Source organism: Marmota marmota, unplaced genomic scaffold, assembly GCF_001458135.2.
Source record: "Marmota marmota marmota unplaced genomic scaffold, marMar, whole genome shotgun sequence".
Lineage (NCBI taxonomy): Eukaryota > Metazoa > Chordata > Mammalia > Rodentia > Sciuridae > Marmota > Marmota marmota.
Genome location: NW_026000108.1, coordinates 3173354 through 3312177, shown reverse-complemented (window position 1 = coordinate 3312177; position 138824 = coordinate 3173354). Strand labels below are relative to the sequence as shown.

At 56.5% G+C, this 138824-nt stretch overlaps 3 protein-coding genes and 1 long non-coding RNA gene across 13 annotated transcripts in view; 2 read left to right on the top strand and 2 right to left on the bottom strand.

Annotated features, from left to right (window-relative positions):
- The window catches only part of Htra3 (HtrA serine peptidase 3), a 15654-nt gene extending 7157 nt beyond the window's left edge, over positions 1-8497 (top strand). Inside the window, exons 6-8 of the mRNA XM_015481718.2 lie at positions 5733-5781; positions 7052-7147; positions 7475-8497. Of these exons, the coding sequence (XP_015337204.2) occupies positions 5733-5781; positions 7052-7147; positions 7475-7640 (311 nt within the window). The 3' untranslated portion in view covers positions 7641-8497. The remainder of the gene's footprint in view (positions 1-5732; positions 5782-7051; positions 7148-7474) is intronic.
- Positions 8498-16320: 7823 nt separating this feature from the next.
- On the bottom strand, positions 16321-19287 carry LOC125610913. The gene is made up of 4 exons (XR_007340968.1): positions 19179-19287; positions 18998-19085; positions 18528-18629; positions 16321-17935 (listed from the first exon to the last, which is right to left on the bottom strand). It is a non-coding gene; the product is annotated as an uncharacterized LOC125610913 (long non-coding RNA).
- Positions 19288-47034: 27747 nt separating this feature from the next.
- Acox3 (acyl-CoA oxidase 3, pristanoyl) lies at positions 47035-85474 on the bottom strand. 3 transcript variants are annotated; one of them, XM_048784094.1, is made up of 19 exons: positions 85073-85474; positions 78605-78762; positions 77995-78228; positions 77367-77441; positions 76871-76960; positions 75353-75496; positions 71104-71192; positions 70196-70300; positions 67922-68018; positions 66161-66343; positions 64793-64915; positions 63101-63221; positions 60690-60812; positions 60454-60567; positions 58826-58941; positions 53649-53823; positions 52098-52165; positions 51377-51463; positions 47035-48724 (listed from the first exon to the last, which is right to left on the bottom strand). In XM_048784094.1, exons 2-19 carry the CDS (start codon positions 78746-78748, stop codon positions 48605-48607), a joined length of 2208 nt encoding a protein of 735 aa, XP_048640051.1. In that variant the 5' UTR covers positions 78749-78762; positions 85073-85474; the 3' UTR covers positions 47035-48604. The 3 variants fall into 3 exon arrangements, with proteins under 3 accessions (XP_048640051.1, XP_048640052.1, XP_015337403.1); XM_048784095.1 differs by having other exon boundaries at positions 78605-78778; positions 85073-85467; XM_015481917.2 differs by lacking the exon at positions 70196-70300.
- Positions 85475-94086: 8612 nt separating this feature from the next.
- Trmt44 (tRNA methyltransferase 44 homolog) lies at positions 94087-116529 on the top strand. Of its 8 annotated transcripts, none has more exons than XR_007340967.1 (12): positions 94087-94666; positions 96965-97079; positions 99385-99604; positions 100986-101054; positions 102260-102367; positions 102840-102911; positions 106333-106439; positions 108189-108372; positions 109400-109820; positions 111617-111733; positions 113971-114073; positions 115713-115847. XR_007340967.1 is itself a non-coding variant. In XM_048784089.1 (12 exons), exons 1-12 carry the CDS (start codon positions 94114-94116, stop codon positions 115716-115718), a joined length of 2091 nt encoding a protein of 696 aa, XP_048640046.1. In that variant the 5' UTR covers positions 94087-94113; the 3' UTR covers positions 115719-115847. The 8 variants fall into 8 exon arrangements, 7 of the variants coding, with proteins under 7 accessions (XP_048640046.1, XP_015337401.1, XP_048640045.1 ...); XM_048784089.1 differs by having other exon boundaries at positions 113955-114073; XM_015481915.2 differs by lacking the exon at positions 113971-114073 and having other exon boundaries at positions 115713-116529.
- The last annotated feature ends 22295 nt before the right edge of the window (positions 116530-138824 follow it).

The following is a 138824-nucleotide window of genomic DNA, read 5'->3' as shown; positions in this document are numbered from 1 at the left end:
GGACCTGTCCATCCATCTGTCCATTTATCCTCCCACCTTTCCACCCACCTACTTGTCATCAGCCCACCCACCCATCCATCCACCCGTCCACCCACCTGCCCCCACCCATCCCTCCTTCTCTCCCTTCCTTCGACCCTTCCATCCAACCATTCATCCACCCACCCCACTCACTCACCATCCACCCACTACCTAGTCTATCCATCCATCCATCTATCCATCCTCACGTCCGCGTGCCCATCCATTTTCCCATTCACCTGTTCCGCCTCCCCTCCCTTCCTCCCACCCATCCCTCCATCCGTGGCCAACTCCTTCTTCCACCTCCAGCCAACTTCCCTCTCCTCATCCCCGTCCCAACAGGGCTGCCCACTCCACCCTGTCCACTCCTACGTGGCCATGAGCACCCCTCTGGGAGAGGTCTTGCCACGGCACAAGGTGACTGTCCGAGTGAGATCACCCCAGTCACCTTTGGTTGGTGGTGGCGCCACCTTCCAGGGGAGGGCACACTCCTGACCTGGGCCCTTTCCTGGTGGCCCAGTTGAACTTCTCCATCTTGTGCTCACCTCCTGGCCGACACCCAGCCTGGCACCCGGCACCCTCGCCCTGACCTTGCTCCCTGTCTCCCCCGCCCCTCACCAGCACTCCACTGAGCAGGGCCCTCTCTGCTCGCCCCTCCTCCACCATCCTGCCCGCCAAGCACAAGGACCCCAGCGCAGCCTGAGGACTGGTCAAAGAAGAATGGCCACCGGACCCTGCATTCGTTCCTAAGTGTCCTTAGGTGAAGACAGTCTGGGGCTGGGCAGAGGCTCTTTCCCACGAAGCCCAGCCTCCTCTTCTTGGGCAGTGGGCACCATCTGAGCCCCAGGCCTCTTCTTCTTGGCTGCCAGGAGCCTCAGAGCTAGACTAGGGCTGCACCTTGGTTCCTTGGTAGCTGGGTCCTTCCTTCTCCGAGCCTTTCCAGTTTAGCTGTCCTAGGTCTCTGGGTCCCCTGGACTGGGCCACCCCGGGAGTCAGTGGCTGTGCCTGTGGGTGAGGTGTGAGCTGCCTGTCTTGCTGGAGTGGGGTGGTGGCCTCTCCCTTCTCGCCTCTTCCTCTCCTTTCTTGGAAAAGGACCCGCCAGCACCTGGCTTTGCTTCTCTGTGTCACGGGGACTGTCCTGGTCAGCACTGACCTCACCTGGCCCCTGAGAAACCTTCATCCCTCACCCAAGGACAGTGCAGACCACCCCCTCCCACAAAGACCCCTCAGATATCTTAGCTGAGAAGCGAATCTGTTGTTTTAAAATTCTTCCAAAGTTAGAGTTTGTTTTTTCTTTTTCTAAATAAAAATATGAAATGATCCAAACCCAGTTAAAGTTCTTTAAAATGATCAATCTTTTTATTAAATCAGGATGCTAAGTGCACTCTTGTTCTCGTCCAGGGCTGCAGATGCCCCGGGGGCTTTCAGGTCACGTGACCACTGCACTGTGGGGGGCAGGGCTCCTTGGCTGTGAGAGCTCAGGAAAGCTGCAGGGTAGGAGTGGGCAGGGGGGGACAGGCAGAACTTGGGGAGGTCCTTCCCAAGCAGACTGGGGAGTGGGAGAGGCAGCCCCCCACCCACAGAGGCAAGGCTGGAGCAGGAGGGCAGGGCAGGGCAGAGCCGAGGCCCAGGCTGGGCAGGGGGTCTTGTGCCTCTCATTCCTTCTTCAGGGAGAGGGGGCAGCTGAGCCCAGGCCAGCCTCTCCTCCTGAGCTCTGGACAAGGTCCAGCTGAACTTTGGCTTTGTCACACACAAGGCCGGGGCAGCCAGGGCAAGTGTCCAGCTGCCTCTCCCTGCCTGGCCCTCCTGCAGGCTGGACCAAGCCCTCAAAGAGCATGCCCCAAGGGCCAACAGGTGACATGGTGTCTCAGAGATCAGGAGGAAGGCAGGTGGGAGGCTACAGAGGACAGGGAGCAGGAGACCCCTGGGAGGTGGCATCTGGCAGAGGGGCGCCTGCTCAGGAGATGGGGGAGGCCCTGTCTGACCATGAGCAGGACGTGTGACATCCCAGGGGTGGGCCAGCGCATTCTGGGCAGGACCCCGGGCCAGCGTGGGGGCTGGAGAGGCTTAGAGAGTGGGGGTAACGACAGGGGCTCCTCTGGCTGGGGGGGGGCAAGGTGAGCCACGGAACAGCAGGTGCTCTCAGTACCCTGCCCGGTGGCAGCAGTCAGGGAGACCTGGTGGGTGGGGGTCTGCTTGAAGGTGGAGCCAGCAGGGTTTCTAGAAAGGTGGAATGTGGGTGGGAGCGGGAGGGACTGGGCAGAGCCCTGGGAGCCGCGGGCAGGAGGGAGCCAGGCAGGAGGGAGCCAAGGGCAGGAGGGAGCTGGGGAGCAGCCCCTGTGCACGGAGGTTTTGGGTTGTGGAGGTGACATTCCCACTCAGGGGCTTTACCGCATTCTGCTTCTAAAGCTCATGTGCCCAGGTCACGGGCCCTTTCAGGCTCCATCTCCTCGCCATTCGGCGGCCTCTGGGCTCCCTCTGAAGGGCACCCTGGGGCGGCGGAGCCATGGGCTGAGGAAGGAGCGCAGCCAGGTGCCCAGCTCCTCCGGCCAGTGGCGGACGCCCTTGTTCACAAGACTCCAGCAAAGGCTGCGGGAAAACCTGGGGTCACGACCACACCCCTGCCCCTGCCCCCGTGTCCCTAGAGAGCTGCCTCCATGGCTGGGCTGCTGGCCCTGCTGGAGGGGCAGCAAGGGGTCCTCCTACCCAGTGACTGTCCCTGGCCTCCCAGGTGACCCCAAACTGGGCTTCTGCTGGGAAAGCACCCTTCACCTGCAAGGGACCAGGCCCTGCCCCCACGTGTGTGCGGGAGGCCGCACCTTACCTCTTTCAGCGTGGCCTCGCGCTGTGAACCACGCTGACCTGCAGCCAGTGGCCAGGAGGGAGCCGCTAGGGTGGCCCAGGTGTTCAGACTCGGGCTTGGCCTGTCCCCGTCCAGCCTCCTGGGCTTAGACTTGAGTCCACAGACTCACCTCCCCACGGACCTCTCCCCAGCTGTAGGAGGAGACTCCTGCCCACCAGCCCCCAGCGGCCCCTCAGTGAAGGGCAGCCCCGTCCTTTCACGCCTCCAGCCCTCGTCCCTCCCACCAGCAAGCCCTCGGGGCCTACCTGCAGGACTACGCACACCTGGCCTCTGGCCACCAGAGCCCTTACTGGCCTGTCTCCCTGCTGACCCCAGACCCTTCCGCAGCCGGGAGGCTTCAGAACCCCAGGCAGCCTGTGCCGTGAGCCAGTTGAAAACCAGAGCCTGCAGACACCACCCACCATGTGGCCGGTAAAGTCGTCCATCTTTGGTGAAGTGTCTGTTTAAATATTTTGCCCTAAAAAAAAAAAAAAAAGCTTCAGGTTGCTTGTGCTCCTGGAGGGGCTGCAGTTTCCCTCTGGTTGGCACAGGAGCCTGATCCGTGAGCTGCAGGGGTTCTCTGCTGCCCTGACTGGCCTTTTTCTTCTCTTAACAGTTGTGTCTTTAAAGAGCAGAAATTTGGTACAATTGGATGAATCCAGCTTCTTTGGGACTAGGTCACGCATCTAGTGTCGTAGCTAAGGGATCTCCGCAGCCCAAGACCAGGATTCTCCCCCAAAAGTCCTACTTTTTGAGGTTTCAGACTTGGGGCTAAAACACATTTCAAAATAGATTTTTATATGGTGCAAAGTAGAGAGAGGGGCTTCAGGCCGGGTGTGGAGCCCCCTGCCCGCCCTTGCTCTTCCTCCAGCTGTTTTGGCTCTTCCAGTCCTTTGACTCCCAAACCTTCAGGGTTAGCTTTTCACTCTGGTGACCTGCCGGGGTCTGGGTCGGGCTTGCATTGGACCCAGAGATGAGCCTGGGGAGAACTGGCTTGCTGTCCACACTGTTGGGCCTTTGGACCTGAGATCACAGTCTCTCCCCGTCGATTGGGTCCTCTTTGGCCCTTCTCAGCAGTGGCCAGAGTTTGCAGTGTCCAGGTCAGTCGCTGATGGTCTGTAACAAGAATATACAAATAAGATGCTGTTGGCGTGTTGGTCCTGAGACAGCTGCCTCCCCAGATTGGTAGCTCCCTGATGGCCAGTCACCTCCCCGCCACGGAGACGAGGACCTGAGAAAATCAGCCAGAGGAGGAGAGGCTTACTGTGAGTCGGTTCCAGAGGAGTCAGTCCGTGGGCAGTTGGCGCCATCATTTCAGGGCCTGAGGTGAGGCAGAGCATGGTCAGGAGGCTCACGGGGAAGCAGAGCTGCCCGCCTCATGGAGCAGAGCGAGAGGAGGGCACAGGGACAGACACACCTCCTGCCGTTCCCACCACCTCCGAGAGTCCATTCAGATGACTCCACCCGTGGGTTAGTCCACTGAGGTAGAGCCCTGAGTCCAGTGCCTTCCCAGGAGCCCTACCCCTGGACACTGCTGCCCGGGAACCACGCCTTCAACCCGGGAGCCGCTGGGAGCGTTAGGTCCAACCGTGACACTGGTGCTCACTGTCACTTTTCTGTAGAGTCTACTAGATTGTTTACATAGATGGCCTTACAGCCCGAATGTCACAGTCGGACCTCTTCGTGTCCAGTCTGAATGTCCTTTCTCTCTTTTTCTTACCCGGGAAGAATTTCTGGTAAAACATTCAAGGGAAGTGGTGAGAGTGGACATCCTTGTCCAGTCCCCTGTCGTCCAGTTCCCATCTTAGGGAAGGACAGAGCGTTTCCAGGCGTGTTGGCCTCGGGTGGTTGGTGACACCCTTGTGCTGTCTCTGGGTCCGTGCCATGCGGCCTCTCCAGCTCTCCCCGGTGACAACGGTGTCTCTTCTCTTCCCCAGTCATGCTGCTAAAGGTCTATCAGGTTTTTTGGTGGCAAAGAATGAGATTTGGGTTTGCCTTTATCTTCTCCATTGTTTCTATTTCATTGATTCAGACTGTTTCTTTCCATGTGCTCTCTTGACGTCTCATTGGCCTCCTTTCTGTGTTTTTTGGGTGGAATCTGGGCCCTGACTTGAGGCCACCCTTTTGTGACACACACACTTAAGTAAGCTGGTTCCCCTGTAAGAGCTGCCTTATTCCCACAAAGCTTGATGTGTTAGATTTTCACTTTTATGCAATTTTGAAAATACTTTCTCATTTCCCTTTTGATTTCTCCTTTGAAACTGGCTGAGAACTTTCTGGGTTTATTTCTATTATTGATTTCTAGTTTAGTCCATTGTGGTCAGAAAGCTTTTATGAATTGAAAATGTGAAACGAATTGCGTCTTGTTTGATGGTCCACAACATGTCGCTGTAGTCTCTGGGTCTGTGACACCTGCTAAATCGCTGGCTGGAGCAGCGGGGTGGCGGGGCCACCTCAGTGGGCCTGGCACGTGGCTAGTGCTCACCGGGCATTTCAGGTGTCACTGTGTACGGGCAGGTAGTTCAGTTCCAAGTAAGGACACTGGGGACTGGCAATGTAGGGCTGGGGGAGGGCCCTTGGGGTTGGGTGTGGAGCTCAGCAAGGGGAGCGGGTGTTGGAGCTGATGGGTGGAACAGAGATGGAGTGGACGTGAAGGCAGTGGTATGGGGGACTGCAGCTGGGGCATCTCCTAGCTCTGGGGAGTATTTGAGAGGACAGATGCAGGAGCCTGGCCACGTGGGGCCGGCTGCCTCAGGCAGGGTGGCTCCTGCTGCTTCCTGGTCCCAAGGGGCACCTCCTGTCCCCTGCTGGTCCTCTTGGGGAGGGCGGTGGCTTTTCAGCAGCTGTAACCTAGTCCTGCTCTACTCATTTCCAGACTGGAAGAAGCGGTTCATCGGCATTCGGATGCGGACCATCACTCCCAGGTGAGGGGTGCCCCCTCCGTGCCCCTGCTCAGGCTGCCCCGGTCCTGCCTGGCCAATGCTCGGACTCCTCCTGTGCTGCTCTGGATCCCTCCTGGGGCTGCCACACAAGTCACCACAAAGTGGGTGGCTAAGCACAGCCGAATGTGTTAGCTCACGGTTCTGGGGACCCAAAGTCTGCTATCAGGGTGTCAGTGGGGCCCCTCTGAGGGGCTCAGGGAGTAACTTTCCTGCTTCTTCCACTCCTGGTGGCTCCGGGTGTCCTTGGCTTGTGGCCACATCATGTCAATCCCTCCTCTGTGTCCATGTGGCCTCCTCTGTGTGTCTGTGTCCAAATCTCCCTCCTGTTTCTCTTACAAAATCCCCAGTCCCTGGACTTAGGACTCACCCTACATCAGGATGACATCATCTCAGGATCCTTAACTGATCCCATCTTCAAAGACCCTGTTTCCAACAAGGTCGCACCCTGAGGTCCTGGGAGTGCATGGATCTGGGGGATGCGCTTCTGCCTCACAGGCCACCCCTCTTTGCAGAGCCCCAGCTTTGCCTTCCCCACTGTTCGTGGGACCCCTCCCCACCTCCTTGGCCATGAGCCCCACCCACTCTACTCTGCCCCCAATGGCAGGCCTACCGTGATCAGTGCCCAGAAATACCCAGGCGGGACGGAGAAGTGGGCAGAGGAGGGAGACGGGGTCCACCAATCAGGTCCGAGGGTTTGAAGCCGGAGGACGTGCAGGCATCGAGGGGCTCTGGGAAGAACTGGGATACCCACCCCACCACACGGTCCCCAAATGACACTCTCCCTGTTTCAGGGGGTTACTCCAGGGGTGCAATTTGGAGGCCCTCTGTAATGGAGACCACCACACTGGTGGGCCTGCTCATGTGTCCTTCCTGTTCCTCTGTCCCCTGCCTGTCCTGCCATCTGTCCAGTCTCCTCTGAGCATTCCGTGACGGATGTGCCAAGTGTCTGTCCATCTCTCCTTTCTGCTCCCCACTTGTCCTTCCTCCTTCCATCACCCATCACCTCCCTCCCTCCGCCTCCTTCCTCCCGTGCACCCTCCCTTCTCCCCTCCAGCTCTGCCCTCTACATTTCTAATGGGGCCTCGCATTGAGATTTTCGTGGGGGACACGGAGTGCCCAGGTGGCAGGACAGGGCAGTGTGGCAGCCCCCGGGAGGCTCCTTGTCTGGCCTGGGCAGAGGGCGGGGCAGCTGCATGCCGAGGAGCTGGTGCCAGGGCTCGGAAGAGGCTTCACAGCTGAGCTGTCCTTTCAGTTTGGTGGAGGAACTCCAGGCTGGCGACCCCGACTTCCCGTCGGTCAGCAGTGGGATTTATGTGCAGGAGGTTGTTCCAAATTCACCTTCTCAGAGGTAGGCTCTGCCAAGAGGCGGGGAGCTGCCTGGGAGGCGGGCGGCAGACCCTGGTGGCGGGGTGGAGCCTGGGCCAGGTCTCCTGCACTGACTTCAGGTGGCTGTGAGCTTCCTGGCAAAGATGGCCCAGCATGTCCTGGGGTAGGGCACATGGAGAATGCTATTCCGCACCCACTGGTTCCCTTCTGGGGAAGGGACTTCGTGGTCTGCTGGCTGCTCTTTCTCACTGACATGGTTTTTGTTCAACTGCTGCTGTTGAACCCCACCATGTCCTGGCCTCAGCCCAGGCCCGTGAGAAGAGTGCCCCTGTGTCTCTCCCTTTGGCAGAGGGGGAATCCAAGATGGCGACATCATCGTCAAGGTCAACGGGCGCCCCCTGGTGGACTCAAGTGAGCTGCAGGAGGCCATCATGAAAGAGTCTCCACTCCTGCTGGAGGTGCAGCGGGGCAACGATGACCTCCTGTTCAGCATTGTGCCCGAGGTGGTCGTGTGAGGCGGGCCACCTCTCCAGCATCAAGCGCCAGGGTCAGGCCCTGCAGATGGCAGGGACAGAGCCTCTCCAGGACCAGGACGGAGGACCTGTGGTCCTCAGCAGGGAGGACGCCACAGCCTCCCAGCGTCCAGAGGCAGAGTCCCAGGCTGGGCCTGGCTGGAGGACCAGATCTCCGCCTTGATCCCAAATCCCAGCACCACAAGGGAAGTCCCATGCTCCCCTGGTGCACCTGCTCTTGAAGGTCACCTTCGAAGTTCTCTGGAACCTATAAAACTCCTGCAGTTCCTGAAGTCTACCCTCTTCCTCGGCTTCCTGCCTCTGCACCTGTCCATCCCTCTGTCTGAAATGTCCCCCTGGTCCCACTCACCACCCACGTCGGGTCCCAGCTCCCACGTCTGCTCCTCCTTCATGAGCACCTCCCTCACCCTGTTGTCCAGTTCCCTTCTGCTGCAGTGCCCCCCCCCCATGGTATGACAGGGGCTGCCCGCCCTGCCACCTAGACTCCCCAAAGGGCAGGCTGTGCCCATGACCCCTGGCAGGGTCAGGGTCCAACAGGGACTGGCCTGGAGCAGGTGCCAGTGAACAACCCTCTGCTGAGCCGAGCCCTGCACTGGCCACGAGGTGCACCCTCCCAGGAGCACAGGGAGCAGAGCGTGACACACGCACTCAGCTGCGGCCTGGAGAAGTTCAGCCCCAGGTGGCGGAGGGGAGAGCCGCCCGAGTGCAGGACTGAGCCGGCCCCGCCGTGCCCACAGACTCCCGTGTGTGCCTCCGGGTGTGTCTCGAGCTTCGCTGCACAGCTGCCCGCCCCCTGTGTGTTTCTCTACTGTACGGACATTAAAGTTTACAAGCACAGAGTTGTCCGTCTGAGGGGTGTTGGGGCAGCCCACGCCGAGCAGTCGGCGCTTTCCTGGGGGCCCCGTGTCGCACACCTTGCTAGGTGTAGGAGCCTAGACCGAGGCGGTGGCCTCTGTGATAAGGACAGGTTTCTACAACAGCTAAGGATCGGGACATACCTGTCCCCAAGACCTCTGGTTTTGCAAAGGGTCTCAAGTCAGGCCACGGGGTACAAAGCCCAGCTCCTCCGCTGACTTCCAGCCCCAGGTCTTGGGCAAGAAAAGCCCTCACCCAGCCTTGGCCTCTAGCGGTTTCCAGAACCAGGGCTGGGGGTCCTGCCGGTGCCCTGCATTGGCACCTTCCGTGTGGTGGGTAGAAGACCCCTCCCCTCCTCAGACTGTCCCCCCAGGGGGCAGACACTGACACCCGGCCCTGTGGGTGAGGGCAGTGAGCTGGCGGAGGGCGGTATCTCCTCCCACGCCCACCACGCCCACGGCTGGGGGCCACCAAGCCTCCGGGCCTCCCTCCTGAGACCAAGCAGGGCTGTGGGGTGGGAGGCAGAGCTCAAGTGGCCCTGGTGGCTCTGCCCTCTGAGCCGCAGCCTCCTCGGCTGTGGAGTTGATGCTGCGTCCTTGACGGTTTGGGGTCACCTGAGGATGAGCTGGATGTGGTGGGGACAATGACAGTGCCTGGAGGCTCTTGAGCAGGGTCTGCCCGGTGCCACCTCTCGTCCCGCGCCCGCCCCCCCACGCCCCAGCTGCTCTTGAGTGCAGGGGAGGCCGAGGTGGGGTCTGAGCCCGGCAGGCCAGGCTCGGCTCGGCTCCGACTCCGGCTGACCCTCAGGGCCTTCAGCTCTGAGTCTCTACACCAGGTGGCTGTGGTTACCATCCCCAGGAGGGAGGCCAGCTCTCAGACAGCTCACAGTGCCAGGGCTATGTGTCCACTTGTCCAGGGCAGCCCTGTTGTTGGAGGTGGGACTGTGGCCCCAGGCCCCCTCCTGGCCCCAGGCCTGGCAGCTCCCTCGGGGAGTGCTGACCTCCCAGCTGCCCCTCCAGCTGCTGTTGGTGAAAAACAACTTTTTCGGGGCTGCCTGCTGCAGCCAGAATGTTGTATAACTCAGGCCCACGCCCCACAGGGCTCCGCTGTCCCCTGGGTGTACCCTGGGGCTGTAAACAGGGCACTCAGCAGCCACGCTGCCCCCACTCCTGGCCTCCGCTAACACCTGGAGTCCTGGGAGGCTGTTCCATTGTCTGCCTGACAAGGGGCACTGAGGCCCTGAGAGGGAAGGGCTCGCTCCAGGTCTCGCATGGGCTGTGGCTGACCTCCAGGCAACTGCCTGCCCCTCAGGCAGCTGTGGCCACAGCTGCTGCAGGACAAACGTCCGCTCTGCAACACGGAGACCTTCAAGAGGTCAGGACCTCCGGGAGGGTGGACAGCTTCTGCCCCAGCAGTCACCCTGCCAGTGGACACCCTCCCCTCACCCCCCAGTTCCTTCCAGCACATGTTGACCATAGAGGAACATTCTGGAATGGTTCCCAGCTGAGGGGAGAGGGGCACCTGGGGCTGTGCCCAGGCTTGAGGCCAGCCTGGGGAGGGGCCGGCCGCTTTCTGCCAGAGAGGGCGCCGGACCCTCCCTCCCAGGCCCTGGTCCACAGTCATCAGGCCCTTCTGGCCCGGCCTGGCCCTTGTTCTCATGGGCAGCCTTGGGTTTGTACAGTGGCTCCCCTGCCTGGACCATTCTCCCAGGGCCCTGCTTCCTCCCCACTGACCTTCCCCTCCAAGACCAACTGAGAAGTGGCCCCCTTAGTGTCCGCTTCAACCCCTGGAGCCCCAGGATGTCACCGTATGTGGCAAAAGGGACTTTGCAGATGGGATCAAGTTAAGGAGGCTAAATGAGGAGGTGATCCTGGGTCACACAGGGGCCTGGTGCAATCCCAGGGTCCTGAGGGGGCTGAGGGGTCACACAGAGAGGAGAGCACAAGGGCTGGAGACCACGGGGAGGGCCGATGGCAGATGGCCTCTACAGCTGACAGGCAGGGCAGGGTCGCACTGCAGCCACCAAGACCTCAGCCCAGGCGGACACTGCCCAAGTCCAGCCTCCACGACTGCAAAGAATAGAGCCTGCGGCTGGAACCCACAAAGTCGGTGATGGTCTGTCACAACGGCCCCGGGAAACTCCTGTGCTCTCTAAAACTTGTCTCAAACTTGAGTCCCTCCCGGAAGCCCGAGCCCTGCCTGCGTCACGGAGCTGAGGGACCCGGCCAGCCGCGGCTCCAGGCATCAGCTGATCTTGGTGTTCATTCAGATCTTGAGTTCTCTCCCCTGGAGCGCCAGCTCCGTGTGCTCATGGACTTTGCTTATCACAGCTGTGTCCCCAGAGCCCACCAGTGCCCGGAAAATGGCAGGTGTCCGGGGAATACATTCTTCTTGGGACCTAGAAGTCCAGCTTGGTTCTGGGACTCTGGGCTCAGGCTGGCCACGTCACTCCAAACCAGACCCCAGGATGCCCGGGGATGTGGGGAATGCCAGGGAATGCCGGGGAATGCCAGGGAATGCCGGGAAGCCTGGGGTGTGAGACCCAGAAAGGAGAGGGGGTGGCAGGGGCTGCACTTCACCACTGGGCTCCCTGAGGCTAGGGTCCTCTCTGGTTTGGAGGAGCAGCGTCCACATCAGCAACGCTCCTCCACTAGGGTAGGCTCATGCTGTCCATGATACCCCAGCCATCTTCAGCCCCTCTCTGGGACCATGAGGCTCTGGGGACACCCAGACCAGGAGAGCCCCCAGGAAGTAGAGGCCCTGTCCTCTCCACCTCAGTCTCCACCTCTGATCTGCTCCTTCTTCAGGAGAAGAGACTTCTACTCCTGGACTCCGGGGCCACCCTCCCTCCCTCTAGAGCCCCTAACTGGGAGGCCCCCTCTTCCTGGGCTGCCCACACGCTCTCCGCTGACCGCCTGTCTTCACCCACACACTGGTCCCAAGCCACACTTACCTCCCTGTCCCCAAAGAGCTGAGTTCTACGTGCTCAGGTCCAGAGCTGGTGGCCACTCCAAACCCAGGTGAGCAGAGGTAAGAGGGAAGTGCCCAGCCCACTGGCGTGCACACGCCCACGGCTCCCCAGGACGGCTTGCTCCGACCCGAGAGCATGCGGGGTGCTGGGCCTGCTGAGGACTGGCAAGCTTGGGTGCTTTTATGTTTTCAAGGTCTTTTTTTTTTTTTTAAATATTTATTTATTTATTTTTCGGTGGACACAACATCTTTGTTTGTATGTGGTGCTGAGGATCGAACCCGGGCCGCACGCATGCCAGGCGAGCGCGCTACCATTTGAGCCACATCCCCAGCCCCCTCAAGGTCATTTTTATTATGAAGGGCGACACATGCAGAAAAGTACCCCAAGTCTGCTAGCTCGTTGCATGACCTCAAAGCCACTGCACACCCATCACCTGGGGCCGGAGACAGCGGGGGGCCCCCTCCAGCCTCATGGAGGACCTAGCTTCCTTCCTCTGGGGGCTCCCACGGTGGGCAGCAGGACGTCCCCTGCACCCTCAGCCCTCACCAACACAGCCGCTCTGTCCGTGCTCCCCCCGTGGCATGGCTGCAGCCAGGGCGACTCACAACACCATGGTGCAGAGCCTGCCCCAGGAGCCTCCCGCTGATGGTCACAGGGCTGGTTCTGAAGGGCTGCTGACCGTCATGGCTGGTGCCCTCGCAGGTGCGTCTGGTCCCTTGGGCAAGGTTTCTGCTGAGTGGGCGTGGGGCCTGCGTTCAGTCAGGGTAGGACTGTGCACTTTCGGAGGGGGTCCTGGTCTGCACCCCGCCAGCTCTGGGATCCTACTGCTGCACCCACCAGCGGTTCCGAGGCCAGTCTTGGATTCATGGTGTTCCCAGGCAGGTGGTGGTGACTCGCGGGTTTCAACTGCAACTCGTGACTGGGAATGAGGTTGGGCGGCTTTTCAAGCATTTGCTGGTCATCGAGGCATCCAGGGGCGGAGCCTGTCCAAGCCGGGCTCAGGTCCCCTGCTGCCTTCTCTCCTTGCTTCTGAGCTCTTGGTTTACACAGAAAATGCCCTCCCCCACAGATGGACCTGGAGGACATGTACTGGTGAAATAAGTCAGGCCCAGGGCAGACTCTGCATGGTCCACTCCCACCGAGCCCTAAACTGGGCAAAGGTGCAGAAGTAGACCATGGGTGGAGGTTACCATGAGGCGGGTCGTACGAGACGCGTTCCAATGGCTGCCCGGCCCAGGGCCCCGTCAGCACTGTGTACTGTGGGCTGCAGAACCTGTTCTGCTCTCTGGGACACATGGTGCAAGGTTGGCATCACTCATTTCTTAACCAGTGACAGAACTTTCTGGTAGAGACATCGGTTTCAGAGTTTTCTTTGTGGGAAGGTCTAAACTGAGGCTTTGGTTGCTTTAACAGATTGTCAGATTTCCTGTCTCCTCTGGGACAGCTCAGGTGAGCTGCGTTCTCTGGGCGTGTTCATTTCTAGAACGCAGGTGTGCAAACACGGGGCTGCACAGAATCCCCTTTTATTTCTTCACTGTCCTCAGTTTCTCTTGACATGGCTGCTTGCTCTTCTCTCTCTTTATCTGTCTTGTCAGGGAATCTGAATTTTTTTTTCTTTTTTATTGGAGGGACAAGTTCTGTTTTGTTGATCCTCCCCTATTGTTTATTTGATTTCTAGTTCACTAATTTCTGCTGTTACCTTTTTTTTTTTAATTCCCTCTCTCTTACTTTCTTCTTTAGGATTAATTTGCCTCTTTAAAAAATCATGCTTAAAGGAATAAATTTGCCTCTGGCACAGCTTTGGCTGCATCACCCAAGTTCTGTTCTATTTTTTGTTTTAACCTGGAAACCCTCTAGACAGATGCTGCCCTCCTGGTCATTCCAGAAGTACTAGAGTCTGTATGAGAACACAGAATCTGTAACCAGGTAACCTGCGTTTGAATTTCAGCTCTGCAACTTTCTAGCCATGCCTGGGGGACTTAACTTCTCTTTCCTCAGTTTTCTCATCTGTCAGATGGAGTTAATCTTAATTCCCTCCTGGTGACAAAGTCACTAAAACACTTAAAGTAGTTCCTGTCACAAGGAAAATGTGTGTCACTGTGCCTGGCAATTTTTTTTTTTTTTTTGGTACTGGGAATTGAACCCAGGGGCACTTGACCACTGAGCCACATCCTCAGCCCTATTTTGTATTTTATTTAGAGACAGAGTCTCACTGAGTTGCTTAGTGCCTCGCTTTTACTGAGGCTGGCTTTGAACTCATGATCCTCCAGCCTCAGCCTCCTGAGCTGCTGGGATTATAGGCATGCACCCCGGTACCTGGCAATTTTTTTTTAAACATATATATAACAACCTATATATAGTGTGCTAAATCTCAACTCCTCTGGAACATTAATGATTTTTAAGTCACCTGCCAGCAGCCAGAGTGAGCCTCTTCTCTCCGGAGTCCACTCTGCCATCCTCTGGGGATCTGCCCCCACCTCATGTGCTGGTCCTGGCTTTGCTCAAGCACAGCACTGAGGGACTCTGCCGAGGAACATGGGACCCACGTGGTGTCCCCTGACAGCTTCAGCCTGCCCTGGAAAAAGCTGGCCTTGCCCTGTGGTGCCCGCAGAGAGTCTCCTCCCCCTCAGTGACGACACGAGGGGCCTTCTTTTGCGGAGCTGAGTTTCCCTTGGAAACTGGCGTCTGCAGTCCAGGAGCTGGGGCTTATCTCTGCCCAGCAGTTCAGCTCATCTTCACACCGCTGCCAAATCCACCCCTCTCCTCCTCCAAGCTCCATGCCACACCCCAGGTGGCCCAGCCTGGAGCTGGCTGTCCAGATTGCCCCAAGCCCCCGAGCCCCCCAATCCGCTCCCTCAGCAGCCCCCCCACTGCCAGCTGAGATTCGTCTCCCAGAAACCCTGAGCCTTGCCTGGTGAAGCCTCCCATTCCGGCCTGGACACCTGTCCACATCCTTTCCTTTGTTCCTCTTACTGCCCTGTCAATGGGTCGAGGAGAGAGGGAGGGAAATGCACGGTCCTGGACTGGCCACTGAAATCAGGTGCCTTTACATTTATTTCTAGATTTTTCTCTGTGGCCCATCTACACAGGACCTGACTTGAGACTGGAGGGAGAGGCACTTTGCAGGAGGGACCACAGGCTTAGAAGCAGTCCTAGGGCTGCTCTGCCATGCTTCTCATCTCTCTGAGCCTCAGTTTCCCCTTCTGTAAAGTGGTACATTCAAAATGCATGGTAGTCTCTTTTCCTTTGCCATAACGAAATACCTGAATCTGAGAATATGTAAAGACAAGAGGTTTATTTAGCTCATACTTTTGGAGTCTGGAAGTCCATGATCAGATAGCCCCCTGACTTGGGCTCTGGTGAAGTCCTCGTGGTCCATGACATCATGGTGGCAGCATGCCAGAGGGGAGCGCATGGCGAGGCAGGAAGCCAGAGAGCCGGGAGGGCCAGCCTTGCTCTTCCATAACAACCCCCCCATGAGAACGTACCAGGGTCCCCCAGTAGTACGTGAAGCCTTCCAAGGGCAGCCCCCCACAATCTGACAACCTCCCACGAGGCCCCGCCTCCCACTGCCACCCTGGGGACCAAGTCTCTAGCACAGGAACCCCGGGGGAATGCACTTCACAGAGCTGTGGCTGGGGGTGACCTCCTGCCTGCAGTGTCCTGGGACAGTGGACAAGCTCCCACCTCCCACTCCCAGGGTGGCTCCTGCCACTGCCCAGATGTCCAGGCCCACTCCAGCCTTGGGTCTGGGTGGCACTTTCTAGGAGTGGCCCCTGTGACATGGCGGATGGTGTGCCCAGGGGGCTCTGACCGTCACTACATTTCGAGGTGACTTGGGCACTGTCCCAGCTTGGACAGCTAGGCGTGGCTCCAGGAGCAGGCGTCACCGCAGGGTCGAGTTCCACTCACCTGTCCCTGTGGAATCCCACCTTTGCCTGCCTCATTTGAATGGCTTCTTCCCAGTAAAAGGTCCAGCACGCGCTCCTCTCTCTTTCCAGGACCCCTAGGGTCAGAGGAGCCGCCACAGGACCCAAGGAGAAAGGTCTCTCTCTCTCTCTCTCTGCGGTTAAATCGTGCAGCCCAGTTCACCTGGAGTGACCCTGAGGGTTCAAGTCGCGGGACGGCAGGCTCCACAGCGCAGTGAGAGGGGCGCCTCCCCCGTGAGCCCAGACCAGCTCCCCAGGGCTCCTGGCCCTCGAGCAAGGCCACAGGACTCTGTCCTTTGGGTTGGTTGCACGCACCTGGGACTCTGGGGGCCAGCGCCTGGGCAGGGCAGACTCCTGCTGCTCACAATGAGAATGTGCTGCTGAGGGCTGCGTCCCCGCATGGGGGTGGCCTCTGAGCGAACCCTGACCGGCCAGCATTGAGGGCCTCGACCCCGTCAAGGGCGGGACGGGGCCCTCGGTGAGCTTCACAGACACTGAAGCTGGGGCCACCTTCAGACAGATAGGATGTCCTGACCCAAACCGTCCCCCGGGCCACTGAGGGAGAAGAAGTCACCAGCCCTGTCCCCGTGTGTCTGCTGACGCTGGGGCGGCCTTCCTCCAGGTTGGACCTGCCCTGCTGCCAACAGTGGAGACCAGGGGACACTCCTTTCTGGGCTCACTGCTCCCTGACCCTCAGACACAGCCTCCTCCCCCTCCTCAGCCCTTGGGGCCCTTGAGACGGGTGATCAGATGCTAGGACGCTCTGGTCAGTTCACCTGTGCTGGACTCTCGGGCTATCATCTAATGTTTCCGTCCCCTCCACAGTTGGTGCTCCCCCAGCGCGGCTGGCCCTCGTTCCTCCTCCATGCGCCTGGGCTTCCAAGACCAGCCTCACCGCCACCCCCTTCCCTAATGGCCACCCCTCCCCCCTCCTCGGCTTTCCCTGTGCCGTGTCCCTACCTGGGACCCTCTTCCTCTACTTCCTCTCCACTGTTGCATGGACTGGTCAGATGCCAGGACTGGAGTGGCCGTGGGGGACAGGTGTGTGGAGAGAGCAGATCAGCTCTTCTGGCTGCAAAGAACCGGCCAGAGGTGAGGCCTGGGCGTGCCCAGGGGTCAGCCTTTGTGCACACACCGAGGCTGGGCGCAGGAGGAAGAACAGGAAGTCTGGGTGGGAAGAGCTGGCTGCTGCCCTGGGCACCTGGCACAGTCCTTGTGGGAGCTAGGGACACGGGGTGGGCTGACCGGCAGTGTCACCCACATAAAGGATGAGGGAGCCAGGGCATCGATCCTCCAACTCCTGTTGCTACTGGACCTGTGCGTCCCCGGGTGGGCAGGGAACCACCTGGGCCCACCACAGGCCAGCGCAGCAGCACGTGGTCAGGCCTCGCGGGCGGCGTGAGGAAGGCAGTGGGCCAGCACCCCTGGGTCTTTCACTGAGTTGAAGGACGCTCAGCCACTTCCCTTGGCCTGTGTCCTGCCATCAGAAGCCTCACCTGTGACGACCCCACACTCCTTAGCGGGGACCCTGGCCAGGCCTTCCCCCGCGGGGTCCGCCCACCCCAGTGGGCAGGTCCAGGGCTTCCCTGTGGCTTGGGGGCTGGTGGCAATGTTTATATGTTTAAAGGGTTTTAAGAAAGAGAAGGAGAAGGGAGGATGGGAAGAAGGAAGGGGCAGGAGGAGAAGAAGAGTAGGGGCAGAGTCTCAGGTGCCCAGCCTGGCCCTCGGCAGGGCCCCTGCTCTCCCCACAGCTCGGCCACGCCACCGGCACAGCTGTCCCCTGGGTCTGGCGTGCACTAGTGATCCAGAGCATCCCAGGTGGGGCCCAGCAGCCACCCAGCCCACCCCTCTGTCCAGCCTGGTATGTCCACCGGTGTGGGCACCTGCGCCCGTCACACACAGGTGCGTCCTGCAGTCCGGGTGTGAGGTGTCCCCCACAAGCTCACGTGTGAGATGGTGCCGGAAGGTTCCAGGGTGAAGTGCCCAGGCTGTGAGAGGCGCACCTTGGCACGCAGCGGAGTCCTGGTTAGCTCCCCGTAGGGACTCACTGGGTGGACTGCCGGCAGCCAGCCTGTGGCTGGAGGAGGTGGGTCACCAGGGGCGTGTCTTTGGGGCTTCTATTTTGTCCCTGGGGAGTAAAACTGTCTCTCTCTGCTTCTTGGTGGCCATGTCCTCAGGACATGTCCTCCTCAGCTCCTTCTGCCGTGACGCTCCCTCACCTGGGCCCAGAGCCAGCGGTCTAGGGACTGACCCTCTGAAACCCTGAGCCCAAAGAAAACTCCTCCTCTGATGGTTCCCGTCTGGTCTTTTGGTCACACCAGCAAAAAGAGGTGACTACAACAAGGCTGTGTGTGAGTTCGCGATCGCCCCCAGGACACGCGGGGACACAAGGCGCGGGCCTCCTCTGCGGGTCTCCAGACCCAGCGTGGCTGGCCGTGGGCTCCTCACGATTGTCTCTAGGTCAGCCGCTCAACGCCCTGACGGGGTCCAGAATCACCTCCTGGGAACACCGCAGGTGTCCACTGGAGATGAGGGGAGAAGCCAGACACTGTGGGGCTCGGCCACAGAAAGCCTGCACCTGGGCGCCCCTGGGAGCAGTGCACCAAGGGACAAGCCGGGGACAGAGGACACAACCCGGGGTCCACTCACAGGGGGTCCTGGAGCGGTCGGGTCCTCAGAGACAGCAGACGTGGCCGCCTGGGCCAGGGGAAGGGGCGGGAGTATCTCGTGGGACACAGCCTCAGTTTAGGAAGATGAGAAAGTTCTGAACACCAAGTGGGGACAGTTTTATAACAAGGCAAATGTCCCTAAATGCCACTGAATTGCATATTTAAAATGGTAAAGTTTGTTATATGCATTTGACGACAATTTTTTAAAGTAGAAGAAAATAGCATCCCCGGGGCCAGTGGTCAAACAGGGAGGAGGAGCTTGAGGTCGAGGTGTGGCTGTGTCACATGTCGACATAAGCAATCCTCATGGGCCTGCGTACGCCGGGCTCCAGGGGCCTGATCTTTGGTCTGATGCCCACCGCCGCCCACGTGGAGCCCAGCCTGTGTCCTCAGGGTGTGCGTGAAGGTGGGGCGGGGCCAACGGAGCTTGTCCCCATCAGCTCACCTGAAACCCGGCAGTGCGTGGCTCGCTCTCCAGACCACCTGGGCTTGGGTCTACGTCCACAGCCACACTGAGGCTTCCGCCTCCCCGTGGGTCTCAGTTCCCCTGTAGAGCGAAAGCCTCACTCCCTGGTGGTTCTTGTGAGCCTCTGTCCTATCCCTTTCCTGAGTGCGCGGTCTGGGCTGGGCTCCCTGGCCCCAGGGCTTGGCCTGGCTACCATCTCTGCTCTGGCAGAGGAGCCATGTCCCAGGACCCCCCTCAGCTGGGACCTAGACTTCAGCGCATGGGACCTGGGGGACATTCAATAGCCGAACCGACTTGAATTCAAGTCCAAACCCAACTCACTAACTGGTCGGGCAAATTTCTTGCCTTCTCTGGGCCTCACTTGTCTCGCCCTGAAGTGGGCTAGTGGTCATCACCGCGGGGTGACCATGGGGAGGGAGGCGGGAAGCAGGTGGCGTGTTGCCAGATACCTGTGGGGGGAGCTCGCGGGGCCCAGCTGGGGGCGCGGGTTTTCATTGACGTGGTCAGGGCCTCCGTCCTTCAGCGTGGCTTCCTCACCTAGGGACAGGCGGCAGTGCCTCAGGCTGCTGGCTCTGGTGGGCGGATCCTCTGCTCTCTCCCACTCTCTCAAGTGCGACCTGTCCCGCTCACCTGGGAGTGGCCAGCGGTGTGCTGCGGGACCAGGGCGAGCTGCTGGGCATGCATTTCTACACTGTATTGGGCAGGAGGTATTCAGGACATCCAAGGGCTGGGCGCTGACCTGGCCTCTGCCAGAAGCCTGTCATCCACACAGAGCCCTTTTCTATTTTGGTGTCATAGAGAGGGCCTGTTCAGGGCTGGGATCCAAGCTGTCCGTTATCTTGACAATGTATTTGCTTTTAATGCCAAATTGAGCCTAAAAATAGGCCTTGGAGGTGGTGCCAGCTGGGTTCTGCTTGGCCAGTGGAAGCCCTGGCAGCTCAGGAGGGGTCTGCTGAGCATCCCTGGCAGAGCCGGCTGGCCTCCACAGACCACCATCTGCCCCAGGACCAGATCCTACCTCCCCTGGAAAGCCATCCTTGACCCTTCGTCTGGGGTTCTCTGCCTGTCCCCCCCTGCCATCAGTTGATGTGCCTGTCCCCACCAACAGACTGTGCACTCCATGTGCTGGGGCTGCATCTGTCAGAGTCACCCTCATATTCCTAGCACATGACCAAGGAATGCGCTTGGCTCAGGGGAGCTTGGATTTGAACAATAATGGGGCAACCTTGGGGTTCCATAAGGACTGAATGGGAATACTTGGGTAAAGTAAAACTAAAACTCTGCTTGACCTTGGTAAGTCCCAAAATATGACAGGCCATCACCACCACCACCACCATCCCCATCATCATCACCATCACCAACACCACCACCACCATCACCAACACCATCACCAACACCATCATCACCATCACCACCACCATCACCATCATCATCACCATCACCATCACCATCACCATCACCATCACCATCATCATCACCACCATCACCACCATCACCATCACCATCATCATCACCATCATCACCACCATCACCATCACCATCATCACCATCACCATCATCATCACCATTACCATCATCACCACCATCACCATCACCATCACCATCATCACCACCATCACCATCACCATCACCATCACCACCATCACCATCACCATCACCATCACCATCATCATCACCATCATCATCACCATCACCATCACCATCACCATCACCATCATCATCACCACCATCACCACCATCACCATCACCATCATCACCATCACCATCACCATCACCANNNCACCACCATCACCACCATCAACAACACCATCACCATCACCATCACTAACATCACCATCACCACCATCATCATCACCATCACTACCACCATCATCACCAACACCACCACCACCACCATCACCACCACCAACAACAACAGTAACACCATCATCACCATCACCATCACCACCATCACCACCAACAACAACACCATCACCATCACCATCGCCAACACCATCACCATCACCATCGCCACCGCCATCACCATCACCATCACCATCACTACCACCGTCATCACCATTACCAACACCATCACCACCACCACCAACAACAACAACAACAACAACACCATCACCATCACTATCACTAACATCACCATCACCACCATCATCATCACCATCATCATCACCAACACCACCAACAACAACAACAACACCATCACCATCACTAACATCACCATCACCACCATGACCAACATTATCATCACCATCACCACCGCCATCACCACCGCCATCACATCAGAGTTTCTCAAGAAGAGCCCATTTCATAGCTACATCAGGGGTGAAGAATGACTCAATATTTCTTGGGGCACAAAGGAGAGAAGGCACATCCCAGTCTTTCAGCAAATGACTGAAGGATCCCCAGTCCCCTCTGCAGGGCCCACTCGCCTACCCCAGCCTTCTCTGGAGAGCTGTCGTCTCCTCGGCCTCCGCAGTCCTCAGCCCCACCTGCAGCCCAAGATTCCCAGGTAGAAGCTCCCTTGTCCTGTCTTGCAGAGGCGTTTTTCCTTCCCCATGGCCATGAAGACCTTTCCTGACTCCAGCAGGTCACGGTGTCTCCCAGAGAGTCCCAGAGCAGCTGTGGCTTCCATGACACATGGTCATGCACGGCCATGCTGGGCCCTCGGCTGAAGGGCCCTCATGCAGCGTCTCCAGAAGAACATGGAGCTCTGGGCCCCACCAGCCTGTCCTTGTCACTTGGTGCATAAGTGGAGGTTCCAGGAAAGATGGACGGTGCCGGGCACAGTGCCCACTGTGGCAGTGCCCAAGTGCCAGTTATCATGCCATCTGGGAGAACTAGCCTGGCACGTGGAGCAGGCCCTTGGCTCCCTTCCCTGTGGAGCGGGCGTGGTAACAGCGGCTCTGAGGTTTGCAGGAGGTGACAGGCAGGCAGAAGAAGGTGACAGGAAGACTCTAGAAAGGCAGTCTAGCTGGGCTTTTGTGAGGGTCCCCGGATGGTCACAGTGCCCAGGGTGGTGGGGCAAGCCCGGAAGTGTCCTGAGACAACCCTGCCAGACAGGGAGACCCACGTGCAGCCGCCGCCCCTTCTGGGTGGACAGTTGCTGTGTCCACCCGGCTGTGCTCTGCTTCTCAGAATCTCCTGGAAGCAGGAAGAGCTGAGCCCAGGTGGCTGCTGCCCAGGAGAGCCGAGGAGTGGCAGCACTGCCCGGCTGCGCCTCTCTGCCGATGCCACACTCCTGGCCCCGCGGCAGCAGCTTGCTGGTGATCGAGTGGGAGGTCCCGCCTGGACATGGGCAGATGCCATACTGCAGCGTTTTGTCACCTCCACAGAGGCAGAGGCTGGACACCACCCACCCGGCTGCCACTCCCATTCTGCCTGCTGTGTCCACACAGGGAGGAAGACGCCTCTTCCTGACACCTTGGGGCCAGAGCCACACCCCAGTCTCCAGGGACAGGAGAACCACCAGGTTCTGTTGTGAGCCTCTTCCCACCAGCAGGATGAAGGTGTGGGCTCCGACTCTGAGCCTGGGAAATCAAGTGCTCCTAACCCGGAGTCAGGGCCCTGAGGACTTTCTGTAGGGTGCGCTGCAGGTAAGGGCCTCTGCGCCCCTGGAGGGGGCACCTGCAGGGTGGCAGCTGGGCTCGTCCATCTCCCAGAGGTCAAGGTGTCCAGCCCCTCCCGCCAGCTACCCTCTTCGAGAACCCCATCCCCGAGGAATGAGCGTGGAGGCCATGCTCCCAGGAGCGCCCACCAGTGAGGCCCTGTGTGGTGAGTCTGGCTCTGTGGCAAGAGAGCGACTTCAGGGCCCGCAGTAGCCTCTGGCTCTGCCACGTGAGGCCCCTGTGGGGGCGGGCACTGGCATAGCCTGCTGTACAAGTGCCCAGGTGAGCAGGCGGTTCTGGCCAAGCCCCGCCCGGGCTCCCCGGGGAAGGGCAGGCCGGCTCTGAGCGCGTCCCTCAGGAACACCCTCACCCGGCCTGTGGAGGCCGTGTTGACCACCGTGGTGTGGCCAAGGCTGGCAGGTGTGGGCCCGTCACCTGATCCGTCCTTCAGACAGAGCCTGGCTGCTGCTGTAGGCAGGGTCCAGGTCCCTGCTCTGGGATGCGCGTTCTGGGCGGCAGAGTCTGTCTGACCACTGTTACCGTGGTGACCCCGTGTTGACCACTCACCATGTGGAAGGCATTGTGCTGAGCGCGGCTGTCCGTGATGTCATTGAATCCTCAAGTGACCTGGAGCCATGTTTGTGTTCCACTCCTGTGGATGCTCAGGGGCGAGGGACCTGCCTGGGACACAGCGGGAAGATGGGGAGCCCAGGCTGTGGCACCAGGCACGGCTGCAGGTCCCTCTCTACTCAGGGTCTCTGAGCCACTGCGGGCTCAGGCAGGCTCAGCCTTGGGCTTGGCACATGCGGGCGGCCGGTAAATATCTGCTGAGTGAGCCAACCCCGTGTCCTCTCGGCCTGGCAAGGTCTGGCCCGGAGCCTCGCCGCTGTTTCCTTCATCAATCCTCCCAGCCCTGCTCTGGCCCGAGGAGAAGAGAAGGCTGAGCTCACCTGTCCACCACGCCCCAGGGCCTCAGCAGGTGTGGCTCATCAGGTGACACTTCTGTGCACAACATGGGCAGAAACAACCGCTCGGTCCCGAGGCGGCCACAGGAGGCAGGAGCCGGGCCTTGTGGTGGCCCGTCCTTCAACAAGCTCGCCTGCTGACGGCCCCCATCATCCACCCAAGGGCCACCTCTCTGCCGGGCAGTGACCCCGACCTCAGATCAGACTGAGCTTGTGCTGGCAGGCAGTGCCTGGGGGGTCCTCTGCTGGGAGGTGTGGGTGACTCTGGTTTCCTCAGGCTCCCTGGGGCCACCGGAGGTGTGCGCCTCAGCCTCCCAGGGCCCCACTGCCCTGCGCCCTGAGTGTCCGAAGCCCTGAGCTGCCCACCGACACAGCCCCTTCCCTGACGCCCCCCACCCCCCACCAGGGCTTTCTGGGATCACTTGGCCCCGATCGGCTTATGGGAGCCAAACTGAGCCCTCTGCACAGGCGGGAAGTGGTAGAGAAGGAGCGTCCCCTCTTCTCCAGCCCCCTGCCAGGCAGAGGGAGCCCAGAGGCCCAGGGTGGTGCCAGGCCAGGCCTCGAAGTCCCAGCAGAGTGTGAGGCAGGCCCCTATCGCCCCGGACCTCCCCGGGCCTCTCCACCGTGGGCTCTGCAGACGGGGTCCCGACTGAGAAGCTCGGCTGAACTCGTGCACTTTTACAGCGTTTAAACATAAAGGACCCAGCTGGAGACACGGTCCCCTCAGCCCATCTCGGCCGTGGAAAATGGGAAGCTGCCCAGGCCCCAGACAGCCCCCCGTCGGAGCCCTGGGACACAGGGGGCTGCCAGATTCCAGGAAGGAGCCGTGTGACCGCCGTCCCGGTGACACTCCTGGCCCCGTCCAGGCCGCTCTGGAGGCGCAGTGGCTGGACACGGCCCGGCCCTCAGGCCCGCACGCCTTTCTCTCTGCATTTTTTCCTTTAGAAAAAATTTCACTGTTTTTTTTCTAATGTTGAAGTAGCACATGTTCATTGCAGAAAAATCAGATCAGCACAAAGAAAGACGTCACCGCTGCTCGTGACCCAGCACACGGTGGCAACGGGGCACTGAGGTGTGGGCCCACATCCTATCTGTCTCCTGAGAGCAGCAAAGTAACTTCCCGGGTTGGACTGGGCTGTTGAGCCTAGGGGTGGGGGGGGGGCACTGATGTTCCCAGGGCACGCAGTCTCCCTGCCCAGCTGCCGGGCTGCCTCCCAGGCCTTCAGCTCCTCATCTGCCCCCTGCTGCACCCACAGCGTTCTGAGGGTGGGTCGCCACGTGGTGGTCACATCACACCACGGAGCATTCCGTCTGTACGCACAGACGTCACTGTGGCCCAGCTTCCCAGTGGGTGGACACAGCGCTGCCCCGACCCTGCCATTGCCGTGCCTCCAGGCTGTCAACCCAGCAGCAGAAGCACAGCTCCCTGTCCTTCACTGGGACTTTGAAGAGTTCAGCAAAAGCTCGGAAAACTGCTCTCGTGCGGTCATGATGGTCATGTGCCATCTGTGTCCACCAGCATCATAACTGCCCTGCGCCAGGCACCAAAGACGTGGATCCCAGGAATCTCTTGAAACATGGGGTTGGAACCACATCCCTGTCTGCTGGCCTCAGGGGTGCGGGCCCCCTCTTTGAGGCAGGTCTGTGGCTTTTCGACGCAGCCTCTGGGTGGTGTCTGGGGGACTCTTGAGACCCCGTCCCAGGTCGACACCCTGGGAGCACTCTGTTGGGAAGACCCTGACCCTGCTCGTCCCGTCTCCCTGGGATGCTCTTCCTAACTCTGCTGGAGGTCACACACCACAGGAAAGAGCCCCTTATTAAGTGTCCCTCCTGGTGGACTGTCACAGCGCAAGCACCGAAAGTCCAGCACCAGGTAGGTAGGAGGACAGTCCAGCCCCAGGAGCCCAGGGGACTCCAGCCCTGGTCTTCATCAGTGGCAATGCTGACCTAGCAAATATTTAGCAATGGCTGGAGGTATTTTGGGTTGTGACAATTCTGAGTGATGCTGCTGTCCCCAGTGGGGCGAGGCAGGGACGTTGCTCTACACCCTGCAGGGCCCAGGGAAGCCACTGCTCAGGCCAGATGGCTGGGCCTCCTTTGGGCCCACCCCAGGGGCATGTGGCCGCTGGTCCAAGGTCAGGCTGCATCTGTGATGCCCAAAGATGCCCCCCTGCCTATGAGGCCCCTCATGGGGCCACCTTCCTAGACTGGGGCTCTGCACACCCCCCTCTTCCTGCCTGCCTGACCGCCTGATTCTTCACTGTGGCCTGGTGAGACCGGGAGGGTCTTGGCAGGCGTGATTTAGGAAGCCAGGATCTGCTTACCTGGTGAGACCTCCCCAGGAGGACCCAGGACTCCCTCCTCACGAGCTCCAGCCCATCAGACACCGCCCTGCGCAGAGCTGGCCCTTGGTGAGGGAGCCTCGAACTGGGACACCTGCAACCACTCAGGGCCTTAGCGTCCCTTGAGAGTGGCCCTGCTGCCATGGCTCCCCCTGGCTCAGGCCTCCACCTGGACCCCTGACCTCAGGAGACAGGCAGCCCGAGGTCACCTCTCGACTTCTCTCCATGAGAAGTTCCTGGGGACTCTGGCTTGGCCTGAGGCTCAAGGGTGAGACCTCAGGAGGGGCTGGCCCTGCAGAGTCAGGAAGGCAGTGTGGCCGGTCGGATGTGTTTTGGGGACAGAGGGCATTTCCTGGCATCTTGCGCCCCCCCCCCCCCACCTGTAGCTGTGTGAGCCAGGATTAGTCAGCTCACCCCTGGGCCTCAGATTTCTCACTGGTCGAGTGGGTATGGGAGCCCCCCCACAGGGTCCTACTCGAGTCTCCGAGGCCACCCAGGGCAAAGGTACACACAGGTCTGCGCTCCCCAGGGCTGGGTGGCCTCCCCCTCCCCTCTCCCCTCCCTGTGCCTGGTGGGACCCCAGAAGTGCTATTCTAGAAGGAGTCTGAGACACGGTGACCAAGTCGGCCCCTGCTGCCCCACACCCTCGGCTGGTGTTTACCGCCTGATGGAGCCGACTCAGGAACTTCTGTGCCCTGCCCAGACTGGCCTGCTGGCCATGGCTGAGGTCCTGCAGGCTGGCAGCCCCGGTGAGTGAGGTAGCGTCTGTGCCGGGCCCTGGGGTTGGTGTCCGTGTGTCAAGGGTGCAGACGGAGCCAAGCGGTGCTGGGCAGCAGGAGCTGGGGTGGGAGGCCCTAGGTGACCTGTCCAGCCCCTTCCCCCAGGACGGCAGCCCTGGCCTGTGTGGCAAGACAGGACGCCTGAGCTGGCTCCTGCCCAGTGGGTGGGAGTCCCCAAGGGTGTCGGGATCCTGTCAGCTCCACCGTCCTGTGGAGCAACAAGAGGTGTGCGCCCTGGGACTCAGGGTGGCTCCCACAGCCAGAGACACCAGGGAATCGTGGGCAGTTCCAGGGACAAACAGACACAAACAGGCTGCAGCACCGAGACACGGGGCCTGGGGGGAGGGCGGAGGCCTCAGGTCATCCAGCACTCCTGCAGGAGGCACAAACAGCAGTGACAGTGACGGTGACACAGTCTCTTGCTAGGAGCCATGCAGGCTCAGAACTTGAGCCACAGGGTCTCACTCAGGCCCGGGGTGGACAGGAGGAGGCCCAGGCAGGGGTGGGAGTGAGGCTGGGAGGAGAGCAGGCAGGGCAATCCTGCAGCTGAGCCCTGGGCCTCTGCAGATCCACAGATGGGGACCCCACGCCCTGCAGAGGGCGGGGCTGACAGGGGCAGGGCCAGCCTGCAGGCCTGCCCCTCTCCACAGGTGTGAAGGTGCAGGGGACACTGACACATGGGAGGCAGGCCTGAGCACCAGAGGCCTGGCCCCACCTGCAGCCCTGGCAGAGTCATGACAGGCTGGGGGCCACTGGCCAGCATCTGCGACCTACACACGCAGTGCACACACGGGAGGCCCACACTCCCGGGCCCCCCCATCACGCTCTCTCCCCTCTGTCAATTGCAGCCCCGGGGAGACGCCAGCAGCCGCTCAGACAGCTCCCTCTCAGCTCGCCCTGCTGCCAGCTGGCGCCACACCAGTTCCGACTGAGGCCAGAGGGAGGGACAGAACGCCATGTCCACCCCAGCAGGATGGCCCATCTGTCCCGATGGCTCGGCACCTGCCAAGACACCTTCCCCCACTGCTCTGAGAGCAGGGAGGCTGCTGGGGACATCCCTGGCCACCTGGGGGTGGCAGCTCATGACACCAAGGGGGTGGGCAGTTCTAAGTACATGTCCCCAAAGCATTGTCCAGGCATTGTCTTACACAAGGCCCAGTGCTGGTCACTGGGGGCATTGGGGACCCTCCTACCAGGGCCAACCAAGAGCTATGGAGGGGTAACCTCCCTGCCCCCTCGAAGTGCTGCTGTGAACGGTTCCCTCGAGAATTCGCTGGCTGGCTGGACACTGTTAGGAGGCGGACCTTGGGCGTGAGGAGGTCCTGAAGGAGGGGCCTGGTGGGCGTTCAGTCCGGCCTGTTCTTCAGGTGAGGAAATGCCCAAGGCTGATGCTTTTTTTTTTTTTTTTTGGCTGATGCTTTTTAGAAGGAGGTTTCTTCCACTTGCAGCTACAGCGCAGGCCAAGTGCCCACATCAGGTGGTGGCTTCTTGCTGGCGGAGTCGGTGGTGGCTCAGGGTGCTACACAGAGTCAGAGAGCGGGTGTGTGTCTCCTCGGCCCTCTCTCTGCTCATAGTTGCCAGGGTTCGGCCTTGGGGGCTCCACCCAGTGGCTTCGTGTGATCCTAACCCCTCCCAGGGGCCCCCAGCACCACGGTCAGGTTGAGTTTCCACCCTGTCCACACCTCACAAAGGGGATTAAATTCAACACTCAAACCCTTGGGGACATGCTCAAACCATGTCCAAGCCATGGCAGTGCCCTTTCCCGAGGACCCCGGAGAGCACCCTTTCTCCCCACCGGCCGCTTGAGGACCCAGGGACGATTCTCCAGCCAGGGGAGCCTCACCACCCCGTCCTGCGGAACCTTGGGCTCGGACCTCCCGCTTCCAGACCATGAGAGGCAGGTGCCTGTTGTGCGTGAGAGCAGTCTATGGGGCTTCGTCACACAGCCATATGGACCAGGCACATGTGCCCAACAGTCACCCCAACAGGGCAGAAGGGTTTCGGAGCACCCAGCAAGGGAGGCCCACACAGGTGGGCCCTGAGAGGAACCTGAATGTCACCTGCCATCTCCTCCGGGGCATCCCCACTAAGGCCTGGCTGGTGTCCAGCGTCCTGCTGACCGTCTTCCCACTCAGAAATCATCTGGACACCACTCACTCTGTCTACCCCACCCCCAATAAATCCACACCCTCCAGGCCCCAAGGGAAGGGCTGGGTCCGCGCCCTGGAGCCCCAGGTCTCGGTTCGCCCCCTGACCCTGGCCAGGCTCCAGAGCCTCAGCAGAGACTTCAGAACTGCCCTCACCTACGGCTCGAGGCCCAGGCTGCCCAGTTCACTCGCTGGCCAGCACCCACGTCCCCTCACCCCAGGCCTGGCTCTCGGGCCAGACTTCACGGGCCGGGCTTCCTGCCTCTTCCTTTCTGGAAGGCGTGGGCCCCTTGGCTTGCGGCTGGCCGGCAGACCAGACTTGGCTGGGAGTCCCCAGGCAGCCCCGATGTGGACTGAGACACTGCGGGCAGGAGGGGCTGCAGCGGGGGTGGGGACGGTCCTAACGAGTAGCAGAGGAGCTGGCCGGCTCCCGCATCCTGGAACGCGGCGGTCCCAGGGCTGGGCCACGGGGGCGGCGGTCTGCACAGGGCCCCTGCTTCTGGGGTGTCTGTGTGTCATGAGTGTCTGTCACCATGGTCCCTGGCTCTTTTGCAGACAGCCAGGCTGCTGGCAATAATACGAGGACCATCCTGGGGGGCTAACGCCCCCCAAGCCACGCTCATTATCATGGGGTTTTACAGGGAGTTTCACCCCCACGCTCTGCAGAGAGGAAGCCCAGGCCCCAGTGACCACACCCCAGCCTTAGTCGCCATAGCCGCAGAGGCAACACCGAGATTCCAACTTAGAACCCGCTCAGAGCTGGTTGGTCCCACTCAAACCCCAGCCGACAGGGGGGGCAGGAGCCCACTCCTCTGCCTAGCAAGCTGCAGGTCAGCCTCTGAGGCCTCCGGGCCCCACCACGCCGCCCTCCTTCCTTCAGAGCTGCCTTCGCAGAGCATTTGGCCCATGCAGCCTGGAGATTGGTCTGGGCCGTCATGGCCTCTGCTGCCCTGGATGTCCCTCCTCCTCCCTCCACATCACGGAAGGGCACTGTGCCAGGGCAGCGCTCTCCAGAGCCTGCGAGGACAGATGCCAGCTGGGGCGGGAGGCCCCACACTCTCACTGCAGGGACAGGAGCTATCGGTCATCCTCATGACCTGGCCGGGGAAGTCAGGGTTTAACCCCATTTTAGAGAGACCGAGGCCCAGGGTCACGTAGTGGGCTCCCAGGAGACATGCGCTCATCCACTGAGTTCTTACCGTCCAGGACACTGAGCTGTGGGCCAGGTGGGCTGGCCCTGGCCTTCCCGCCCCTCAGTAAGGCAGGAAGAGCTGCTGCTCACAGACCCCCGCCCGTCCCCAGGGACTCGCCTCTCTGAAGCCTCAGGGAGGGTCAGTGGGGTGGGGGGCTTCATGTCCCCTGAGGCTGTAGCCCTGCAGGATCAGGACCCAGCATTCCAGCCAGGGTGGCCTCAGGAGCCCGCCATCCGCCATCCTCCTGTGGGCTCTGGCTCCGTCCTCCTGGCTGCGGAGCCCACTGTCCCTGAACACAGTGTGCTTGTGCCCAACCCTCCCTCAGGGCTCTCCCCTGAGCTGCCTTCCTTCAACAGTGGCTCTTGGGAGCCCGGGCAGCAGCTGCAGGAGGGCCAGGGCAGGCGCTCCAGGTGGGGTTGGAGAGAGCAGGTGCTGTGCCGAGGATGAGGACGGCCTGCTGCCTGCTGCTCCTGGGCGCCGCCTGCTGCCCACGACGGCAGGCCAGGCCCTCTGCTCAGTCTGCAGCCACCGCCTCAGCAAACACCTGTGACGTCGGAGATGACAACAAATGCAGGGTTCCTCCTCCCCACTGGCCCGGGGCCGCACTAGGGGAGCCTGGGGAAAACGAGGTCACTTGTTAGTCCTTGGGTGCTCCAGGGCTCTGCAGTCGGGCTCCACCACCGTGAGAAGGAGCAAGACTCACTTCCTCCTCCTGAGGGACACAGGCGTGAGGGACAAACAAGACCCCGCAGGGCACCACTGACTTTTTAATTTAACTTTTGAGTAGGTAATAGAAGAGGGGAGGGTCACTCTGAAGAACTAGGAATCAGAGTGGCTTTGAACTTGGGATAGCGATGCTGGCAACTAGATAGGATGGCACCGTTCCTGCAGAACTGGCCTCTGCAGGAAAACCATCTCCAAACTAGAATTTGGAACCCGTCAAACTGCCCATCAAGTGGATTCAGACCTTGTCAGGTCCTTGAGATCATGGCGACTAGTCCCCAGGGACCCTCGGTAGAAAGCAGGTACATCAACAGGAAGTGGATCCAGGTGGAGGACGATGGGTCACCACGCGACACGGGCTGGAGATGGGGGTCAGGAGAGAGTCGCGGCTTGAATCAGCATCCAGCCGGACATGATGCAGTCGCCTTGCTACCGACATCTTTAGAGGGGAGCTAAGACAGGAAGGGCCACGGCTGGGAGATGCCGCGCTGTGGTACCAGGCTGTAGGGTTCAGGCATAAGCCCCAGGAGATTTCTTGGGTTTTGAAGGGCGTGGCTGCCTGGAGGGAAGGGGTTGGGGGTGGGCAGCGGGGCAGGGAGTGGGTTCAGCTCCTTAGAACCCCACGCACAGAAGGCTGTGGTTAAGAATAAGTCCCCGAGCGTCTGCGGCGAGCGAGGACCGAGACCTTCCCTGGGTGGGTGTAAGGGCTGGGGCAGGGCCAGGCTGGGCCTCGTGGCCTGTCCCCCAGCCAGTCCTGAAGATGCCCTGAGGGCAGGACCAGGTTCCCTCAGCTTGGACAAGGGTCTGAGTGGCCTTGGCAGGGACTTGGCCCTGCTCCCACAGATGTGGGGCCTGCATCCGAAGGCCGTGGACAGGAGTGAGGCCGAGACTTGTTGGTGTTCGGAGAAAGGGACGACTTTCCGGTCCCTCTGGCCCCAGTATGGGGACCCATGGCCCTGGGTGTGGGGGAGAGGTGGCCTGGTCACGCCCCATCTGTGCTGCGGGCCTCAGACTCAGTTCCCGGGTCTCGGACCTCAGTTCCCCGGCCCGTGGGCTCTCCTTCAGTTCCCCAGGCCCTGAACCTGCCCTGACCCGCACACCATGTGCCTCGGGCAGCAGCCCTGTTCCCCTGGTGGTGAGGGGCACGAGAGACCCTCACCTGTCCCCTTGGCCCAGGCTGGGCATTCTAAGGTCCAACGGCCTTGCTCCTCAGAGTGGGATCCAGGGGCTGGCAGCTTCGTGCTGGAATCAAGACCCCCGGGGCTGCTCCCCAGGCCCCCCCCGCTGCTGTGGGAGGGGCGGGGGTCTGCTCACGGCCATAGGGGGTTGGATCCCACTCCAGTCTCACAAGAGTGAGAACCGTGAGGCTGGTGACACCAGGGCCAGCCGGCATCCAGCAGCATTGTGAGTGCCCCTGTTTCCTCACCTCTGAGTGCGGCAGGAGGGGGCTCCTGCCTTCACACAGCACCGTGACCCTACCCTGCTTTAGGCCAGGAGAGGCCAGGAGGGGCGCGGAGGACTCTGCTGGGGCTGCAACCCCGGGGGCTCTGGCAGCCAGGACAGGCAAGGACAGCGGAGTGTGTGTTACGAGGCAGCCCGGACGCAGGGTCCAGGCGTCTGTCTTGCCCTTGCTCTAGCGCCCGCTGGCGGTGTGTCATGGGCAGGCTGCCCAGCCTCTCTTGCTGCTGGTGTCAGTGAGAACCTCAGCGGGTGTACGGAGGAGAAGGTCAGGCCCGGTGAAGCACTTACAGTGGACCTGGCCCAGGTCTCCCACTGAGGGTGCTGGTTAAACGGATATTAGAGAACAGGACGCGCAGGCCAAGTTCAGCTCAAGGGAAGAAGGCCAAGGGGTGGTGGCCAGCAAGGAGGGTGCTCAAGGAGGAGGGGGCCCCCCTGGGCTGAGGCCATCTGGGAAAGGGGAGGGGGTGAGAGGCCCGGGCAGGGAGAGAGGAGGCCAGAAGTCCAGCCGCTGATGAGGAGCTGGTGGTGACTAGGTCCCTGGGGGGACCAGGCTCCCGGGCAGTGGGGAGGAGGGAGAAGGCAGGCCCTGTGGCACTCAGAGCCGCCCCTGGGCCACACCTTGGAGAGCCACCTCTCCTGTGCCACTCACAGAGGGTCTTTCATCTCTGGAAAGGACCCCGGCAAGAAGTGCTCATGAGATGTGGGGTTCGGCCCCTAAGGGGTGCACCCTGAGACCTGCCTGCAGATGCCCACGGGGCAGTGTCCCCAGGGCCAAGGATGCTGACTGAGGAGGCCAGAAGACAGTGACCTGGGCCCTAGCACAAGAAGCCTCAGGCAAGAGCCAAAGTGGCCAGGGCGTCCAGCAGGGACCTGGGGAGCACGGCGCCAGCAGGTCCCAGGCAGGGCCAGCCGAGCTGTCAGGAGGTGGGCAGCAAGGGCCGGATGTGGAGGGCAGGCTTCCTGTGCGTCCGGCCTGGCTTTCCAGACACACTGGAGACGCTTCCCCCGCGGGAGGGGCAGCGGCTCTGCGTGGCCGGCTCCTGGGGACTGTGGCCCGTCCTCCCGATTGCGCAGGCTGAGCAGTCTGGGCCACTCGTCACTCCTGCCCCCTCTCCTTTGGCAAGTCCTGAGGGTCCCACCTCCAGAAGACCTAGGGCTTCTCACCACACCTGCTGCCCTGGGCAGGCTGCTCTCTGGCTCCCGCTGCCCTGGGCCCAGCCGCCCACCTGTTCTCTGGCTCCGCCCTGTTCTGCTTTTATTGTTTTATTTTTTGGCCCTGGAAGGTGACCTCCGTGGCCTCAGGGCTTTGCCTCCCTCCTGCTGTGTCCTGTCCTGGAGCAGCTCCCACAGTGGGGCAGGGGCCTGGGAGACATGTGGCAACCACCCCTGTGTCCTCAGCAGCCCAGGGGATTCTGGGAGCACACTGCTGACCCTTCCCAGGGAGGTCACCCAGAGTGACTGTGGGTGGGTCCTGTACTGGACAGTGGCCGGGCAGCCTGCAGGTGGCCGGGTGAGCTCCACGTCCTGCTCTGTTCTCTGTTTGGTTTGGGTTCCTGTGTGTGTGTGTGTGTCTGTGTGTGTCCCTGTGTGTCTGTGTCCCTGTGTGTCTGCATGTGTGTCTGTCTGTGTGTGTGTCTGTGTGTGCGTGTCTGTTTGTGTGTCTGTGTATATCTGTATGTGCCTGTGTGTGTCTGACTGTGTGTCTGTGTGTGCATGTGTCTGTGTGTGCATGTGTGCCTCTGTGTGTGCGTGTGTGTCTGCGTGTGTCTGTGTGTGTGTGTCAGTGTCTGTGTGTTTCTGTGTGTGTGTCTCTATGTGCGTGTCTGTCTGTGTCTGTGTGTCTGTGTTCTGTGTGTGCATGTCTGTGTGTCTGTGTGTGCATGTCTGTGTGTCTGTCTCTGTGTGTCTGTGTGGGTGTGTCGGTGTGTGTCTCTCTGTGTGTGTCTGTGTCTGTCTGTGTGTCTGTGTGTCTGTGTGTGTGTGTGCACGTACGTGTGTGTGTGTGTGCACAGCTGTGAGGAGTAGAGATGGTGTCTGGAGAGACTCTGACATCAAGGTCCAGCTCAGGCACTCAGGGCTGGGCCCCAAAGCACCCCGGCTGGAGGGCTGGCCACGGGATCCCACTCACAGCTGTTGTGCCGCCTCATCCAGGGGGCACAGCACAGCCCTGCCTCCGAGGCGCAGACAGGCCCTCACAAGGCCAGCACCAACCCAGCCTCCCTCCAGGCAGGGGCCCTCAGACCCACGGACCCGCCTGAGCTTCTGCCAGGCGTGGGCCGTCGCAGGCACCCCTGCACCCCTCTGCCTCGCTCTGCTCCTCACCCAGAGGTGGTGACGGGAGCCACTGCCCCTGAGCCTCTAAGGAAAGCGTGGCCTTGTGTCCTCCAGTCCCCAGGGGGACACCCCTTTCACAGAAGAGGCTCCGCTGCTTGCCCACTGCCTGGGTCCTGGCTCTTTGCCAACGTGAAGGGCTGCTCTCCTCCAGGCTGGGTGGACACAGGGGACAAGAGGCAGTGGGAGAGGGCAGGTTCGATGGCAGGACAGGCTTCCAGGTGGGCACCAAGCACAGGATGCTGAGCGCCTCTGGTGCTCAGGGCCAGGGCAGGGCCAGGGCAGGGCCAGGGCAGGCCAGGTGGGAAGAAGGACGCTCCAGCCCTGGGGCAGGATGCCAGGCCCTACATGGCCCCTGTTAGGGTCTGTAAACAAGTCAGGATGGCGCCTGGCATTTTGCAGAGGGAGTGGTTTGTGAAGTAACGCCAGCGAGCCGTTAAGTGTGGAGATTCCTGATTGGCTGACTGCTGTGTCTAGTTTATGTTAATTAGATAAGCTGTGTGGAATGTATAAATACTGCTCCTGTCCTACAATAAACGGCCCCACTCCTGCTGTATCGATCTGCACAAGTTGCTCGTCACACCCCCCCCCCCCCGGTTATTTTGCTGCAGCCGGACTGTGGCAGGCCCCGGCTGAGGTGAGTCCTGCAAGAGGTCTGCACTACGGCTCAGGGCAGAAGACGAGGCCAGTCGACAGGAGTGGGGGGCCCAGAGTGGCCGGACTGTGGGTGGCCTGCAGTGTCTAGTGCCGGACAGGGAGGAGAGGGGACCAGAGAGGAAGGGCCCAAAAGTTGGTCTGCAGAGCCCCTTCCTGCCCCTGAGCACATGGGCACACAGCGCGCTGGGCACTGCCGGCCACAGGCTGTGGGCCACTGGCTCAGTGGGCCTGTGGAGCAGCCTCGTGGGGACCAGGTCCAGGGCCAAGGATGGCCCTGGTGTCAGACTGGGATCCTAAGGATGTGCCCCGGCCACACGGGGAAGGGAAGGGACAGGCCAGGGTCCTTTGGCCTGACTGATCTCATCTGCTCTGGGGAAAACCTGAACCCAAGTCTCCTGGAGCCTGCCCCGCCCTCTCCACGTCACCTTGCCTCCTGATGGCCGGCAGGCAGCCCGTCCCTGTGGCCCTGGTCAGGAGACGGCGGGGAGAAGGGAGGACAGAGGCTCCTTCAGCCCAGCTTCTGGGGGAGCGTCCGGCCAGGAAGCACCAAACTGCCACCTCCTGGTGGCTCCTCCCCGGGCTGGTGGTGGGACCTGGCGCCGGTCCCGGAGAGGCTTCCTGAAGTACCAGCCGCGGCTCGCGCAGTGTCCTGGTCCAGCAGCGTGGGTAGGACTTGGTCCCAGTGCGTAGGAAAGTCACGCCACAGGGGCTTGTCCTCCCTTGCTGGCAGCTTGTCCTGCTGAGGGCTGGAGAGTGAGGGTGTCGGCCGCGGAGCTCCCCTCACGGGACATGGAGCATTCCTTTAAGAAGCTGGGATGAGCCTGCGAGCGTGGTGCCCAGAAAAGACTCCAAATTGGGTATTAGTGGAAGCAATGAGGGGGAGTCTGTAGGAGTGGGAGTAGAACTATGCTCAGAAAAGCCCCCCAGAGAACGTTCTGGAATGGAGCACCCACAGGGAGCCCTTGGTCAGGGTGAGCCGCAGGGCTATGGTGCTTCCCTTCCTGAGTTCAGCCTTTTATATGATGCATTGTTTGTTTTATGACTTTAAAGGAGACCCTTACTGAGGGAGACCCTCTGAGCTGGAAGGTCGTCAAACTCCCCCTGAAGTGCTAGGGGCACTGTCATCCCAGCGGCTCTGGAGGCTGAGGCAGGAGGATGGCGAGCTCAAAGCCAGTCTCAGCAACTTATCAAGGCACTAGCCAGTGCCAGCACAGCGCGGGGGTTCCCATACGCCACCCCGCCACGCTGTTGCACACCCCTGTCTACAATGTGGGGCTCCCCCATCGCCTCCATCTTGGGGCTCGGCAGCTCTGCCAGAGGCCCCTATGCATGGTAGCCTGCCTGCACCTGGGGACAGCGCAGGCTCTGAAGACAGCCACAGCCGAGCTCCTCTCTGCCCCCACCACCCGGCTCCCCAGGGCTGAAGGCAGTGGCCTCCATCAGGGTCACCTCCATCACCATCTTCGGTCAGGGAGCCACCAGTTTGGACACCGGACAGCCAGGTACCCAGAGTTTCCAAATTCCCCCCCAGTCCCCAGCAGCAGAGGGACTGCCCAATTCAGAACAGCCTCCTGACAGGTGCGCAGCCTCCAGAGGGCCACTCACAGGACCCCCGAGAGAAAGGCTCCTGATCAGGAAGTAGGAAGGAGCAGGTGAGGGGGCTCACGCAGAGGCAGGGACTGGGAGGTCCCCAGGCCAGAGCAGAGATAAGCCAGTGCCCACGTCACAGGAGCAGACCCCAAAGGAGATCCTTGGGGTGCAGTCTCCCAACAGGACCCCACTTCCAGGTGCCCTGCACCCAAGGCCAGCCCTCACACCTGGTGACCCTACCATCCTGAGGGCAGAGACACCAGCTACCCACAGACGACCGGCCTGCAGCAGGAGAAGGGAGGACACAGAGCGCCAGGAAAACACTCCCCTTCTTCCTTCAAGATCTTCCCTTTCTCCCCTCCTTACTCTCCACCATCACATCCAGGTGAAACTAGGGCTCGGCATGAAGGAGGGAACAAGGACCCTACGACGGGATCGCGCATCACAGATGCGTGGGTATTATTATGTCTTTCTTTTTCCTCTCCAATTTTTCCTATTCTAACATTTTTTTTTTATTTTTCTTGATATATATGTGTTTGTCTTATGTCCTCCACGGTCTTCCCTCCACCTTTCTTCCCAAAGTATCCCTCTCTCTTCTTCTGCTACTAACCCTCTTCCTTAGACTCCTCCTTCTCACTTCCTAAGATATGATGACTCTCTGTCCTCACCTCCACCTCCCCACATATCATCCTACACCCCCTTTACAAACCCACTGAGTATATTGTAGATGATAATTGAATTCCCCATTTCTGTACATTGTGACCAAATTGTAAACGTCCTGATAGCAACTATTAGTTTTTGGGTGGTATCTTTTTTATATTGGGATCTGTTAACATTGTCCTTCCCCCTCAAAGGAGAGGTATTGGAACCCTGCAGGGGCCCTATAAGTCTCAGGGTAAAACAGTAACACTTCAGACCCCAGGGTTAGAAGGGAAGTCACACAAGCAACCTGAAAAGAGAAGGGACGAAAGTGCCCCAAACAAATCAAGACACCACATGGTTAGAGCCCATGGCCAACACAGCAGAAGAAATGGCAGAGAAGGAGCTCAGGACGTATGTGACTAAAGGTTCTGTGAATTGAGGGTGATGTAAGGCAGCAAATACAGGCAGCAGAAGATCACTTTGACAAAGAGCTACAGAAACAAACACAGGAGCAAAAGATACTTCAACAGGGAGATAGAGGTTCTAAAAAAAAAACAGAAATCCTTGAAATGAAAGAAACAATAAACCAATTAAAAGCTCAATCGAAAGCATCACCAACAGATTAGACCACTTGGAAGTCAGGACCTCAGACAATGAAGACAAAACATATAATCTTGAAAAGAATGTAGACCACACATTGAAAATGGTAAGAAACCGAGAGCAGAACATTCAAGAAATGTGGGACAGCCTAAAAAGACCAAATTTAAGAGTTATTGGGAGAGAGGAAGGATTAGAGTCCAAACCAAAGGAATGAGCAATCTATGCAATGAAATCATATCAGAAAATTCCCCAAACATGAAGAACGAATTGGAAAACCAAATTCAAGAGGCTTACAGGACCCCAAATGTACAAAATCACAACAGACCCCCACCAAGAAACATTATCATGAAGATGCCCGACCTACAAAATACGGAGAGAATATTAAAAGCCTCAAGAGAAAGGCATCAGATCACACATGGGGGAAACCAATTAGGTCATGTGCAGATTTTTCAACCCAGACCCCGAAGGCTACAAGATCCTGGAACAACATACACCAAGCTTTGAAAGAAGGAGAGAGAACCAAGAATCTTCTGTCCAGCAAAATCAAGCTTTAGATTTGATGATGAAACAAAAACCTTCCATGATAATAGTTAAAAGGATTTACAGCTAGAAAACCTGCACGTCAGAACATCCTTGGCAAAATATTCTGTGAACAGGAAATTAAAAACAATAATGAAAATCGGCAGAGGGAGGATTGACACTGAAGGAAGAGCTAATCCAAGGAGAAACCAAGGCAAGTTAAATATCAAAAATGGCTGGGACTACAAATCATGCATCAATACTAAGCCTGAATGTTAATGGTCTAAAATCACCAATCAAAAGACATAGGCTAGCTGATTGGATAAAAAAAGACCCAAGAATATGCTGCCTCCAAGAGACGCATCTCATAGGAAAAGACACCCCACAGACTGAAGTGAAGGGTTGGGAAAAATCATAACACTCACATGGACTGCGGAAGCCAGCAGGGGCTTCCATCCTCATATCAAGAGTAGACTTTAAGCTAAAGTTAATCAAAAGGGATGAAGAAGGACATTTCATTCTGCTCATAAAAATTATGAATACATATGCCCCAAACAACGGAGCAGCTATGTTCATCAAATAAACTCATCTCAAGGTCGAGAGTCAAATTGACCACAGCACAATAATCTTGGGTGACTTTAACACACCTCTTTCACCACTGGATAGATCTTCCAAACAAAAGCTGGACAAAGAAACTATAAAACTCAACAATACAATCAATAACCTAGATTTAACTGACATATATAGAATATTTCATCCTTCAACAAGCAAATAACACTTTCTTCTCAGCCGCACAGGGATTCTTCTCTAAAAAGGCCACAAAGCAACTCTTAGCAAATACAAAAACGTAGAGCTACTACCCTGCATTCTACCAGATCACAATGGAATGGAATTAGAAATCAAGGATAAAATAAAAAGTAAAAACTACTCCAACACCTGGAGACTAAATAATATGCTACTGAATGAACAATGGGTTTCAAAAGATACCAAGGAGGAGATTAAAAAATTCCTAGAGGTCAATGAGGACACTGATACAACCTACTGAAATCTCTGGGACACTATGAGGCAGTTCTAAGAGGAAAGTTCATAGCATGGAGTTCATGTCTTAAAAGAAGAAAACGTCAACAAATAAATGACCTAACATTACATCTCAAAGCCCTAGAAAAAGAAGAACAGATCAACAACAAAAGCAGTAGAAGACAGGAAATGATTAAAATCAGAGCTGAAATCTATGAAATTGAAACCAAAGAAACAATTGAAAAAAATGACAAAACAAAAAGTTGGTTCCCTGAAAAAATAAGTAAAATTGACAGACCCTTAGCCATACTGACGAAGAGGAGGAGAGAGAACTCAAATCACTAACATACATGACAAAAAAGGAAATGTCACAACACACACCTCAGAAATACAGGGGATAATTAGAAATTATTTTGAAAACTTGTTCTTTGATAAAATAGAGAATATTGAAGGCATCGACAAATTTCCAGAGGCATATGAGTTGCCCAAATTGAATCAGGAGGATACACAGAATTTAAACAGATCACTTTCAAGCAAGGAAATAGAAGACACCATCAGAAGCCTACCAACCAAGAAAATCCCAGAACCCGATGGGTACACAGCTGAGTTCTACAAGACCTTTAAAGAAGAACCAATACCAGTACTCTATGAATTATTTCATAAACTAGAAAAAGAGGGAGCACTTCCAAACTCATTCTATGAGGCCAATATCACCCTGATTCCAAAACCAGGCAAAGACACATCAAAGAAAGAAAACTTCAGATCAACATCTCTAATGAACATAGATGCAAAAATTCTCAATAAAATTCTGGCAAATAAAATACAAAAACATGTCAAAAAGATAATGCACCATGATCAAGTGGGGTTCATCCCAGGGATGCGAGGTTGGTTCAACATATGGAAATCAATAAACATAATTCGTCACATCAATAGATGCCAAAAAAGCGTTCAAGAAATACAGCACCCATACATGTTCAAAACGCTAGAAAAACTAGGGATAACAGGAACATACCTCAACATTACAAAAGCTATCTACACTAAGCCTCAGACCAACATCATTCTAAATGGAGAAAAGTTGAAAGCATTCCCCCTAAAAACTGGAACAAGACAGGGAAACCCTCTGTCCCCACTTCTATCTAACACAGTTCTTGAAACACTGGCCAGAGCAATTAGACAGACAAAAGAAATTAAAGGGATACGGATAGGAAAAGAAGAACTCAAATTAGCACTCTTTGCCAATGATATGATTCCATACCTAGAAGACCCCAAAAATTCCACCAGAAAACTTCTAGAACTAGTAAATGAATTCAGCAAAGTAGCATCATACAAAATCAACACCCATAAATGAAAGGCATTTCTGTATATCAGTGACAAATCCTCAGAAAGGGAAACGAGGAAAACTACCCCATTTACAATAGCCTCAAAAAAAAAAAAAAAACACTTGGGAATCAACAAAAGAGGTGAAAGACCTCTACAATGAAAACTAAAAAACACTAAAGAAAGAAATTAAAGAAGACCTTAGAAGATGGAAAGACCTCCCTTGTTCTTGGATAGGCAGAATTAATATCATCAAAATGACCATACTACCAAAAAGCACTATACAGATTTAATGCAATTCCAATCAAAATCCCAATAACATCCCTCATAGAAATAGAAAAAGCAGTCATGAAATTCACCTGGAAAACTTAGAGACTCAGAATAGCTAAAGTAATCCTTAGCAGGAAGAGTGAAGCAGGTGGCATCACAATACCAGACCTTGAACTATACTACAGAACAATAGTAACGAAAACAGCATGGTATTGGCACCAAAACAGACGGGTAGACCAATGGTACAGAATAGAGGACACAGAGGCTAACCCACATAGTTACAGTTATCTTATATTAGACAAAGGTGCCAAAAACATACACTGGAGAAAAGATAGCCTCTTCAATGAATGGTGCTGGGAGAACTGGAAATCCATATGCAACAAAATGAAATTAAACCCCTATCTCTCACCATGCACAAAGCTCAACTCAAAGTGGATCAAGGAACTAGGAATTAAACACTGCGCCTATTAGAAGAAAAAGTAGGTCTAAATCTCCATCATGTCGGATCAGGCCCTAACTTTCTTAACAAGACTCCTACAGCATAAGAATTGAAATCAAGAATCAATAAATGGGATGAAACTAAAAAGCTTCTTCTCAGCAAAAGAAACAATCTGTGAGGTGAACAGAGAGCCTACATCTTGGGAGAAAATGTTCACCATTCACACATCAGATGGAGCACTAATCTCTAGGGTATATAAAGAACTCAAAAAGCTAAACACCAAAAACAACAACAACAACAACAACAAATAACCCACCAATAAATGGGCCAAGGACGTGAACAGACACTTCTCAGAAGGTGATATACAATCAATCAACAAATATATAAAAAATGTTCAACATCTCTAGCAATTAGAGAAATGCAAATCAAAACTAAGATTTCATCTCGCTCCAGGCAGAATGGCAGCTATTAAGAATACAAACATCAGTAAGTGTTGGCGAGGATGTGGGGAAAAGGGTACACTCATACACTGCTGGTGGGACTGCAAAATGATGCAGCCAATATGGAAAGCAGTGTGGAGATTCCCTGGAAAGCTCAGAATGGAACCATCATTTGACCCAGCTATCCAATCCTCGGTCTATACCCAAAGGACTTACAAACAGCATACTACAAGGACACAGCCACATCGATGTTTATAGCAGCACAAGTCACAATAGCTAAATTATGGAACCAACCTAGATGCCCTTCACTATATGAACGGATAAAGAAAGTGTGGCATATATACACAATGGAATATTAATCAGCAATAAAAGAGAATAAAATCATGGCATTTGCAGGTAAATGGATGGAGTTAGAGAAGATAATGCTAAGTGAAGTTAGCCAATCCCAAAAAAACAAATGCTGAATGTTTTCTCTAATATAAGGAGGCTGATTCATAGTGGGGTTGGGATGGGGAGCATGGGAGGAATAGATGAACTCTAGATAAGGCAGAGGGGGGGGAGGGGAAGGGAGGGGGCAGGGGGGTAAAAAAGATGGTGGAATGAGATGGACATCACTACCCTAAGTACATGTATGAAGACAGAAATGGTGTGGATATACTCTGTGTACAACCAAGATATGAAAAATTGAGCTCTATACATGCAATATGAATCGTAATGCATTCTGCTGTCATGGATAACAAATTAGAATAAAAAATAAGTAAATTAATTATTTTTTTTAAAAAAAGAGAGATGTCAAGAATTTCTGCAAACTGGATAGAACAGCCTCCCAGGGCGGAAGCGTGAACAGCCAGCCTTGGGATTCGTTTTCCCACCCAAGAGCCCTGCCCGTGTAAGACTATCAGTGCAAACATCAGACACGGCGGGTCCTTGGGAGCATCCGAATGGGCCTCCAGCACCAACCACGAGGCCCAGCAAACTTCACTGAGGACAGTGCCAAAGGCGGAAGACGGAGCCTGGGAATGAGCAAAGCTCTCAGTCTCACAACCAAGTGTGTGAATTGAACACCCTCAGGCACGAGGCCTCACTTCAAAGTGCTCCCCTGACCTCCTGCTGGCCACCGCACAGCTGGGAACAGCCTTCTCTGACCACCGCATGCTGAGTCACTTTCCCAGCACCGCAGGGTAGACTGTGGGATGGAACCCGCTGAGGTCAGTCCTTCCACTGGCTGGGGAATAGGGCGGTGGAGCATTCCTGGAAGCCTTGGAACAGAATGGAACGCTGGGTTCTCACAGGGAGCCACATCAAACTCCTGGACTTAAGACCCAAGCCCAGAGCCCACGGATAATGCCCTGGATGTTTCCAGCAAGAGGCCACAGAGCAGAATCAGGAGCAAACCAGAGCCTGCCCTGGGGTCACTGGGCAGCACTGAGTGACTCAGGTGCCCCTAGAGGCTGTGACGTCCTGCCATCCCCATGGACAGTGGAGTCTCCATGTGATGACACAGGAGCTGCCCAGCCAGTGTTGCTGGGGGTGCCCATGGGGCTGAGCAGTCCCCCATGGTGGCCACCTCTGACCTTGGGGCTCTATGTGTGGAGTCAGCCAGGCTCAGCTCGTCCACCCGAGCAGCTGGGGCGCAGGTGGGGCTCACCTGCCTGGAAGGTGGCTTGCTGCAAAGCACCTGGTTCTCCTGCAGGAGACACGTGTCACACAACCTCCCCGGAACTTCCCCCCTCACAGAGGCAGCAAGGGCCTGCAGAAGCACAGGTCCCTGGGGCAGCCCCAGGCCGGAGAAGCACCACAGTGGATGAGTCTCACTGCATGGCCCATGTGGACCAGAGGGACCCAGAGACTCCTGCTTTGACCTCGTCCCCTGGTGGCTGGCTTGCTGCGCTCAAGCATTGCAAAATATCCTGCTTGGGGGGGGTGGGGGGGAGGATGGCGCCACCCGGTTCTTCTGGACAGCACAGCCGGGTTCTGGACAGCACAGCCGGGTTCTGGACAGCACAGCCGGGTTCTGGACAGCAGAGCAGGGTCCTGTGGCACACCTCCTCCTCGGCGCAGGATGCAGAGAACTCCTCACCACGCCTCTGCTCATTCCTCCTGGGAACTGCAGGCAGCCGGAGGAACAGCTGGTCAGCTGAGGCTGTCTGGGCACCTGTCCTCCTTCACCTACTGCCTGCAGCTGTGCTGTGCCCCCTGCTCTGTGCCACCCAGGGCATCTCTGCCACCCCACAGGCTGCTCCGTCTCAGCAGCAGCAAGGAGCTCCTCAGCAGCCACCACACAGAGCAGCAAAAGCAAGAGGCACTTGTGACCCAGCATCCCAAGTCAGTCCCTAGGACCCCAGCAGCGTCCTTGGGGTTGGCCTGTCACTGAGCTCAGGGACTGGGCCAGGGGACTGGGCCAGGGGAATGAAATGAGCCGAGAAGCCCAAGCCAAGACAGGCCCACTCTGGAGCTGCCCAGGGCAGCTTCCTAGGCTCGTGGGCTGCGTCTGTCAGGAAGAACCTGGGACAGAACTGGGATCTGTTAGGACGAAGCAGGGGATGGGGGTGGACATGAGACTCACGAGTCCACAGCTGGACAGGAGGAACGAGGACCAACTGACCCACAGTGGCCTGGGCTGCGATGTTTTTCTGGGGGGCCACCGCCTGGTGAGACACATCACACATGAAGTCTGGGCACTAGCCAAATGCCCCCAAGAGGCAGGTCCAAGAGAAGGAAGCCCTCTAGTGACCAGGACAGAGCCACGGTTAGGTGCTCAGTAAATACTGATCAACGCTCACTCACTGCCGGGGGGGCAGCCTGAGAGCCAGAGCCACCTTGATTGTTGCAGAGATAAAAAACGAAAGTGGGGCTGGGTGCGGTGGCCACGCCTGTCATCCCAGGGGCTCGGGAGGCTGAGGCAGGAGGATTGTGAGTTCAAAGCCAGCCTCAGCCACAGTGAGGCCCTCAGCGTCTCAGTGAGACCCTGTCTCTAAATAAAACACATAATAGGGCTGGGGACAGGGTTCGGTGGCCGAGTGCCCTGAGTTCAATCCCCAGAACACCCCCCACCAAAATGGGAAGAAATGATCAGAGCTTGTGATGACCCCAACAGCTGCTCACTCAGACAACCCATGATGGAAAACAGGACCCCCAGCTCACTGCCACTAAGAACCACGGTGACAACGGCCGTGCAGACCTCAACCCAAGGTGCCCAGGGCTCTCGTACGGGTCTCCCCCTCTTCCCTGGTTTCCAGGTGTTTCCCACTGTGCTTCCCAGACGCCCACGCTCCGCAGGATCTTGCCCCCTTACACCCAGTGGGAGCTCTCATCCTGAGGCATCCCCTCAGCCGTCCCCACAGGCCTGTGCCCACCACAGGTGAGAGGGCACCTTGCCAGGTCCTCTGCCCTGGTCCACTTTCCATGTGGATAACACTAACGTGACCCACTGACTGACTAACACAACCCTCCTCCACTCTGGGAGCCAGGCAGTGGCTCCACGTGGCCAGGTGGGTATGGTCCCTGCAGGGCTGGGAGACACCATTTGGCAGGAAATCTCAGTGGTGAGAGTTTTGGAAAGGTAAGGGCAACCCCGTCATTATTTGCCAACGAGGTCAAAGAAAAGCCAAAGTGAATCAATGAAAGACTATAATAATTAAATAAGGTTTTAATAAGGTAACCAAAATGTACAAAAGCCAGATAGCTTTTTATTTAAACAACAAGAAGAAAGAATCTTAGATGGAAAGACTACTTCTTATAGATTCTCCTGGTGTCATCTACAGGTTAACAAAAGCTTCAAATTCCAAATAACTGGGTCTTTTTTTTTTTTTTTTTTTTAAATTTTGGGGCTGGGAGGAGGCCCAGGCTTGAAATAATACCAAAGCTTATATACCTAGAACATTTTTGACAAAAAAATTCTTTATTCATTTCCACAGGTATTAGAAGGATGAAAACTACAGAAGCTGACATGGGAAACGATAGCCCAAAACTACAGAAATAGAAACAGGAACATATGTGACTCTGCATTCAAACAGGTAGCATCAGGCCAGTATATGTTCAATGGGCTAACCACAACAGATCCCTACCTCACACCAACGGGCCGACCGTGTTGCATCCCTACCTCACACCAACGGGCTGACCATGTTGGATCCCTACCTCACACCAACGGGCCAACCATGTTGGATCCATGCCTTGCACCATTGGGCTAATCATGTTGGACCCTTACCTCACAACACAACTGAAAATAAACTCCCAGTCAATGAATACTGAAATGTACTCAAAGGAAAACAGATAAAAATGGAAATACTCTTGGTGTGAGAGAATTTCCAAGGATGACCTCAATGGCACAAATGATTCTTGGCTTTTAAATTTGGATGTCTGTTTCTGATTTAAAATTTTAAGTTTTACAATGTTACATCAAAAGGGGAAAATGAATGCAATTAGAAGGCAAGTGATTGGGGCTGGGGATGTGGCTCAAGCGGTAGCACGCTCGCCTGGCATGCGTGCGGCCCGGGTTCGATCCTCAGCACCACATACAAACAAAGATGTTGTGTCTGCCGAGAATTAAAAAATAGATATTAAAAAATTCTCTCTCTCTCTCTCTCCCACTCTTTCTTTAAAAAAAAAAAAAAAGGCAAGTGACAAGTCAGGAAAAATCCTTGGTAATGGATACGTGAACGCTTTAGTCACTTATTATGTAAAACTCTTTACAAGTAAAAATACTGAAAACTAAGTGCTCCATCGGGCAAAGAATGAGAGCAGACATCATCCCAGCAGCACAGGCTGCCGCCTCAGCAGGTGCAAAGGGAAGCAGAGCGGCATGGGAGCACCACACGGGAGCACGGTACTGGACACAGGAACGGCAAGGCCACTGCTGGGACAACTCACCAAGTCCTACAGGACACGGGCTCCTGGCTCCTGGCCCCCAGGACACCTGTGCCAGGCTCCAGGCTGTGCCCCTGTGATGGCAAAATGACACCATGGGCATCCAGCAGCTGTGCAGTGGGCCCTGACTCTCACTGCCCGGCCTCCCCCGTGGGAGTGGGGAGCTGCCCACGTGCCGATGCAGGTGCACCCGTGGCCACTACAGCCTGCAGAGGGGAGGCGTCTAACCCGTGTCTCCGTCTCCTGGAGGTTTGCTGATCTCGCACATCGTCACTGATGGGGAAACGGCCCAGCCGCCCACCAAGGGTGTGCCCCTGTTCCCATGGAAAAGCCGCCTTCGTGTAGGGACGAAGGCGCTGGGGACAGGACCACTAACACTTCACCTGCCAGGGAGGCCCTCGGGCGGGGACGGCAACCCGGGCAGTCCAGGCCACTGTCAGCACTAAACACCTGAGACACCAGGAGCTGCTTCTGAGTGTGGGGCTGATATTCATTTTCTTTTTGGAAGGAGTCTACATTTTCAAAATAGTACCTGATGACCACATGACCAGTTCATCAGCAGAAAAAGAGTGTGAGAAGGCAGAGATTAAGATTAAACGTTTTATTCCAATTATTCAAATTTTTACTGTTGCTTTCAAAATGTTTTATCTTCTAAATGATCTCTACTTACAAGCTGACTCCATAACACCACCTCTGCCCTTAACCCTGCCCCCTTGCCCTCAGGTCCAGTGTGCCCACAGGACTGGGGTGGAGCCGGCAGGTGGCCCGAGCAGGCCTGTGGGTGGGTGTCATGTCCGTGGAAGGGCAGATGACACCTACGTACTGATGGTCAGTCAAACCCCCTGGACAGTGAGCCACCCCTGCCCTGGGAGCTTCTCACAGCCGCACATGAGAACAGGGACACGCAGGGACCTGGCGGCACACGCAGAGAGCCTCCCTGAGTCAATGCCAGATACAGCATTCTCCTGATCTTGGACAACTTCCATGTCCTGTTGATGAAAGGACAGCGGCTTCCAACCCAAGGACAGGCGGTAAACCAAGGTCCCGCCTGATTGAAGGTAAAAAAGAAAAGGCAAAGCACAAGGATCCCCCCAGGTGCCCAGGTAAGGCGGGCTCTCTTGCTGGACAGGGAGGGCTGGGCCTGGGTGTGCTAAGGCGGGAGGGCACCGGGACTCCCACTCAGGCAGGGGGACAGGAGGACTCAGGGCCTGCTCCTCACGGTGGGGAAAGGCCATGGATCTGGGCAGAGAAGCCCCATCAGTGAATGCACAGCTACGGTGTCCGACGAGGGGCACCAGGTAGAGATGCAGTGGCCTTGGCTGGGAGCCCAGGCAGGATGGCTGAGCGGGGGACCCGGCCTCTGAGCCTGGGCAGGCCACGTGAGGTGTGATTGGCGGGGCACCGGCAGCACCGTGGTTACCATGCAGGTCTGCGCTCAGAGCAGACCCTCCAGGCTGCTGAGGGTCTGGGATCTTCCCTCCCATTTTCTCTGAGAGGAGGAGGAGATGGACACAGTAGACCACACCCTGAGAAAGCATGAAGCGCTCATTTAACTGTGGCCAGGTGGGGACGCCTCTCTATGGAAAGGTCCATGAGGAACGCTCAGCAGGAAGCCCTGGGCACTGCCCGTCCACAGTGGGCCACGATGCCGCCCGCGCTCACACCCCTGTGCTCTGCAGCTTTGGGAAATGTCCTCAATGGAAATTTCCAGATGCACCAAGAGCAGTGACCCACGGTTCTCCCCTGGGGCCTCACGCCGAGTCGTGCAGAGGGCCTATGGTATGAGCTAAGGAGGTCAGGGCACAGTCACGTGGCCGCCCAGCTGGCGCCGAAGAGCCAGGGAGTCCCGGGAGAAGCTGAGGCTTGTGATGCCCATGGGGGTCAGAAGGCCTGGACAGTGAGTGGCCACTGAGTCGGGGACCTGAGCCCAGGAAGGAGGTGTGGACTCCAGTGACCACGCGAGGTCCCTTTCCACACAGCAGCTGGGGACCCAGACACCCCCCCCCCCAGGGCAATGCTGCTCAACCTGGGTGCAGAGCCATCAGCGCTGGGCATGGTGTGGCACTGGAGCTTGGAGAAGGGACCATCTGGGCGTCTACGGAGCCAGCTTGGTGGCCATGTCCGCTGGGCTACATGGGGCACTGCGGCCAGCGCGGCTACAGCTTGGCCCGGAGGCTGCCCACCACGGGCTTGTTCCCAGAGAACTCTGGCCACCACGACGGGCGCTCCAGCACCCCGCGCTCCTGCAGGATGGCGTTCCAGAGGTTTTTATAGAGCTGCAGGAAACACAAGGTACGGGGGAAGAAAGGGCTCAGCGGGTCCCGGGAAGGCCATGTCGAGGACAGGGATCCTCTGCAGTCACTTCTCAGAAAGTGTCGGATGTTTTAAGCTTAATTTATAAAAACCCTTTTTTCAAAAGTGGAAAACAATTGGGACAATTCAGTTGTGAACTACGACGGCAGGCCCCGAGCTGCCCCCGGGCTCGCTGCAGAGGTGGGCACTACCTGTGCAGCCCACACCTTCAGTCCGCCCTGAGAATGTCCTCTGGCGCCCTCGCACCACCAGCCGAGCTGGCCAGAAGTGCTGGAGAGCAGGCCCGGCCGGGGGGGGGGGGGCGTGCCCGGGCCCATGTGGCCCACCGGCCCTGTGCAGCCAGAGCCCCCTCGGGATCCTGTGCTGGACTGCCTGCTGCTCGCATCGCCTTGTGGGAAACCCGGGCGGGCAGCGGTTGTCTGGGAGGACGGTCCTGGATCAGCCTGGCTGGGGCCTGGTCGTCCACCCGCTGGAGACAGAGGATCAGCCACCAAGGGCAGAGGGGCCTGTGACTCCAAAGGACCTGGCCTAAGGAAAGGGGCCCTTCTGCCCTGACTGAGGGCGGCCACCCTCACCTGAGGATGGCCCCTTGCCTGTGCCTGCGGCACACCTGTCAGCTCCAGCACTGCGGGTGGCCACCCAGACAGGCCGCGGCTTCTCCCGGGCACACACCCCAGCAGCTCTCACGTGGGAAGCATGCGCTCTTTTGGGCCTTCAGACCCTCTCTCGGGGGTTTGCTCACTGAACTCCTACCTGGTCGCACCTGCTAAAACTTGGCTCCTAGTAGCTGGAAGAAAGGTGCAGTCCAGGCCACCCCACCAGGTGACACCTCTGGCAGGCTCTGGCTTGACTGTGGCACCCAGAGCCAGAGGGCCCTCTCCACCCTGGGGACACGAGACTCCTTTCTCTCGCACCTCCCGCCCACAAGCAAGGCAACTGCTCAGATGCAGGAGCCGGGGCGACCCTCCCTGCCGCGCAGGCTGCGGGCTGGGGTTCTCCGCCAGCCACAGGGCCTTCCACGGCAGGCCCCGCTGCCTGTCTGCCTGGTCAGCCCCCCGGGGAGGGAAAGCCCCTCTCCTCAGGCTCCCACTGGGACCCAAGGTCCCCTCCCCTCTTCCTCATAAGCACCAGGACCCACCTCTCCACCTGGACCCTGGCTGGGCCATGCTGACTGGGCAACCTTGGGCAACCCACAGGGCTTCTCTGGACTTGTGTCCCATCAGCAAAGTGGACAGGGGGACACAGTGTGGGCCAGGGAGGGTGAGAGGCAGAGCCTTGCTGGAGGACTGTGGGCCTGTGGATGACTGCCCTGTCCCTCCTGGTCTGAGGCACTCGGGTCTTCCATGCTGCCCACCCGGGCCAGGTCTGCCTTGTGGTGTGCCCACCCCAACCCAGGAGTGGCCTGGACTGTGAGGCCGGCACCTGCCCTTCCCTGGACAAGTCCGTCACAGGCTAAGAAGTGTTGATTCCGGTGTTCCCTGCCCAGTCTCCATTTAGGCAGAGGCCAGGTTGGCAGGTCCCTCTGGGGGACCCCGGGGGCCTGGGCTGGGTGACACATGCCCCCACAGCCGCAGCAGCAGACCTCAGACACGAGAGGAAACACTGCAATGCCAGGTCCTCATGGTTCAAGGGGCCGAGAGGCCCTGGGTATCGAGTTCTGGGTGAGGACAGGTGGACCTGTGAGTGTCACCCTGTGTGACACTGCCACTCACTGGGCAAGAGTCACACAGGGAGATGCCTTAGGCTCAGTGATGAGCCCTGCGAGGGTCACAGGGCAGTGGAGTGGGTGGGGGACGCTCCTGGGGGAGCCAGAGAAGGCTTCTGCCAGCAGGCAGTGCCCAGCTCAGGCGAGTGAACAGGGCGCTCCAGGCAGCGGGAGCAGGTGCCCAGCCCTGGGCCGGGAGGAGGAGCACATTAGGAGAGTGTGGGAGGACGGTGGGCTGGGTCCGAGGGCAGGAGCAGCACCTGGGAGCAGTGCTGGAGGGCAGGCTCACAGCGCTGGGCGGTGGCGGAGGGATCTGGGGGTGCGGGTGCTGGGAGGCTCCATCGCCGGCAGGCTGACCCATCTGCTTCTAAAGAAACCTCTGTGGAGCTCAGAGGCAGGAATGATGGGGCCTTGCAGAGGCCACGGGAGCCCAGGTGGGCAGGGAGGGGAGAGCAGCCCCAGGGCTGTGGACAGTCACCGAGAGCTGGGGGCCTGAGCTGGGGTGGAGACCTTAACGCAGCAAGTCAAGCAGTGACATGCTGACCAGGAAGGGACCGGGGCAGTGGCCAGGGATGGTCCTTCATGATGTCTGTAGTGCCACCCCTGCGACTGGAACTCAGAGGCGGCGGGAGCCAGCCCTGAGCAGGGCCGAGGTCTGGGGTAGGCAGCGGGGAGAGCAGGGAGGCCGGGCTGACTGCCACTCCTGGGCCTGGGTGACGGGGCAGCCACTCTGTCCCTCGGAGGAAGAGCAGGCCAGGGACGGCATGGCCAGCAGCCAGTGAGAGCACCCGACACCCACCCCGGAGGCTCCCTGAAGTGTGACGAGGTCCCAAGAGGCTCCGCAGTGCCACAGAGACTCCTGCCAGCCCCTGGGACAGCCCACGTCCCACCCAGATGAGGGGGTCCTTACCTCGCCGTCAGCCCTGGCGATCGGAGAGTCCAGAACAAAGTCAGGAGGAGCGATCACGTCCACCAGGGCAACCGCGTCGTCTTTCAGCTGTTGGAAAACACGGTCCCCACACTGACAACCACCCGCACACTCAGGGCCACGCCGAGTCAGCTGCCAGGCCCTGGGACCCAGGCAGGCACAGGCCACTCTGACTCAGGGCCCGGTCACCACCGTGTCTGGACACCCCACCGCGCTGCTGTTCACTCAGGACTCAGGGCTTGTCTTTCCCCACAAGGTGGGGATGTGGGCAGAGACCCCAGTGCAGCCTGCTAACCAGAGCTGTCCCCAGAGGCTCGTCTTGGTCTCAGAGGACCTGGTGACTGCTGCCTGCCTGACCCAGAGCAATGGGGCAGGAGTCACAAGACTGCAGAGGCCATGGGCTCCGGTAAGGCCAGCAGGGCGCAGGGCCCCTGTCCTGTGTCAGATTGCTCTTCAAGGCCACAAAAGAATTCTATCTGCGGAGACCCCCAGAGTTTTCTTGGAAGCATGACATTTTTCCTTTGAGTAACTGGGATCAACTGTCCTAGCCTCCCTGCCAGGTGGGAAGCGACTTCAGGGTCCTGACCACGTAGCACAGTGCGTGACATGGGTGTGTGTTGATATGCAGGCCACCCCGCAGCATGCAGACGGAGACGTCACGCATCCTGGCGACTACACACAGGGGTCACAGATGGCCACTCACCTGTGTGCACAGGTCCAGGATGGCGCTCTCCATCTGTGTCCCTGTGTGCTCATCAGAGAAGTATCCACCTGCAAGCACAGCCTTCGTCACAGCAGGGCTGGGCCGTGGCCCCCCGCCCACGCAGCAGTGCGCCCAGGAGGCCCTGGACAGGCCCTCGGGGAACCTGTTTGGGTGGAGCTGCCCAGCAGCCGTGAGCCACTCAGACCTTGTCCCTGCCTGGATCCACTCCTCTGAGCATGTGATAGGCAAGTCAAGGGCCAGGCACTGGGGACAAGGAAACTGGCCTGGCCGGAGGAGAGGCAGTGAGACACGCAGCCCTGAGGGCCTGGGCTCCATCAGCCAGGGCAGGAGGCTGGGCTGGTGCTTCTGAAGAAGGAACCCAGGTGGGGGCTTCGAGGCCGAAGGAGGCCTGGGAAGAGGCTTGTAGCAGCCGGGTACCCAGGACCACAGAGGGACCAGGAGGGCCACGGAGCCGTGGCATGCAGGGTCCATGGGCCTCTGGAGCCACTGGGGTAGGAGAATCAACCCGAGGGAGGGTCACCTCCAGCCCCTTGGCTCCTCTGGAGTCCTAACAGGTCCAGGCAGGGCCTGTGCGTTTGAGAAGGTGTTTGCTCAAGGATTTGCTTCCTGGAGGGTCTCCTCTAGAGAATGGAGTCCGGCCACGCAGCCTCCTCAGACAGCACTGGGCGCTGTCCTGCCCAGCTCCTCCTCTGCCGGCCACTCTGCTGACCTGGGCCTCCATGGGGCAACGCCACCACCCCAGGGGCCAAAAGCTGGTCTTGGTGGGGGGGGGGGGACCTCACTGCCCACAAGCCCAGACACAGCCCCAGCACAGGGAGGGCTCATGGGGTGACTAGGAGAGAGCATCCGAAAAGGCTCCCCGGGGAGAACCCTGGCTCCCCGGCCCTGCCAGGCTTCCAGATCAGCTTGGGCACCGCCTCCTCCAAGAAGCCACCCAAGATCTCTAGACTGGAAACTCCTGGCGGTGTTGTCCCAGCAGCCCAGTCCTGTCTCTGCCTGTGGCCCACAGGGCTGGCTCTGCTCTCTGGAACCCAGCCCACTTCCCGGTGACAGTGGCCTCCTGAGCCAGGCACGGTGGTGCACCTGCTACCCCAGGGACTCCAGAGGCCGAGCACTGCACATCTGAGGCCAGCCTGGGCCACCAGCAAGACTCTGCTCAGAGTAACAGGTAAGAGGGGTGGGCGCAGCTCAGCAGTGGACAGCTTGCCCAGCACACAGGGGGCCCTGGCTTCAGTACCAGACTGCAACACACACATGCACACACACAAGCACACTTCTGGAAGCATCAATGAAGCACACAGGAGGCTGACTCTGCAGGGACTGTGGACAGGGGCAGCTGCGTCTGGCCAGCGGGTGCTGACATTTCTCTGCCCTTTCTGCTGGCCTCATGTTGCACTGGGGCACCTGGGCCCCTCCACTGAGCCCGCCTGGAGGTGCCGCCACACGGGCAGGGCACAGCTGCCTGCGTTCACAGGGCATAGGTCCCGGGGGGCTCCTGTGCCGGGAGGCCGGCCAGGACAGCGGTCTCACCTCGATAGAGCAGAGCCGTGTGCCGGCTCAGCGACCACAGGGCGTAGAGAGCGCTGAGCCGCCCCAGCACAGCCCGCAGTGAGGACGGCACGCCGGGGCCGTGCGTGTAGGCGTGGAACCGCTGCACCACGGTGAGCTCCAGGAAGACCAGGGCCAGCGAGCGGCAGTGGTACACCTTGGAGACAGAACAGGGCCGCGTCCACCAGGCTGCGCCCCACGGGGCTGCCAGGAAACGCAGGCCAAGGCCTTGGTGAGGCCAGTCCCACAGGCCCCCTGGGTGGGGGACGGGGACACAGCACACCTCAAGAGCTGGTCCACACACCCAACAGAAGCGCCGTGCGGACACAGCCCAGCGCAGCCTGGCACTCGGGCCCCGGGACCCCTGTGCCCAGCTCGGGCCATCTGGAACTTGGCTCGGCAGTGACAGCACAGGGGCGGGGCAGGCTCGGGAGGCTGCTGCTGCCTAGGGGAGGTGACACCAGCATATGGCCCCAGGGTGCAGGGCCTGCAGTCTTCTGCAGCTGGGACACTCGAGGGACCCAGAGGGGCTCCATGGCCTGCCCCAGTGACACTGCTGGCAGCGTGTCACTCCTCCAAGGGTCACCTAAGTTCCTAAGGAGGCCATTCTGCCCTCTGCTCAGGCATTCGCCCCGAGACAGGAGGCCAGACGCAACGCAGCCCAGCCAAGCCTGCCTGAGCCTCTGGGTGGAGGCTGGCAGCAGGGGGTCACGGTCGGGTCCCGCTTTCTCTTCTAACCTGTACCCCAAATATCTGCAGACAACCCTTAGTGTTCCTTCCCTCATCTCCAATTTACAGTCTCACCAGGTCCTTTTAAGTCCCGGGAACGACTGTGCGCTGCTTGGTTTGTGAGTGAGCGTGAGCTGCTTCTGAGGTTGAAGATAACACATCAAGAGACGGATGGGGACCGCGGCGCCCCTGCGTGTGACACTGCCACCACCTCAGCCGGAACACACAGGGCTCACCTCACCTGACTGCAGGGGCACGGAGCCTCCCCTCAGGCCTGCTCACCCTCGGGGCAGCACAGGGTCTCCAGTCCCAGACTGGCCTTCCCCAGGGCCCCGGGCACAGTCGCAGCCTCCGGAGAGCAGACATTCCTCCCTCTGCCTCCTGCCACCAGACTGTCCTGTCCCAAGAGCCCATAGGGTCAGGCACACTGTAAGGCAGGCCCGCTGGGGGCCCACAGGGCCTCCGCCACAGCCTGGCCTGACCCACCCTCACATGCTAAGGTGCGCGTGTCCCTGCCTTGGCCAATAGAGGCTGGAGGCAGGGCAGGGAGGTGAGGACTGCTATGGACCCCAGCTGGACCTGCGCCCAGATTTCCCAGGGCTCTCCTGAGTTCAGGGTGGGTGGGCCCTCGGGCTGCTCATGTCCTCTGGCTGGTCATGTGGCCGGGCCAGGTGCTCTGGCTTCCTGGGCTCCCCCGTCCTCCCTGGTCTTCCCTCCACCCGCTGACAAAATGGGCAGGCTGAGCCTGGCAGGTCCAGAAAGTCCCACCCACACCCCAGCACACACCACGAGCCCCCCTCTACCAGGTGTCCTCTCTGGGGTCAGAGGTGAGGTCAATTCCACAGGCCTGGATGTCGGCTGGGGCCTGAGCCAGGCTTGCTCTTCTGTCCATGCCCTCCCTTCCGCCACACGGACTGTCTAGTGTTCAGGTGACACTCTTTTATCGTCTTCCTGTGACAGCAGCACATCTCCATTTCTGCTGTGCCGCAGGCTGGACGGGTGGCTGGTGAGCGTGGAAAGACAGCTGCCCCTGTAGCTCGCCACCACGCAGCAGGGACACCTGGTTCCAGGAGGTGGCAGCTGTTTCTGTGAGCAGTGCGTGCGGCCAAGAGCTGATCATCTCTGCACAGGAGCATCCACAGCTGTGGTCGGGAGCCCTGGGTGTTGTTCAGGGTCAGCTTGGAGCTCGCAGGTGACGCTCCTCACACCTTGGGAAGCACCTGTATTGTGGCTCTTGGTGGCCTGTGGGCTTCAGCATGAGGACACGCCCTTGCATTCTGGGAAACGTCCACATAAGACCACTGGTCACAGGCTCCAGGGACAGACTCCTCACCAGTGTCTGTTGCTGCAGTCAGTAGATCTGACTGTAATAGTGACCAAGGTGGGCTGGGGCACGGGACAAGGGCGTCCCCATCGTCACTGTTACAGCTGGTGCCTTTAGGCCAAGGTGTTCCTGGAACCCAAGGGCCAGTGTGGGCAACTCACTGTCCCCAAAGCTATACCAGTCGTGGACAGGACAGTGGGTGTGGGGCCTGTTCCAGAGCAAACTTCTGACCAGTCTCAGTGCCCCCAGAGCTGTTCCACTGTCCCTAGTTCAGGACACAACAGGCACACAGGAGTTGCAGCTATGGACCAGGTGCCACCCTGCAGCAGTGACCCCTGAGGCTCATGGACAGAGGGCACACAGAGGGGCCTGGCTGTGCCTAAATCCCAGCCATCCTGTCTGCACATCGGTCCCCAAGGCCAGCCTTCCCTCTCACAAACCCCAGACACCTCCAGCCAGGAAAGAAAGGGAGAATCGAGTACTCGTTGTGCCTGAGTCTCCGAGGCCTTGCACCTTAACAGGCAATGAACACTTTGGGCAAAACCCAACTGCAAGCTGCCCAGGCCCAGACCCAGCGGTGCGGAACGGGGGACAGCTGGGCTCTAGGTCGGCAGGTCCAGGTCCATCTCCCAGTGTTAGGGTCTGTAAACAAGTCAGGATGGCGCCTGGCATTTTGCCAGAGGGAGTGGTTTGTGAAGTAACGCCAGCGAGCCATGAAGTGTGGAGATTCCTGATTGGTTGACTGCTGTATCTAGTTTATGTTAATTAAGATAAGCTGTGTGGAATGTATATCTACCCCTCCTGTCCTACAATAAACGGCCCCACTCCTGCTGTATCAACATACACAAGTTGTTCGTCACCCCCCGGTTATTTTGCTGCAGCCGGACTGCAGCATCCCAGCACAGCTGAGCCAGGAGGCCTGGGCGTTGCTCTCCCCCTCAGGTTCCTTAATTCCCCAAAGGACATAATGTGACGCACAGAGCCCAGGGTGGCTAGAGGGAGAGAAAAAGTCCTTCTCTGCAGGTCTCTGCAGGGGCTCTGGGTTCCGTGCAGGGCTGGTCCCAGGGCTGGGGTCAGTGAGGCAGGGATGAAGACACCGCCACCTTTCTACAGCGCTGGCCAGCACAGGAGGGGGCCTCCCGGCCGAGGCACCAAAAAGTGCTTTTGGTTTTAAATAACCTGCTGTGCACATGGGGCCGCAGTAGGAAAGTAGTAAAGGGCACTCACTTCTGCAAAGGGCCATAGGTGAAGAAAGTCAGTAAAGCCTGCTGGGGGAGGGGGAGGCACACTGTCCCCTCAACAAGAGCGGCCGGTGACTGCCCCAAAGGGCAGCACGCGGAGTAGCTGCTGCCCAACACCAGCCAATGCCTGGGGCGTGTGACCTCCACCCGGAGGTCCCCGTTGGTCGTGCCCCCACGCTCCCAGCCCAGGGCCCGGCTGGCTGTGCTGCAGGTGACTGCTGCTCCTCAGGGAAGCCCAGCTTTCCTCTTCCTTCAGTGCTGCTGCAGCCCAGGGCCTCACACACTCAGCAAGCCTCTGCCTCGAGCCACACCCAGCCCAGAAGGCTGAACTTTTCAACTGTTAAGTCAATTTTCTTTTGTAGCCTCGGAGGACCCCGCCTTCAGGAGGCTGGTCCAGGACTGAGGTTAGGTAAACAATCTGCCTTTCTTCCCGAGCTACATGGCTGCTGACCTCACCGGTAGGGCAGGGACTGTGCTCCCGCAGCCTGCGTCCAGCCAGGGCCCTGCGAGCTCTCAGCTGTCTGCAGTCTGGCTCCTAAACTCCCTGTGATCCTGAGCAGGGAGCCAGCCTGTCCTGGTGCTCCCTCCCCAAGGCCTCGGGGCCACCTCCATCCTGGCTCCTGCCCCTCTGTGCGGCCACACAGCAGCATGGTCAGCTCCGGCTCTCCCAGGAAGCCCATCCCAGCTGGACCCAGACCCTGGGGCCTGTCTTGTTTACAGCTGGATTCACTGAAAGGCAGCTGAGAAGCCCATTAGTGAAGCACCCAACGAAGTGCTCCCCAAGCACCACGCCACACGTGGTGCTGAGGACGCATGGCCAGAGGCCAGCACTGGCCAAGGGCAGCACGGAGGCCAATCGGGCCTCCTGCAGTGCTGGGGGTGGGTGCTGTTGGCAGGTGCTATTGGCAGGGGTGATTTGTACCACCATCTCTTCAGGGGTCTCAGTTGGTAATGAGTGCAGGTTGCTACTCATTTTAGAATGACCACTGGACCAGCAGGCAAGAGTGGCCAGAGCCAGTGGCCAATCATCCTACCCAGATGGCCAAATTGCTGTGACCCAGCCCTAGGGTACAGAAAGTGGCCTGTTCCAGAAGGTCTTTCTAAGCCTCCTAGTTGGGCCACTGTGGACCTGAACTAGAAGCTGAACTGACCTTGGCCATCTGCTGAATTCATTAAGTCCTAGGCTCCATCTAGTTCATTCCTGCTCAGCAGAAACCCGGCACCCTGGGCAGGTGAGCCACCTGGGTTCCCGAGCAGCTGCTTGGCCTCGTTACCTGACACCGAGAGGAGGGTGCAGCAGCAGCCCTGTGAGGCCCGGGTGTGCTCACCAGGGCCTCCCAGAGGACCCTGTCCCCGTGGATCCTCCGCACAGGGCTGGCCCACCACGGCCCGGCACAGAGCAGTGCTGCACACCAAGTGCTCCCACAGGCACCCAGCTGCAGAACCACAAGCTGCCCAAGCCACTCACGAGCTGCTTGGCCCACTCCCACCAAGGCCCAGGGAGGGGGGCGGGCCCTTGAGAAGAGCTGGGCGCAGGGCAGTGGGGCAGGCTCGGGAGCCATCCCATCAGGAGGAGCCTGAGGCCTGCACTGGCACTTCACAGAAGACCAAGGCTGTCACGGCTCCCTTTCCACTCCCCAGGACAGCTCTGGCCCCAGCAGAGACCACGAGGCTTGGTAACAATGCGCCTCGACCCCTCCCCCACACCATAAAGCAGGTGCCACAGCCATCCTACAGAGGAGCAAAGTGCCCAAGGCCAGCGATCATCCCAGGCTCTGGGAATTCCGGGGGAGGGCGGCAGCCACAGGGACATAACAGCAAGGGAATTAGGGGCAAAAAAAGCAAATTTCAAAACAAGCAAGTACCTGGCTGTTGTTTCTTGCTTCGAAGTCACTGCTCTGGGACCTCCTCTCTCGAATTAACTTCTGATGACTCTCTTGGAGCAAGTAGCACACCAGCCACTTGTACGCAGCCAGGGGGGCTTTACAACAGGAAAGAGAGGAGATCAGCAACAGAGCCCTCAGCAGCTGCCCTATGCCCACCCCGGGACAGATGGACTGGGCCGGCTGCAGGACACGATCCAGCACATGTCTCGCACTGAGTAGGGACTGGCAGCAGGCAGCTCCTGCCACCCGTCAGCAACAGCTCGGTGTCCTGAAGGTGAGGGTTTTGGATCCCGTGCACCTCTAAACTCACTGGCAGATCCCGGAAAGCCATGCTCCCGCCAGTCCAGGAGAGCCGGAGGGCCAAAGGTCACTATATAAGGCTTCCCCGGACCCACATGAGGCCAGGGCCGGACTTGGGGTTTGTGACCATGTGTACGCGGGACACAGGCTTGCAGCCAGTGGTTTTATTGCAGTTTCTCCTCCAGAAAACACTTCCACTTTGCTGGGTCTTGCACGGTTAAGCAGGAAAGCACAGGACGCAGCTTGGCAGGCTTGCTGGGGCGGGTGTGCCGGGAGGGCCCAGCGCTCCTGCTCTCCATGCCAGGGAACGGGGAGAGGCAGGCAGAGCCGGCAGGTAGGGGAAGCTGAGCCCTGCATTCCGGTTTCACAAGGCCTGACGACTGGGGAAAGAGCTCTGGTGGCTGAAGGAACTACCATGGTGAGGTCATTTTCTAGCGCTTTCTGTGGCAACACTTGGGAAGCTCAGACATAGATCTTCACGTGACCCCATTTACTATTAGCACATTAAAAAGGCAGATTGGTAACAGAAAGATCTGTTGCTGTCAGAACAGCTGTATCAGCAGGTGATGGCGGGGAATATGGCAGCTACTCTGGGCTGCGTTTCCTGGATCACAATGACGACGATGACAATGGGTCACTCTGCAGCGCGGCCTCCTGCAGGTGCTGCCACGGCGCTGGTTCTCTGCTGCAGGCCCTCTCGGGAGCCCCGCAGGCTGGGGGCTGAGGAGGGCGTGCTGGACGCCGGCAGTTGCCTTGCTCTGGCTGACAAGGGGCCTGGTGGCTGGGATGCCCTGCTCCTATCCTCCTGGGGAGGAGGCTGGTGGCTCTTTATCCTGGGGATCCAGGGCCCTCGAGGATGCTCATCCTCTGGCCTCCTGTGTACAAAGCCCGGTGCCACCCCACAGTCCTCCAGATAGCCTCAGCGGACGGGAACCATTAAGTCTGCAGCAGTGCAGTGTGTGCCTGAGCACCGGGGACACGAGGGGCTCAGGACACACAGCAGGCAGAGGCCAGAGCACAGAGGCCTCTCCCATGGCCTGTCCCGGGGAGGAAGAGGTCTGGTGGCGGGAAGGGCACTTTCCTTTTACCCTGGAGCCAGCACCTCCGAGCCACAGGCACAGAAAGATGGCCCAAGAACAAGTCATTAAAGATAAAAGAAAATGCCCATGCCACACCCAGGACCTCCCACTGCCCGGCACCCTAGCTAGCCACCAGAGACCCCCGTGGCCCAGCATTTTCTGGGGTAATGACAGAAAACAAGAGAGCCAGGGAAACCTCCTGCCCATGACCAAGGGGAAGGGACACACCTGCAGAGTCCAGCCAGTCCGCTTGGTGGGTGCCTGTGAGCCTCTGGCTGAGGATGCTGGGGTGGGCCTCCAGAAAGTCCACGGTCCGCAGCGGGCTTCTGAAGCGAGCTCCGTCTAGGACACACACTCCATGACTTTGGTGAAAGGGGCCCCCCAAGCCCGCCCTGAAGACACAGCAACCCCTGCCCAGCTCAGCGGTCACGCAGCGTGGCCCCTGCAAAGTGAGGCACCCCTACCTGGCCCGCAGTGCTCCAGGATGCCCAGCAGGTAGCTGCTCGTCTGCTGCAGCAGGACGTTGTTGTCACCTTCGTACGTGCAGTTCGGGTCATTGTCATTCCTGAGGTCACCCAGGCGGTTCACTGTGACAGAGCCACAGGATCTGCATCATTCACCACGCTCACCTGAGAGATGCCACCGCCACCCACAGGGCTGAGGAGCCCCATGTCCCCTGAACTGCCCCTGCGTCTCCGGCACTGACTCGAGACCCAGCGGTGCCCTGGGAGGGCATGGGAGGGGTGCAGGGCTACTGGCTGCTGGACCAGGGCTGTGGAGGGGGTGCAGTACCACTGGCCACTGGACCAGGGCTGTGGGGGGGCTTCAGACGGCAGCTGGGGCCTCCCTGCGGCCCAGGCCTCTGCACCTGGTAGCGCCTCCCAGCAGCATGGGGACCGGCCTGCCCACGGTCTCCACAGCGGGTCTCCAGGGAGCTGATTCCAGGGCTGCCCTTCCTCCTACGGCTGGACGGACCTTTCTTTTCAGTGAGAAACCTCAGCTGTCAGAAACGGTCAGTCTCACGGCTCCGTATAAGGCACTCTCCAGGCCCTCACCCACCTGGTCTCCCTCCTGAGATGGGGACTTTACAAGCACGAGGCTGCCCCCGAGGAGCCCAGCCTGCAAGCAGGGCGCCCGTGGCCACACCCGCATGCTATACGAACGGAGGCAGCCACAGGCTGAAAGGTGCCCTGCTGTAGGAGGCTTGTGGTCACCTCTGGTCATTTTTCAAAACACTAATTAATACCTTAAACCTAGATATGGGCGTTTACATTTGTCTCTGTTGACTTCGGTCTTACTGGTCTGGCCCAGTGTTTAAATAAGTTAAAAACCTTGATTCAGTCACTTTTGTTGTCTCCGGTATTACATGATTCAATTTCCTTATTCTACTTAAAACGGGAACAGGTGGGGCCGGGGATGGGGTGCAGTGGTGGAGCGCTTGCCTAGCAGGTGTGAGGCACTGGGTTTGATTGTTAGCACCACATACAAATAAATAAAATAAAGGTCCACTGTCAACTAAAAAAATTTTTTTTTAAATGGGACAAAGCTAAACTATTTGTAGTGTTTCTATGGGTTTTAACAACAAAAAAACACCAGGAACTTCACCCAGAGGACGAAAACACACCTATGTGTAAATTCTGTACATCCATGGTCCCCGCACTCCAGTGCATATCAGGGACAGCGTGCAGGCACCGAGGGCCATGCTGATGTCCAGCGGTGCTGGAGAGGCTCGGCTGGAGCAGCAGGGACAGCCAGCCACTCAGGGGCACAGCCATTCTGGGTCCTTGCTGCACCCTTCACCAGCTGGCAAGAGCCTGCAGAACCTCCCCAGGCCGGGAAACAGCTTTACAGCTGAGCTGTGGGGCGAGTCTGCGGCCTTCTGGGAGAGCTGGTTGTGAAGATCTTCCCACAGGAAGCTGTGCAGATAAGCTGCAAATAATGACACTAACAACTGCCGGGGACGATGGCGCTCGCCTGTGATCCCAGCAGTGAGGGAGGCTGAGGGAGGCTGAGGCAGGACGAGCCCAAGTTCAAGGTCAGCCTCAGCAACTTAGCGAGGCCTGGTCTCAAAAGATGAAAAGGGCTGGGGTGTAGCTTGATGTAGAGCACCCGGCTCTGATCCTCAGTACAAAAATAAGAAGATAAAATGGAAGTAACCGTGATTCCAACGCGGACAGCCACGGGAGCAGGGAGCAGCGCCGGGCCAGAGCCCAGTCAGACTCCCACTGACTCGCCACGTGACTCACCTCACTCAATCCCGGCAGGAGCCCACACCACAGGCAGACCTGAGAGCCCGAGCACCACGGGCTAAACTGCCTTCAGTGGACACCAGCGAGGGCTGGCCTGGCCTCGGGGGAGCTGGCTGACCCTCTCAGCCTCGTGTCAGCTGCCTGAGGACCCACCGACACCAATGGAGCACTTTCCTTTCTAGGCATGAGCACTCGTACCAGTTTCCTGCCGAGTCATTGACCAAAAGCTTGCCTCTCCCTGCCTGGCCTGCTCCCTGCCTGGCCCCTGGGGCCCCTCACATATCCCACATGCTGCCTCATTGTCCAGGACATGGGTCAAGAAAGCAGAGGGCACTGTCTGGGGCAGAGGTCAGCAAACCACAATGGGCATGGTTCATGGCCAGCCTGTGAATGCGTGGTTTCTGTAGGGGCTGCTCGGGCCACTCAACATTGGCAGGGCGGTGTGGAGATGGCCACAGGAAGTCTGGGAGGACTGGGTGCCTGGGTGCCTAGATGCCAGGTAATTCCATTCACAAGCACAGGCAGCGGCTGGGCTTAGCCCATGGGCTGCAGCGTGCTGACCCCTGGCCTAGCATCAAACAGCAGGGATAAGGGCAGAGACCACCGCGCGCTTCTCCAGAACCTACTGGCCAGATAGCCGTGTCCACCGCAGGCCTCCCGGCACTCCTGGATTCCTTGCTGGGCAGTCCATGAGGCCAGAGGCTTGCCGGCCGATGCCAGAGCGTGGATCTCGCGCCCGAGCTCTGCCTTTGGGTGGGGAATCCAATGAGAATGGGTGAAAAGACCCTGAGATGGCAGGTCAGGCCCCAGCATCAGCAACGGCATCAAGGACAAAGGACCGCATCCCCCGCTCTAGTCCAAGACCCCTGCGATTCAGAGGAGACCCAAGCTTAATTAAGGACAGGGAGGGACGCACCCAGGAGTTGACATGGCATTGATAAATGGACCACGCTCTGGGCAGCAGACAGGCCTCAGGGCCACGGGGTGGGCAGCGGGAGCCCAGCAGAGGAGTGACGGCTGCCTCCGCTCTCGGAAAGCCCACGGAGCCCAGGCGAGTGGGGAGCCAAGAAGGTGCTCTCGCAGAAAGGCCACAGAGCAAGGGAGGGAACCCTCACAACACCAGAGACACGCCTCCCTCCAAGGGGACAAGGGCCGGGATGGGAGCTCATGGCTGGGGCTGGCGGAAAAGCCCTGACCACAGACAGCGCCCAGCAGGGCTCTCCCCCGCAGGACACTCGCTGCCTCTCACCCAACCCCGCACACATCCCCTGAGTCCCGCTGCTCTACTTGACATTCAGGAAACAACTTAGAGAGAGAGAGAGGGAGGGAGGGAGGGAGGGAGAGAGAGGGAGGGAGAGAGGGAGAGCTGCTAAAGAAAATGACCCACTTTACAAGGGTTTTCAAGTTCAAATGAGGGCAACTTCGAGCTTGTATGGTGTCTGTCTGGGCCAAGGAAGAATAAGCCCGGTTGTGCCCCGCGCCACTGACACCGCAGAGCCAGGACTCGTGCCAGGGAGAAGCCTGCCAGGCCCTCCACCTGTCCCAGTGCCCAGGGACTCTAGCTGCTCACTCCGCGTTTACACCCCACACTCCACGGCATGCAATGCGGAGGGGCTTTCAGAACCCGGAGCCCGACCCCGGCTGCAGCGGTCCTCGTCTGTTTCCAGGGGCACTCATCTGGACTCAGTCTCACTCCGCGCAGGCAGCGGCCCACGGGGGCGCGGAAGCCAGTCTGTGCAGTGGAACTGGGACGGGCCGCCTGAGGTCGTGCTGATCTCAGTGGACCTGCACGCCACTCCTGCACAGATCCTCAACTGTCAACTCGACTCCCGTCAGCAGGACTCAGCCTTTGTACGTTGTTTATGAAAGGATCAGAACCATGAAATCCGCTGAGGGGCTGGTAACGGGGATTTTGCAAAACCATCACATTCTCAAAAGGAGAACAAGAGCTGAACTCAGACAGGAATTAGGAGTCGTGTCAGCACATGCTTGAGAAGCCAGGGCGTGCACGCAGCCCAGACCGCTGCAGTCGAAGCACGAGCCAGGTCCCGAGCAGCTGGCACGGCCGAGGGACCTGTGCTCACAAATCAACACATGACTTTGTTTAGGAATCATGGCTGGGATGCGGCTCAGTGGTGGAAGCCTTTCTCACTGACGGCCCTGGGCTCCACCCTCAGACAAGACAGGAACGGAGAGTGAGACAGGAGGAAGGGGTCACGGAGGGAGGGGCGGGAGAAGACTTTCAAATCAGCAGGATCTGGGCTGCTGGACCTCAGCAACCCGAACCCTGTGCGCTAAGCAGAGCATGGACGCCTCACCTGCCTGGGCCCGTGGTCCCCCCGCATCAGGCCTCGCTGCAGCTGCATCAGGTCCAGGAAGAGCGATCTGGAGAAGTGGTCCAAAGCATAGGCAGCCGCCAGGTAGGGGAGCAAGCGCCATTGCTACAAGAAACCAGACATGGCCCGCGTCCTCCTGAGGGGCCAGCCACTGCCCATCCAGTGACCTCAGGCCCCTGGGAAGTCCACTTGTGAACTGAGAGGACACTGCCTGGTGCACAGGCTGGCTGGGCCCCAGCCTGGGCTTCCTAGGCCTGGGGCAGGTAACACAGTCACGTGGTCAGGAAACTAGGCTCAAGGGCAGAGAGCGTGGGCTTTTCACCTGTGCACATCAGCACAGGACAGGGACAGGTGAAGGGAACCCAGCCAACTGCCACCACCAGGGTCCCACATTTGCCAGGCACCAAAGGCTGTGCCGGCTGCCTCCGCATACAAACTTATCCAACCCCTGAGACCCGGGAAGAGTGTCACCAGCAGCACCACACAGACCCAATACTGGGTATGGGGCCAGGGCACTGGCCCAGGCCCTGCCTCCCATCAGGATGGGGCTGGGTTTGTGGCTGAGCTGCCCTGGCTCCTGACCTGTAGCTGGAGGAGGGGGCCGGGGTGGGCAGGCCGTGGGCTGCCCAGGTACGGACAGCACCCTACTCCCCTCGGCATGGAGGCACCTGAGCCTCAGTGCACAGAAAGGTGTGCAGTAGTCATACCCCGCAGACTCACTGGACACACCTGCTCACACACAGCTCGGCCCCCAGCCTGAGCAGAGCTACCCACTGAGCTCTGAGCCTCACCATCTAATCCTCGGTCCCCACCTGTGTGGTGGGGATCACAAGGCGATTGCCTGGCTGCGAAGGCCCGCCGCACAGCCCCAGGTCCAGCAAGGCAGGGGCCTGCGCCTCAGGAGCCGGCATATGGGAGAGGTCAGCTCCCCGGCTGTGCCTGCCTGGACTGCTGCCTGGGTGTCTGTCCTGAGCCCTAAAAGCCACCACAGGGGACAGGGCTCCACACTCACCTATTGCTTCTGACAATCATTTCCTGGGAATCATGTCTCAGGGAAGGAATGGATGACAGGTGGACAGGCGGCCCACCACCTGCCACAGCTGTGGGACCTCACGGCCACATCAGGTGAGCATGCCTGCTGCCCAGACCTCGCCCGGCTGGCCTGCCCCGGCCCCTGCTGAGGCCATTCTACACACAGTTCTTTGAACTACAAGCCACCCGGGGGCACACCGGGGCCTCGCTGCCTGCGGCCACACCCCTTGCCTGTCCCCTTACTGCCGATGGCTTAGACCAGCTCCCAGGAGCCCAGAAAAGAGGCGCCTGGGGCAGCAGGGAGCAGGAAGCCCACACCTGCAGCTGGTACTCGAGCACGGGGACCTCTTCCTCCTCCGTTGGTCCAAACTGACACCGAGTGGCTGAGAAGCGGAGCGCGATGGACACGGCCAGCTTCAGGTTCACCACCGACATGCCGATGATGGACACCCGGCCCGAGGACAGGCTGCCCAGCGACGCTCCGAAGCGCTGCCTGGTGTCCTGAGGAAGAGAAGCAGGCACTGCGCGTGGGCCAAAGACGAAGGTGACCTTTCCTTCCCATGAGCCCTGGGGCACCCAGAGCCAGCCTCCCGGCACAGACGGCGGCTGGGCCTGCAGATGGCAGCTGCCACCAGTGAACCATGGGCGGAGGAGGGGACCCCAGCTGCGGGAGGAAGGGGCGCTCCAGGAGGAGGGAATGGCAGGCCACAGCTCTGCAGGAGCCCTCCTTAGGGACCAGGCCCTGTGTGCACCAGGCGGTAGGCAGCAATGGCCTGGGCGGCTGGAGGGCAGCAGGGTGCCCACAGTCTGGGAGTGCATCTCTGGCCTGACATTCTGCTGAAAAACTAGGTTCCTTTTATCCCCAACCCTGTGGATTCCCCTGTCCCTGTCAGATGACCTGATCTAAGGGCTAACAGATGCCCGTGTTCTGTGTCCCTGTGGAGTGGGAGGGTCTCAGAGCACCTCCAGTTTTCACCTCTGGTCTCGTCTCCTCCTGCCATAAGCAGTCAGGGTCCCTGGTGGGGCTGTGGCACGTCCAGTACACAGCCTCCCAAGGCCCCGTCCCCTCCCGCCTGGCTGCTGTTACCCCAGGCGTTGCGTCATCTTCCAAAACACTGTGGGTTGGGGAGATGCACCCCAGCGCCAGTTCTGCTGGCGTGGGAACACGTGCTCACCGTCACTCCGCCCCCCCCCGGCCCCCCGCCGTGCTGCCTTGAGAATCCCAAGTTCAGGTGACTTCTGCTCACTGCCATGGGACCTGAGGGCTCCAGGACTTTCCTCTGAAGTCCCCCAGCTCCTCTCTTGCTCCTGCCCGGCCGGCGTCTGCTCCCCTGGGAGCATGAGATCCTCCACCCGAGGACCCCGTCCTGTCCGTCTGCAGACTGCTCGTCCACACTCAGCCTCCCCAGGGCCTCCGCGGCCGGTGGGCATCAGGTGTCACCTGGCCCTCGGGCTGTCCTGTGGCCTCCAGAGCTCCTTCTCCAGGCCCCCGGCTTCATGTCAGGGTGATGTTTTCACAGCTCAAGGTCACATGCTCCGTGGCTTCCAGCCTCAGGGTGCTCCGTCTTTCCTTGTGTGTCCCTTACCTCTTCTCACTGCCAGGTGATGCGGGTGTCCCCAGAGTGCCTTTCTGATGCCCATCCTTGGGCTCAGTGCTCTTGGCCGTGATTCACAGCCCTGAGGCTTCAGCTCAGCCCAGGGCCACCTCCCCTCAGGCCACAGGTCTCTGGGGAGGGGTGGCGAGTCCTGGACGCAGAGAACCCTGCTGGTCGCCAAGTGTGGAGCTCTCCAGCGGCCTCTCCCTGTGGACCCTCAGGTGACAGCACTGGGGAGAATCCCCCAACTGGAACCCCATGGGCGTGGACGCCCCAAATCAGCCTGAGCCTGCTGCCAGGCCAGGCTCACCCTGCAGCTGGCACCCTGTGACCAAGTCCCTGCCCTGGCTGGGGACACAGAACCCAAGATAAGGAGGAGTGCCCAGGGCCTCCAGTGGCAGGGCCTTGCTCAGGGCTTTGGCAGGCCCTGCAGGGGAGGCACCCGGGGAGCACTGGCCACAAATGCCCTGCAGAATCCTCCTACCTTGAAGGGGGTGACATAGGTGCCCTCAGGGGTGACATCCCCCGTCCTGTTCAGGAGGTCTTCACGAGGAATCCTGACCTTGTGGAACATGGCGAATCTGTGGGGAAGAAAGGGCGGCTTCTGTTAGGGGGTGGCCCTGGGCTCCCTCCTATCCCCAGAGGGCAGCACAAAGGTGCCACAACCCCAAGGACAGGGCGTGTGCTGGCCTGCACACGGGGGAACACACAGCCAGGACCCCGCCCCATGGGACAAAGGTGTTCCTGGAGAACGCACAGGGCATGGGGCAGTGCAGCACCTGGGCAGCTGGCAGGACGGCAGCTGGCCCTGAGGGCGGCCGCTCTGACTCTCCTCATGTGTCACCTGCAAGCCTGAGCCCCGGGTGCAACGAGTGCAATGGAGGTTTCAAAACCCGCAAGACAAAGCAAAGAGCTGTGTGGCCACCTCGTCCACACTCGGCCTCCTCTGGCCTCTGCAGCCCCTCCCGCTCCCCAAGGGCGGCTGGGGGTTCCTGGTGCGGCCGGGGAACCCAAAGGAGGTGACCTGTCCCTTCTGAATGCTGAGAGATGATCACATGGTCACCTTTATGGTTGAGCATGAGTTAAACACTGAAGATATTGTGATGGTCGTCAGGTCAGGGAAACCCCTTTGGCAACAGCCTAGGCGACACATTACGTCAAGGGATGTGCGTTATTTAACTGTCCCCAACTCAAAACCCCAAACATAAGCCAGACACGTCGGTGGTTCCTCAAGCCACCCAGCCAGTGACTAAGATCACTCACAACGTCAGAGAGGACGGCTCTTGTGAAACCAAAGAAGACCTCATTGGTGGTGAACAGCTGTCCCGGCTGGGGACAGGAGATGGGGGATGGCCTGCTGGACAAGAAGGTGTTCCTTTCCCAGCACCTGTCCTCCTTGAAACCTGGCTTGTGGACGTCCCCTCTCAGTCCACCCTAGCCGTTTCCATCAAACACCAGCAGGAACAGAGACGCTCTGACACTGCCACAGCCCGGTGAGCCCAGCCCACACCCACTCCCCAGTTGCCTGCACCCCGTATGCAGGGTGACCCTCACCTGACCTAGCCTCTCCAGCAGCCGGGTCCACCAACTCAAGACACCTGGACCCCCCAGGCTCTCTCCTGGCCTGGGCCCTCCCTGCCTTTCCTGGGCAGCCTCTGGTGCTCCTCAGAGGGCAGCTGGGCTGCGGCCCCCTCCAGGAAGCCCGTCACGGCTCCCCACCCCACAGAAGTGGGTAAGGTGTCCTCTGCCCAGGACCCCACAGGTGACCCTGTTCTGTGCAGGTCCTGCTCTCTTCACCCCTTTCAAGATCATTTATTGTGGAAAAAGTGGTAGCAGTGAGCAGGTGAGCCTTAGCCACTCACGGGAGTCCCCAAGGTGTGTGGCTGCTAGAAATCCAGGCGACCCTCAGCCGTGTGGCTCAGTGCCAGGAACAGCCCTAAAGCAAAAAAAAGCAGGACCACAGAGGCAGGGCTGCATCTGGGCCGCGGGCGCCCTCTGCTGGGCAAGCCCGCCGCTGGCGGAGGGAACGAGCCAGGCTGGTGTGGGAAGCTGGGCGCTCCCCAGCTCCACGGCCTCCTGCGGCCAGCGTGTGGGCAGACACCACGGGCCCCACAGCCGGGACTCTGCTTCAGAGGAGCTCTTGGCTTCTCGGGCCGACCCCACTGCCCACAGGGACTCGGGAGAGGGGCGTTCCTGGCCATCAGAAGAGCCTGGCCACGTCCACGTGTCTACTGAAGCGGTCTCACCGGTGCTGCCGGGGCACCGTCCACCTAGAGATCACTCTTTCTCCAGAAGCAGGAGTTGATTCAGGGGAGCCAAGGGCAGGTCGTTCTGTGTGCTCCCAAATGATGCTGGTTTGTAAGGTTAGTGGATGGTCAGCAGAGGCCCTGCGGTGGCCGAGCTGCTGGCCACGCACACCTGCACTCTCAACAGAGGAGTGACGAGACCCGCTTTTCTCCAGCTGTGACAAAACCTGCTGTGACCAAGCAGAGATGGGAGACCCTCCCAGCCCAGCCCCCAACTACTGGGGAGGGAAAGATGAAAGGGGGTTTCTCCAGGCGGGTATCTGGCGACCACCTGGCTCACCTCCTCCTGGAGGCCAGGTCACCCACTGTGGCAGCTGCTGGGAGTGGCCAGCCGAGCCACACGGCAGGGCAGGACTGCTCCACTGCACCCAGGACCCAGGCTCCCACAGGAGCCTCCAGGACTCAGGGACCCCCTCTCCCTGTGCCCAGGATCTCTCTCGGGCCGGGCTCACCTGGAGCCAGTTCTGGGTCCTGTGTGCAGGGGGAGGGAGGCACCGACACAGTTAGGGCCAAGAGCCCTCTCCTGGCTCCTCCTTGGGACCACACAAGGGACTGACCTGGGGACACACCATTGCACGGATGAGGACCCTGGCCAAGAAAGTCAGCTGAGGTGGCACAGAGCTCATGCTCTCGATGTCCCTCAGTGACAAGACTCCCGGGGCCACCGCAAGCAGGCTGCGCACCCTGGCGCCTCACACTGTGCTGTCCCGTCACCTGGCCACCTCCTGCTAAGCGCAGGCCTCCACCTGGACACCAACCTTTCACTGAAGACTTCTCGGGCTGCTCCCAGCCAACGTCTGCACATCCACCTGGGCGCTCGGAACCCCCCACACCCGCACCAACCCTGCTTCACACCTGTGCTGGGAGCGGGCAGAGACCCCCATGTGCTCACCATCTTCCACCCAGCACTAAGCCAGTTCCTGCCCCAGCAAGAGCCACTGAGTAGGTTTCTGTGAGTGTATCAAACACATCAACCAGCAAACCTCCTCCGAGTTGCACAGGAGCACCAGGAACAAGCCCAGGGCAAAGCACAATTGTGGACAAGGTCCTAGGGTTCCGAGCAGGGTGCTGAGGCTGAGCCCCGAGGACCTGGCAGCAAGGAGGTGGCCTGGCACCCAGCTTAGCCCAGGCTGGGGCCCCCAGGTGGAGGGAAGGGGCTGGGCCTGGCCTGAGGCCTGGGAGCGCCACCTGCTGGAGGGGACAGCTGTTCGCAGGCAGGCAGGCAAGGGTCCCCACCGCCTAGAGCGGCCCACGGGAGCCTCCAGGCAAGGGCAGCTCTGAGGCTCCTGCAAAAGCCCACCTCAAGTGAGGGTTCCTGGAGGGGCAGCTCTGTGACCGCCAAGCCCAGCCCGACACTCACCCATTGTCCAGCCCGTTCTGCCCAAGCTTCTTCCCTATGTCGCCAACCATCACCCCTGGCATGGGAAGCAGGGTCTTCGGGTCCCGAATCTGTGAAGTCGTGGGGAGCAACAAATGGTGCTTGTTAGGATCACAGGAAAAGCAAAACGAGTGTGGCCAGACCCGTGGCTGAGCTAGGGGCCACTCTGCGCAGCTGTGGGTCGCGCCATCTCCTCTGGGAGCGTCAGGCCCAGGGGCTGCCCTGGACCTGGGAACCGGCGTCATGTGGAAACAGGCTCTGTGCAGATGCCTTGAAGGCTGGTCTCGAGACAAGGTCACCCCAAACACCTGGTGGCTCTAAATTCAAGGACAAGGATCCTTACAAGGGACCAGGGAGACATATACTCAGGAAGCCACATGACTGGGGTGAAGGCAGAGACAGGAGAGAGGTGGCCATGGGCCAAGGATGCCCAGAGCTGCCAGGAGCTGGGAGAGGCAGGGAGGGGCCACCCCACAGCCTCAGAGGGAATCCCTGCTGCATCTGGACTTCAGACATTGAGCTCCCGAAATGCAACCAGAGTGCCCAGCCCCCAGCTTGCAGCCTGTGGATCTGAGAAGGCGGCTGTCCGCTGTGGTGAGGCCGGTGGCCACAGGGCTCTGTGGGGGCAGCTGCAGGGCCGGAGTCAGGGCTGACGGTGCGTGCTACCTGAATGCCACCTGGAGGTCCTGCCACAGCAGGGTTCCAAAAGAATAACAACATGGCGGCACGTATGTGCGGTGGGAGGGACGGTCGAGATTTGTGGCAACTCTCCACTCACCAAGACGGGTTTCCAAAGGCCTACTTATCCAAAAACATGCAGAGCCAGCGGGCTGACCAGCCCTCACCTCTGCTCCGTGAACGGGACACGGCTTCATTCCATGAGAATGTTAGCACAGGGACTTCTGGTCGCAAAGGAGCGGCCACCACCTGCCCCTCCAGAGCTCAGAGGCCGTGTCTGGAGATATGTGGTTGTCCCAGCTAAGGGGCAGCACTGGCGTCCTGTGGTGGAGACCAAGGCTGCTAAACACCCTAGAGGGCACGGATGGTCACAGGACCGCTGTCCACTGAGGTGTGGAGGAACCCCGATGGCAGGGAGAAGAGCAAGAGAGAGGAAGGAGAGGAAGCTGAGGTCAGATCACTTACAATTCACGGGTCTGCGTGTACGTCAGCTTTTATCTGGTAAAGCAATGGTCTAACTTAATTGAAATTTAAAATAAAGATATTTAAAATATTTAAAGGGCCAAAATCCAAACACAAGACATATTCTCCCTTTTCCAGTCTTTCAATAAGGCTCAGTGAAGAGTCAGAAGCAAATTTTAAAAAATCTTTTGAAATAAATGCCATTTAAAAAGCAGCTCAAAAAAACAGAAATGAAGAGTGGCCGGCTTGGCCCTTGACTGCCCCGAAGGCCAGGAGAGAGAACCTGGAAGGGGAGGGGGCTGCGGGGGGCTGGAGGGGCTGCAGGAGCAGGCGCCCACAGGGTGGAAGCCGGCGCTCCCTTTTCCTTTTGCCCCTGGTGCTGGGAAGTGAAGGCTGTGCTCTGCTCCCCCCGGGTGTGCAGCCTCTCCACAGGCCCAAACGCCACAGGGCCAGGTGACCATAGACCGAAGTCCCTGAAACCATGAGTCAAAATAAACCTTTCCTCCTTTTAAGTACATTATCTCAGCGATTTCGTCACAGCAACAGAGAGCTAATACAGAAAACTAGCACCTAGAATCGGAGTCATTGCTGCGACTATATCTGACCACGTACAGCTTCAGAAGCCTTTGGAATTGGTTTGCAGGAGAATTCAGACAAGTTTGGTGGAGCAGGTTAGAGAAAGCCTCGGTGGTATAAACAGCTTCATGGAAAAATCTGGTCCAGCTCAGAAGAGCAGAAGGTGATAGTAATTCAGACAGTAAAGGCCAGGCTCGTGACGTTTCAGATGGGAACAGGCCTCTGTGGGGAACTGGATTGGCACTGTTCATGTTCCTGTGTAGACAAAGAACTTGTCTATATTTTCTCTGTGTTCTGACATTTTGTGGGCCTCCAGTGGACGGCAGGCCTTGGCATTGTCCACGTGGTGCTGGTGTTGGTTTTTAGTTTTTTTTGTTTCTTTTGGTACTGAGGATTGCACTTGGGGGCTCTCGACCACTGAGCCACACCCCAGCCCTGTTTTGCGTGTTCTTTAGAGACAGGGTCTCACTGGGATACTGAGCACCTCACTTTTGCTGAGGCTGGCTTTGAACTTGCGATCCTCCTGTCTCAGCCTCCTGAGCCACTGGAATGACAGGCGTGGGCCCCTGTGCAGGGCTGGTGCTGGTGCTGCAGGCATACAGGGGCCATGGAGGCTTCCGCCAAGATCCCTTAGGAATCCCGAGAGGCCAGGGGTGTGGGGCAGGGTCAGAATCCCTAGACACCCCCCACAGAGGGCCACATGTGACGCTGGGAAAGCAAAGCCCAGGCCACAATGAGATGCCGCAAGCTGGAGATATGAGGAAGGGCCTGCCTGCCGCGCGGAATGCAGGCAGCGAGCAGAGCCAGGCCCGGGGAGAGGCCAAGTGTTCTCGGCCAGCAGGGCCGCAGCAGTGGGGCTGCCTGGGTTTTTTATTTTATTTTTTTAGTACCAGGGGTTGAACCCAGGGGTGCTTTGACTTTTCTTATTTTGCATTTTGAAATACGGTCTCACTAAGTTGCTGAGGCCCCCCTACACTGCTAAGGCTGGCCTTGAACTTTCTATCCTCCTGCCTCGGCCTCCTGAATCGCTGGGATTACAGGTGTGTGCCACGCGCCTGGCTGCCCAAGCACTTTCGAGTTCACATCACGCCACTATGTGCCCAAGGTGCCAGAACTACAGGGTTAAATGTTTGCCCTTCTGGGTTTTGGTCTTGCTTTGGTCTAATTCCTTCGTTCTATAGTCTATTCTTCCTTTGGGATTGGGAATGTCTATCCTGTCCCACCACTGTATCTTGGAGGTACGTAACTTGTATTTTAATCTTTACAGGAGCTCACAGCTAAAAGTTTGCCTTTGAGACTCAGAGACTTTGTATTTGCACTTTTGAACAATGATGGGACAGTTAAAACTTTGGTCTTTCTTGGAAATTAACTGAATGCATTTCACATTATGAGGTGGACGTGAGATAGGCCCGGTGGCACATACCTATCATCCCAGCAACTTGGGAGGCTGAGGCAAGAGGATTGCAAGTTTGAGGCCAGCCTCAGCAGCTTAGCAAGGCCTGAAGAAACTTAGCAAGACCATGTCTCAAATGACAAGACTTTTACAAGCTGGGTGTGTAGCTCAGTGGTTAAGCAGAGCTGGGTTACCCCAGTACCAACAGAGGGGGAGAGAGAGAGGCCTCTGGGGGCCAGGGACGATAGGACATTATGGTCTGAATCTGAAATGTCTCCCAGAGGCCACGTGCTGAAGGCTTAGCACTTGGGAGAGGATGAAAACTTTAGGGATGGGAACTAAAGGAGGAAATCACATCCGTGGGGCATGCCCTTGAAGGAACCCTTGGGACCTCAGCCCCTTCCTCTCTCCCTGCTTCCTGACCAGCTAGAGGCCTGCGGGTTCACACACACTTCCACCAAAGGCCTCCCGTGATGGGCCAAGCAACCATGGACACAGCCTCTGAAGCCACAAATCAAAGTAAACCTTTCCTCCTTAAAAGTAAATTATCTCAGACGTTTTGTCACAGCAGCAGACAGCTAACACAGAGGACGGAAATTATAAAAACAATTGGTATTTTTCAAGTAATGGAACAATAACACTATGAATGCAAGTTTTCAGTTCATCGAGAAGTAAAATGATAATGTAGTGATTATAAATATCCTTAAAACTCTTGAATCAAGGAAAGACTTCTAAAGACGAAAGTAGAAAGAGTCAATGTCAACTTATCTCAGGAATATTTAATTGTGCAGTTCACATCTCACACTTCCACACTTAAGGGACTGCCAACCCGAGGGCCCCTCAAGCCTGCGAGCACCTCCACCAGCCAAGGCTCGGGACTCCACTCGCCTCCTCCTGTCTCTCCCCTGGACTGGCAGCTCCACTGGGCAGGACCCACAGCGCCCTGCACACCGGGGGCTTCCCTGGATGCCTTGGAGAACGCACAATCCTCTGAGCACCTTTGGCATCAGGCTAACCACAGCCGGACAGCCCAGCGGCTTCCCCGGTTCCCCAGGCCCAACCTGCACTCGCAGAAGCCACAGGGGCCTCAGGCACCCCCCGCTGGTCCCCCTGGCACCCTACCTGGACCACAAAGGAGTGCAGCCCGTGGCACTGGCCCCCTGGCGTGTACAGCTGGGCAAACACCACCGCGTGAGTCGCCGTCTTGCCCATGTTGCCAACCCAGAATTTGGCAGCTTCAAAATCGGGCGAATGTATGACGAATTCCTGCGAGAGGAAGAGTGACACCGTGGTCAGCACCGAGGCGCACGCCTCCCCCAGGTCGTCTTCTGTGGTCAGCATCTTTGGCAACAGTCAAAAGGAGGCACTTTGACTTCCTTTACTGCAAAGTGGGCCTTATTTTTAAAGGAAGCATATCCCACGCCTGTGATTTACAGACTTGAGAAATGACAAGCAACATTGCAAACAATAAAATGTACGCAAAATACTCTGTCTGCTAAGACCGCGCTCCTCGCCAGGCTGAGTGGGAGGGCCGAGCACCCGCGCTTCCTCCACGTGCCCTGGACTTCTCCGGGGTGGCAGCCTGTTTCACCTGCGGTCTCTCTGGTCTACAAGCTCCACGAATGAGGCTATCCCCGAACGCCCAGGAGCCCTGTGGACACACGGTGGAGAACAAGCTGCCGCCTCTGCATGCTTGGTGTGGCCGTGAGACCACGGCAGGTGCGAGGCCAGGGCAGGTGCGCGAGGCCAGGGCAGGTATGCAGTGAGAGATGGCAGGTGTGTGAGACCAGGGCAGGTGTGCGAGACCAGGGCAGGTGTGCAGTGAGAGATGGCAGGTGTGTGAGACCAGGGCAGGTGTGCGAGCCCAGGGCAGGTGTGCAGTGAGAGATGGCAGGTGTGTAAGACCAGGGCAGGTATGTGAGACCAGGACAGGTGTGCAGTGAGAGATGGCAGATGTGCGAGACCAGGGCAGGTGTGCGAGACCAGGGCAGGTGTGCAGTGAGAGATGGCAGGTGTGCGAGGCCAGGGCAGGTGTGCGAGACCAGGGCAGGTGAGTGAGACCAGGGCAGGTGTGCAGTGAGAGATGGCAGGTGTGCGAGACCAGGGCAGGTGTGCGAGACCAGGGCAGGTGAGTGAGACCAGGGCACGTGTGCAGTGAGAGATGGCAGGTGTGCGAGACCAGGGCAGGTGTGTGAGCCCAGGGCAGGTGTGCAGTGAGAGATGGCAGGTGTGCGAGACCAGGGCAGGTGAGCGAGACCAGGACAGGTGAGCGAGACCAGGACAGGTGTGCAGTGAGAGATGGCAGGTGTGCGAGACCAGGGCAGGTGTGCGAGACCAGGGCAGGTGTGCAGTGAGAGACGCAGAACTCAACGTGCAGGTGACTGGACCACGCGCACGCAGCACCAGCCCTGCTGGCGAGCAGAGCAGTGAACCCCACAACAGTGGTGTCCTCTCTGGCTTTCAGGGTGCACAAACCAGAGCACCTGGACTCTACCCTGGGTCGTGGGGCACGGGCACCGGCTCTCCAGCACCCGGGAGGCTCTGTGTGCATCTTGGAGCACCGGCCGGGATGGGTCTCCTTGTTAGTGACCACCCCACTCCCGACAGTGCCACGGGGAAGGGGCAGGAAGGGGCGCCCACCTGCGTGGCGGGATCATAGTGGGCGGTGGTGCGGATGGCCTTGGTGTTGCTCCCGTGACTCAGCTCAGTCAGAGCGAAACAGCCAAAAATCTAGGAGTCCAAGTGCAAAGCACGTAAGGCGAGCTGTTCCTGAGGGCCTGCCCCACCTGTCCTGGCAGAACTGACTGGGCCCGCCCATCGCCGTTCACCTGCCTCCCCAGCTCTGACCTGGCTGCGTCCCATGGGACCGGGTGCCACCTCGTGAGATGACAGGCAGACCAGCCACAGCCCTCTCTGGGTCACAGGGTGGTGGGGACTGCTCCGGACCCCGGAAGCAACGCCAGGCCCCGGCTTGGGCGGGCAGCAGAGCCCACTGTGTGTGGGCTGGGGAGTGGACGTGGCCCGAGACTCCCCTTAGATAAGATGGCCACAACCTCCAGGGGCCTCTCCTGCACTGCCCTTCCCCAAATCCCAAGAACAGGGAGGAAGGCCGGGCCATTCTTGGCGCTGACCTTACCTCTGTGTTGAAGATCTTTTCAATGTATTTGAAGTGTCTTTCAGAACCGGAGTTGTAGACTGCCGACCCGAAAACCTGCAGGAACACCATTGTGTAAACAGACGGGGCTAAGAAGCTCTGGAGGCCGACGTGACATCGACACGGCCCCCGGCTCCGCGCCACCATGCTGGCTCAGCGAGGCCCCGTGGGACAGGGGCAGCTCCTCCCGAGGTTCGTCTGCCCAGGGGCCTTGGATTCCACTGGCAGCAAGGCCCGGTCCCTGGCCAGGCAGCCTGCAGGCACCTACGACAAGTCCTGAGCCGCTGAGAGGGGCCAGGAGGACGGTGAACAGCAGGGAGAGCCCCACCGCCATCGACAGCACACCCAGGACGAGGGCCACACCCTGCCCAGTCCCCTACCAGTGTGTGGGAAGGAGGCAGTGGCCACCTCCCTTCGGCCCGCCTTCCTATTCCCACTGGTCACACACACAGCAAAAAGGAACACAAGGCCCCAGGATCTGGCATGGGCCTTTGAGTTTCATCCAAGTGTGCAGCTTTGCCTGGGGTTTGCTGGCTACCTGGGGAAGCATGGCGGTGGCCCCCGTCCAGCTGCGTGTGGCCATGTGCAGTGGCCTGCGCTGTGCACTCACCAGTAGGTGCAGGAAGCACTTGGTTGCCAGGGACCAGTCGTACATGCCCAGGCAGTGGATCAGGGCCCAGACCCTCAGCGGGCTTGCTGCCAGGTCCTCCACACTGAAGAAGCCATACTCCAGCACCCGCTTGCACTGAAGGAAGCTGAGCTCCCGGTACTTCTCCAGCGGCAGGTCGGCCCCACGAGAACGGGAGAAGAGAGGGTCCTTCTCCAGAGCCGAGAAGATGGTTTTCTGGAAACACAGGAGGCCGTGCGGCCGACTTGGAGGAAGGACGGGACTTCATTCACCCCCACCCACACAGTTCTCAAGGCTGGAGCTGCCAGGGACACAGTCTAACCCAGGACCAGCGAGGAGACGGCTGCCACTCCCAACTGAGGGACAAGGGGCTTGAGGGTAGGAGCTTGGACTGGGGGTCTGTTCCTGTCTCTCAGGTCGGTTCCCTGAGGCCCGTCCAGGGTTACAAAGACGAGAACGGCCCACGGTGGCCCAGGATCAGCTTCTCACAGAGGAGGCAGCCCCAGGACACCACACAGCTCAGAGCTGCAGACCCACTTCCACCAGGGGACGAGGACGCCGGCAGCACACGCCGCAGCGCCACGCACCTCACCTTAAAGCAGACCACGTCCTCGCCTTCCAAGAACAGCAGCAGCTCCGCACCACTGAAGGATGCGCGGGCCCGGTACCTGCTCAGGGGTCCCCTGGGGAAGTCTGGCCACAGGGCACGGGCGCTTCCTTCCAAGGTGGGCGCCATCCTCTGCCATCAACCTGCGGAGGACACTGCCTGAAGCCGGGTGGCAGGTCACCTTCAGATGGCCACATGCCTGGCCAGGTGCCACCACCCAAGCAAAGCCAGCCCTGACCTGAGGGGACGGCAGGCAGGGCCCGCACAGAGAAGGGGTGCCATATTCCAAAAGAGAAGGCGAGGTGACATTTCTCACCTCCACTCCTGGACAAAGGGTGACGAGGACACAAAAGAGAGCTAAGAGAGGTCCCAGGGCTGGCGCTGGAAGGACACGGGAAGTGGGTGTAGCAAACAGATGGTAGGCGAGGGGTCCAGAGGGTACTGGGGACTTGGGCTCAAGCAGCCTCGGCTCAGCCTGAGGACACCACGCAGGGCTTCCCTGGGAGTCCAGCAAAGCAGCCTGGCCACACACCATGGTACATTATGTTCCTGGACGCGGGCCATCTGTCCCAGGCTTTGGTCCTGTTCTGTCCCCAACATGCAGACACCTGCCTCTCCACTAAGAGAAAACGGCGCTCAAACAAGGAATTCAGGGACTTCTGAGTCGGCTGGCCCTTTCCCAAGACCTCAGCTGGTGGAGGTGCTGGAGGAGATGGCTGTGGACCCGGCTCTCCACAACCATGGAGCCTGGGGAACTGTGAAACGCTTCTAGGTGACTGCTGAAGTACTCCAGAGCTGGACTCTGCCCTGGACAGTCCACAGTTCCAGTAAGAGGGAAAGGAGGGACGTGGCCACCAAGCCCTGCTTGGGGGCCAGGGAGTGCGCTCTGCAGACAGTCTCCGGGTAACCCTCCCATCTCTGTCCCTGTGGAAACAGGTAAGAGCTGAGGAGCACAGGGCTACTTTGCAGCAGGGAAGAGGCAGCAGAGCTCTGCGGCACTCCCCAAGGTCAGCTTGGGGAGACCCCAGGTCACGGGAGGAGAAGCACACGAGGAGCAAGCGACAGGGGATACTACGAAGAGCAAGGCAGGAGCAACGGGCAGGAGGGAGAGGCCACGTGGAGACAACTGCCTTGCAGACAGACTGAGGAGTCTGTAGACTTTCAGCTGGACTGACTGTGGCCAGCGGGATGTATCCTACAAGTGACGGTGACATAAGAACAGCAGGTCAGGCTGTGCCTGCCCTGGGTGACCCCATGATGTGTAGAACAGCAGTCCTCAGGCTGTGCCTGCCCTGGTGACCCCATGATGTGTAGGACAGCAGTCCTCAGGCTGCGCCTGCCCTGGTGACTCCATGGTGTGTAGGACAGCAGTCCTCAGGCTGCGCCTGCCCTGGTGACTCCATGGTGTGTGAAACAGGAGTCCTCAGGCTGTGCCTGCCCTGGTGACTCCATGGTGTGCAGGACAGCATTCCTCAGGCTGCACCTGCCCTGGTGACTCCTTGGTCTGTAGGACAGCAGTCCTCAGGCTGTGCCTGCCCTGGTGACTCCTTGGTCTGTAGGACAGCAGTCCTCAGGGTGTGCCTGCCTTGAGTAACCCCGGAACAATCTCTCCTGCCAGGCACCACCATAAAGAACACACCTATTTTTTATAAAAACGTATACATGCCAGCCAGGCACAGCGGCACATGCCTCTTGAGGCAGAGGCAGCAGTATCTCAAGCTCAAGAACTGCCTGGGCAAGTTAGTGAGATACTGTCTCAAATTAAAATGCAAAGTCTGGAGGTGTGGCTCAGTGGTAGCAAACCCCTGGGTTCAATCCCAAGGACAAATAGTAAACAAGAACTCAAACATGCCAACTATCAAACATAATCAGAAGCACCTGGACTCACAGACTGCCCAGATCATACCAAGATGGGAGCGAACAACCTAATCAGACAACACCCATCACTCAAGACCCCGAGGCTGGACACAGCAGCACCTGGACTCCATCACCTGGTCACTCCTCACATGCCTTTTCCAGGAAAGTTGCCACAGCAGCAAACCTCTGCTTCTGTCCGCTGGGCTTCAGCACGGCATAGCTTCTCCCGTGTGATGACCACACACAGCCCTCTGCACGCTGACACGTCCAGTCTGCACCTGCAACTCTGCAGAACTGGTTTGTCCTAACCCCTCTCTGACCACCCCCAGTGGACAGTGTGTTCGTCTCTCTGCCCCAGCTCTAGGCCCAGCAGCCTGTCCTCTGTGGCGCCTTTACCTATCTTATTCTTTCTGCGACCTCTCTACATATGACGTGTGCTTTGAGGGTGACAGGTACTATTATCAACAGAGACTGGAATAAAAGACCCTGTGCTTGCCAAGCCTGTGGCTATAGGGGGACCTGCCAGTATTCAGGGAATCCCCACCACAGGGCGTGGCACAGCCCGTGACTTCATTGTTACTCAGGGAATTCTGTCACTGGGGAAAGAAACAAGTATGTTTGCCCATGTTAATGACACAGGTTAATCATGGCACTGGGCCCATTAAAAAGAGAAAACTCAAACTCCTAACTGGGAATTGAGGCGGGGAAGTTGGGCTGACTGTAAAGAAATAAGCATGCGGGAGAACTCCACAAACCACCAGGTGCCAACCGAGGAGGTCACTCAAGGAAATGGTCCACTCCCAGGGAGGCACAACCCACCAAGGTTGATTTATGGGAAGCAGAAAATCCGCGTAGACTACAATGACTGAGAAGCTGAGTTAGCAACCGAGAAACTGGGGTTCAGTTATGAGATCTGCCAAACATTCAAAGAAAAATACCAATCTCCACAAACATGTCCCCGAAGCCGAGGAGGTGCCCACGCTTCCCAAGTCATCCCCAGGCCAGCATGACCCGGACACCAACAGCAGACCAGGACACAGGAGAAAACCCAGGCAAGCGTCCCTCACACACAGATGCAAAGACCCTCGGCTGAACTCCGCAAACTGAACCCAGCGACATCTGACCAGAGATCATGTGGCAGGAGCGCCTGGGCCCACCTGGGAGGGCAAGGCGGCTCCGCACCTGAAAGTAGCTCTGTGAAGTCAGGCCAGCAGGAGCAAGGCACTGAAGCTTGCACAGCGGGCGACAGGTGCAGAAAGAGCACCCAAGGAAGGGAACACTGCTGACAGACGCCGCCAAGCCAGGGACAGGGAGCTGCACGTCACGGGACCCAGGAGCAGGCAAGCTGACCCGGTGCCAGCATCACCGCATGCACACCTGTGGAGATGCTGCAAGGTGCCGTCAGTGTGTAGTCTTTGTGTGTCAATCAAAAACATTCTTAAATGCTGGGAGCCTTGGCACACGCCTGTGATCCCCAAGTACTTGGGAGACTGAGGTGTGAGGACAAGTTCAAGGCCAGCCGGGCAACTCTGTGAGAGACCCTGTCTCAAATTTATTTTAAAAAAGGAGGTGTGGACTGGAGTGTAGCTCAGTGATCAAGTGCTTGCCTAGTGTGTGCCAAGTCCTGGTACAACACCAGACCACAAAATATAAATAAATAAAATTAAAAGAAGGAAATGTCATCACCCAGATAAAAGCCATCTACAAACAGCCCCAGGGGACCACCAGTTTCCAAGACAAACACTGATTTGAGCCTTTTGGAGCTGATAAATCAGCTGAGCCAGGCTGCAGGCCCTACACCAAGATGGCAGAGGCCTTCGCTTTGCCCTGGGCTCCTGCACCAGCCCCCAGACAGGCCAAACCAGACGGACTCACTCATGCTCGATGCCACAGGACCAAGCTGAGTCTCGAAGGCAGCGGCCTGCTGGGCTTTGGATCTGGGATGTCCCCCAAAAGCCCACGTGTTACGGCTTGGCACCCAGTGAGGAGGCACTATTGGAAGATGCTGGGACTTTAAAAGGTGGAGTCTAGTGAGGGTCCTTGGGTGATTGAGGGAAATTGTGGGACCCCAGTCTCTTCTTCCTTTCACCTCCTGTCCACGAGGTGAGCTGCTTTGCTCCACTACACGCTTCTGCCACAACGTGCTGCCTTGCCACAGGGCCACAGCAATGGGAACAACCAAACTGGCCGCACTGGAACCTCCAACACTACAAGCCACGGTTTTTATAATCGGACTGTCTCAGGTGTTGTGGTGATGGAAACCGAGCAATGCCGTTCCCATACACAGCAGTTTTCCTAGAAACCGGCAATTCCCATCAATGTAGTAACACGTCCCAGACCTCTGCTTCAACCCTTCCACAGCGCTCGGCTGCTTTTCACAGGGTGCCATGATAACTCAATAAGACAGTCCTTTCCAACAACCAGAGCTGGGGCAACTGGACACACACACACACAAGATTAACTCCGTGACCCACAGATCCAATGAGCCCAAATCATAAAACTCAGAAGAAAACATAGGCGTGAATCTTTGTGATGGTAGGTTAAGCAAGGCCTTCTTAGATATAGCAATGGAAGCACAATCAACAACAAAAAAATCAAGGAAATGAGATCTCACCCAAATTAAAATGTTTGCTGCAAAAACCACCTTCAATAACCTTAAAACTCAATAATAAGACAGGTATCCCGAGTTAAAGTGGGCTAAGGACTAGAACAGACAGTTGTCCAAAGAGACACACAAAGGGCCAATAAGTCCAAGAAAAGACGCTCAACATCATTTGCCATCAAAAGCCAATCAAGAATGCAATGTGATCCACTTTATCACCACAAGGACTGCCTCAACAAAGAGATCAATAATAGCAAGTACTGCAGAAGATGTGGAGAAGCCAAACCCTTGTGCACTGCCATGAGGGACAGAGAATGGTGCCACCACATGGAAAGACAGATTGGCAGTTCCTCAGACCATAGGACCCAGCAACTCCACTCCTAGGCACGCACTCTGGAGAACTAAGACTTAGTTACACAAAAACCTGTACATAAACTTCATTGCAGCATTGCTTATAGCATCTCCAAAGTGGAAACAACCCAAATGTCCACCTGTGGATGAAGGGATAAACTATGTATGGCAGATCTGCCCAGTGGGACATAACTCAGTCACAAAAAAGGAATAAAGTACTGATTCATGACACAATATATATGAACCTTGAAAACATGATTTCAGTGAAAGAAGCCAGTCACCAAAGATCACAGTCATATGCTTCCTATAATAGGAAACATTCAGAAAATGCAAATACAGAGAGAAAGAAAGTAGGATTAGTAGCTGCTGGGGGAATACCAATCCACTCCTAATGGGTCCAAAGTTTCTTTCTGAAAATGTTCCATAATTACACAGTGATGATGTTTGCACAACCCTGTGAATATATAAACAACCACGTAGCACACAGTGTAGACCATGGGATGTGGAGTCTATCTCAATAATGCAGCATAAAAAGGGAAAAATAAAGCACCCCACTTGGCAGAGGCAAGTTCTCCACACACCAACAGAAAAGCCCAAGAGTGCTTCTGCAGCCCAGGGCCTGCTTCCTACTACCCTGCACACGCTTCTTCCTGTGGCCTGGAGCACCACACACCTCCCTTTGCCCTCCTCCTGTCTCCTCGAAGACCTGTCCTTAGACACCCACCCCATGCACCATCCCATCCACACAGATGGTCCTTGGTGTGTGGAGAGCTCCCACATCCATACCTCCTGACCCCTGTGCTTATTTGGCAGCTGGCTGGACAGCCCTCTTCTCTCGAGTTCTGGAGATGCTCAAACTGAATGTGCAACACTGAAATCACCCCTGACCCAGCCTGCCCTCCTGTAGGCCCAGTTCACACTGCCAGTAGCCCAAGAGCTACCCACACTGTAAACCTAAGACCATTCCTAGAAGTCCCTTCCTCATGGTGCCCAGATTGCTTATCAGGGCCCCACTCTATCAATACCTCTGCCACATATGGCCCTATTAAACCTAGCATGGAACCTCCCATTATTGAGGAGGGATTGTGTGCAGGTAATCGCCAGGGAGTTAGCTGTTTGAAGTGAAACCAATTGCCCAAGGTCCTACAATTATTATCAAACAGAGTGACTCCAAATCCTATGATCCTATCCAGTCTCCTCTGGTCCCATTGCTATACCATGCCAAGAGGATTCAAAGCCAGACTGCCTGGGTTCAAATTCCAACACTACAGCAAGGTGCCTGTTTGCCAAGCCACCTCTCCTTGTGTGCTTCAGGGACAGTGCAAGGCAATGTTTGTCAGCACACACTGTCTAAGCTGTCGCAGTGCACAACCGGATACTGGCAATAGTTGCTGACATCTGTTAAGTGGTGGCTTTCACTGAAGCCAGTTTTTCTTCTTAAAAAAAAAAAAAAGAGAGGCTATACTTTTGGTCTGAGGTCCTGCACAGAAGCCCCCCATGCACCAGTGCAAACCAAAATGCTGCACAGTCTAACTAAGGAAGCAGCCAGGTCACCAAACACCATTTTGCTGGAAACTGGACACTTCAGCCAATCAGGGCCTCATTATGAAGTCCCCTGGCTTTCACCCCTACAGAAAAGTTACCTGGGGTGACCCGTGGCCTGGTCTCCACCTTTCTGCTTCCCGGTTCCACCTCCAAGTCCCACTGTCAGGGAGCTGTCACCCTACGGAGTCCCGGTTGCCGAGATACGTGACGTGGACGCCGGCCTGTCACCTGCAGCTAAACCTGTCGTGACGCAGTCTCCTCTCCGCGGCGGGCGGTGATCTGAGACACGTATGCTAGCGTTTGGCCCCAGCGGCTGCCGGGCGCCCCGGGGTCACAGCCGCTGCCCCGCGCCCGCCCAGGCCTCGAGCGGTCCGCTCTGCTCCGGCCCCGGCTGCGCACACGGCGGGCTCTGGACCGTCGTCCTGACGTCGCTACCGCGGGCGGAACCCCGAGGTCAGCGCACAGGCCCGGTGGCTCCGGGGCGCGGCCGCCGCCTCCGCTCCGCCTTCCAAGGGGCGTGACCCACCTTCCTCGGCTCCGCCCCGGGGCGTGGCTCGTCCGCATTCGATGTCTCGTCCCCTCCCATCAGGGGGGTCTTCGCCCCTGCTCCTAGGCGGGTGCTGCCCTCTCGTCTCCACGGCTCCAGGGCGTGGCCTGTCTGTCCCCCTGACGTCTTCGCTCCGGGCTCCGGTTGTCCCGGAAAGCCGCGGCGCGGACCACGTGGGCTGCCGCTGGTGGCCGCGGCTCTCCCCGCACGTTGTTGTCGGGCGCTTTTCCCGAGCGGTCCTCCTGGCGGGCCGCGGCGGCTCTGCGCAGAATCCCGGGAGGCGGTTTAACTTGCAGACTCCCGCCCGGCCCGGAGCTGCCCCATCCGCCAGTGGGCTGCGCCTTTTCAAATTAGCAAGCTGGCCTAGTGCTCGCGAAGTTCCAGAACCGCGGTGCCGCGCGGGTCCCCAGAGGGAAGCGCGGTGGCGCATGGCAGTAGCCTACTCAGTAACATACACCTCTCTCTCTTTCTATCGCACACATCCTCACTCTCGCATTTTGGGATCACCTCCACATTAATTGCCAGCACCCAAATCCTGTCTCATGGTCTGTTTAAACTTGCACAGAGAGAACCAACTGGGCTGGGCAATTTTCCATATGAAGAGCAGATTAGCCCAAAGGTTTTTTTCCATGGAAAGGGAACTAAAAAACAGGTGGTGTGGTTGTGGGGAAAAGAAAGATGCTAAGTCGAATTTTAGAGATGTGTCAATTTTAAGACATCGGAAGCATATCTGGGTGGTGATTCAGTTGGGAAAGTCTCTTTCTAATCCTGCTCTACCCTAAAATATCCTTAGTTCCATGATAACATTATTATTCACACTTACCACTCAAAATCGGCTTATGATTTCAGCTACTGGGACTTTCCTGTTGAAAAGCAGAAGGAAGGGATTAGAGGATGAAGCAGTCTTCTGCCAAGCAGTCAGGGTGGAAGTCCCTTCTCAGGCAGCATTGTGGCCCAGGTCTGAGCCCATAGGAGCACCTGGGATTGTCTGCAAACCAAATCAATCAGTCCAATAAGAACACATGCTGCTATTTTGCAGATGTTTGAAGATACTGTTGAGAGTCACAGAATATCCACTCATTACAGAATTCACACCTTTAGGTCACAATGTCTTCCCAAACACAACTAGTAAGTTAGGTTCACGTTTTATTAACAGAGAAAAGCATTATTCCAATTTGGAAACCGTCAACCTAAAATGAGTGGTAAAGATAAAGCCAGATTTAAAGATAGGTAGTTAGGTAAATCAGGTCTAATACGGAGTAAAATCGAAAATGAACGCCATGTTGAGAATGGAGTCCGGGAAAAGCAGAACAACTCTTGGAATGTTAATGTCCCCAAGGCCCAGAGCCCATCCCAAAGAAATGTTAATGAAACAGCTCCCAGCAAACCTGGAGATGCTAACCCAAAAGCCCTTCCTGCCCAGATTACTCCTTTGGCCTACCTGTGCCCCACCCACCCTCTGGGCCTTCCCACCTACATTCCATCACTGAAAGATAACAGAACAGGACAGGAATGAGGGAAAGGTGAAAGAAGACCTTAGCTATAAAAGGGGAACACATTCGCCCTTCCACAGATTCCACCTCTTGGGTGGGAGAAGTCTTTTCTGCTGTCCTTTAATAAAGCCTCTACTTTCCACTCAAAACTTGCCTTGGTGTGCTTCTCTGGTGTTATACTTCAACATTGGGGAAGCAAGGACTCGTCACCAGTAAACAGCAGTAACAAAGACATGGGCTCTCCAACACGGAGATGTTATTTGGAAATGACAAGATTGCAGTCTGGAATATGCATGACATGGTAGTCCATGGGCATCTAAGAAGACACAGGTTTTCAGAGGTAAAATGAAGGAGTTTCCGTTCATTGTTTGGAAACACTTGTCCTTGGCTGCAAAGATCAGTAACCAGGCTGGTGTTGATATGCTCGAGATCGGGACCCCCCAAAAGACCACCAGAGGCCAAGATCAATGTAAGCAGCAAAGAGGCGTTTATTGCGAGCTAGCTTGGTCCTCCGCGCACACAGCAACTGGTGACGCTGAGAGGCCCTGATCCCAGGGTTTGTAGCAGTTTTATACACTCTTTGGGGAAGGCAGGAACTTCACATACATCATAGCATCTCTTAGCAAATCATTACACACCGTGGGAAAATCATAAAACAACTCTAAAACATGATTAGTACATTCTCTGGAGGGAACAAGTTAGGTAGGGGTGATTGGGCAGTACAAAGGGGCGGGGGAGATTTGTTTGAACTGATTGGTTTAAGCCTCAAGGGGTGTACCTGCTGAACTACATGGTTTCCCAACATGTTATCAACCACCATAAACTACTGGGAGGGTCATCTGGCTTCCCAGATGCTGTCACATGCTGGTAATCCCAGCAGCTCAGGATTGGTGGTTGCTAGATGTTGCTATGGGTTCTCACCTAGCCTGACTCAGTCAGGGACACCTGGTACCACAGATCTCTCCTGTTATTTGTAGATAAACAACTCAGTGGGGTGGGTATGTGCCTAGGAGTGCGCTCTGTGCATTTTTCCAAGGATAAGGGTCACGCCCACTTCCTTGGACAGGCTTTGCTCTGAGGTAGAGGCTGGTTTCTCAAAAATGGAGTCACATCAGTTTCTCAGTGTCAGTCTGAGGCTGAAAGCAGATGCTGGATAGGGAGCCACACAGAGGCATCTTTTATGTGAGGTTTTTTGGCTGGCCTTTTTGTGATAGTTCTTATTACCAGGCAAATATGTGTAAGAATCACCCCCATCCCCCAAGGCCTCCCCACTCCATTTTGTTAGGGTTTGACATAAGTAACTCCATTTTGATTCTGGCAACTTTCACAAAAGACTTCTAGTCCACCACAGGAAAGGGAGGGAAGAAACGTTTATATTTTCTTTCTTTTTGGTGTCAATGATTGAACCCAAGGGTGCTTAACCATTGAACCACAGAGCCAGCCCTTTTTTTTTTTTTTTAACTTTTTGAGACAGGGTATCACTAAGTTGTTTAGGGCCTTGCTAAGTTGCTGAGGCTGGTCTTGAAATTGAGATCCTCCTGTCTCAACCTTCTGAGTGGCTGGGATTGTAGGCCTATCACTCTGCTGGGCAGAGGAGACCCTGTTATGCTCAAATTCGGGATCCCCAAAAGACCACCAGAGACCAAGATTGATGTAAGCAGCAAAGAGGTGTTTATTGCGAGCTAGCTCCATCCTCCGCGTACACACAGCAACTGGTGATGCTGAGAGGCCCTGAGCCCAGGGTTTGCAGCAGTTTTATACATTCTTTGGAGAAGGCAGGGACCCCACATTCATCATAGCATCTCTTAACAAATCATCACACACCGCGGGAAAATCATAAAACAACTCTAAAACGTGATTAGTACATTCACTGGAGGGAACAAGTTGGGTAGGGGTGATTGGTTACTACAAGAGGGGGATTCATTTGAACTGATTGGTTTAAGCCAAGAGGGGTGTTCCTGCTGAACTACATGGTTTCCCAACACGTTATCAACCACCATAAACTACTGGGAGGGTCATCTGGCATCCCAGGTATTTCCCTGTCTCATGCTGATTGGTGGCTGCTAGGGGGCTGCTATGGGTCCCCACCTAGCCTGACTGAGTCAGGGACACCTGGCTCAGCAGATCTCTTCTGTTATTTGTAGCTAAACCACTCAGCAGGGTGGGAATGTGCCTAGGAGTGATCTGTGGGTCTTCCCAAGGACAAAGCCCATGTCCCTTCCTTGGACAGGCTTTGCTCTGAGGCAGAGGCTGGGTTTTCAACCCTTCTAAGCAGACTTCAGAAGGCAGGCTACAGAGGAAGACCTCAGAGCCACCAGTGAGAGCCAGAGACCTGAGGGAGGGAAGGGAGGTGATAGCCTCCTGTTGGCTCTATTAGGACAGGGTGTCCTTAAAAAGCATGCATGGAGAAAATGCCCACAGCTCATGCCCCAGGTTTGGGGAGGGCATCAGCCCTCTTTCCCCTGCTCCTTGGGTTTGTCTGCCTCTGCCTCCCGCCCCACTGCCAGGGCTGGTCGGAGACTTTAATGTTCTGGTGACTGGGCTAAGACTGTTGTTCCAGCTCTGACCACCTCCGGTGCCCCCAGTTCCTCTCCCCAACCTGCAGTCCCCTCCTGGGCCTTAGGATACAGCGCAATCTTGGCTGACAGGAGCATCATGGACGTCTCTATGTGGATTCAGGTGCACCTTGAGGCTGAAGGATGGTCGTCAAGTATGAAGAGAAAGGGACTTTTGTGTTGCTGGGACCCGGGTGAAGGGATCACCGTGACCAAAACACCTGACACAAACAACTTTATGGAGGAAAGCTTATTTTAGCTGTCAGTTTTGTCCGTCTCAGTCCGTGGTTGGCTGGCTCCCCTGCTCTGGGCCTGAGGGACGAGGACCATCATGGCAAAAGGACAGGCAGAGGAAAGCCATCAGCTTAGGCCGCCAGGAGCAGAGCCTGGGAGAGGCCAGGGACAGACTGTCTCCACCTCCTCCCGCCATGCCCACCTGCCCACAGTTCCCGCCCTCCTGGTGGTCCACGCAGATTATCAACCCAGCCACTCAGGCAGAGGAAGGGGGACCAACGTCTCGAGGCCACCTAAGCAACTTAGTGAGACCCTCTCTCCGAATAAAATGAGAAGGGCTGGGGATGCAGCCTGGTGTTGGAGCACCCTGAATCCAACCCTGAGCAACACACCCAAAGGTATCAACCCATTAACAGACTGGTCCAGTCTCTCCCTGCCGTTCCTGACCAGCATGTGAATTTGCAGGGACACCAAAGAAAACAGACACAATTTACCTTTACACATGCTTCAGGACCGCTTTCCCGCTCTCGGCCTCAGGTTCCCCAAAAGGGAGAGCAAGGGAAAGTCACCAGAGGCTGATGAGAGAAGGAACTGTTCTGAAGGGAGCTTTTATTGGGGGGATTCTTGTTCTTAGAAAGTTCTATCCAAAAAAGGGCAGAAGGGGCAGGACTACAAGGGACAGGTGACTCAACCCTAGGGGCACACCCCACAAAGAAGACACCTTACTATCTGAGCTGGACCCCACCAGAGCCACAGCGAATGCCGTGGTTGGTAGAATCAGAGGCATCAGGACTGGAAGGTGTGGTCATTCACTGTGGCTCCCCACACTTCCTCAAAACTGGCCTGTGCATTGCTGCAGGGGACCAAGTCTTCAACCCAGGAGCCTTTGGGGACATCTAGATCCAAGCCCTAACAATGGAGATGCCACTGGGGTCAGCATAGAGGGTCTCACTTTAAGAGGAAAGAAAAGGAGGCTGTTTTTGTTCTTGTTTTGTTAGCGACTTTCTTGTGAAACTACAGGAACAGCCTGGGCGCTGCTGCTGAGCGACTCATAGATGTCCACTGGAGCTGTCATCTGACTGCCACCCGCTCTTTTTCATGTGGACTCAGTCCTGTTCCACCGCCCACCTAATCCCTGCTCAGGCTTAGTGTTTGCTCTATTGCCCCCATGGGCACAGGCATGGGCACCTGCAATCCCTTGAACACACTTCCTCACAGCTTGGGCCATTTGTATCCCCTTCCTCCACTCTCCCATCACTCAAACCTCTGCTGCTGGTTCAGGATTCACAGATAAGCGGTGGGGATGGGGCCACCAGTGTGGAGAAAGGTGACTTGGATCACAGTCTCTGCCTGCCTGGCAGCAGGAGCTATGCCTGCACTGGGAACTTCCTGTGCAGAGGTGCAGGTCGAGACTGCCCAGTTGCCATGGTGACACCTTGCTTAAAGGAGGTTCTGTGTACCGGACTACTAGTCTTGACCTGAGTTCAGACACCAGCTGCCAGGAGTAGAGAATTATGAGCACAAGTATGGAATTATAATTGGTTGCCAGTGCTTCGACCTCAAGACTTCCTGCTTTTGAAGACACTTTCTCAGAGAAGATCCTTTCAATAATAAAACCTACATAATACGTGTGCTGAGGTAACTCTCTGGGTCATTGTTCCTCCATCAGAGGACAGTGTCCCCCTGGTCCCAACTTTCTCTGTGTGTGTATCTGTCTTAATCCCCCACTGCCCCTCACTGGTTTCCATGGGTCAGCCATGCAGCACACCAGGCTGCTGGGCTGGGAATGGGCTATCAATTCTGCACCAAGTGTGGCTCTGTGATACCTCTGCCGGGGCCACCACTGCCTAGCACCATGCTTCCCCTTGTAAAGTCACACTCAGATGGGCATCAGAGCATGGCCTAGAGAAGAGCTGGGGCTGATAAATGTGGTTTTGTAAAAGATGCACATACAAAAGGCTATAGCTTTGGTCTTACTGGTGGTATGTGCTAAGAGCCAAGTATATGATGCATGGCATTTTTGGTCGAAAGGTGACGCCAGCTAGCCATTGAGATGATATGATTATGTTAAGATTTGCATTCATATGGATATTGGACTCCTGCTGTTCACCTAGGCCGGCTACGGGACTCCTGGAGAGTTCCCATTGGTTGGGGAAGTACAATAGGAGGGAGTTCCCGGGGAGGAGCTCTCTCTGCGGTCCGGGAGGAGGCCGCGTGGGTGGAAAAAATCTTCCCGGGCAGTACCGGACATTGGCGGCAGTTTCAAAAAATAAACTTTGTTCCTGCTTGAGTGGCTCGTGATTTTGTGCCCAGCCAGACTGCGGCAGGTATGACCAATGGGAAAAACTTTTTTGGACTATAAACCCAATACATTCAAACCAAAGGGTATGTTGACTTAAAAGGAAACCAAGAGACAGACTCTCTAGAGGTAGCAAGTTTACTTGGGGATAAAAGGAACTGCATCCAGGACAAACAGCCCTCTGTTTGCATCCCCTGGCAGCTGGAGCCTCCTGATGAGCAGGGCCTGATTACCTGTGTCCTCAGGGCTTGGCTGAGGTCCCTGCACACAGTGAGATGTGTAACAGTTGGCCAGTTGGCTGCCCCAACCAGGCTAAACATTTTTGAACAGTGTTGGGGTTGAATCAGGCCCTTCCAAGGGATATGCTGAAGTCCTAACCTTATGTGGACACAAGGGCCTTGGCAGATGAAATCAAGTTACAGTGATGTCACACTGGATTAGGGTTGGTCCTAATATCAAATATGAATGCTATCTTTATTAAATAAAGATACTTTGAGAAACGAGAGAGAATGCTGTGACCACAGTCAGAGGCTGTAATGAAGCCGAGACAAGCCAAGGAGTGTTGAGGACTGCTGTAAGCAGCAGAAGCTGGGAGAGAGTAGGTTCTACTTCAGAGCCTTCAGAACTGTGAGAGAATGTGTCTCCATTTGTGGTTCTTTCTTACAAAAGCCCCTGGAAACTAACTCAAACAACAGAAAAATCAACCGTGTGAACAAAGTCTGAGTGGGCTGGAGTGAACAGGTGTGTCTGAGACTGCATGGCTCAGCTGTCTTTCACTTAATTCCACATTTGGTCTGTGCTCTTCACTGATAAATCACATGACAAGTGAGTTTTCAATTTTGATTCTGCCATATATCCTGTTACTGTAAACTCCCAGAAAAAACGAAAAACCTTTGAGACTTTTGAGATTTTCACCAGGTGCTGGTGACCTTGGATGACACTGGCAGTTTTTGAACCTTTTTGTGACAGCTACTAGACAGGAACTTTTAGGGGCAAGGTGCTTATGCTTGGGGGAAGCTGTCACCTCTTTAAATAACTGCTGACATCCGTTCAAGTTGTTTCAGATAGGATTCTCAGGCTTGGTTAGGTGGCTTAGGAGGTTGATGCAGGAAGTCTGCCAAGTTGGAGGTCAACTTCAGCAACTTAGGAAGACTCTGTCTCAAAATGAAAAAGACTGGGGCATGTAGCATCAGTGGTAGTATATTGGTTCAATTCCAGGTCAAACAAAATGAAACAAAAACCCCCTCCAGATTAGACCACAAGGTGTCAGTTTAAACTCAGCCAAAATGTGAGTCCTTCTGGGTAATGCAGTGAACTTTGCTCATCATAATGCTTAATTCTTCACCTGAGGAGCATTCCCACCTGCCACATTTCAAGACCTAAGCAAGTATGGATTGAGCTGGGCATGCTCTGCAACAGCCCGACTCAACAAGCAAAGTCTTTTCCTTAGAGGTTAGCATAAATCTCCCTAATAAAATCCCCTGGCCCGAGCAATCAGGGAGACACCGATTTGGGAGTTGTCCCAGTGCTCTACGTACTCGCTGCAAGTGATAACCCTCCCCACCGCGGTCCTCGGGCTGTGCCCAGTGGCCCTGCGCTCCCGAGGACGGCCTCCGAGTGCCGCTCCACGGTGCCGCTCACTGGGCGCGAGCTCACAGTGCACGGTTCTCGGCGGCCCGGGGCTGAGATCGGACCTGGGAGTGGCANCTTGCGCGTTCACACATTCGGGCTCCCGGGCTCCTACCAGCGGTTCCGGGGCGCCGTGCGTGCTCGGCGCCGCCTCCAGAGCCCTCCAGAACCGACTCCGCTCAGACGCCCTCCGCATCAGCCCCCTGACGGGACGGAAGGACAGCGACCCAGGCGACGCAGCCGTGGACCCCAGAAAGGAAGTCCCTCGGCTCTAGTTTCGCCGCCGCCGCGCCCCGACGTCGACGCGCTGCCGTACGTGCGTCATCGTGGCGCGCCGCTGCCAGGTGCGTCTTTGCCGCGCGCCGCCAGGGATCGGGGCGCTATGGCGGAGGTGGGCCGGGTGCGGGTGTGCGACCCCGGTGCGCTGCTCCCGGGCGGCTTCTGGGCGGCGGTGGCCGTGTGGCTGGAGAAGCCGCAGGTGGTCAACAAGCGGCTGAGCGGCGCCCGCCTGGAGGCCCGCGGGAGCGCCGCCCTGCCCCGAGCCGAAGTCTGCCGTCCCCGGCCGAGCGCTGGCCTCGAGCAGGAGCGGCGGGGACCCAGCCAGGGCTCCGCTGAGGGAGACCCCGGGCCGGGATTCGGACCCGAGCGGAGCCCCACGGCTGGCGGACCTGAGCAGGCCCAGGCCCCGCTGCTCGCTGGGGATCCCGGGCCGCCCTTCAGGACTGGACGCGCCGTAGATCTGGGCTCGCTCTGGGGCCGTTTGTCCCGGAGCCTGGCCGATGGCAGCCCGGAGGTGCTGGCCTTCCTCTCCGGCCCCGGGGCCCGCTCGCCGCCCGAGGCCCCGCAGCAGCTCGACCTGGCTCTCAGAACCGTCATCCCGAAAAGGAGCGCTCGTTGCCCGCTCTCGGCTCCCGGGAGAGAAGTGGTTGTGCAAGGTCAGCGCGCAGCTGGTAGTGGAGGAGGAACGCGGCGAGGGCGCAAAGCGTCCCTTGGAAAGGCGCGGCAGGGACCTGCCGGGGCAGCACTCGGCGATTTACTAGTGAAGTTGTAGGTGTTTGCTTGTTTTTGAGGGAGTGTGTAGAAATGCGTGTCCGCAGTCCAGGGGTTGGGAAGTTGGTCCAGGTGGTCAGAGTCCGCGAGGCCCCAGGGAGAAGGTGAGGATGGGCTCGGTCTTGAATGATCAATTAGAAGTTCAGCCGTTAAAGAGAGAAGTTAAAGTTCAGTAAGCAATTTATGCTGACACAGATGAGAAAGAGCGTGGTGATTGGACAGAAGGGAACTGACTAGTTTTGAGTGTTTTTCAAGAAAATTTCAGACATTTATTTTGACTGTGGCCTTCAGACTTAAACTACTCCCTGCCTCAAACTTTATTCAGCATTTGTGAACTTCCTACTGTTGCTGTAGCAAATTACTATGCATTTAATGGCCAAACCCACACAAACTGCTTCTTACAGTTTTGTAGGTTGGAATTTCTGGTGGTCTCTGCTGGCTTCTCTGCTCTAGGTTTCCTTCACAAGGCCAAAATGTAAGAGCTGACTGACTTGGCTCTTGTCAGGAGGCTCAGGGAGAAAATCCACTTTGCAAACTCCTTTAGGTTGGCAGAACCCTGTTGTTTATGGTTGTAGAACTGGTGCCCCTGTTTCCTTTCTGGTTGTCATTTCCTAGAGGCCTCTCTGGTTCCTGGGACAGTGCCTTATGCCTCTGAGCCTGTAGTGGTTTTGAATCGTTGTTTTGCTTGCAGTTTCTCTGACTTCTGCCTCCAGCTGGAGAAAGTTCTCTGCTGTTGAGGACTCATGGTTTGAGACTGAACCCACCTGGATAACCCGGGATACCCTCCCACTTAAGGCCTGTAGCTTTAGTCACATCTGCAAAGCTATTTTTGCCACATAACAATGTGTTCATGAGTATTGGACATGGGTGTGGGTGTGCCATCCTGGGGAGACCCTCTGCCTACCACAGGCGGCAGTTGCTGTAGGTGCCTTCTCCCTCCCCCAGTACTTTCTGCCCTGGTGTCCTTGTGACACTTCTGCATTTCCTCCAGGGGCCTCTCTGACCCAGTCCAGTCTAGAATTCTTCCAGCTTTTATCAGTGGTCATAACAATCTACCTATATAACCTATCCACTAGACTGAGAGGATCAGTGAAACAGCCCACAAAGCCTTTGATCTTGCTGTCTTGCCCTGCCTTCCTTTCTCTTGAGGAGGTGATTGATGCTCCTCCTGTAAGCTTCCTGGTACATTCAGTCCCTGCCAGGAAGGCTCTTCAGAGTATTTATGTCCTCCATAGAATACTGATGGTGTGGCCTTGTATTCTGCTTTGCTATTTATTAGCTGTGTGGCCCCCAGTTAGGTTTTACAGTGTCTCTGTGCCTTAGTTTTTGCATTTGTAAAATGGGGTAATAAAATCTCTTATAGTTGTGGGAGTAGTTAAATGAAATTTTGTATTACAAAGTACTTGGGATTAGTTCCTGGCAGTGTTAAGTGCTTAATAACTGCTGTTTTTGAAAGTGGAGACACTCCCAGCTTTTGTATATTTCTCTGCCCTACTCTGGGTGAGGTCACACAGGTCTCAGAGTAACGTGACTAAGGAATCATAGCTATTGGTAGCTGACCAGGTTGACACAGAGGTAGAGAACTGGGCCTGCTGTGGAAGGTGATTTCAGTTGTTCGTGCTTGGTTTGTGAAGTGAGGTGTACGTTCATCTTTAAATTCGATTTTGCTGATTTTTTATATTAAAGGTAAACAAGCAATTTTAGGGATAGAGCTTCATACCACCAAAGCTTAAGTTTCAACACAAATTGGCAAATTGCCTTAAGGTTAACTTAGAAGTAGGTGCTCTGCTTATATCTTAATGAGAAGGTGAATCCAGAGTCCCTGTAACCACCAGGATTCCACACAGTTCAGGGCCCAGAGTTCAGAGGCCTGGAGTGGTGTTCACTGTCCTGAACTGGCGTCTGGGGGTCACAGTCATCTAGAGTAGTGTTCAGTCCATGTCACCGCACCCTTTCCTGAATTCTTGGCTCCTGCACCTCCGCAAATGGCTATTGAGAACGAGTGCCACGTGCCTCGTGCTTTCTAGGCTGGGCTATGACTGTGATAAGACACAGTTGTCCTCCTGGGGTGCTGGGAAGGCCTCTGGAGACTGGGATTGTGACACACTCATCCTCTTCACGCTGCCTCTGAGGCAACATAAGGCTATGCAGTGGTAATCTGTTATTATTGTCTTTTTTCCCAGATGTCCCCAATGGAACCATAACTTTTTTACCTTTGGAAGAAAATGAAGATGGGCATTTAGAGGTTAAGATGAACAATGTGTATCAGATTCAGCTCAGTCGTAGCAAAGAAGAATGGTAAGAACTGGACAGCTGGCTCATTTCTTTGCTTTGTGGTTTCAATCAATTACTTGTCTGGGCGACTGGAAGATTCTGGGTCACTGGCAAGCTGAAGTCCTGTCTCTTGTGCAGGATGGCTTCCAGGGTACTTTCCTGTCTTTTTACTGGTTCTTGTTGGGTTGGCCCTGTGTTTTGGGGTAACAACCTAGCTGGAATCCCTAGTCTCTGTGTCCCACATGGCAGCAGCACTCAGTTTTGACATGAAGTTCAAGTCAACTCCAGTCCTGTTGTTACTTTGTTATTTTTACAACTAGATCAGGAGAAGTGGATGATGCTCCCTTTCACAGTGGGTATTCAGAGGTGCTTATTATTAAAGTAGGGCTTAAAAACCCTTGATTCCATGCAGGATTTAGTCCTGTGCAGCAAGTGTGACATTTGGTTGATTCCATTAGTATTAAATGAACAAGGCAAAAGAAGAGTAAACTTCCTCATTACTCTTCCACTGCCGCTTTCCTGAGAGCCATAGCTTATCAGTACTTTCTTGAACACTCCTGAGCTGCCTGGAGAGCTGGGGACAGAGCAGGGTTTAGAGTCAGACAGAGCTGGGCTTCCCCAGCAGTGGAGTCTTCTTGTCTGTCACTCTACCCATGTAGCCCTCACTTCCTCACCACTGAAGTGGGTCTGATGATTACTGACCTCTGAGGAAGGGCTGGGCTTCAAGTCCATTGCAGGCCAAGTCTAATGGGAGTGCTTGAGTCCCTTGAGGACACCTGCCCTGAGGTCCCTCCTTATTGGCTTTCTCTCTTGGGAACACAGGGGAGGCCACTCACCCCTGGCATCAATCTGGCATGTACTCATGCCGGAGCTACTACCGGTGAGCTTTGAGGCCACACCTGTTCCTTGAGGTTATGGTGAATGCACCCAGCAGGGCCCCTGGCTACAATAAGCACTAAGGATTGGCTGGCACCCCTATTTCCTGGTTGGAATTTCCTGAAGTGGCTCCACAGACAGCTGCTGGCATCCCCTTGAGCACTGATCGCACCGTGGGGCCAGAGGTGACTGTGTTCTAAGTTGAGTGCAGACGAGGCGGTATCTGAGGGCTCCTCGTCATGCTTCCTTTTGGCTGGACTTGTGTACCTGTCATGTGCTTCGTGCCAGGCATGTGAGGTAAGCAAGTCTCACAGAGGAGACAAAAGATACGTTCTCCGTGCTAGGAAGAAAGCCAAAACAGTGAAAGTGGCTCTGTTCCCATGACCTTGCATTAAAAATGGCAGTGTTGGGCCACTGGTTTTATGTCAGGCCAGCAGGGAAAGGAACAACTAAGAAGCAGCCTGAGGGAGGGAGGGAGGAAGCCACGTGGACCTCTGGGGACATGGGCAAAGAGCCTCGCTCGAGGTCCAGGAAGGGTCCTTCCCAGCCCCTCCCAGATCTGTCCTCCATGGAATACTCATGGTGCTAATTGTCCCTTTGATGCATCATGGTGGCCTGGCTCTCAGAAGACTGCCCATCTGCTCACTCTTATCACTTGGCAACCAGTTAGCAGCCTTTCTTATCCAAAGACCTTGTTTTGTGTGCTCTTAGGGACCCTTGTTGCCTGTCACCTTCGTTTTTGTAGCTTTTTCTCATCTGACCAATAAGCTTAACACTCTGTCCCTCAGAGTGCTGCCCAGGTTGCAGGCCTTAAGTGTGGTGGTGTCTTCTGAGCCTATGTTTGTCCCCGCCTGCCCCCCTGTGGACTGTGATCTGTGAGCTGTCATTTCTTTATCCAACATAGAGAGGGCCTCAGTGTATCTGGCCCTGCTAAGAGCAGAACATAGGGCAGTTGTGTCCTTGCTGACAGAGAATACATGAGAGGCACATGCAGGGGGACCATGCACATGTCCTTTTCTCTGTGATGGAGTTCTGGCTAGTATTGAGGAGCCAGTATACTCACGTTTGAGTAACACACATGAAAATGCATGAAAACTACAAAGTCAGGAAGCCCGAAGCCGGGGCAGGGCTGGCTCTGCACACAGGAGGAGGGCCGGCAGTTCTGCACGATCCTCTGCACGGCCCTCTGCACGGCCCTCTAGCCCTGGGACTCGAGGAGGACTTCACAGATGGCAGCAGGAGGAATTCTTTCTGCTCTTAAGTGTGTTTTTTTTTTTCTTTAGTAGCCAAAACTTTCATGACTACTTTGAGGTCATTTGGCATCTGGTTTAGTAAAATATTTTATAGTTATACATGTGTGTGTTTCTGCTCTGTTCTTTTGGTGAATAAATACATAATTTAAAATTAGAATTAAAACCAGCCCCACTTACTCATATTTTTCTTATTTTTAAAGGTTCATATCTGTTTTAATTTTCTGTCCAGAGAGGTGGCATTCGGATGGAGTTATACATCCCAATCCTACCTGGCTTGGAGAAGAACTGCTGGCCAGGTTGGCCAAGTGGTCTGTAGAGAGCAAGAAAAGTGAATTTAAAAGCACCCTCTCTCTCATTTCCATCCTGCGGTACAGCCAGGTTTACCAGGAACTTAAAGAGAAGTACAAAGAAATGGTGAAGGTAATTCTGTGGGACATCTGTGAGCCCCTGTAGATGAAGTGCCATGACCAGACCCTGGAGTAGAGTGGTTCTTCTGGATCTGTCCAGCTGCAGACCCCAAGTCCAGATGTGCTCCCTAGTGTGTGACGGCTGCTGTGCTCCCGCCTTGAGGGGCGCCCAGCACCCAGGCAAAATGTGTGATGGAGAGGTTTGCTCTTTTTTCTACATTATATTTTCAAGAGATCAGAAGGGAATTGTAATTGAAAGTGATTGAACATTGAATTAATTACCAGAATTCTTTAGTGTGAATTTGAAGGTGTTTTAAGGGAAACACGAAAAGCTCAAGTATTGAGAACATACTCCCAGGAAAAACACAACGTTGTGGTTTCTTGCCCCTCAGTCATCACCGTCACTGTCTGCAAGGCACTCGAAAGCCACAGCCTGCACCATGATGGTCCGTCACACGAGGCACCGAGAGTTTGGAGGGCCTCTGCCTGGGGCTGGGCCCATTCCCTCAAAGAGCCTTGCCTGTGTCCACAACTTCCTGCCCACTACTCAGTACTTGCAGGAAGGTATTGCTCATGTTTTTACAGCTTTTAAGATTGTTTATATGAGCTGGCTCCCTGGAGGGGTGTCATATACTCTGATGGGAAGTGGAATCCCAGCGGTGAGCACTGGCCTTTGGGATTCCTCTAGGGCCAGATGCCGATGCGCATCTTGCTGACCTCAGCAGTGAGGCTGTGCCATTTCCCAGCGCCTGCTTTGTCCCTTCCAGGGGGCCTCAGTGGTCTCTCTGCATGTGCCTTAGGGCCCAGGCTCCCTCCCTGCTTTGCAGGGACACTGCCACTGCTGCCACGGGCTAGAGCGTTGGTGTTCAGCTCCTGGCCTTCTTCTTTCCTCCCCCACCACCTATTTCTTTGTTGTTGTTGTTTTATAATATTTTTTAGTTTTAGATGGACACAATATCTTTATTTTATTTTTATGTGGTGCTGAGAATTGAATGCAGTGCCTCTTGCATGCTAGGCGAGCACGCTACCACTTGAGCCACATCCCCAGGCCCTGTTGTTTTTATCCAGATAAACCGGTTCCTGTAGTTGGGCATTTTCCTCTGAGATCTGATTGCCTCATCTACACATCTTTTGTACATTTCTACAGCCCCATCTTGGTTTTAATCACATTACACCAGACACTTCCTGTTTTGAACACATAGTGTGGTGATTTTGTCTTAATGGGAGGCTCACAGTAGGAGCATTCAGGTGTGAAGTTGTCCCTTTGGAGCTGGTCATGTTTTCTCTTTTATTGCATGACCAGGTCAGTTTGACTTGTGCCTTTTGAGGATGTCTTACTGTGAAGTGGTGGGAAATGGAACAACCATTTTCATGTGTTCTTGAAAATCTTTTAGGTGTGGCCTGAAGTAACTGATCCTGAAAAGTTTGTATATGAAGACGTGGCTATTGCTGCATACCTGCTGGTAAGAAGGTCTGCAGCATGCAGTGTGTGGAGGTTGCCCCTGGGAGGGAGGACGGTCCCCACATCTGTAACTTATGGTGTTCTGGCCGTAGGCTGCTTGTCATGTGTTAGCATGTGTTAGCATGAAGGGAGCACGCTCTGAAGCCAACTTCAGGGTGCTGCTGGCACTAGGCTCTCACACACACATGCCTTCCACCTTTGGGCCTGGGCCCCTGTCCCTGGGTCCTTCCTCAGCTTGCTCACTAGCCAGCTAAATTTGGGCAGCCATTTAACTTAGTAGTTTCAATTTTCCTTTTTTTTTTTGTTGTTGATGTTGTTATTAGGGATTGAACCCCAGGGCACTTAACCACTGAGCCACACCCCCAGCCCTTTTTTGTGTTTTATTTAGAGAGAGGGACTTGCTGAGTTGCTTGGGGCCTCGCTAAGTTGCCAGGGCTGGCTTTGAACTTGTGATCCTCCTGCCTCAGCCTCCCAAACCACTGGGATTATAGGCATGCGCTACCACACCTACCTAGTTTTAATTTTCTTATCTATGCAATATTTAGATCATTTTTAGTTTCCCTTTGACTTGTTCTTTTAATTTAGAAATAACAGTTTTCCTGATTATTAAAGTACACAAAACTTAAAGGATGAAGAGAAAGTGTAAAGAAACTTATCTATGAAGCTCATATCAGAAATGACCACTTAAATGCGGCCTTTTTTTTCCTAAATCTGGGGATTGAACCAGGTATTTGCATGTGCTGAGCATATGCTCTACCACTAAATTACAGCCCCGACCCTGAATGTGACTCCTGGTGAACAAAGAAAGAGCAGCTTCGATGCCCCATGCAGTGAGCGTCAGGCAGCAGCAGTGGACTCCCCTGTGCCATTTGCCTAGAGGCCAGGGCTTCAAGTGAGGCCTGGGAGTACAATATGTAGTTACAGGTGGCATTTGGGTTTTTTGATTATTTTGTGGTACTGGGGATTGAACCCAGGGGTGCTGTACCATTGAGCAACATCCCCAGCCCTTTTCACTTTTTATTTTGAAAGAGGATCTTACTAAGTTTCCCAGGCTGGTTCACACTTGAAATCCTCTTGCTTCAGCCTCTCAAGTAGCTGGGATCACAGGTGTGGCCATGTGTCCTGCCCAGGAGGGATTTGTGTCTGGATTATTCTTCAAAATGTGAACTACAAACTGGCTTTTCTTTGCCGCTTCTGTTTCCTTAGATCCTGTGGGAAGAGGAAAGGGCCCAGAGAGGAGTGACCACCAAACAGTCCTTTGTGGACTTGGGGTGTGGAAACGGTCTCCTGGTCCACATCCTTTGCAGCGAGGGGGTGAGTATGGCTCTGTGGCTTTTGCTAGAGTCTCTTCCTCTTCAGGTTAGGCACAAGGTTCACAGCATCACTTCGGCTGCTGCTGTCTGGACTCAGAGTCGGCCTGGCTGTTAAAATGGGCTTTTCCAGTGCTTTGCGAGAATGAGTTTGTGTAATCGCTGCAAGCGGGTTGCCTGTGGGACCTGGGAGCTGAGAGGTGGAGACCACTGGGGCGGGGGGGGGGGGTGTCAGCACCCTTCTCCTCCCAGGTAGGGAGTAAGCAGCTTGCCTGGGAGAGCTGGAGCTCGGCCGAGGTGCGAAGAGCAGAGTGCTGGAAGCACAGCCTTGACCAGGAGCCGCTGGCAGGAGTTTAAGCCTCTCTGCCAGGCACAGTTTCTGCCCTGCGTGCTGCACTACCTGCAGACCTTGCATTTTTGTTGCTGGTTTGTTGTGACATATTAAATGTGATCTTTGGTTTCTAAAACTATTTCAGCATCCAGGCAGAGGGATCGATGTCCGAAGAAGGAAAATCTGGGACTTGTATGGACCCCAAACTCAATTAGAGGTACTGACAGCCCACGTGCTTGACTTCAGGCTCATCCCGGTGGCACCTGTTGAGTGAGTGTGTGTGGCTCAGCCAGCCCTGCGCACCAGGACCTGAAAGTGGAAAGGAAGGGAGACAGGACACTTCAGATTCCACAGCCCTCTGGTCACGTTGAGGAGTGGAAGCTGAGCTCTGGCCATGAGAGGGGCCTCCTCCTGAGCCTGCTGCATATGACATGCGTCTCCTGCAGAGTGTTCCCATGCCACCTTGGGGTGATGTGCCTCCTCTTCTTAGGTGCTTGCAAGGCTGTGGACACTCCAGTGCAGTGAGTGTTCAGGACCCTGTGGGGAGTCTGTGTGTGCTTGGCCCCCACCCTCCAGGGGCTTCATGGGCTCAGCTGCCTGCCCTCTGGCGAGCTTCATGGGCATGGCCTCCATTCCCACCATACTGTGTCTGCTGCTAGGCTGCTGGATTACTAGAAGGCCTTTGTCCATGGAGTCAAAGGCATGACTATGACAGGTCAGAGTCCCATCTACTGGAGGGCAGAATATTGATTTGAGAAATGAAAACAGTTTTTTATTGTTCCTTGGAGAGTGGAGAGGAGAATATGAGCCCCATGTGCTCTCCAGCCGAGTCCCTTCCTTTATCTCCCAACCCCCACATGACCCACATTGCCATTGAAACAGGCAGCAGGTATTATTATTTCTCCCATAAATAGAAAGTAAAGCCTGGTGCAGTGGCACACGCCTGTAATCCCAGTGGCTCAGGAGCCTGAGGCAGGAGGATCACGAGTTCAAAACCAGTCCTGGCAAAGACAAGGTGCTAAGCAACTCAGTGAGACCCTGTCTCTAAATAAAGTACAAAATAGGGCTGGGGTGTGGCTTAGTGGTCAAATGCTCCAGAGTTAATCCCCAGTCTCCCCCCGCCCCAAAAAAAAAAAAAAGTAAAGGTAAGAAAGTAAAAGTCTTCAGGACACTTTTAATGTTTTCTGTTGCTTTTTAAAGCGGAGAATAATATTGCCAAAAAGGAGAGAGCACCGGAGGAGGGGAAGGAGGGGAGTTTGCTCCAGCTGCCCTGTGTCTTAATTGCTTTTATTCTAAATTTATTCTTTGCTTGTTCTAGAGGGATTTGTAATTGCTTATATGTTCATGTGTTATAGTAAGTTAAAAAATACTTGTAAAACCTCAGGCTTGAAGACCTTTGGTCAGCTGGCCATGTGCTGGGGAAGGCTCTGTGGATGTGTGTACAGACGCTGATTGTTATACACCTAGCAAAACTGGCCCCCTGATTTGGACTGTGAGGTTGATGATCAAAGCAAAAGGAGTAAAGTTGAGTGAGCTGAGGTGGCCAGGCCGATAATCCTAGAGACTCGGAGGTGGATGAGAAGTTCAAGGCCAGCCTCAGCAACTTGGGGCCCTAGCACTTAGCGAGACCCTGTCTCAAAGCAAAAATAAACAGGGTTGGGATGTGCTCAGTGGTTAAGCGCCCCTGGGCTCAATAATAGCAGCAACAACAAAAGAGTAATAGCTGACTTTAAATTCCAGTGTCCTGAGGCCTCCCTTTCTTTGGGTAAGAAGTTCAAACAGTCAGGACCTCAGGGAAGGGCTGGCTGGTGTGGGTGCTCTGGAGAATGGGTAGGAGGTGGGGCTGGGCTCAGCTCAGTGGAGAGCCCTTGCCTAGCTTGTGTGAGACCCTGGCTTCCATTCTCAGCACCACATATAAGTAAATGAATAAAATAACGGTCCATCAACTAAAAAAAAAATTTAAAAGAAGAACTTATGTTCAAAAAAAAGAGTGGGTAGGAGGTTCTCGTCATTCCTCAGAGGCTCCCCAGCAGCCTGCCTCTGGCTCTTTTGGGGAGACCCTGCCTGGAGAGTTCTGGTTCTGATCTGTTTTTCTTTTTGCCCCTAAAGCTTTGTCTCTGGTCTGGAGGTGCTGACTTGTGTTCCAAGGTGGGGGTAGAAGCCCACTGAGTTCCAATCACAAGTTCTGTGCTCAGGACTGTGGTTCCACAAGAGTGGCTTTGTTCGCTAATACACAGTGTTTATAGATTTCCCGGTAAAGTGTTTCCTCCTGATACAGCTGAGTGATTTCCGTGGAGGGCCAGTCTAGAACTTCAAAGGTCAAGTGTGTCAGACCACCTCTTGTCCTTCAAAAACCTCTTTTGCTTTAAAACAAAACACCTGTTGGTAATGGCTGCATTGTGATGGTTGCAAACCAACTTAATTTTGTGAAACTATGTATGAAGTAGGAAAGTTGCAGTTTGCTGTATTCACAATGCCAGTGAAGGCTTTTCATGAAGTAGACAGGAGGGCTTTGTTTCCACGGCACTGTGGCCAGAGGCTCAGGGGCAGTTATGGCAGTCACAGGTGTACAGGAGGGCTCGATTAATTCAAGCCACATGAAGAGCCAGACGGGCAGACTCAAACCTAGGTTGGGAGGGAATAAAAGAATCATATCTCCAAAGACTTGTTTCACCTGCTTGTAGGTTGGGCACTTACTGTAGGTCCAGCAGTACCATTTTCTTTTTTTCAACATCTGTGTAAATAAAAGCACATGCCTTATTTAAGGACCAGAAAGACTATAGGATTTCAGCTCTACTCTTGTATACTTCACGTCTGCAAAAGGCCTGCTCGGGTGGCTTTGTTGTGAGGCGTGCCCTTGAGTGGTGAGTGGTGAGTGGTCACATATCTTCCCATGTGTTCTGACTGCGGATGACAGTTCTGCCTCTTCCCTGGGCATCATGCTGCACCTACAGAAGGAAGGCCGTTGTGGTGGCTGCTGGCCCGTCTTCCCCCACTGCGGTGTGGAGGTTTGTGGGAATGTTGCCGTCAGTAACTGGTGATGGCCGCCAGCCTCAGGAGCATGTGAGGCGTTGTCTGGCAGGGGCTGGGTCGGGAGGCTTACTCGCTGTCCGAGTGTTCACGGAAGGCAACTGGAGCAGCAGCACAGAATTGAGGCTAGGTGTGTGTGTGACTTCGCTTGTGCTTTGCTTTTGTGAAGCTGGCTTCTCTCCGTGGGAGGCTCTGGGTGGTATGGCGATGGTGCCTTGTCCTAGCCTCAGGCCTGGCTGCTCTCCCTGGCCCATGTTCCTTCTTCCTGCTGCCAGAGGGAGACAGTTCCTGTGTCCCATCTCTCCTGTAGCTACTTATTGGGTTCATATAAAACCATCTTCTTAATTATCAGGAGATCAGCACTCCGAAAAGGGCTAGTCATGTCCCCAGGGATGACCCTAACAGTTGCCAGTGATTTGTGCCCTTGAGGGCTGGCATGGGCAGGGTCATCACCTTGCTCCTGGTGACTGAGGTGCAGCGAGGCCAAAAAGGGCATGCCCCACGTGCGCTGTGGCCCTGTGGTGTGTGGCTCCACAGCCTCTGTCCTGCTGCCTTGGTGGCTCCACGTCGACTTGCCATTTTCTCCTGTTTTTGTGCCATTCTTTAAGGAAGACGTGATCACCCCGAGTGATGAGACCCTTTTCCCTGGTGTTGATTGGCTGATTGGTAACCATTCCGATGAGCTCACACCCTGGATTCCAGTCATAGCAGCCAGGTGAGTCGGCACTCTTACTGTGCAATATCTATGTCCAGTGTTGAAAGATGCTGTCAGATAACAAAGGCAGACTCTGTCATTAGGTGACCTTTTACAGCCACGATGTCTTCCAGATGGAGCTCTCTGCGTCTGTGACACATGGGTTGCCCTTAGAGCCTCCGTGAGGTGGGGGGCTGCTCCTGGAGGCTCCGCGACAGGTCTCCTTTGTCCAGGGATCTTTTGAACTGTCTGAACTTGCAGTTCCAGGGTCAGGTCTGCACCCAGTCTTTATGGTGTCTTCCTCTGAGTTTCTTACTCCTAGCTAAGGACTCCAAGTGCTTAATCTCAAAGTATTCTGAATGTTTGGATCACAATGATAAGAATAACTATGGTGGGAAATTATACTTTGCTCAAGTAATTAGATTCACATTGTATTGAAAAGATACACTGCGCTGCATTGTTTTTAGATATTCACTTGGTGTCTCGTTCCTCACGAGTAAAACACTCAGGGTCACTCCAGGTGAACTGGGCTGCACAAAATAACCACACAAGAGACAGAGATACCTTTTTCTTTGGGTCCTCTGACCTTAAGGGTCTGTGAAAAGAGAGAGAGAGAGAGACAGCACAAGAGGGCTGAAACCTTTTATTGGGGAGAAGCCATTCAAATGAGGCAAGGGGCCAGGTTTCAGGGGCTGAGTCTAGCTTCAAGATGTCTGCTGTCAGCAGGTTGGCTGACACCTAGGAAGGCCACACCCAAAGGCAGAGCAAGAGAAGGGGACACACAAAGGGAATTTCCATGGAACATTCTATCCCAAACAGGGCAAGGGGTAGGATTACAAAAGAACAGGTGAGTGTACTCAACCCCAGGGTGTGCCTACTCAGAAGACTGCCTTGCCAGTGGGGTAAAAGACCGAGTCAGGAGTCACGGCATTACTGTGCCAGACTACAGTGATCTTTCAGATCTCCATGGTGCATCAGGACTGGAAGGCATGATAATGTTACCGCTGTTGAAGTATAACACCAGAGAAGCACGCCAAGGCAAGGTCAGAGTGGAAAGTAGAAGTTTATTAAAGGACAGCAGAAAAGACTTCTCCCAGAGGAAGAAGTGTGGTTGTCTCCCCTTTTTATAGCTAAGGTCTTCTTGCATTCCTGTCACATTCCTGTCCTTTGTTCTGTCAAGGATGGGGCACAGGTGGGCCAAAGGAGTAACCTGGGCAGAAAGGACTTTTGGGTTAGCATCTCCAAGTTTGCTGGGAGCTGTTTCATTAACATTTCTTTGGGATGGGCTCTGGGCCTTGGGGACATTAACAGAGTTGTTCTGCTTTTCCCGGAATTCATTCTCAACATGGCCTCCATTTTGGATCTTACTCGATATTAGACCCGATTTACCTAACTACACTGACTACCTGTCTTTAAATCTGGCTTCAGTAACTCAATATGGCTCCCCACAACTTGGGAAAGACTAATTCATTCTTTAATATAAAACATGTTGCCGTGCTGGGTGAGATAGCACACACCTGTGATCCCAGCTCAGGAGGCTGAGGCAGGAGGATCACAATTCAAGGCCAGCTTTGGCAACTCAGTGAGACCCTGTCTGAAAATAGAAAGGGTTGGGGGTGTAGGTCAGTGATAGGGCACCTCTGGATTCAATCCTCAGTTCTACCAAAAAAAAAAAAAAACATTTGCCAGGAACAATCTTGGCTGTTCTGCCCCTGTGTGGCCCCCATGTGGCTCTCTGCTGAGGCTCGGGTCTCTTGTGGCTGTCTGCAGGTCCTCCTATGCCTGCCGGTTCCTCGTCCTGCCCTGCTGCTTCTTTGACTTCACGGGGAGGTTCTGCCGCAGGCAGAGCAGGAAGACGCAGTACCGGGAGTACTTGGACTTTGTTCGGGAAGTGGGGCTCTCCTGTGGCTTCCACATGGAAGAAGACTGCCTCAGGATTCCATCCACCAAGAGAGTAGGTGTGCTGTGGTCCTGGGGATGTGCTGGTGTCCACGTACGTGGGCAGCTGGGTCCCTGCAGTCACCCTCAGAGCTGCTTTGCAGATGTCCTTTAGCATCTTCGCGCTGTTGCCCCTCATGTCTCTGTTTGGGCAAGTCTGACTTTTGAGGTTGGGTTGGTTGATGGAATCGGCTAGAGTTCAGGCCCCTGGTGAGTCAGAGGTCCCACTGTCCTGCTATTTGCATCTGAGGTCCGGTTACTTGTCAGAGACCTGACTCTGCCTCATCTTTCGTCTAGGTGTTCTCAGAGCTGAATGCGTGCCAGGCGCGGCCTTGCTCCCAGCAGAGAAGCTGCGGTCCCACCGCAGGTGCAGCTGGGGTAGCAGGGGAGGCTTGGTGTCACTGGACTGGCTTCTCACATCCTCTGTGACTTGCCTCTGCTTGGTGCCTGGAGAAGATGTCCATGACCACCACCCTGGGGCCCATCCTTCATTCAGTTACTCAGGAGGAAGGAAGCTAGGGTGTACTGAGCACCCACACGGCACCGAGCACTCTCCAGGGCCTGTGTGTCCTTGCTGTGGCAGGTTGACACAGGTGCCTTCTCTCCCTGTCCCCTTGGGAGCTCTGCAGAGTGAATCCCTTGTCTGCTCATGGGGTGGATGTGGTCATCCACTGAGGGTGAGCCCAAGTGACGTGTCTGGAACGGGGTGTGCTGCGAAGCCACTTTGTTGGCCTTTGCATACCTCTGAAGCTCTGAGTCATGAGATTTTCATGGGCTTTTATTGTTAGTTTTTCTAGGTCATGTACATTAATGTTAGTTTTTAAAATAAGGATCTTGGGGCTGGCAACATAGCCCCATGGTAGAGTGTTTGCCTAATATGCGTGAGGTTCAGCACCGCCAGAAAAATTTTCAAAAACGGGTTCATCACAGATGACTTAAATTCTTGTGTGGTTTGTATTCCAGAATAAGGGAGTTCCGTAAGTTCCAGAAGTGCTGGAGTATGTGAGCCTGCCAAAATGCTTACGTTGCTCTTTTAAATCCAGGTGTGTCTCATTGGAAAATCCAGAACGTACCCACCCTCTGAAGAAGTTTGGATGGATGAGCAGAGGACTCGGTATATTCGCAGTAGGCAGGGCTGCCCCCGGAGCCTGCCTGGTGGACAGCCTTCTCCTGCTGCACCTCAGGTGGCTGCCGACAGAGAAGCCCACAGAGCCTTGGGTGCAGAGGCCAAGGGTGTGTCTGAGGCCTGCACTGCTGCCCATGGAGCAGGGACCCCAGCTGTGGAGCTCTGGCTGCCTGGATTCCACCCTAGGGAAAAGGCTGAGCCTGTGAGGAACTGCGCTTCCCTCCCTCGAGATTTTATTGATCAAGTGGTTTTGCAAGTGGCAAATTTGTTGTTAGGTGGAAAGAAGTTACACACAGGAAGTTCCCAGGAAGGAGTTCTGAAGACCTGGAATGGAGGAGGTAGGCCATCCACACTGGGGGCTGCCGCACTCCTGCTGGCTCACCAGCATCAATTGTGGGTCTTAGTAGTTAAATGCACTCCAGAGGCTGGGGCTGCTTACTCCCAACCATAGAAATGATACAGCTAGAAAGCAGGGTACCGAATGCCAGGAAATAGCACTGTTCCCTTGAATGTGCAGCTAGAATTTGGAAATGTTAAGATTTGCTAATTCTTGAAATCCTCAAAAGAATCCATTGTGATCAAAGCAGTTGCATCTGATTGTTTCATTGTCTGAGATTAGTGGCATTTGAGAGAGGCGGGCCAAAATATGATCTGTTATTGTATTATTGATTTATTTTCATTTTATTTTATTTTATTTTTTTGATGCCAGGGATTGAACCCAGGGCTGCTTACTGCTGAGCCACAACTCATCCCTTTTTATTTTTTATATTGAGACAGGGTCTTGCTAAGTTCTTTAGGGCCTTGTTAAGTTGCCCAGGCCGATCTTGAACTTGGAATCGTCTGGCCTCAGCCTCCCAAGTTGCTGGGATTACAGGGGTGCAGCACTGCACCCAGCTGTTATTATATTTATAACTATGGTTCTCCTGCTAAAACTTCCTGGGTCTCAATAAGGAGGTGGACTCCTTCCCTGCAGGGACACTGGCTGGCCACCAGGGGGCAGTGTGGGCTGTCTGCTGGGGTTGGTGCTGCGGACCTGCTTTTCTGGAGTCTTGGGAAGCTGGAGGACAGCAAGGAGCCCTTTCCCTGAACAGCATGGGACTGGCTCCTGCTCAGGTGGAGGCAGTGGCTCCTTCCTTGGCCAAGTCCCCTCTCACCTGCTGCCCTCTCCTGTGCATGATGTGGCAAGACCACAAGCTTGTTCTCCAGAAAGTGTCCAAACAGGACAGCCTAGTCAGCAGAGCCCTGCAGGGCCCTAGGAGCCACTGTTGGGCCAGGGTGGTTCTGGTCAGGTGGCTGATCTGGCAGCATAACTACAGACCGGCCCCCAGGTTACAGGGCCTTGGGTGGTCCACTAAGTAGGCACAGCCAGGGGTAGAGGCGGCAGGCTAGCTGGGCACAGGACCGGAACCCCGATGCTGAGGTGGGTCTAAAAGTGGTGAACAAAGAAAAACCACTCCAGACTTAGAGCCAACTGGTGGTAGGCCCCAGTCCTGCCTGCTGTGGAAACCCTGAGGCCAGGTGCTAGCACCCTAGAACGGTATTTGCAGGTCCAAGGCTAGCTGGAGGCCCTTAGATCTCTCCTGGGTGCGAGAAGCTGCCCCCCTGGGGATTGAGGTACACCCTGGATCACTTGGCCCACAGGTGGCTTCTGGCAGTTCCTGCCTGCAGTGCTGCTTCTTACCTTCCACCCAGCTCTCCGTGCCGCAGCTAGCCTACCTGGAGCTCGGGCCCGGCTGGTGGCTGTGGCTGGAGCAGCCTAGGAAGGCTTGGACAGCAGGCTTGCCCCTTGCCCTGCCTCCCTGGCTTCAGATGCTGTGGGTACCAGGGAGGAGAGGGACCCAGGCCACCACCAGACTCTGGCAGTATCCGTCGACACTCAGCCTGCACAGGAGAGTGGGATCCTGGTCCTGCACAGTGTTACGCTGTCTGTGCAGCTCGGATGGCAGAGCCACTGCTTCTGTAGTTCCCGTTGTTGTGAGGTCTGGGTTCCATTGAACCCAATGTACAGGCCGGCTGCTGGAGCTCTGAGGAATTTGAATTTGCAGGAGGGGATTGAACCAGGACCCAGCCGCATCTGCCTGGCTCCTGTTTGTAATGTCTCATTGTTGTTTGGGGAAACCCCACTTCTCAACAGAGAGCCTGTCCTTGATGGAAGTGGCCAGGGAGCTGGACAGGGAGACGCTGCAAAGGCTGAAGCGCGAGTGTGGAGGCCTGCAGACGCTGCTCAGGAACAGTCACCAGGTGTTCGCAGGTGAGGGCCAACCTGGGCGGGAGTACGGGCTGCGGGCTGTGGCATGTCCCACACAGGTCTTGGCTTTGCTCTCCCCTTCCTCCCCCTTCATCTTGGGGGAAGTGAACACTTTCAGAAGACCCTGGGGAGGGCGCAAATTCCCTGTGCCCACCGGGTCACTTAGGACCCTCCTTCCTTGTGTGGGACTGTGACCATCTCTCCCTCTTGGGTTCCCTTGCCTCTAGTCCAGCTTGGCCTGCCCTAGCCTAGGCCCTTGTCCATCCAGGATGTACTCACCAACTGCTTTCATTCCATCTGTTGCTCAGGCATAGCAGGTAAGCCTTGGGAAGGCCTGCTGGCTGGATCTCATGCCACACTAGAGCATTCCCAGGTGGTGGTTACCGTCTGCTTTGTCTTTGGCCACCTGCACACTGGAAGCATCCAGAGCACACATTCCTGTGAGAGCCGCAGTGTGCAGGGAGATCAGCCTGGGCCCAACTGGCCCTCAGGAAGGCCTGACTTAGGAGGCGACACTGAGCTGGGCTGGAAGGAGAAGAGCACTCAGGGAGTTGGGAGGACAGAGATGAGTATTGGGGGCAGAGGGAGCAGTGTGTGCAAGGGCCTGGGGCGGGAGCCTATGGGGTGCAGCTGCTGTGGCCAGAGAAGAACTGGGTCTGTACCTGGCACACAGCGATGACGAGGACCCCCGTCGCCAGCAGTCACTGCTGTTGCCTGAGGGTCCTGTGCAGCGCTGCCTTCAGCCCTCACGCAGCCTGGCTCCACCGTTACCGAGGGGGCAGTCATGACCTGTGCGGCGCTGCATGGCTAAGCAGTGGACCGGAGGAGCTAAGTGGTTACCTTGATGCTGTTTCTGTGTGACGCCCTCCTGAAGGCTGCGCGGGCTGGGGCCCCCCTCTTATTACTCTGTGTGGACCCCAAGACCCAGGACAGGTGGTCAGAAGCAGCTCAGGGTTGGGTGGTGGAAAGGACCTTGCAGGGACACACGGGTGGTGGAGGTGCTGTTCGTACCTGAGCCAGCAGACCCTGGGCCTCCTGAGGGTGGCGTGCTGCCAGCTCCTCCTCCCTGTCCTCTGCGCACGCATATATTGAGCCCTGTCCCCTGTTTATGCAGGAACATAGGTGTGCATGCACTGCCCTGTGTGTGCACAGGAGCCTGGGCGTGCACATTACCCATGGGTGAGAGGGGCCGTGCCCACTGGCACACCCACTGCCCTCGGTAGCCTGGCTGCTCAGGCGGCTGACTTCCCATGGGGTGGTGTGCTGTTGGGACGGGGCCACCTACAAATGCCCTGGAGCCCTGTGTTGGGGTGGGTATAGGAGAGGGGACCCCAGGTCCCTGGGCAGCTGTGCCTGGAGCTGCTCTTCCTTCCCCAAAGCTTTGACCAATTCAAACCCTCCTGGAGCGGGAGGCCTGCTCTTTGTTTTTCTGCACATTGTTTTCTTTGACTTCCTGATGAGCACTTCTTCTCCTCATTATAAATACTATAAAGTTGCTTTTCTGTTCAGTTCACATTGGGGGCAAAATTATTTTTGGAGTCACTTCTGAGTAGGTGGGGCCAAATAAACATTCTCTTCCAGTCATGCAAAAAATATGCACTGAAGCTGGGTCTTATCTCTCTTTGAGGTTTTGTTTTGTTTTTCAGGCTAACGTGGCTGGCCTGGAGAAGGGCTTGTGAGAGTGGGAAGGGAATGCTCTTTCACATGACTTGGGTCAGCTAGTGCCAGCACCCCTGTGTGGCGTCGTGCTGGGCTGCAGCATGGCCGACACTGCTGGAGCCCCACTGATCATGCATCCGCTCCTGCCCAGGCTGCCAGAGCCCACATGGAGCATAGATAGTTGTGCCAGCAGGCAGCCTCTGATGGGCACGTGCCATCTGACTGGTGCTGGGGTGCAGTGGCCTCCCCCTCTGACCTGCACTCGGGTGCAGAGGGCCTCCCCCTCTCAAGTTGTGGGCACAGTTCAGAGGGAGGAGGAACTTGCCCAAGGGCTCCTGGCTGGTGGAGCGCCCGGTGCTGGCGCTCCTGGGGCTTGCTTCCTTCTCCGCAGGCTGCTCAGCGCCCTGGGTTGAGGGAGTGCCAGTGTCTGGGCAGGGGAGGAGGCAGCAGTTCCAGGCTGCCTGCAGTCCAGAAACGCCCACGGAGGGAGGAGGAGTGCCATCAGGGACAGTATGAGTGGGCTAGCTGGAGCGGATTTTGTTCTGTGATTCTGTTTTAAAATTAGGAACACATTTCTGTAGGAGGAGCGCTGTTGGTGGTCTGACTTGGGGCCGGCTGGAGTGTATGCCTCTGGAGGGCTGCCCTTCTGGTCCTCGCATTCGTCTGCCCAGAATGGGAGCTCAGGTATCAGGAGGGGCTGGCAGCAAGCCGTGCTCTGCCCTGGGAGTAGACCAGGAGCCATCCTTTGCCCCCTCTGGGGTCCCTCTGTCATTGATGCCCACTGCTGGGCCTGAGGTATCCTGGCTGGGTCTGTTTTTCCCTGACCTACAGGGTCGTTCCATAATCCAGAGTAGTGGGCCTTAGTTCACAGAGCTGCCCCAGAAGGGACTGCTGTGAGGAGCCTGCCTATGGGGAGAGTCCAGGATGGCATGAGTGGGGGGCTTCAGGCCGGACCAGAGACTCCTTGGTGTATGGAGTCATATGCCCCATGGGGAGTCTGGTGGATGCTCCTATCTGCACCAGGGCTCCTCCCAGGCGTACTTCAGGGGGTTCCCAGTGACTGTGTTATGCCCTGTGCCTCTCCAGAAGGTGCTACTGTGGGAAGGTCGGTGTCCTAAAGCTGCCCTGGCCCGAGATCAGGTTGCACACAGCGTCACACAGCCTTAGGGCTTGAGCATCCCTGAAGACAAACCCCTCTTAGGCCCATCCATGCAATGAGGCGCCTCTGTTGATCCTATTTCTCTGGTTTCAGAGGAGAATGTCCACCAAGGGTCACTTGAGGGCAGCCAGGTGGGCTGGCCCTGCAGAACATGGGGTGCTCTGGAGGCTGGCTGGGGCTGTACATGCTCTTCTTCAGCTTCTGGAAGTGGGCGGCCAGATTGCTCAGTAGGAGCCCTGTTTCTCTCAGCCTTCCTGTCTGGGTGGGTTTATAGTTTCCGGTGAAAACCAGGAAGGGTTTGGTTTCCTTGGCTGCGTTCACATGGAGCTGGTGGCTTCTTGGAATGAAGTGGCCAAGGAGAAGCCCAGGGGGAGCCTAAGCCTGACCTGGGTGGCCTGGTCCTTAGCCCGCTTGCCCATCGGCTCACAAGCAGGCTCTAGTGGCCTGCAGCTGCCCTGCCTGGTCACACCCAGCCCCCCAGCTCTGAGTCAAGTCCTGGCCATCCTGGGTCCCTCTGCTACAGGCCTGGGCCTCCAGGTAGGCATCTGCATCAGTGTGCTCGGGAGGGTCAGCTGCCCTCGTCTCCATGTGTCCAGGCCTGCAGCCCCCATCACCACCATGGACATCTGGAGGGCCTCTGGTTGTGGCACTGTGTGACCCCAGTGTGGGGCAGATGATAGAAGGGCTTGCACACAGCCCCCACCTCAGGCTGCCCAGAGGGGACCCTCCCCTCCTGCCTCGCCTGTCTTCTGCTGGTGTGCTGAAGTGTCCTTGAAGGCCAGCCCCCAGCCCAGATGCCTCCAAGTGTTTCCCTTCAGGAGTGCAGGCCCATCTGGAACAGGATGGCAGGCAATGCTGTCCCTCTGAGGCTCCCTCTTTCCTCACTGGCTGGTTCTGGATCAGTCCGGGGCTCGCCGCCACCCTCTGCACCTCTCCTGCTCACCAAGGCCTTCCTGGCCATCTCCCGCTTGATAACCCACTGTGCACCCAGGTTCCCAACACTGGGGCACTGCCTCCTCCCTCCTCCAGGGGAGAACCTTGGTGCAGTCTTCTGCACCTCTGACCCCGCACCCTGCACCACTGCCACCCACCCAGCAGATGTCGACAGACCCACGAGTGAGTGGGCTTGTGGTCGACGTCTCAGCTGTGTCTCCTGCTCTTCAGTGCTGAATGGGCGAGTCCACCTTCGTGACTGGAGACGAGAGCTGCAGAGGGAGAAACCACCTGAAGCCAAGCGGAGTCTGTCCTCTGAGGCCCTCAAGACTCGCATCTGTTGGTTCTTCACCCATCATCCCGATGGCTGCGTGCTGTCTTCTGCCTGCTGCCCATTTGCCCACGGGCCTGGGGAGCTGAGGCCACCCCAGGCCTCTAAGAAGAAAAGACAGGCCCCCTAATGGTCCCTGTACTGTGCCAGTGGCCTCTCTGGACTCCCTGCAGACGTCACGGTGGTCAAGCATCTCACACAGAGACCAGAGGAGCAGGGGACTCGGGACACCCCAGCCGAGACTGGGTTTATTTTCAACACAGCCACTTCCAAATGCACCCAGCCTTGTGACATCAGACAATGCAGATTCTCAGCAGGTCTCCTCAAGGGGCCAGCTGGGGCATCCACTCAGATCCTTCTTGGGCAACTGCTAACCAGCAGGAGCTGCCACATCAGCCTCTTCCCCAGGGGCGGCTGACACTCTGCAGGCACACTGCTGGTTCAGTCCCCTGGCTTCTGCGTTGAAAGGCCTCAGGCCTCTGTGGTGTGAATTCCCAGAGCCGAGCAGCGGGCACAGCCCTCACCTGGCTGTGCCAGGTGGCCGCGAGATCAGAAGGGGTTCCTGTGCAAGGCTCAGAATGTATCTGTGCCTTCCTGTCCTCCATGGGCCCTCCACAGGAGTGTTTTGACAGTTTTTCTGATTGCTTCCAGGTAAACAGTCCCTATGTATTTACGCTTACAATTATTTCCACAATTTGCATAAAAGATCTCATCACACGCTGGTCTGTCACTTACTTTCCCACAGTATGTCCTGGGGACTTGCAGTGAGGATGTGTTGCTCGTGGTCTCCAGTAGCGGTGTGGCTCTGGGTGAGGGTGCTCTGGGCTCTATTCTTGAGTAAGAGAACTCACAGGGAAGGTGGCTGTGGGCACTGCAGCACTCTAGGGCGGGTGGCCCCACAGCCCTACCTCCAGGATGCCCTGGGTCGCCCGCCCCACGGCCCCTGCTTCTTGAAGCCCATGGCTCGGCAGTGCTGGGAGGAAGCTGGTGGGCTTGCAGTACACCTGCCTGTGCCAGGCACGGCTTAGGCCTGTGCAGGTGAGGTGCCCGTGACCTGGTGCCATGGGAGCAATCCAAAGTCCAGAGCCTTGTCGAGGGGCTGGGGCTCAGCAGTAGAGCACTTCCTCTCACTGTGAGGCACTGGGTTTGATCCTCAGCACTGCGTTAAAATAAATAAAGATTGTGTCCACCTACAACTACAAAATATTTTTTTTAAAGTTTGAAAAAAAACTGACCAGAGTCACACAGCTGCTAGGGCTGGGGTCATTGTGTTGGGGCTCCTTCCTGGGAGGCACTGGCCAGAGGGCATGCGGTATGACGGGTGGACTGTTTGCCTCTCGCTCTGCCTGGGCACTGCGCTGGGTCCCCTCTGTGGCAGGTGGAGCATATTTTCAGAGTGCATCTGGTTGATAAAGTGACACAGTTTGATGCCAGTATAGCCCAATGATATTTAGTTGGTGCATGATGGGGACCTTTGAGTTACACTGTTTGGACATCTCTCCCCTGTGGCCAGGGTCAAGAGCAGGCCGCAGCAACTCCAGCTGTCCTGCGACCTTGCTCTCATGCCACCCTGGCCCTGCAGTGTCAGGTGCCTGGGTCCCCTCTACCAGTGGTGGCCAGAGCATCTGACTGCCAGGAAGAGCTATGATGAAAGGTAGGACAGAGACCTGGGGCCCAGCTGCCCTGTGCAGGAGCTCTGTTGTGCGGTTCTGAGTAGAGCTGGGCAGTCAGCCGAGAAAGCGGAGGGCCCTGAGGGGAAGGCAGTCGCCAGAGAGTGGGCGGCCTATATAGGGCACAGGGCAGGCCTCCAGGGCTCCCCTGGGACAGAACGCGAGAGCCAGTTAATTTCTACTCCTTGGGTAGTTAGGAGGTCGTGATTCTTTATCAAAAGAGGCCCGAAGGTGCCTTCCCTGTTGTTCTGATTGATTGGGGGGGTCACCCCTCTGGGCTTTTCTGTCCTTCCCAGTTGGGGCTGCCACAGCAGGCAGTAGCTTTGCCCTTGTGCAGGGCAGAGGTGGTGAGGGTGCCACTGTCCAGGGTGATGCTTGGGGCCAGGAGAAGGAGTTGCACCTCATTTGGAGCTAAAAGCACCCTTGGTGTGTGCATTGGAGCAGTGTTTATTAAGCACCCGCACAGGCTGTGCCCTGTATTGGGGTGTGGCTGTGCACGCCGAGCCCCAGACAAGGCTGGACCAGGGAGAGAGAGGCAGGTGTCGGGCTGTGGGAGCTGCTGAGCCCTGATGGCCATACTCCAGTTAGGGGTTGGCCCCCCACCCTGGGGAGTGTCTCGGGTCTAGGGACCCTGGCCCTGTCTAGTTTCTGGCACAGGGACGGCCCACCCAGGTGAAGTCAACACACATTGGACATAGTTCAAGTGCCCGGTAACCTGTGTGCTCACTGGCACCTGCGGATTTTTTTCTGCCCTCATACTCTGGTCAGTATTTTGGTCTTCAGAAATCTTCACGGTAGAGAGTAGAGTTAATTCTTGAATAACTCCCCTTTCAGGAGTTTGTTTCAATTTGTGGAACTCTCAGTATAGTTTTTGTTATTGAGGTTTTGGATTTTTGTTTTGTTATGGGTTGAACCGGGGACAATACTGCTGAGCCCCATCCTGAGCCCTTGTTGTTATTTTCTTTGTTTTGAGACAGGCAAGCTGCCCAGGCTGGCTTTGAACTTTTGCTCCTCCCACGTCAGCGGGCTGGGTAGCGTTCCTGCACAAGACTAAAACAGCCAGGGGGGTGGGCACTCTTACTGAATTGTTCTCGGAAGTGGAGATTCTCAGCCAGGTTAAAGGCCACTGTCCCTACAGCTGAGGCAGGCAGGTGGGGCATGGAGAGGCCTTGTTCTTTCAGAGCTGTTTCAGACCCCAGTAGAGCCACACTCCTCCCTGGGACCTGGGGGCCTACGCCAGGCTCAGTGTGTCCGTGGGTGAGAAGAGGGGGCTCCTGGTTTCCAGGAGCTCAGTGCCAAGGATCCAGGGCCACGCAGGCATCATCACCCAGGTGCACGGGGCCCACGGAGGGTGCAGGCCGGGAGGGGTGGTGAGGAGAGAAGGAACCAGGGTGTGCGCTGGAAAACACCACCAGCCCAGGCCGACCTGTTCACAGGGCCTCAGCACTGAGCAGGCTGCTGCAGCCTCGGTCTCCGCCTAGGGGATGATAACCCAGGCCTGTGGCACAGATTCTAGAAGGCTGACTGTTTCTGCCCCTGCAGACCCTGGTGTGTAGAAGTGAGACCACATCTCCTGCACAGTCTCAAAGCCCCCAGCCATTCCACGGTGCCTGTTCTCCTGCACCCTGCAGGCTTCTTCTTTGTGGGACCTTGCCCACCCCTCATCAAGCAGGAGGGGAGCTCCTGGGCCCTGGCTGGGTGACTGTGGGCCTTGGGGTGCAGCCCTGAGAGTATGTCTGGACTGATACCGAAGTGTGTCGGGCCTGTCCCCATGCCTGCCACCCCAGGCTCTGAGCCTGCCCAGGGCTAGACTGGGGCCGTGCCGGGTGAGGAGTGTATCCACACAGTATTGAGGGGTGTGCAGAGATTAGGGTGGGGTACCCACACTCCTGTGTCTGTGGGCAGCACTTGGGACCTGAGAGCTGAGGCCAGGGGGATGCTCACCGCGAGCCTCTCCAGAGGCCAGCTCAGAACACAGCAGCAAGTCCAGAGCTGGTCTGTGTCACACGATCACAGAAGTGATGTTTTTCGGCGACGCTCCTCCACCTTTGCTGGCGTCCATGGAGGTAAGCTGCAGGCCCTACCCACACTCGGGAGGCTGTTCAAAGGCATGAGTGCCAAGGGCAGGCTCGTGGGCATCTCAGAGCCTGTCTATTGCTGTCTATTGTGCTCATGCTTGAAGACAGGACGTGGGCACTGCACATGAGCACCCACGCAGGACACCCAGGCCAGGTGGGTGCTGTTGGGGTGAGGCAACAGAAAGGGGGAGATGCCCTCTGCCCACGCGACAAGAGTGGGAGGCCCAGCTTGGTTTCCTTGGCCTGTGACCTAGGGCAGCCTCCTCCCTGGGTCTCTGCTTCACCTGCTAGAGGAGGGCTGGACCTGGCTGGTCCTCATCCAGGGACATCATTCCCACCCACAGCTGCAGGGTGGTCTCCATACAACCCCTCTGAGCAGTCTTTGTCCACTCTGTACATCTTTCAAGGTGAGTGGCTCAGGCCCTGGTTGCAGCTTTCTGGCCTTGGCTGGAACCTGCACCCTGGGGAACCAGCCTCAGGTTCATGTGGGAATCCAGAATCTGTGGGCAGTTGGCCTTTGGGGCCACGTGCCTGCTGGTGAAGGCAGAGAGCGCTGCTCCAAGGTGGCCCCTGCAGTGGTCTCCTGGCTTAAAAGGTGAATACCGTGAGCTACACTGCATCTAGGCTGCCCGCCCGCCCTGGAGGACCAGGCATGGTCAGCCCAGCAAGGGCCCTTTGCACCCTCACTACAGCACAGGAGGCTGCCCCTCGGCTGGGAACAGAGGGACGTGGCTCCTCTTTGGATCTGTAGGCCTTTCCTTGAGACTCTGCTTCAGCCCCATGACGGGCAGTCACGTGCCCCACATCCATGTCTGCTGGGAACGTCCCGCGTGGCCTAGTTTGGAAATAGGGCCCTTGCAGAAGTGGTTGAACGACGATGAGGGCGTGTGGAGTTAGGGTGGGCTCTGACAGCGAGGGTGTACTGAGGAGGGGGTGCAGACACGGAGGAGATAGAGGCAGAGACTGGAGCGATGTGGCCACAAGCCAGGGAGCTGGGGAAGGAGGAGGACCCAGAGCCTCAGGGAGTGTCGTCAGAGGTGGCTCCTTTAAGTGTCAGGGTCTGGTGGCCGTGGCCTGCCCAGTGCTGGAGCTGGTGCTGGGCTCAGCTGTGGGAGCCGCTGTGTGTGTAGGGAGCACCTACCCGAGGTAGGGTGGCTGGGGGCCACTTTAAACCTTGGGGCCGAGGACTGCTGTGACCTCAGGCCTCCTGGTGCATCTTGGGCTCAGTGTCTATGAGGCTCCAAGGATGGAGACCCCAGGTTCCCTGTGTGGCCCTGCAGGGGAACAAGTGGTGGTAGGTGAGTTGAGGTCCCAGGCTCAGAAGGAGCCTGGTTTGCACCTGGCACACTCGCTCTCCCTACACCAGAGGGTCCTGTCATAATGTCGCGATGGGGCAAAAGTGCAACTCATGCAGTCCAGGGGGAGAAATAAAGAATGTCCACACACTTCTGCCCTGGTCAGTGCTTTCTTTATTCACTCAGATCACTCAATACAATTTCACTCTATAGGTTCTTAATCAAGGAGATGACAATCCTTAATGCTAGTCACTGCAATAGACATAATCAGTTCACAGCAAACCATTCTAGATTAATTCCAAGCACCGCAAACACACTTAATCGTGAAAGGCTCATGACAGACATGCCCTCTGCGTGCCAAGTTCAAGTGTCAGATCAAAAGTCTCAAGCCTTAGGCTCTAAGTCCAGCAGATGCACACTCACTCAGACCAGATGCACACTCACTCAGGCCGCAGTGATCAGGCCAGGAACCCAGGCAGGCTTCTCCTGGGGTGGAGCTGACCCCTGGCTGAGGAGGCTCTCCCCAGGGCCAAGATGTGGCTGTAGAGTTTGAGGGTGGTGAGGAAGATGCAGAGGATCAGCAACAGTGAAAAGTGTTGGGATGTCAGTCCAGGTCCTCATCAGGCTCTCGGCGTGAGGGCATCAGTGTCGGCTGGCTGAATGTCTGTTCTCTTGCTCCATTATTTATACCAAATTTGGGGGATTTTGACCCCCTTTCAATCCTTATCAGTTGCCACCGGATTTCCCAGTGACATCATTTACCCTGGGGTTAAAACATCTGGTCTGGTGGTCCCCACACTGATCTTTTTGCCTTTCCCCCTTATTGGGGGAGGACAGCCTGCCAGAGGCTTCACTCTGAGTTTGTCAGGGTGGGGAGAAGTGACTTCTTTGTGCCTGAGGGCCATACTGGAGGGCTCTGTTAGGTGTGCCTGGTGAGACTGCAGGTTTCAATCTGGAGTTTTAAAATGGATCTGCTTAGGCTCAAGCCTAAGGCCATCCTCACACATAACCCAGGAGGTAAATTCTTGCTGTCACCTTTTACAGATGAGAAGTCAGAGACAGAGAGGTTGAGACACTTGCCCAAGATTACACAGTAACCTGCAGTGCTGGAGCCAGCAGGCTCCAGGCCTGTCTAGTCCCAAGTTCATACTCCCAGTGAAGACACAGAGAAAGGGCTGTGCTGGTCTGTGGCTCCTTTTGCAAGGAGCCCTGTGCTCCAGTTATGTCCAGGGCCTCCCCGAGACCCGCAGGCTCGGTGTCTCGAAGGTCCTGCTGGTCTGCCCCCATGACACTGCTGGAGCACGCAGACTGGAGGTCCCCACGTCCTCAACAGTCTGCTCAGGTCTTGGGTCAGCCAAAAGTGAAGTGAGAGCACTCTGCTGCCCACGCTGGGCGGCAGGCGAGACCTGTGCCCAGAGCGGCCTGCACCATAGCCAGGCCTGGCTCCACCTCAGTGCCCATTTGACCTAGTTTAGCCTTTGCTTCTGGGCTCAGTTGGACACTGGGGTCCGCAAGTGTCCTGGCAGGTCTCTTCACTTCTTTGGCCTGGAGCCAGGCAGAGTCAGCCAAGTGCTGCGTGTGCACTTCCTTTGCCCAACCGGGAAGGAGGGGGCTGGCCCTGCTCGGCCTCCCCCAGCTGGAGGCGTCAGCAGAGCCCACGTGTGCAGGGTTGGGAGCCATTTCTAGCACAGAGAAAACAGCCCAAGCGCCTCAGACTCCAGATGGAAAGTGCCGCTTGGTTGGCCAGCCCAGCCAGGCTGTCCCTCTGTCCCAGCCCACCCAGGGTCCTGCTGAAGTGAGGGGCTGCAGGAATCTCCGCAGAATTTCGAGCATTAGGCTGGCCTGGAGTGGAGTGTCCCCATTGGAACCCAGCTGGCCATGGGTCAAGGAGTTAGCCTGCGGCTTGGCGGGACTGGGAGGCCTGTGACTATGCCAACTTCTATCCTGGGCCCACAGAGGCCAGCGCACACACACCCTGCCCAGCACGGAGCCCGGTGGAGCCGAGTGGACATGCACTTTCCCAGGGCCAGGCCAGCTCCAGCAGCCAGTGGTGGCCCTCCTCCCACTTTAGCCCAAGCTTCCACAGGCACTCAGAGTGACTGCCTTGCTCTGTGGGAGCCCCGGGCCAGGCTGGGCAGGGCAGGGCCTCCATGGGGAAGTGGGCAAAGTGCATGTCTCCTCCAAGGACTGCCTGGTTGTGTGGAAACCCAGATCACTGGCAGCACTTTATTCTAGAACTCTATCCAGAGAATGAGGAAAACCCCAGGAAGAAGGGGTACGGCAGGAGGCAGCCCCACAGCTCTGGAGCACCTGGGCCTAGAGGCAGCCTGCCTGGGGGGTTCTGGGACACTCCATCATTTCTTCCCCCCTCCTCTTTCTCTTTCTTCCCCCCTTTCCCTTCCTTCTCTCCCTTTCTTGCATGCAGAAAGAAACAGGCCTGCGGGGATCGTGGGTGCTCTCCCCAGGACACCTGGAGGAACCTGGAGGCAGGGCTGTCCCTCCCGTTACAGATGGAGTTCAGGCTCCAGGGCTATGGGGCTTGGTGGCTTGGACAGCAGTCTCCTGGGAGCTGGAGAGGCCACCTAGCTCCAGTAAGGCCCCAGACTTGCTTCTGTCTGGTGGATTACGACGAGTCCACAGACCTATTATATTGCAAAATATGCTTACGTGTTGTACCTACAAATGTCCTTCCTCAGTTAGTCGCTGTGGCACTAGACTCTCAGTAGTTGATTCAACGCCTCATAAATGTGCGTGCACCTTCTAGGTCGAACCTGCTCCTGTCCCTTCTTTATATTTCCCGCTGTGTGCTTTGTCTCCACCGCTGGTTTGTTCACTTGTTCACTCATTTATTTATGTATCCATCCATTCACTCACCCATCAGCCTTCACCCACCCACCCCTATTCAGGCTTCCGCCCATGCATATATCCATTCATCCATCCCCCTCTATCCATCCACCATCCTTCTACCCACCATCCATGCCCTATCCAACATCCACCACCCATTCCCCTTTCCAGATTGCCCACTTCATGTTCCAAGTGCTGCACTGAGTATGTAACTCGTGTGTTAATACGTGAGATCATGCACACCAGCACCTGTGGTGTGTGCCTATTAGGAAGGGCTTTGTGGTAGGGATTCACTGCCTGAAGCCAGGGAGCAGCTCAGCAGACTCTGGAAGGCTGATGCCAGGGAGCAGGACGGACACGGGTGGGGGAGTAAGAACTATCCAGAACCCACAAGGACAGCTGAAACCTTTCCAGCTCAGTCCTTGCTACCTGCAGGCTTGACAGAAGCCAGGCCCAGTAGGAGGAGCAGGAGGACCCCACCTGGCACTGAGTGGGCCAGCACACAGCACTCCTGGTTGCTGCTGCTCTCTCCTGTCCTCCAATGTCCTCAGTCTCATCAAGGTGACACACCCTGAAGCCAGCACACAACTCCAGACGGACCTCACCTCCCTGGAGCCTCGGACAGAGGCAGTCCTGCGCCGTTTCTCCCCCTCAGCTCAGCCCTCTTGAGAGGACCCAGCAGAGGGCACCCCATTGGGATGACAAAGGCCTGGAGTGAGACAGTGTCACCCATAGCCCTCCAGGTGCATGAGCTCCTACCCAACCCTGCCTGGGCCTCAGTCAGAGCGCCCTGGACAGGCAACCAGCATGCATGGTCCTCAGAGCAGGTGGTGACCTCTCCCTGCCGCCCTACTTGGCCATGCTGGCCCCTCCTCCTAAAGCACCCTCGCCCACCTCCCTCCCAAGGCCCTGCTTCCTGTCAGCCTCTCTAGGCCTCCCATGCCAAGGACCTGGCCTCAGGCTTGGGACTTCTAGACTTTGGGTGCAGACCCTGTTTCAGGGAGTTGGACGAGTTGGAGTCTTGAGTGTCTTTTTGTAGCTGTCCCCACTGCCACAGAACTTTGCATGCACGGGCCCCCAGCGCCTCATGGGACTTGTTTAACATGACTCTCTGCCTCTGTTTTCCTTCTTGGTGACCAGTAGGTACTCATACCATCAGTTTCCACAGGTGGCCAGGCCCCACCAGCTATGTTAGGAACTCTTTGGAAGGATTTCAGAAATTTGCTTCTGAAGATTTTTCTTTCCTTTGAAAGAGAATTCAAGAGCCAGGGTTGGAGATGAGGCTGTGATGAGCAATTTCATTCACCAAATGTTGGCAGAGGTGCTCAGCTCCAGCCTGATGGGCCCAGCGCAGGGGAGGCCCCCCCCTTCTCCCCCCGCCCCGGGCTCCCAGGGCCCAGCTGCACTCATCCAGGAACCTGCCCAGCCTGAGCTCCCCCCCCCCAGTGGGGAGAACCCTTGAGCTGTCTGGGGGACACCCTGGGGTGGCGCCCAGGTCCTCAAGGTCTGTCTCTGAAGGCTGACAGCCTGCTGGGGAAGCTGGACTTGGGAGCCCCCCGTCTGGTGCAGTCCACTCCTCGGCATGTGAACAGCGTGACCTGAAGGTCGCCTCTCTGAGCCTCAGCTGTCCTGTCCGGAAGATACCAAAGGAGTCCTAGGAGTGCTGTGAGCCAGCAGGAGCAGGGCGGTGTCTGTGCGCCAGCAACCCGGAGCCTCTGCCTGTGGAGAGCCAGCAGCTGGCTTCATGGTGCTCGTGGGAATGTAAGGGACCAAGAGAGCGGGTGGTCTGACAGAGCAGACCAAGCTGGGGTCTCCCTGGAGGGTCCCACACCCCGGTCACTGTAATGCAGTGACATAATCCAGACAGTGAGGTGTATGGGCAGGAGAGAGCTGGGAGCAGAACAGTCCAGAGCAGACTTCCATGCCTGGGCTGTTGATGGGGGAGGCACGTGGCCAGGAAGAAGGACCTTCTAGCCAAGGTCACTGGAACAGCTGGTGTCCTTAGGGGAAGTGACTCTTGGCCCTGCTTTACTCATATCCCAACTCCACTCTAGATGGACCAGAGACCCAAATATGGAAAGTCAAACCAGGATCCCTTCAGATGACACAGGACACACTGGGTGGCTTGGGGGAGGCAGCTATCCTCAGCAGGGCAGAGTCTGATGGGAAGTGTGGAAAGTGGGGAGCTGGACTGCAGTGAAGGGGGAGGTGAGCCGGCGGAGTGCCAGGAGGAGGGGGCAGGCAAACCAAAGAGCAGGAGGAGATCCCGCAGCACACCCCGACTCCGGGGAGCTTTGGCCTGGTCCTGGGGGTCTGTGTTCCACTGGAGCCCTAGGGCAGAGTGACAGTGACAGAGGAGGCCAGCCCCTTCCAGGGCACCCTCTGGTCTCTGCAGCCCCTTGCCCAGGAACCCCAAGGCAGGCTGTCTGAGGCCGCCCCTCTGGCCAGGGTGTGGCCTGGGCAGTTTGGCACGGGTGCCTCCTTGCACGGGCCTTTAGGCACCCCCCTGGCTTTTCATGCGACAGCTCAGGCCCGAGGCCACGTCAGCAGCAGGCTGTGGCTGGGAGGTGGCCATTTCTCGGGTTTGCATGAGGTGCAGACTGCCTGCCGGCTTGGCGTGGGAGGGCCGGGCGGGGACACTTCCCCTCCTCGAGCCCAGAAGGAAGCGTCGACTTCCAGGAACAGTCCTGCCCAGTCGTCTGCTGCTGGGACGTGCCCTCCCCACTGCACCACGAGGCAGCCCGCTGCCCTGCCCTCCCTGGAGCTGGGCAGGGCCTCTCCTGGCCCAGGAGGGAAGATGACCAGGGCAGGACTTGGGGTGTGGGCCTGGGGCTGATGAGCCCCCAGCGTGGGGGACTGGCCATTTAACCATGTAGTGGCCGGGAAGGTCAGGGTGTCCCTGGGCCTCTCTGCTCAGCCCCCTCATGACAGGGTGGACCAGGCTGTCCCGGCATCCCAGGCTGGCTCCCAGGTGGCTGGGCAGCAGGAGGTGGGCTGCTGAGGGTTCACTTGGCGGTTTGGGATTTTTTCCAACCGTGCCGATCTGAGTGGGGGTTGGGACTGCGCCAAGAGTACTGTCATTGCCCTGAGTCCCCTTTCTATCCCTGTGTCACCCTGCCAAGGCAATGGGCAGCCCGGCTGTCATCCAGGGACTGTCCACACCCTCATGGACAGTAGTGACCATGCCAGAAGCTCACACTCCTGGGCCAAGGCTCTGAGCTCAGGTGGGACTCGGGGACCCTTGAGGAGCTGGGTCATCCTCTCCCAGTTGGGACCCCGTAGCTGCCTCTTTCTAAGGACGGGGTGCCTGAGAGCCCCACACTCGGGGTGGGAGCAGAGGGCAGTGGGGGACGCTGAAACCCCTTCTTGGAAGCCAGAGCTGACCCTGGCTGGATGCCCGGGTCTGTCTGTGTGGGGAGGAGCGTGGGGTCTGAGTGGGCAGTGCTGGGGTCAGGCTTCTGGAGCACCCAGGGCACCCGTGCACTGCCCTGAGCCTCCTCACTCAGCCACTGAGGGAGGTCTTGGAGCCACCAATGACCACCTGAGCACGTCTTCAAAGGCCCCTAAGTGGCTTCTGGCTGGGCATGGGGCTGGGGTCGTGGCCCTGTTTGACCACTGGCTTTGTGGGTGGTCCTGGGTAAGCCCCTTGTCTTGAGGCCTCAGTTTCCCCATCTGTAGAATGATGGGGAGGAGGACTGTTGTCTGAGCCTGGTTAGGGAGGGTACCAGGCTCCTGCTGAGTGGTGGCACTAGGGACAGAGCCCAGTACTGAGAATGGACAGGCTGGCTGAGGCCCCAGGAGATAGGTTGAAGGGAAGACAGCAGGTCTGGGCCCAGGGAGGTGGGAGTGGGCACTACATAAGCAAACTTCAGGGAAGGTCCTTAAAGGGGAATAGATGGTGCTCACCCCTTTTGAGACCTGCCTTTCCTTTTTACCTGGAACGTAAATGTGTTGGTCAGAGCTCTGGCAGCCAGATTGTGGCTGTGCACGTGCGCGGACATGCGCACAACACACACGCAGAAAGAAAGGCGCTGGGGTTTCTGCTGACCAGGTAGGAGGGTTACTTCAGCCCCAGATGACTCCTCCTGCGAGAGCCTGCAGATGTTGGAAGGTGACAGGGTCAGCTGCTCGGCGGGGCCCAGTGTGGCTGAGAAGTGCAGGTGGGTGGCTGTGCTCGGCTTCCCTCCCCCTCTGCCTGCCTTCTTTGTCCCTTGGTTCCAGTCACAGGCGGGTGAGAGTGTGGCGAATGAAGACTTTGCCCCGTGGTGATCGACGTGGCAGTATTATGGGGTGGACACTGTCCTGGTGCTCGCTTTACAGGAGGGACATCAAGGCACAGAGAGGGATGGACTGAGTGGGTGGGTTCTCAGTGAAGCCAGATTTAAAGTTAGGTAGTCAGTGTAGTTAGCTAAATCGGGTCTAATATCCAGTGAAATCTAACATGGAGACCCTGCGGAGAATGACTCAGGGAAAACGCAGGACAACTCATGGAAGTCCCGAAAAGGCCCTAGGCCAAAGTCCACCTCAAAGAAATGTCAATGAACAGCCCCCAGCAAAAAGGTGCTGACTCAGAAGTCCTTCCTGACCAGATGACTTCTTTGGCCCACCTGTGTCCCACCCCGCGGGCCTTCCCACCTACATTCCATCACTGAAAGAACTATAAAAAGGGGAGACAACATCCCTTCCACGGATTCCACCTCTTGGGTCCCCTTCTTCCTCCGGGAGAAGTCTTTTCTGCTGTCCTTTAATAAACTTCTAATTTCTACTCTGACCTGGCCTCGGCGTGCTTCTTTGGTGTTATTCTTCAACATTGGGGAAGCAAGGACTCGTCACCGGTCAACAGCGGTGACATCAGCACCGAGCCCCCTGCTTGGACGCCGCTGGGTTTGGCGGTGGGGCAGGTAGGGGTGGCTGTGCTGGGTCTGGTCTGGTCTGGCATGCTGGCTCCCTCGGGCTGGAGAGACAGCTGTCCTGTGGCTGCACCTGATGGCCCGGCACTGAGATGAGGCCCAGGACTGCAGGGTCCCTGCTCTCTCCCGCCCCTGTTCCTGTCACACAGGGCCGGACACAGGAGGACTCCATGAAGCCTGAGGGAGGATGGTGGGCCTTTGGGCATTCACCTCCCGTCCCACTTAGTGTGGGAGGACCCGAAGGCCTGCCCCCTGTGTGGGGGTGCAGGGGGCGAGCCCTCCATCCTGGCTGGAGCCTCCACCAGAGGGAGAGCCCTGGGGGGCCACCAGGGCTGACTGCACTATGGGGGAGTGCTCAGGAGGGGAGTGGCCTCTCTCAGCACCACCACGCCCCAGGCTGCTCTTGTGACAACTACTCTCCCCCATAGGGTGGCCTGCTGAGGTCCCTCCATCGTCCTGGTCTGGGTGGCGGCTAGGGCCAGCAATCGCCCACAGCAGCCTAGGCGGGCGGGGTCACAGCCAGCCCCCACCCCAGGGAGCACTCAGAAGAGCAAGGGAGGAGCCGGGCAAGTGGCAAGTGCGGCCAGCACTGTGGCCACCTTAGTGGCGGCTGAGTCCCCAGCAGCCAGGGAGCTGCAGAGGTGACTTCACCACTGTGCCACAGAGAGAGCCGTCTTTATGGAGAAGGAAGGGAAGTCGGGAACTAGCCCAAGGGCACCAGCCATGAGACAGGGTTTGGCCGTGTCTGGCCGGGCCCAGCTGCCCAGCGCATTTCTGTGTTTCTGCTGTGGACAGAGGGGAGCGCAGAGGAGGTGCCAGGCCCAGGCCTTCACAGGAGCCGCCAGCCGGGGTGGGGTAGGGACCGAGGGACTTGTGGGATGAGCTGGGAGTGGCCACGACGGAGCCGCGTGGGAGGCCCACCTTCTCAGGGGCTGGCAGTGCAGACCACAGGTCCCCAAGGCACCAGGAGTCAGTTGCTGGGCCTGCCACAGGCCCCGCAGTGTGGAGCGGCGCAAGCCCACCAGGCGGAGCGCGGCAAGGCGGAGAAGCGAGGCCGACCTGTCCAGGTGCCAGAACACACCCTCCCTGACAGAGCCTGTCCCTGTACTAGTGACCTTCTGTGCAGACTCATGCCTGGCCAAGAGGTGGCCGGCTCCCCACCCCGCCCCACCTCTCAGCCCAGAGGGTCTTTCTTTCCCTGAAGTCCTCTGTGCCGGCTGCCCTCCAGCCGTCCTCCAGTTCCTCTCTGCCTCCCCTTGGGGGCCTCCTCAGCACACTGCAAGGCACTGAGGGATGAATAGGAGCTGGCCAGGGGAGGACTGACTGGTGGCTGTCCTGGGCTTCCCGTCCCGTTCCTGTGGAAAGCAGGCGTCCTGACAAGAGCGAGTTCTGAGAGGGTCAGAGACCCAGAGACGTTCAGGACAAACAGGAAGGAACTTGCGGTCCGGGTTGGAGTGTGACCTTGAGCAGGACACGCAAGTCTCCTGAGCACCTAAGGGAGCCCAAAGCCCACAGGCAGGACGTCTGCCATGCTAGAGGAGATCCCAGGGACCTCCCTCCCTTGACTCCTCCTCCTCCTGCTCTTCCCCCACCCTCCTCCTCCTCCCCTCCCCCACCCTCCTCCTCCTCCCCTCCCCCCCTCCTCCTCCTCCCCTCCCCTATTTCTCCCCTTCCCTTCCCCTTCTCCCCCTTCCCCCCCTTCCCCCTCCCTCCTTCTCCTCTTCCTGGCTGAGTCCCTGTCACTGGCCTTCCCTCCCTGGGCGTTCCCTTGCCCACAGGCCCTTGCTGGGCCTTGGGCTTTGGGGAGGAATGGGGCAAGGCGGGCTGCAGGCGGGCTGTGCCTGGGAAACCCGAGCTGAGGGTCCACAGGTCCGTGTGACTCAGCAGTCCACATGGGGGGGTGTGTGTCTGTCACGAGGTCTTTTTACAGGTCCACAAGGAGCACAGAAGGTGGGGTGTTTGGAATCTCTCATACCTGAGAGCCTGGGGTATCGCCCAGGACCTCGCCGTGATGGCTCCCTTGTCACAGCTGTGCACGCCCTGTCCTGGGGTCAAGTCCCACAGACTAAGCTGCACACCAGTGGCAGGCAGGTTGGGGGACAGCCTGGGGATTGGCTCTTCCCAAGAAGCCCCTCAAGTGCTGACCCAGGTGAGCCTGGGGTCTCCTTGGAGGAGGTGTGGGGTAAGTGAGCTCCTGTCTCCATGGAGCCCCCCATGGAGCAGAGATCAGGACCTTCAGCCTCTCCTGGGCACCCAGGGCTCCAGCAGACCAGAGAAGTCTCTGGGCATGGGGGAGGCAGGGGCCTGGAGAAGGAGGCCCCCGAGGATCTGCTGTGCAGGAAATATTTCTGGAGAAGTTCAACAGGGCTTTGGAATCTCGAATATTGTGAATTTAAAAGGAATGGAGGTGCACATTCCTGAGCCAGAGGGCCAGGGCCTCTGCAGGCGCTCAATCCCCACCAGGCTGTGGCTGCAGGCCCAGGGCAGATGGCAGCAGGCAGGTTTGCCTGGGCCCTGGAATTGTGGCACAGGTGGGCGGGTGAGGAGGGGCGGCAGATCAGGCTGAGCCCCAGTGAGAACGTTTAGGAACCACGTGTCTGAACGGGGGGGGGGGGTCCCCCTGTTTCCCCTGCTGTCCGAGGTCTACAGCCAGCCTCTCTGACCCCCAGGTAGCACAGCAGGGTCCCTAGGGAGGTGCTCTGCAGAAATAGCATATCCCCTGGGCTCCGGCCACCTGCCATAGGGCTTCTCCTGTCCGGTGCAAAAGAGAGAGAGAGAGGGAGAAGAAAGAGGAGAGGAGGGGAGGGGAGGGAGAGATGGCTTTTCCCCCCAGACCGTTCAAACAGCCCTCCACGGGGCACAGGGCTCAGGGGGCTCCATCTCGGTGTCTGGTTTCCACACAGACAGTGTCTGGGCCGGAGTGAGGCCACAAGGCCACACGGCTTGTGCTGGGAGGTGCACAGGGTCCTCAGGTCTGGGCGTCTGCACAGCTGGTTGAGGTCTTTGTTGCCTTGGGAACCGGCTCCGGCAGTGACTTGTACAGAGGTCTTGTATTCGGCCACCGTGCCGGCTCCGTACTCGCTCTAGCAGTGTTCCTGGTCTGGATTGTCTAGGGTTTCCTGTACATACGATCCAGACGTATGACCTACTATGGTGACAATAGATGATCATGGGGTACAGGTTTTCCCACGGCTGCTCCCACGGGACCCCTCCTACTGCTCCCTCTTCAGGTTCCTGCAGTCCCTCTGTGGGTCCCACCCCCTCTGGAACCCACACGGCGGGTCTTTAATTTGCAGACTGTATTTTAAAGTCCTGCATTGGCCACGTGGTTCTTTCACTTCGTTGCTGGGCCTCTCTCTCTGTCATTTACGGTGTCCACCGTTTCTTTTTGGATTCTTTTTATACTATACTTCCTGCTTTAGCATCTCCATCGGAAAATTCCAACATTGTGTCAGGCCGGCACTGAATGGCCGCTGGTTGTCTTTTCCCTGAATCTTTGTGGGTTGGTCATTTTAGGTCACATCCTGGACATTAAGAATATGGCTGGGACTGGGGCTCAGGGGCAGAGTGCTTGCCTAGCACGTGTGAGGCACTGGGTTTGATACTCAGCACCACATATAAATAAATGAATAAAATAAAGGTCCATCAACATCTAAAAAGACTTGGGCGGTGGGAGACTGAGTCCTGTGGAGAACGCTGGTGTTTCTGTTTGTGTGTGGGGGGTAATCCAGGAGGTCCAGCTCACAAGTTTCCACCAGCCTTCTGGGTGGGGGTGCCATCCTCCTGCCTCAGCCTCCCGAGTCCCTGGGATCATAGGCCTGCGTCGCCGCTCCCACCCATTCTGTTTTTAAAGTTTTGTGGTGACATTTAGGTTTGTCCCACGTGTACCACCCAGTGGCCACTCCAGGACTGGGCAGCGGTGCACCCGGGTTGGGTTGTCAATGTTTCTAGTATGTTGGTGAGGGCCACGTCCAGACGTTCAGCTCAGAGGCCAGCCTGGGGGAGCCCAGGTGTGCAGAGACAACTTCTGGGGTCAGGGTCCCAGCCCCTCCCTCTGTACAATGCCTCTGGTACTTTCTGGCTCTTGGAGGTTGTCTTCTCAGGCTTTGCTTAAAAGGCTGGGCCTGCTGAGCCGGGGCTCTGCCTGACTCTGGGCCAGGTGGGGGTAGACGGGAAAGTGGGGCTGGAGGGAGTGGGTTGGTCCTGCCCTCTGGGGACTTTAGCGCCCTCCCTGGTGTCACAGGCACCCGTGGGCTCTGTCTGCACTGTTGCCACCTTGGACTGCTACCTGCCTCCTGCTGGTCCCCAGGACTGGACGGGAGCCCAGCTCCTGGCACCCATCTCATCCTTGGTGCCTTGTCCTTGGTCGCCTTGACCTTGTCCCCCCAATAGCCCCAGGAGCTGGAAGGTCTCTGCCCACAGGCTCAGCACTGCAGAATTCTCCGGCACCTGGCCCTTCTCCCCTCCCTTCCTGCCCTCACTCCTCTCCCTCCCTCCCCTTTCTTCCCCGCCCCCTCCTGCACCCCTGAGGACCCTCCTTCTCCTTCTCCTGGTCCTCCTCTTCCCTTCCTCTTCCCACAGCCCCCACCTTTCCCCTGTCCCATACCTACGTGGCTCTCGTTCGGGCCCTGGCCACATCTCATACTCACGAGTGCCCTCTGGGTAGGTGCTGGATCCGGTTCAGTTACAGGACAGAGGCCAGCTGCAGAGGCCCCTCTTCACCCCTATTCCTGCGACCATGCCAGAAAGATGAGCTTACTAGGCGGGATGGGGAAGGGAAAGGGACACTCTCGAGGGAGAGAGTGGTCCTCTCAGAGAGGAGAGGGACAGCACACCCCTCCTGCACTTGTTTTATTGGGGTCCCAGGGAAGTTTCCAGACAGTCCCACTCAGGTCCACCTCTTGACTCTTTTTTTTTTATGTGTAACAGAATTTATTATTCACTAAAACCAAAACACCAATACTCTTTAGAGCACTATGATACCACACATGTAGTAGTCACAATGTCCAGGACTCAAGACACAAAAAACTGAAAATATGACACACTCTCAAGGGAAAAAACAGTCAAGTGATGTCATTTCCAGGATGGCCCACGTAGTGACATTACCAGAGGAGGTCATTAAAGCAGCTACTCTTGAACATATACTCAGTGATGTAAAGGAAGATGTGCTTATTTATTTTTTTTGCACTGGAGATTGAACCAGGGAATCTTTACCACTGAGCTTCACTCCCAGCCAGTATTATTTATTACTTTGAGACAAAATAAAGGTTGTTGAGACAAAAAGTTTTAAGGCAAAATTAAGTTGCTGAGAGTCTCACTAAGTTTCCCAGGCTGGCCTTGAACTTCTGATCCTCCTGCCTCAGCCTCCTGAGTTGCTGGAATTACAGGTGTGCACCACTAGGCCTGGGGAAATGTGCTTTTGCTAAATAAAAACAAAACAAAACAAAACAAAAAACTAGGAATTTCAGAAGAGAAAGAGAAAAATGGGCATCTTAGAAAAAAAAAAAGGAGTCATCTGTAAAGAAAAAATCACCAGTGATCTTTCTAATAAAATAGAAATGATAAAGGAAATAGTGAGGTTGGAGCTGGATAAATAGAAATCGCTGAATCTAATAAGAGAGAGAGAGAAGACACTTGATGACGGGGACAAAGAAAGGAAAGAAGCACAGTTGGCCCCGGACATTGGAAGACGATGCCACCTCAGACAACTCCATCAATCTCCAGAAAGTCTTGAAAACAGAACAAGAACAAACTTCATTCAGGCAACAAGGACTTGAATGTCTCTGACTCCCCAGGTCCTGGAGGGCAAAGGAACCTTTTTGGGTACTGAAAGAAAAAACAAAGAAACATATTGGCCCCCAATCCTGCACAGGCTGAGTGTGTTAAAGGCACCCAGTACTGTTGTGTTGTGGTCCATCCGATTCTTGAAATTGAGAAGGGTTTGTTTGATATACATGGAAGCTCCATTTGGGGGGACATAGATATTCATGATTGTCATGTCTTGTTGATGTGTCATTCCCTGAAGCAGTATGAAATGCCCCTCTTTATCCCTTCTGACTGATTTTGGTTTGAAGTCTACTTCATCTGATATGAGGATGGAAACCCCTGCTTGTTTACGTGGTGTGTGTGAGTGATAGGTTTTTCCCTACCCTTTCACCTTCAGTCTGTGGATGTCTTTTCCTATACATGCATCTCTTGAAGCACCATATGGTTAGGTCTTCCAGTCTATGTCTTTTGATTGATGAGCTTAGGCCATTAACATTCAGGGCTATTATTGAATTATGGTTTGTATTCCTGGTCATTTTGTTTTATTTTTTATTTTTAATTTGACTTGGTCACTTCTTTGGTTGGCTTTTCCTTTAGTGTAGTTCCTCCCTTTGCTGGTTTTCATTTTAATTTCCTTCTCATGGAATATTTTGCTGAGGATGTTCTGTAGTGCAGGCTTTCTCATTGTAAATTCTTTTAACTTTTGTTTATCATGGAAGGTTTTTATTTCATCATCAAATTTGTAGCTTAATTTTGCTGGATAGAAGATTCTTGGTTGGTATCCATTTTCTTTCAGAGCTGGGGATATGTTGTTGCAGGGTCTCCTAGCTTTGAGGGTCTGGGTTGAAAAATCTGCTGAGATGTGAATTGGTTTCCCCCATATGGGTAATCTGAAACTTTTCTCTTGTGGCTTTTAAAATTCTATCCTTATTCTGTATGCTAGGCATTTCATTATAACGTGCCTTGGTGTGGATCTGTTGTAATTTTGTACATTCAGTGTCCTGTAAGCCTCTTGTATTTGATTTTCCAATTCATTCTTCATGTGTGGGAAATTTTCTGATATAATTTCATTGATGAGATTATGCAGATTCCTCTGGTTTGTATCTCTGTGCCTTCCTCTATCCCAATAATTCTTAGATTTTGTCTTTTTCGTGTTATCCCATAATTCTTGGAGGTTCTGTTCATGGTTTCTTACCATTTTCATTGTGTGGTCAACTTTATTTTCAAGATTATATATTTTGTCTTCATTGCCTGAGGTTCTGTCTTCCAAGTGATCTATTCTGTTGGTGATGCTTTCTAAAAGAGAGATTCTTAAAAAAATAATTTAAAAACCCAGTTTATTGTTTTCTTTATTTTTGGAATAAATTTTTTGGAATAAAGGAAACAACAAACCAAAAACTGAGTTTTAATTTTTTTTTAAGAATCTCCCTTTCTTGAAGTAATCTTTTGCTACCTGTATTTGTTCTCATATCCCTTTATTGGAGTGATTAATTGTTGCCTGTATTTGCTCTCTTATACCATTCCGTGCTTTGAAGAAGATCATTTTAATAATGTACATTGTGAACGCCTTCTCTGACATTTCATCTACTGTGTTATCAATTGATTCTATTATTGTGCCATCTTGGTTTGTTTGGGATACTTTCTTCCCTTGTTTTTTCATGTTCATGTCTTCCTCTCTAGCAGAGTGGATCTGAGGTATTAGTTTCTACCCTATAATCTTGTAGTGTTCCTTCAGTTTACCAGTACCTTGCCTTGAGGTGGGAGATCAATATTTACAGCTACCAATGCAAACAATATGCAGCCTTAAACCAAATAACTCCTATTTAGACAATTACAGCTTTGTTGCAATAAACAGAAATGATGTGTTCAATTACTATATACAATATAAATAGTAGGTTTGCATAAGGTCTCCAATTTCTAATGGTGGACAAAGAGAGAGCAGGGTGTGGGGATGTGGGGTTTATGAAGTCAGAGGTGAGAACATGGAGGTATGAAGCCATAGGAAGAGTGAAAGAGGAATCAAGAGAAGAGGCATCAGGGATGCCTCTGGTGTAACCAAGCCTGCAGGGACCTTGGTGATGGTCTTCCAGGTCCTGGCTGTTGTCTCTAAATAGAATCAGCCATGTTTTTAGTTATTGGTAACAGCAGTGTCAAACTTGTAGGTATCTTGATGTTAGGCTTCCAGGCCCTAAACAGTGTCCTAAGGTGGAAGCTGCCCCAACTAAAGATGGTGGTGGCGGCAGCAGAGGCAACCCAAGATGGTGGCAGAGGTGTCCCAATATGGGGACAACTGCTTTCAGACATGGGGCTGAGAGGACAGGCCATTCGGTGGTGCTGGGCACCCTATTTGGAGATGCAGCATTGTGGCATGCAGTGCTGAGGCAGGCTGCTCCCTCCAGGCCCTGCCCGTTGTCCCAAGGTGGAGGCTACCACGTGGCAGGGGCTATGGAGGTGGCTGCAGTGTCCCCAGAGGGAAGCAGGGCAGGAGAGCCACGTGTTGGTAGATGGGGGGCCGCAGTGTGGTTGCTCTCCTCCTCCGCACATGCATGGTTCCCCACCTCTTGACTTTTGACTGACTGCAGGATGACATGAGACTTTCAAGTCCCCTATGAATTGACATCTCTAGGTCACCTTGGCCCATGACGACTGGTTCTAACTGGAACCTGTTTTGACAGATTTTATGGTTAGAAGGAATCATCCTTATCTCCTTGAGTTCTGGCATCTGGTCTGTGAAAAGGGTCACAAAAGTCCCCCCTTCAGGGTAACTTGGTTCCCTTTTATGGATGTTATTTCAGGCCTGCATTTCTCCTGCAGGTAACAGGTAGTTTGCTGAGGAATGTGATGTAGCCTGTCCATTTAGGCCAGGCAGGGCTGCAGGTAAATTGCTTCTTGGAAAGGAAAGCATGTCGGGTCCACACAGTGGGCCCACTTTATAGAACTACCCCCTTAGCCTCCTGTTCCCACTGCTCACGTCTGTCTGTCTCCTATCCTTCTGCTCACCACAGACCATTAACCATTGCTAGGTGAACATGTTATTTTTGGTAGAGGGGCTGTAGTCTTTCTTAAACATCCCAGAGGAGAAAGGTAAGCTAACTCTGCCCAGCCCACAGCAATGTGCCCCCATCCTCACCAGGCCTACCTGTCCCCCATGTCCTTACGTGGTTCTCAGATGGCAGCCCCCACCCAAGCTTCACCTCCTCAGTCCTCAGTGCCCCACAGCAAACTCCCCACCAGCGCCAGGGCCTGAGTCTTCCCATTGTCCCTCCTGGGACCACCATGACCAAGTGCTGAAGCTGGGGCTTAAGCAACAGAGATCTATTCCCTCACACCTTGGAGGCCAGAAGTCCAAGGTCAAGGTGTCTTCAGGGCCATGTTCCCCCTGGAGGCTCTGGAAGTCCCCTGCCTCCAGCTTCTGGTGGCCCCAGGCCTCCCTTCCTGTCCCTGTTCCCAGTGCCCCATGTCTGTGTCATCTTTTCTTCCTTTAAGGACAGTGGCCCTGTTGGAGCAGTCCTAATGACCTCCTTCTCACCTCATGCCTTCTGCAAGGGCCTTATTTTGACATGGGGCCTCACATACAGGTGCAGGGTCAGGGACTTGAGCACATGTTTTGTGGGATATGGTTGAACCTACGATAACATGACACGATTCTTTCAACCACAGAAGAGGATCCTTCTGGGTTTCCTTCTGGGGGACCTCGATGATGCTGAGACTGGAGAACCTTCTACTTTGTGCTGAGCCAGGGGCATCCTGGGTCTTCCCGGTGCAATTCCTTCCAGAGGCTCACGTGGGAGGTCTGATGTGTTTTCATCTCTTGCTGTTATTATTTTAATCCCCCTGGCCCAGGGGAGGAAAGGGGGTTAGCAATTATCCTGGCTTTCCAAGATTGAACCTTAAGTCCTTCCACAAGTGGGAGAAAGACAGGGAAATGTGAGCAGAGTTGCCTCTGACAGGTGACATGGTCTCTTCTTTGCAGCCAGTCCCTGCTCTTGATCACCCACAGCCTGATATCCATAGGGAGGAGTCACTTGGTACCAGGCTGTATGGGCTCCTTGCCTGCTTCCCACCCAGGGTCTCTGATGAACAACCACAGTGAGGGCCCTGAAGAGCTGGGCCACCCTGTAGGTGCTGCTGCGTACCTGGGAAGGCCAAAAGACAATTCTCACTGTGGACACGTGAGCCGACCAGACCATGCTGCTTCCAGGCCTGGGCAGTGGAGGGGACTATGCTCTATTCTCCTCTGTCCCTTTCCACCAGCCAGATGGGACACCTAGAGTGACCCTTTGGCCATACATCAAGACGGCAGGGTCATGGCTTGAGTCCCCAAGTGACTGGGTGACACAGAGACCCCAGCATGGTGACCAGGATCATCAGCATCGAATTCTAAGAGTTCCAGGCCCAGGCAAGGCTAACTATGGTGAGCCACTGTGGTTTGCAGTCTGTTGTAGCAGC

Excerpts from the sequence above, each read along its gene's own strand:
- Acox3 (XM_048784094.1), bottom strand. The coding sequence starts at position 78,748 with ATGGCGCCCACCTTGGAAGGAAGCGCCCGTGCCCTGTGGCCAGACTTC. Across the intron at positions 66,344-67,921 it reads CCTATGTCACCCCCTTCAAG|GACACCAGGCAGCGCTTCGG; the intron begins GTAGGAGGATTC and ends TCTCTTCCTCAG. Across the intron at positions 64,916-66,160 it reads TGCTCGAGTACCAGCTGCAG|CAATGGCGCTTGCTCCCCTA; the intron begins GTGTGGGCTTCC and ends GGTTTCTTGTAG.
- Trmt44 (XM_048784088.1), top strand. The coding sequence starts at position 94,114 with ATGGCGGAGGTGGGCCGGGTGCGGGTGTGCGACCCCGGTGCGCTGCTC. Across the intron at positions 101,055-102,259 it reads CTATTGCTGCATACCTGCTG|ATCCTGTGGGAAGAGGAAAG; the intron begins GTAAGAAGGTCT and ends CTGTTTCCTTAG. Across the intron at positions 102,912-106,332 it reads GACCCCAAACTCAATTAGAG|GAAGACGTGATCACCCCGAG; the intron begins GTACTGACAGCC and ends CCATTCTTTAAG.